Source organism: Spermophilus citellus (genome assembly GCF_964194105.1).
Source record: "Spermophilus citellus genome assembly, chromosome: 8".
NCBI classification, from domain to species: domain Eukaryota; kingdom Metazoa; phylum Chordata; class Mammalia; order Rodentia; family Sciuridae; genus Spermophilus; species Spermophilus citellus.
In genome coordinates, this window is record NC_138189.1 from 95,630,681 (window position 1) to 95,774,859 (window position 144,179).

Consider the following 144,179-nt stretch of genomic DNA (forward strand, 5'->3'; position numbering starts at 1 on the left):
TTTCTATAGTAAATTTCTATAGTAAATTTCTATAGTAAATTCTCAAAGGTACAACCTTAGACAAAATAATTTGGTTCACCCTATTAACTTCCTATGTCATCTGTTAAGTCTCCTTTAACATACAGTTATTTCCTCCACTCTGCTTTTTTGTTTGTTTGATGGTTTAAACAAAGTATCTGGTACTCCCTAGAGGATCTGACCTACTGTTTCCAAAACTGAGTTTAGCTGATTGCCTAACACTATGGATTCATAGCGTTTTTCTCTTTTTTCTGTTTTCTATTTTACTCCATTGTGATCATTATCTAGAATATTTCATCTCTAGCCAATAACAGCATCTTCAAGTTGGCTCTTGAATTCTTTTGAGAAAAACTCATTGGACTCTGACACCTGCCTTGCTCTCTGATGGGCCAAAAAACCACTTTCTCATCTCATATGTTTTATTCTCTAAATCTTTAAAAAACATTCCTCCAAAAAGCCTTGGTTTATTTTAAAGAGCCATATCATTTGGGCACAAGGAGGGCACTAGAAATGTTCAGTCATGTTTGAGTTTTGACTGTTTCTAGGTCTTTTCTGTGGACAGATGTAAATATATTTATTTATAATACTATGTTTAAATGCTAAATGTTTTCTGAGTTAATATGGGTATTTCTAACTCGAACTGGAATTATGGAGATTTTGGTACCATGCAGGTTCGAGCATAATCTTTGTGGGCTTTCCGCTTCCTGTCTTTGAGCCTTGAACCTCCAGTAAGAAGTTGGATTTCCCTGAGACCACCAAGACACCTGCACAAGACCTAGAGGGCGAGATGTCCATAGAAAAGAGTGCCAAAGAGCATCGGGTACTAGATGTGTGTGTAAAGAAGGTATATCAGAATCCTCCAGCCTCAGCCCCTCTCCCTGATACACATGGATCCAAAACCAGCTGTCCAGCGAAGCTGCTCCCAAATTCCAGAAGCACAAAGTTATGGGTAAAGTGAATTTTTTTTTTTAAGCTGGCACTTTTAGTGATAGTTTATTATCTAGCAATGGAGATGAAAGCAATGTCCTCAGCTTCTTTTGAAAGAATGTATTGCAGTTCTTGTTTTTTCTTTGTTTGTTTTGTACATCTTTCTGGTGTACTTTTATCAACTGTAGAAATATTACTCTGCTTCTTTTCTTTCAGGATTTTTCTATTGTACAATATCTAAGTATGGGATTTGATCTTACTACTCTTTAGTTTGTGCTTTTTATGTTAGTTGAGTTTTCTTGGTCAGTTTGCAAGGCTTTTCTAATTCTCTAAAACTTCCCTAGCTACTGTTTCCAGGCAGTATTAACCTCCTGACAGTCTGCTTTCTGAGATGTCCTGGGTCCGTTCCCTTCCTCTCTGTTGCTCTGGGTCTTTTGACTCTTTCCTTTGTCCTTTCTATTCTTTTCTGCTCAGTTTTGATTCCATTCTGGCATGTTCTCTTAAATATGGGTACCATTTCCTGAAGGACATTTTAGTGTCAAAGGTTCATAGGGACAAACTGCTCTAGTCCTTCAGACTGGGCCTCTTATGCTTACTTGGTATTAAAATGGGTACTCATCTTCCAGTCTCAATTTCATCCATCCACAGTGCTTTCTATTTATTTCTACTGATTGACTGTTGGATGTCATGGGGTTCTCTTCTTCTTGAGTATGCGGACACCCTCTTACTTTCTCCTCCAAAGACACTGCTTATGTACAAATCTTGGAAATACTGGTATCTTGAAACTCTACTTCTGTTTGTTTCCTTGGGGGAAGGCATGCATACCTTGTTACCTACTTTTTAGAAAATGTTGTCAAAGTATTGTTGGTTTTGCTCCTAGAGGATCTGTTTTTACATGGATTCAAGAAATTCCAAAAACTGTATCACTTTCACCTTAACAATCTCCCCCAAATCCCCTTGTAATACACTAAATTGTAAAATTATGGGCTGGTTTTAAAGAGAGGTATTTAAAAATACTGTCTTTATTGCTTAAACAAGAGATTCCATTGTCCTAAAAATGTATTCCTCACACATAGGCATATAATTCCTCCTCATTTACTTTTGACCCAAAAGTAATATACAAATATAATAAACAGTAGTTAAACACTTAATTAGCTATAATTTTATTTGTCTTAAAATTTAGAGGAGTTTGTGAAAGAAAGATCAGGATGAAGTCTTGTAAAATAAATTGCATAAGGAATTGTGTGCTGTTGCCCCTTTCCTTTTACCTTTGAGAATGAATTGTATTTAAAATTTCCCTTTGCCTAGTGTTTCTGGAAGTCTATAGTAGTTCAGAGCTCTAGCTTATGGGGAGAAAGTAGGATTTTGCCAACATGAACACATTTATTAAAGTAAAATTTATCTATTACTTTTTTTCATTTTAGTCATCAACCATAAAATTAGGTTTATTGATCAGTTACTATATGTAATTATTAATAAATATCATAATGCAAGGTAAAAAATCATATAGGAACATCGTTTTCAAGCAATCTAAAGACTAAGTGAAATGAATATTATGTAACTAATAATAATATAACAAAGAGTGAGTACCTATTTTAAACTAATTTTGTCCATTGTTTAGAAAACAACTCCCTGAAATACAGGACCTGTGCAATATAGTAGAAAAAAGTATTAAACTGGCCAATTTAGCTGATTCTAAATTTATTTTTTTCCCTTTTTTTATTGGTTGTTCACAACATTACAAAGCTCTTGACATATCATATTTCATACATTAGATTGAAGTGGGTTATGATTCTAAATTTATTTAACGAATGTGTGAGCTAGGATAAAGTATTCAAGGCATTTAAATACTATATGCCTTGGGTGTTTCATTTGTGAGATACAAGTTCTCACAATTTTGAAGACACATCATATTATACTTCTATAACTTTTGTTAAATTACTAAGACACATATATATACCTTAACCAATCTGAAGTCATTGATTTTTTTGTGTGATTAATTGACATCATAATTATGTAAAGCAAAGTCTGGACTTCTCATACATTTTTTGCATACATACATTTGCAAAGAAGCAAACGTTTTGTAGTTAAGTAATAACTAGATTTTATAACTTGTTGCATTTTTTATAGTGAGCAAAAGTTCATTTGTATCATTCTCACCTTTTGGGAAAACTAATACCTGTTTAAGTTTATAAAGTCCTCATGTAATCCTTCCTCCTGATTTTTATTCCATTAATTATTGAATCATTTGACTTTATTTAGCTACCTTGTTAACTGAATACACTATTAACTGAGTACAGCATTCTATGTATTCTTTACATTCTAACAATGATGTCTTCTACCATGAGTGCTTCAATCTGTCACCTGGCCAGTGATCTTGGAAGCATGAGGGTTAAATTAAAAAAAAAAAAAAGCATCCTTGATTAAATCAATCATTTAATCAACAAGTATTAAAAGCTGTTGGGAGATGAAAAACACAGAAGATAAATATCTGTGCTATCAAAAAGCTTACAGTCTTGTTAGAAATGTAATATGTGCAGGAGGTGATTAGAGGGTAAGACAGGATGTGATGAAGTGTTTAATTGCTGTGAGGTGCGGCCTCTGCTTCTTTGGCTGTGAGCTGAAGGATCAAACAAGATGGACTTAGGTCACTTTCAGTAGTCTGATCTCCACCATGAAGGTAGGGCCTTCTTCATCAAGTTATTTATTTTTTATTTATTTAGCTAAGTGTATTTTCTCCATCCTCCCTCTGAACATTGAGGAAGTCTTCTCTTTGTAGATTTTCACTAAGGAGAATAATGTAATTGATCATAACGCATGTCTTCAACCTAAACTTTCTTTGGAAAATAAATATGCCATTAACTAAAAGAGAATAATTAGCAAATGGAAAATATACCAGTGTCTAACATCCTTTAATGTAAATAAATTTTGCTGAATATGGATAAATATCTTATCTTTAGAAATCTAAACTTCTAAAACAGTAGCACCAATCTCTGTTTGGGTTTGACTCCCATTAACATTAGAAGACAGGAGGGTAGTTACCCATATTTAATATAGAGATGAAGCTATTAAAGAACACCGGAAAGAAATATAAGGCAAGGCTCATTGGGCCATAAGACTGGTTGAATAGACATTATGGAATTAAAGTGAATGCAAAGGCTATTTGGGGGTAGCGCTTCTAAATATTTCTGGTTAGTTTTAAAGAAACAACATCCAGGGCTATAAGTTCTCAGACTTCGATGACATCAGAAAACAGTGATTATCATGAATGTCCTAAAGAAATCATTTTATCTTAACTTCTCTAATGGAAATTGCCTAAACAGATTGCCACGTCTGACAATGAGCTGCTAAGCCACTATGTATGTTACCTTCTGATCTCTTCTAAGATTCTTGTAAACTTTTAGATGGTCATTGTGAAAGAGTATGACCCCAAGGTTGGAAGAAGGACAAGTATTCAGGTGATCCTGAGTACCCCACATTACAATGTAACTATAAAGTTGGCCATGACGTGTTTGAATAACTGATATTTTAAAAGGCCAGTTTTGCTGAAATCTTTTTCAAGGGGTCCAGTCAAAATTTTTCACCTAATTGTGGGTGAATTTATGATATAAAAATGATAAGGGTGGGACAGAAACAGAAGGTCAACTTTCAGCCTTCTTCTACTCTTGGATCATCATACTTTCTTCAGTTCCCAGTCCAGGTCTAAGTGTAACATGAGGTCCTTTGGTAATTTCTACTTCCCTTCTCAGCAGTAGATTATTATAAATGTAGTGACGTGTTAACTCCAATGTCAATAGCTGTTCCAAGTGGATGTCTCTTTATCAAAGTACATCAACCCAATTAGTGCTTTCAGGCCTGTGACAATTTATCTAAGGAATGCAGTATCTCTAGCTCTAGAAGCAGAGAATTTGTGTTCATCTCTCAGTAATACTCGTATAACACTATTGAATTAGTTTAAAATGTCACCTTTCAGTTCTCTGTCCTTATTTAGTTCACAGGCACCTTAGTCATTTCATCACAATGCAGGGGTTCATGCTGGCCTGCCTTATTGAAGCCCATGTGTTGATTGGAACTTTGGGCAGGACATAAATATGGTCTGCATGTCTATGTATGACACATGTATGCAAGAAGATGACAATGACATACCATAAAAATTTATTGAAACTTGTAGAGGTCCAATAGTGTACAGCATGCACAGTAAACTCAAAAGTTAAAGACAACTTGCAAGCCTTGACATTCATTAATATTAAGTAAAAGGCATAAAGCTTGTCGGGATTATTTAGGTTTATAAGCATATTTTTGGGTGATTTAGTACCCATTTACCGAGTATTTTTAAGACTGCCGTCTCTCTCATCCCAGAGAAAGAGAAGACTCTTCAGTTGGTCCAGTCTGTAGTATTAACATAGCAGAAGCAGGGTTTTTTTTCATTTGAATCTTATAGTACTACAAATATAATTGTACTTGCAGATTCGCAAAATAAATGGAGACTCAGGCAGTGACAGAGAGAAAATCTACAGTGCAGGTCACCTAGATTTTGGAGCAAAGTTTTCTATGATAATAATTATTCCTTGGTATGCTATTGGAATATATTGACCAAAATACACCAATTGACTATGTGTCCTGCGCTGCCTATCGCAAGAAACCAGCTTCTTATCACAAAGCCATGGAGTTGCATGTGTGTGATAGTAGTCCAACATCTAGTTGAAGTTGTTTTTGTGAGATCAACCTTGAGCACTTTTTGTAATCGCAAAGTGGCTCAAGAGGGTGTCTTTTTATGTTTTTATTAGTGCATTGTAGTTGTACATAATATGGCAGTTCATTTTGACATAATCATACATGCACAAAATTTAATTTGCTCCACTTCACTCCCCAGTATTTCTTCTTTCCTTCCCCTTCTCCCCTCTTTCTGTTCCCCTTCCACTACTCTATTGGCCTTTTTTTTCTATTTATTTATGGGTTTTATTGGTAATGTATATTACAGTGAAAGGCACTGTGATATATTCGTGTGTGTACATAGCATGATTTGGTCAATTGCAAGAGGATATTTTCAACTCATATTGCTCCTATTTCTATTGTATCACCGTCCTTCCTTTCATTTACACCTGTGGTCTCGTAGAAAATTCTCATAAACCTGCCCATTCGTTTCCAGATCATTGAGAATGACATCCCTGGCCAGAAGTAGATGATACTGGCATCATAACTATTCTCAGAGGTGGCTTGAAGGCAGAGAGAAACTTGAGCTAGTTTTTTTAGAAGGGGGCATGGCCACAGCAGGGATTCTTCACTGGCTAGCAATCTGATCAGGTGCACAGATGGAAGTTTGTAGATGAGAAAAGCCTATGAGCTTTCTTAAGTATATCACTGCTGCATGAGTGGGCAGGGAAGAGACCATCTCCATCTCAGGAAACTTCTGTGATGCCTGCTAATATTTCTATGCCCATAGAAGACTAAACATCAACCCACATAGGCAGGTTCCTTAGGATTAAAAGGTTTGCATTGCTTTGCTGTATAAAGAACAGTGTTCAGTTATGAGTTCTGACTGAGAGAAAAGGGAATTTGGACTAGGCTTAGAGGAAGAAATGTATCATATTTCAACCCTGACTTCATTGTTGTTTATAGAAATAGGGACTATAGTCAGTATACATGGTATGTTCATCTATACAGGAAAAATAAAAGGTACATGAAAATACTTTCTGCAAGAAATGTGTTTCAGACACAATGAGATTAGCTAGGATTCCCATCTTCTCCCGATTCCCTGTTTGCAAATGGGTGGGTGTAATTGGTTTCTCCTGTATATGTCAAGGAGTGATATATAAGGCATAGAAAAGTGAAGCCCAGTAAAGGGGTGGTAAGTATCTCTGTGTTAGAAATCTTGCTAGATGTCATCCTGCCCCTGGTTTTTATCAGATGACTGAAATCACTACTAGTCCCAAACATTTTTATCAGGGACCTGACACAAAGTTCTCCCTACTGATGTTTAATGCCAAAACAGACATATATCTACTACCGGGTGGCTCCAGATCACAGCGGGGATAGAATACATTTGGTTTGCACAGTTGGATCTCCAGCTGGTGAGCAGTACAGCCTTACCTTACTGTCAATCGGCTAGTTTCACCTGACTCCACATTTCACATGTCTGGATTTTCTTTTTTTATTTTTTTGAGTCTGACTTGTTCTCCCTTTGCCTTCAATCCTTTTATAAAGTATATCACTATAGTTGTTAATGATTATGTTTATTATTTAGTATATGGATTGTGAAATAATAAGGCAGGACTATGACTCAGTAACAAATGAAATTATCAGAGATAAATGTAGTCATGGATGGACTTTGGGTCCATCCTTTGAGAGACTTTGTAGACATAATCATTTGTATTCACTGTAATCATATGACAGGTGAGACAATGGCTATTCTCCTTGCTGTTATTAAGCTCAAGTATGATAAAAGTGTAAATATGAATGTTAGGAGTCAAAAAAGGGATGATTTACCTCTCGTTTTTTTTCAGTCCTATACTAAAGGGGACAAAGAGCTAAAAGCTTTATTTCTTGGACTCCTTTCATTATAAGCCCTGGATGTGACCATGCTCTGCCAATCAATCCAGTTACCTGTGATAGAAGCCAAAATGAGGCAGAGACCATGCTTCTGAGGTAGCTAATGTCTTTGCTGACAAGAGGAATGAGAAGGGCCTTTGGATTCTCAGGTCAGCATCAAAGCAGTGGATGTGGAGAGAGAGGTCACAGGGCCATCAGTTGGACTAATCGCTTTATGAATTAAGTGGTTCTTGAGCAGTTAGAACAAGCATTTCTTGTTCACTTCACTTGACAAGTATTTATTGAGAACCTGCCATAGGCGAGGCACTTTTCCAGATTTACTGATAGATTGGCCAGAAAACACATCTGCTCTCTCCCCTTGCAGTGCTTCTATACCAACAGTGGTTTTCTAGATTTGTGGCTTATTGCCTTGTGGCCCCGACAGTGGCAGCAACAGCAAGTTTGTGGCCAGCATTTCCTGACTGAAGAAAGAGCAGTTCTCTTGTGGCCCGGCTCTGTGCTATGATTTTGTGAGTCATTTCTGAAAGTCCAAATGAAAGTGCTTTCCAACCCTCCTTGAGGTTTATAAGTTTAAAACCTCCTATTTTAAATTTCTTTTTGTTTAAACTAGTTATAGTGACTTTTGTTCTCAGCAAGGGAACAGATAACAACTATATTATTGGAATAATTCATTCTTTCCCACCTAGACCACCTTGAATCCACTCATTCTTTAATGTCTGTGCACCTGGAATGTCACTTCTGTCTCTTTGACCCTTGCGTATTTCCCATGAAAGTAATCGCTATCTCCCCAGACTCACCAACGAAGTTAATTTGTGCTTTTGCATAGGGTTTATCAAGCCTTGTGACTTAGATACATCTCCTGCTGCACAGGGAGTTGGTCTTATTGACCTTTGTACCTCACTCCTACCAATAGTGAATTACAGTCACCCATGTTCTACTCACTTATATATTACTAAATAAAGCACAAATTTCCTTATTTCAAAAGTGGTTTTGGCTGTATTTGCATCCTTCTGTTCCTGATATGATGTGGTAGTACCCGTTTAAATATTTAGTATCAAATTATCATTGAATTTTAGGTTTAATAATAACATACATCAGAAATTAGATAATCCAAACTCCTTCTTTTCCAGGTCAGGCATTTTGGATCAGAAACAACAGTTTTCTTGTTTCAAGTAGTTTCATTTTATTTCACAGTTACTAATAATAGATTAACTTGACCTTGATCTAGTTTGTTAGTTCACTGAAAACATGAATCATCTTTGGGACCCTCTGGGGCTCCCCAGGATTTTCAGGTGAGAGCATAATTGGTAACTGAAGAGCTTCCTCATACTTCCTCTAAATTGAATTTATGAAGACTTGGAGTGCAGGGGCGGGGCATTCTCCACATAGAGGAAGTGCTTTTGTCAACAAATAGGTTCATGGAGAGAGAGAGAGACACTAGATAAACTGTCAAATATTTGATTCTGATTCCATAAATTATATATCACTCTACATTATAATTTCCCCTGTAAGGTGAAAAATGACACTGAAATATGAATGCATGTGCTTTTATTTATAAAATTGGATTGAAAACTAGTTACGTCATCAAGTATTAGAAAAGAATCTTAAAAAATTTCTTTCATTGCTTTTTAGAATCAAAGACAACATTGCATATTTTTGTTTCATACAACATGATGCTTTAAAGTATAAATAGCTTGTGAAATGGTTAAATCTAGCTAATTAACAAGTACATTCCAAAACATATTTATCATTTTTGTGGCCAGGGAACTTAACATCCATTTTTTTCTGCACTCTTCAGTAATACCATATATTGTAATTAACTATAGCCATCTTGTACAATCAATCTCTTGAAATATGTGCTCAATATCTATCTGTAATTTTGCACCCTTTAAACCAAAATCTTTTCAACTCTTTCCTCCACCAACCACCATGGACTATGGTACCATCGTTCTACTCTCAGCTTCTATGAGATCAACTTTTTTAGATTACACATGTGAGTGGGAACATGTGATACTTGTCTTTTTGTGCCTGACTTATTTCACTTAACATAATGTTTCTCCAGTTCCATCCATGTTTTTGTAAATGCATGAAACTATTTCATCATTTTTATAGTGAAAGAATATTCTATTGTATGTATGTATATATGCACATATATATGTCTTTATTCATTCATCATTTGATGGACACTTAGGTTATTTCCATTTCTTGTCTATTTTGAATAGTGCTGCAATAAGTGTGGGAGGGCTGATGTCTTTTTGAAAGACTGATTTCATTCCCTTTGAATATATACCCAGTAGTGAGATTGCTGGATCACATGGTAGTTCTGTTTTAAATTTTTTGAGTAACTTTCATGGTATCTTCTATATGTCTTTACTAATTTATATTCCTACCAACAGTGTATGAAGGCTCCCTTTTATCCACATCCTCACCAACAGTTGTAATTTGCTGTTTTTTGGATAATGGCCATACTAATTAGTATGAGATTATAGTTCATATGGTTTTGAGTGCATTTCCTGGTGGCAAGGATGTTGAGAATTTTTTCATATACCTGTTCATTTTTTGTCTTCCTTAGAGATGTGTCTATTCAAGTCTTTTGCCCATTTTAAAGTTTATTGATTAATTAATTTATTTACTATTGAGTTGTTTGATTTCCTTATATATTTAGCATATTAACCCTTTGTCAGATGTTTAATTGCAGATATTTTCTCCCATTCTCTAGATTGTTTCTGCATTCTATTGATGGTTTCCTTTGCTGGACAGAACCTTTTCAGTTTGGTGCAACCCTATTTGTCTACATTTGCTTTTCAGATCTTTTCTAAAATATGCTTGTCCGAACAAACATCATGAAGCATTCCTTCTGCTATTTCTTTGAGTAGTTGCACAGTTTCAAGTCTTACATTTAAATCTTCATTCCAATTTGAGCTTAGTTTTGTACAGAGTGAAAGGTAAGTTTCTAATTTCATTCTTCTACATGTGGATATCCAGTTTTTCCAACACTATTAATGGGACTGTCCTTTCTTCAGGATGTATTATGTGTATTCCTGGTATCTTTGTAGAAAACTGGTTGATTATAAATTCATGGATTTATCCATGGGCTGTAATGTTCACTTGGTCTATAATGGGCATATTTTCCAATATCATGTTGTATTTGTAATATTTTGAGATCCAGTAGTATGTCTCCAGCTTTGATCTTTTTTGCTCAAGATTGCTTTGGCTAGTAGGGGTTTGAGGAGTTCTATCTCTGTAAATAATTTCATTGGTATTTTGATAGAGATTTCATTGAATCTGTAGATTACTTCATGTAGTGTGGAATTCTATCAATGTTGATTCTTTCAATTCATGAGCACATAATATCTTTCCATTCATTTCTATCCTCTTCAATCTTCTGTCAATGTTTTATAACTTGCATAGTAGAAATGCTTCAACTTCTTGGTTAAATTTATTCCTCAAGTTTTTTTTGTAGCTATTATAAGTGGTATCATTTCCTTGATTTCTTTTTCAGATAATTAACTATTGACATATAGAAACATTAATGATTTGGGGTAGTGATTTTGTATTCTGAAATTTGACTGAATTTGTTTTTTCTAGCAGTTTTTGGTGACGTATTCAGGGGTTTGTATATAATAGATCATGCTATCTGTAAGCAAGGACAATTTCTTTCTTTCTTTCCAAATTACATGCTTTTTTTTCCTTCCTATTGTTTAATTGCTACAGCTAAGACATCTACTACCATGTTGAATAAAGGTGCTGAAAGACTTGTTTCCTCTTCAATTTTTTGGAATTGTTTAAGAGGTATTGACATTAGTTGTTCTTTACATGTTTGGTAGAATTCAACAGTGAAGCCATAAGTTTCTAGGCATGTATTTCATTTTTAGTATTTATCCAATTTCCTTAATTGTTATTGATCTCTTCAAATTTTCTATTTTTTTTAAATTCAAACTTGCTAGGTTTTGTGTGTTCAAGAATTTATCCACTTCTAGATTTTCAAATTTTTTACTATATACTTATTCATTGTTATCTCATGATCCTTGATATTTTTGTTATATCAGCTGTATGGTCTCCCTTTTAATTTCTAAGTTTATTTGTTTGTTTGTTTTTTGGAGGGGTCTCTATTTTGTTATTAGTTTAGTTAAAGATTTGTTGACTTATCTTTCCAAAAGACCAATTTTTCATTTTGTTATATTTTTATTTCTTTTGTCTCAATTTCATGCATTTTTGCTTTAATATTTATATTTTTCCTACTAATTTTGAGTTTTGTTTGTTCTTGTTTTTCTAGTTCCTTAAGATGCAGTGTAGATTATTTATTGGAGGTCTTACTTCATTTTTATTGCTCAAAAAGATTTTCTCTTTGAATTGCTTTTTTCACATTTTATGGGTATGGGTATGCTCTGTTTCCATTTTTCTCTCTCAAAACATTTTTATATTTTTCTTCTAATTGATTTATGGGTCCATTAGTTGTCCAGGAGCATGTTATTAATTTCCATATATTTGTAAAGTTCTGAGGCTCCTCCTATTTTGGATTTCTAGCTTTATATCATTATGGTCAGCAAAGATTACAACTTTAATTGTCTAAAATTGGATAAGACTTGTTACGTAGCCTAACATGACCTATCCTAGAGAACTCCATGTGCACTTGAGAAGGATGTGTATTCTTTATCTGTTGAATGGAACATCTGTAAATATCTGCTAAATAAATCCATTTGATCTGTCCTTTAAAATACTATCATCTTTGTTGACTTTCTGAGTGATCTGTTCATTGCTGAAAATGGGGTATTGAAGTCCCCTACTATTATTCCATTATTATCTATCTCTCCTTTTAGATATATTAATGTTTTCTTTACATAATGATGAATGGCCACTTCAGTATGACAATAAAGCACTTATAAATACATATATAAATATATCTGTACATATATTTTTTCTACATATATATGTATTTTCTTGCTAAATTGCCTCTTTTATCATTATATAATGACATTCTTTTTTCTTTTTGTAGTTTCTGACTCAGAGTCTATATTATTTGATGTAAGTATAGCTGCTCCTGTTCTAAGTGTACATTTGCATGGTATACCTTTTTCTATCCATTTCACTTTCAGTCTTTGTATGTTCAAAAGAGCACTTTAGTACAGTTTTTCTTTAGTACTCAGCCTATGTTATTGTAATATGTTGTTCATCTGTCTCCCAGAAGATTGTATAATCTGTGAGAGTAGGACCCATGTCTTTAGGTTAGTATATTTAATTTCTTATAAGGTGCTTGGCTGAGGCTATGGGAGTTATGTATACTTGATGAACATTTTAAAAGAGAAATATGCCATCTTCAGGAAAACAAACCACTGACTATTCCAAATTAAATGTACTTAGTCCAACTTCTTTTATCCCCTTGAACTCTTTGATTGTTTATTGTGGAAATGACAGTTACTTCCCACTAATTCCTGAATTATCTGTTTTACTTAGCAAGCTTCTAGAGTCTTTTACAATCATTCATGAAGAGAAAAAAATTGTTTCTCTAATTTCTTTGCAAACATCTCTCGCTTCTCTTTCCAAAATTGCTCCACACAGTTTGAAGTACCTAGAGCACAGGCATGTTAGCACTTTGAAATGACCCCAATTAACAAACTCGACAATTGCTTCAACAAATACAGTCAAAAGTGGAAAAGGTCCATTTTTAAGTGGTACTTCTGAGAAGTGTGAACTTATAATGGAAAACATACTTACATAATCACTTGTGAACAAATCATCTTGAAAATTAGTCCTATACAAGCAAGTTAGGTATAAAACACTGTGGTTTTCATAGATCCCACAGATGTGAACTTCAGACTGTAATGTGATTTGGTTCCATGTTAGCATCCAAGATTGATGAGCAGGATCTATGAATGAAGACTAATGAATAGGAAATCCAATTATTTGGGAGCTTCTTCATCAAATGAAGTTCAGACACAATGGTTCATATATGCTTCAGAACAGGGAGAATAAGCCATGAAAATATTTCTTGATGTAAATTCAAAGACATTGCAAAGTTAAGTGACAGTGAAAAACAAGAATCAGATTTGGTTCTAGGATACATAGATCACTTATCTTTTGTCATATTTCTCAAGTACTTGGAGAGTAGATAGTGGGATATTTTTGGATTAGTTTTATAGATCTCAGGTAATAATGCAACTTTTTACATCTCATACTACTAAAAGAAAAAAGATAAAAAGGAGTTCTTTTCCTCTGAGACCCTCATATTAGTTACAAATGTGTGTTGACCATAGATGAGGGCCTGTCTATCCTTTGACACCCATATTGGAGATCTAGGTCTTATAGCAATTAAAGTGTTAACTTGATTCATTAATGTAAGGAATATTCACGATTTTCCACCTTGGAAGAGACAGGTTCTGTCATCCCTTTAATAGAACTCTGCTGGAAATCAAACACAATTTTTATTCTGGGGAATGATTACTGTGTCTTGTTTAATTCTCTCCTAACAAATGTCAGCACTAATGTATTACAGATTATTCAGTCAATTTGATGGTTCCAGGTGAAAGAAAGGAACACAAATCTCTTCTTTTAGTGTAAAAAGGGTCAGCTGGATGACTTCCCCTGCAGGAGCCGAGATGAGGCTTGACATGAATCAATCAAGAAGGCTCAATTTTACAGTTATAGTGCCTAATGCCTAAACATGAGCGTACGGGTGGAAATTAGCACCCGATTATGAGCATACATGATCTTCCCCTGGAAGACAATAATATTGGCATTAAGCTTCTCAAGAGGGAAGATACTGCTGGTTTTTAATATGTCTTAAATTATGTCAGGAAAAACACTGGAACATCACACAAAAGCCACAGTCAGTGTCTATTGCTATCTCATAAAGCTGGAGATCTTTACAACAATATTGACACAGGAGCAGGCAAGCAAATGTCAGCCAATATAACATATGAAATACTTAACGTAACCAATTTTCACCTGTCAATCAGCAGGGAATAATGACTGATGCAAGGAATCAATACGCCACAATTGAATTCCAGCTCACAAACTTGTTTCGTTCTGTGCTATAAAAGACTGTCAAATGTCACACCCCAAGAGATGCAACAGGATTCCAAAGATTTATTTATTTCAAGCTCTGAAGTCTATTAGCAATAGTGCTCCTTTGCTATTGGAAATAGAGCTTCGATGACATTAAATTTTCAGAAATGACACCTCGCTTTTCTGACAAATTAATGATAGGACTTCCGTAGCCCCATATTTATTTATTTTTGCTAACATGAAGTACAATTATACTCAACCAATTCTTGGGATTTCAGAAAGCAAATATTTGACATAATTTGTCAAGTAAACCGCTCACAAAGCCAACTATTCTTAAACAAGTTGTCCTATACGTGGTAAATAAATAGAAATTGCATATGACAAACTTTCAGCTTTATCTTAAAGCCAATTAGGCAGATGCTTAATGGCAAATTAAGTCTTAAAAATTTTGTCTTCTTCATATAATAATATTCAACTCTATTCTCTGTACAGGATGATAACTTCTAGGGAAAAATGAATTTGTGTAAAAATGGCTATGCTATCTACAAGAAATTTATTTATTTTTTATGATAGTATTTTAGATGATAATTTGAACTTATTTTTTAAAAAGCCAAATTGGTAGTAATCAAACATTTTTTTAAATGTAACTTTAAAGTGTTGTAGCAACTAGAAATATGCTTTTGTAAATAGGATAAAGACAAACCAGGTAATTACTCTCTGCCAATGCTCAGGTAGCCCCACAGAAATGTCTTTTCTTTCCTAACCTATTATTTTATATTTTGCTAAATATTCTCCCTAAGCAAAGAGGAAAAACATGAATGACTAGTTTTATGAAAGGAAAAAAATATCGCAATGTTAATCTCCTGTAAAGCAGTGTTTTGAGCTGCGCAAAATATAATTTACCTATTTTCTCAGCAAGATGAAGAGACAGGTTAGTTATCTGCCAAGATCCAGTCGTATGTAGCAGAAATGGAGGAACTCTGCACCATCACCAATGGCTGTAACCGCAGAGAAAAGTCAAAGCTTGCTACTTTTCTTGTGAGAGCTCACAGAGGTATCTGCCGAATGAGCACTACAGCACAGTGCTCTTAATTTAGTCAAGCCCTTGCCTGTAGCTCTTCACCAGGCTTTTTCATAGAGCACCAATGTGGTGGGACCTTGAACTAGAGAGACTCTTGACTCCACCTGGGCTGATGCTTCAGATAGCTTTTATGACCTCATGACAACTCCTATTTTAAGTTGATCTGACTTAGCGTTCAATGTTTAAAAGGAATTTTTTTTTCTTTAGCTGTACTTGGAATAAAGATAGGCAGATCAAATCCAAATGGAGCCCATTGAGAATTTGTTGTTTGTTTACAAACAGGCCGGCAAGATGTGTGCATTGTTTATAAATGAGAATGAAATACTGTTAAGGCAGAGTTCCTTGTATGGCTGAGTGGACTGATTACATCCAGAGAGACATCTTGGCAGTGCTGCTGTAGCCTTCATTTGTTCTTCACTGAAAATGATAACATCGAACTGTAAAAGTTGAGATTGAAAAGCCACTAGTGTGTTGTCTAATTTCAGCTGCAGAAGCTGCTCTGCTCTCTTGGTGACTTTATGAGGGAATAAGATTATAGGTCACAAGAGCGTCTTTATTTCCCACCTGTAGCTCCTAACAACATTTTATTAAGGATTTTCCCATCTTCTCTCTCTGACCTATGGAGGTTGAAATCCTAACAGCTGTTACAAGACCCTGACCAAAATGGTATTAACATAGATTAGTGATTCTAAAATGAAGCATCCTTTTATCAGAGCTCTATTTATGGATGGCTACTAATATTTTTACAGTGCTAATAAGATAAACATGATATATCATTATGTAAATAGAATAGGAGCCTTTAATACGGTTAAACACTTAGAGCTTCGTGTTTGCTCCACAGAAAATCCACACCAAGCTATTGTTATTTGAAGGTTTAATGTTAATTTGTAAAACAAACATGTTGGAGAGTAGCCCATAAATAACTTCTTGACATGCAGCTCCTTCCTGACTCTTTTAGATGCTTTCTTAATTGCTCACTTACTGACTCTATCTCCAAAATAAAAACGGAGGGGAAGATTTTTAAGTGCACATATAGTATACACACTTATTGTAGGATATAAATTCTCGTTTTTCAAGGATCATTTTTGAGACGAGCTGTAGGATTTCTTGCCTGGATAGTTTTGAAGAGTAATGGGATGATATTTGTGAGGCACTTAGAAAATAAGGAAAGGTGCTAAGTACCCAGTACTATCATTGGTCTTCACTCAGGGACATACTTTAACTGAATAAAGGTAAACACAATAGAATAAGTACTCCCTGTTCACTACTCTAGTAGGCTGAAAATTAGAGGTAACACATGGGTCATTGGAATGTCTGAGGTTTGTGCTTTCCTTAGATTGCTTTATGCCCAAGCCAATGCTACTCCTTTTTTTTTTTTTCAAGAAATGAAATGTATTTTCCAGACATTATGTCATCAATCCTAAATCAATTTAACTCCAGATACAGTCAAGTTAGAGTATCTTGAGGATTTTATGTCTCTTAGGTTTCATTCCTAAAATTGTTGACTCGAACTTCTGCTACTATTAGGCAAATCGATTATAGAGTCCACTTTATTCTTTTTTCTAGGTAGTAAAATTTGAAAAAAAAAAAAAGCAGAAAACAAAGTTCCATTTTTTTTTCTATAGTCAGATGGAGGACTTGAGAACGCTTTGACAATAATTGTGTTTATATGAAACAGATCAAAAAAGAGTCAATCTGATGTTTTCAGTTGTCTTAATGACAAAATTGAATTGTCTGCAGAGCTGATTCAATCAATAGTGGAGAAATCGGTTGATATGACAGGCAAAGAGTGAGTGGAGAGAAGACCAGCAGATGCGCTGCAGTCATGACCTGCTCACTTAGGAACCAAATAGCTAACGTGCTGTTTGTATTGAGAAATACTTCTCTAGGCTCAAGTTTTTCTTGTGAATACAAATTATATAACAATAGTAGAGGAACAATTAGAAGGGTAACTTCAATTATTAAGACGAATCAGATTAAGAAGTCACTGAAATTGTTTCAAACACTTTTTCCTTTTGAATTTGAATTTCTTGCTAATGGGAAGGTGCATCTGTGAAAATCTAAGCAATAAATAAACAGTAAGGGTGTATTTCCAGGGCATATATTGAACAAAAAAGAAGTGAATGTTCAAAATTAATTCAAAATGATTTTATTTTAGATGCTTTCTCTAGTCTCCCTTTATCCATTCTGATATATAGACTTAATATAATACATAGACTTAATATATATAAATCCTTGCAGGGAAATCTGAATATTCTAATCTATACCATTTTCTTAGAGTTTAAAAGACTTGCAATGCAAATGTCAAACTGGATACATTTGATGTTATGGGTTGAATTGTGTCTCCCTAAAAGATGTTGAAGTCACTGCCTCTCTTTCCTATAAATGTGAGGCTCTTTTGAGATTGGGGATTCAGGTGATGCATGGGTCATTAGAGTAAGTCCTAATAAAGTATTATTGCATCCTTCTACAAAGGGGAAATTTGGACACAGGGAGAAAGTCCTGTGAACACAAAAGATCTCCAGGCATACAACAAGTTGTACCTTTTCCTTGAACATGTGTCAGGGTAACAGAGTGGTCCCCATTGTGCTTGAGAGTGTGACACACAGGGTCAATTTCTGGAGCTTTCCGAGCATGCTAGGTATTTTACACTTGGGTGATATCACACTGATATTCTCTGAGGAAGAGAGAAGAAGGAAACTTTTTTCCTTATGACTGATCACTACAAAAATATATTTCTTGATTTGCTACTTTATCAATAAGGGTTAAAAAAATAAGAAATTCCCAACAAAATTCAGTTATAAATGTAACTGTCATAGAGCTTGCGTGAGATAGAATAGCCCCAGTTTTGTCATGTCCTTAAGGAGATGGAATCATTCTGTCAAATTATCTTATGCAAGTTAGCTCAGAGGCTTTGTGTTTATTTTTATGCACAGTCCTTTTGACTATTAAGTATTCAAGGTCAATGCCTTGATGGAATTGATCTATTCCTCCCAGAAAACTTATACTCAGTATTGGAGAGAAGTTAACATTAAGTCGACCCCTTAAAAATACAGTGAATGCCCTTGATGAAAGGAATATACGTGTTTTTGTTGTTGTTGTTTAATAGATTTCAGTCTTACAGGAAAATGCATAAGCACAGATTTATTTAATGTTCTCATTGCTGTCATAGTTGATCATTATTTTGAGATCATGACCAATCTAGACAGACCTCCCAATGTATTTGTATTTGATTTCATATTAGAAAAAATGTGAAGCCTACTATTATATATGTAATAACCTAAAACTTCTCTTCTCCCTCTATTTTATTTTTAGTTGCCTGCTTTCATAGGTGAGAAACCTTGGCACAGCACAGTAAACTTGGAAAAACAATGAAGTCAGTGAAGAAAAGAGGAGCAGTGTACTTTGCCTTCTGATTGGTAGCCTGTGGTAACTAGTCTCCAAACCAAACTTCCTGTCCTGTACTTAGCATGTAATATATATTGGGTTGAAAATGATATTTTTGAAGCCTCTTTACAATGCCAAAAGTACCATTATGTAGCCTACTCTCTTTATTAAAAGATAATATTAAAAGGTTATGGAAAGGCAAAAGATTAAATCGTTTAAAGTAAAAATAAGGGCCTTTCGCAATTGAATTCTTGCCTGCATTTTATAAAACTAAAATGAGTTTATTTTGCTAAGTCAAGCAGTAAAAAGAAGGAAATACTTCTCTTTTATAGCCATGTACCTCTAAAATCACTGTCCAGGAATTTTCCAACACTCACATTTTTAGCCTACTGAAACTAAAAATATGCAGATAAAGTTAAGATAAAGTGCAAAGATTCCACAATGTAACCAAGTTTTACATACACAGGGGAAAAACAAACCAATAGACTTAATACAAAATTTAAAAAAAAATACGTGTTCTCATAAAACTGTCACTCAGAAGCCAGTAAGGACTCTACTTATCTACTTAGCGTTGGACTTTAACAAATCCTCTAGGCAGATGTTGGTCAAAATAAGCAAGGACTTTCACACTAGTCAGCTAGAAAGCTGAGATGACTTGCACTGGGTCTTTCTCCTAGGAAAATATTCATCAGGCTGCTCAAAGTTTTCAATAATGCTGGCATCTTACAAACTCAGAGAAATTTGGAAAATAAAACAAAACAAAATGGGCATAGGTAGCAAAATCAGAGAGTTGATCCAACAGTTATTTATCAAATATCCAGAAGGTATTCAGAGCTTTTCCACAAGTCACAAAGTTTTTTTTTCTTCACCAAAAACAGGATTGATTTTAAAACTGATATGCCTCATTTTGACATATCTCACTCCAAAAAGAGCATCTGCCTGTTGGCAAATACTGTAGTCAACTTTTCTAGAGTCCCTGGTTTGGGCTCCTATACACACAGTGGGAAAATTGGCCTTTTGGGAATAACTTCTGGTTAATTTATAGCATAGCATTTATTATCTCCAAACCATCTTTTTCATCTTTTCTATTTTAATGAAATGTTATCACAACAATTATAGGTTATTGATTATTAAAAGCAGTCATAATTCTCTTATCAAAGAAGAGGCACTAAATTTACACATCATCTCCCAAATTTGTTCATTTTTAAGTATGTTTTAGAACTAGTATAGTAATATAAATAACATTTATTCTTTTTCATTTTAATATACAATCTAGTGGATAAAGCTTTTCTAAGTTGTGCATACAATGATATTATTAATCTAGCTTGCTTAGGCTGTCCAAAAGTATTATAATAATGCTTAAATCCAAAGAGTCTTCGATTATAGGATTTTAGAGGTCAGTGCATTTTATTCTTAAAAAAATATAGAAGTGTGAGAGAACCAGGAATAGTGTTGTTTTGCTTTTTATTTTGCCAACTAAGAATATTATTTTCAAAAACCTATATTATGTCACCATTATAACAGACAGTAACTGTATCATACAAGTAGGAAGTCAGGTTCTTAGACTCAAAGGTGTATGTTCACAGAGCAGGATAGCTGACAACTTTAGCTTCACAGATATAAAGTCTTGTCCTATTTTTATTAGTTTGTCCTGAACTTGTGAAGACATGATTAAAACCAGCCTTGGCCTGGGAACTGGCACATGCAAACCACAACGTTACATTTCCCTAAGTGGAGATGGAAAACTAAAGTCAAAGTTTTCTTTTTTTGAAAAAACCTGTTCTAAATTAAGGATGCCTGTGTAAAGGTTTGGCTATCTATCTATCTAGTCACTGTTACTGTTATAATATGTGAATGTGTTTTAAGAGACAAACTTTTCATGCCTTCTTTTCTTTCCGGAGCCTGAATTTATATGGCTGTTCAAGGTAAGTGCCTCCGTATATGTCCATATGAATTTGGGGGTGTGAGGCTAGGTGTCACACTGGGAAAGAGCCAAAAAAGGGCATGCTGGCTGTCTTAGCAATAATTTTCAAATCTCTCAATTTTACCTTTACTTTCATTTCAGGAGACCAAAGAATAAATTAACCACCATTGACAGATCTCGGATGGGTACTGTTAAAAATTTCTGAAATTATTTTGGATTTTTTCCAGCAGTTTTGCTGAGGATGTTGACTTCAGTTGTGTTTATTTTGAACTATAAAATATAACCGGTAATTTCTTTGATTTCCATAGAAAACATGAGACTCTTTTTCTGGATAGTTTTTTTTTTTTTTAAGATAAATCTTACATATAAGAGTTTGTGAGGGGAAAGGGGAAAAAAAAAACAAGGGAGAGAATTAAACAACAGCAGATGGGATAGAGAGGGAAAATGAGAGGGAAGGGGAGGGGGGATAGTAGGGGATAGGAAAGGTAGCAGAATACAACAGTCATTAATATGGTATTATGTAAAAATGTGGATGTGTAACCGATGTGATTCTGCAACTTGTATTTGGGGTAAAAAAGGGGAGTTCATAACCCACTTGAATCAAATGTATGGAAGATGATATGTCATGAGCTTTGTAATGTTTTGAACAACCAATAAAAAAAAAAGATAAATCAAAACTGTAAAAATGTGTATTTTGATTTTTTCCTTTTAGTTTTTCATTTTTTGTGCCTCTGAAATAGGAAAAATGCATGTGATTGTTTTTACATATACATATTATTTTAACATATAGTGTATAAGGAGTTATTTAATATTTAGAGTGAAATAATTAAGTATTATTTTTAAAAGTATATTAAATACTTTAAAACATTGGCATCTTCTTTCCTAAAATTTCAAGATGACCTCATTAAAAACATGAAAATCATGTAATTTTCTTCCTCACTCAAATTAAAAGTTAATATATGTAATTTAAAATTAATTAAAACCAATGAAATATGAATTTTTATCATTACATCCGAAGTTCAGGATACTGACCATATTGTGCTATTAAAAATTTCCTTCTTTATCTCAAGCAGAACTTCACTTAAACTATTTCAGAAAATACGGATTTACAGGACAGATTTTCTACTTGTGTCTAACCACTTTAATTCTGTGGGTTTTGCTGAGGACCTTAACACTTTTTATGTAAAGTGGCATTAAATGGAGGACACATTTGTTCAATGGAAAAACGTTTTTCATTTTTAATGTTCTGATCATAAACTTATGTTTAGCGATGAGAGAGTCTTGACAGTTTGTTAGAACTAAAATATTTTAATTCGAAGTTGTCTAACATGCATGTGTTATTGGGCCACAAATGTTCTACTAGACCCCAGTGATTGGAGCTTTGTCAATCCAGTACAGGAATGTGAGACTGAAAGTATTTGTATACTTCTGATAACTGAAAAATATGGGATGAAGCTACTAAAAGTGTTTCATTATATATTTGAAATGTCTTTTTTTTCCTCAAAGCATAATTTACTGGATCTGTAAGGAAAAACAAAAAACAAAAACAGAAAAATAACAGCTGTGTACAGAGATACTCAGTACACTTCAAGAGTCTTTTTATCCAGGTAGAAAAAGCACTTTATAAACTCTGAAGCTCATTAACCTCCACAAAATGCTGGTGAGTTAGGTGGCAAATGTTACTCTCCTCAGTTCATAGATGAATGAACTGAAGCACTGAGAGGTTAACTGATTTTTCCAATTCACAAAGCAAGTCACGGCATAAAGGGAGGTCACACAGAATTCTTGACTACTGGTTCACAGGGGGCTCTGCTCTCTGGACAACATGATTTATTAAATAAACACCTATTGATTATAATTTTCTGGATAATGTCCTTTAGCATTTGTCCAAATAATTTGCTCATGACACACTGATATTACAATTGCTAAAAGAACATATGATTGCTTTTTTACCCAAACATAATGATAATTTGAATCACTGAAGTGGAATAATTAAAGAAAAAAATTCAGTCTTTTTTTATAAGTAATATGTGAATATTTTGAAAGAATTAATTTAAGTGTGTTCACCAGTAAGTAAGATGAATACCATTTTAATGTGTCATTTGTGAAGGAGTTTTTGAGTGTCCTGATAGGGGACGAAATTGTGTGCATTCTTATTCAGCTATTCCAATAAATATCAAGAAGCTATCCATTTAAAAAAAAATTAAGGGTAAAGAATAGGTACTCTACATTAAAAAAAAAAACATTTTCATAGTATTGTTAAAATTAGGTTATGAGTGTTCAGGGGTTATTTTATTATTTTCATCTCCCATCATTACTATTTTACATTCTACATAACATGTTAAAATACATTATGAATGTACTATCCAGAACATATAAAAATAATTATTCAAAATAAGAGGGAAAATTTTTAAAAGATATACTCATTTCAGAATGAACATAAATATAACATATTTTAGCCAGTGACCTAATGGTACTGTATACCAAAACCTGCTTAGATGAAAAGAATATTCTCAAGCTGAAAAATGTTAAAAGGTGATTTCATATATAGGCTCATATTTTTATGACAAAATAGAAAAAAAAGAAGTGAAATAATTTGCTAAGTATTAGTCAATGTGGCCATAGAGAATTCTACAGTAACGTTTCTGGTAATTTGGAGATCAGGTTCCTATGGTTTCAGACAACAGTGCCTTTTGTAAACGATTTCCAACAACCTCCTTTTCCGTGATTAGAGTTAAATTCCTAACAATTAAATTACAGTCAGAAGAATTTGAATCAAGATGAGAGCAAAGGAAACAAGCAGGAGGACAAGGAAAGAAGGCCATGTAGAAGGAACCCAGTGATAAATGCTGGACCACAGGAAATTAACTAGACTCACGGATTTCAAATCCACTCTGCATCTTTCCTTCTGTCCTTCTGTCCATCACTTGAAGAATGTTTTCCATTTTTTTACTTGAATTATTATAATGATATCTATATGAGTCTTCCCTTTCTATTTCTTCTAGCTTCGGTCCTATCCACATGCTATTACTAGAGTCATCTTTCTAAATGTAATGCCCGTTATATCAAGTCCCCCATTCATAAACTTTTAAGGTTCTCTGTTTTCCATTACTTAGGAAAGAAATTCTCCCTTGGGAACCCAAAGTCTTTCCCAGTATGATGGCTATCAACTTGTCCAGCTGCATTTCTAATTCTTCTACTCTTCTACTTGTTTCTTAATTTTGCTGAATACACCTGTCCTTTCAAACCATGCATGTACGAACATGTAGGAATGCACACATGGGTAAAGATCTGCCATTGTGAGTGCCTTCCATAACATATTTTCTCTACCTTCTAGCCTGCCTTTACTTCCGTAGCCTTCATAATGAATTCTATTTCTCAGTCCACAGAGACACTGGAGAGATGTCTCATTAGTGAAGATAGACTAGGAAACCTTCCCTTTCCTGGTAATCTTGGGTGTGGCTTATCTTCTAGGTCTATTTTTGAAATAACTAATGGTAGCAGTTTTTCCCAAATTTTCTATGTTTCCAGAAGTATATTAATGACCTGTCTTATAAACCCTGTGCTGCTTTATTTTAGTGTAGAAGAAATTGAATCTTGTACTTGGGTTTAAGATGATCTTCAGTCTCAACATGTTAGTTTCTTGGAAATATAAAACAGAGCAAAAAAAATAGTTGGGATATTTGGAACAATCACCAAAGATAGGTGAAGAACCTATCTATGAGCTTGCTTTATTTATTGTTTTTCAGGTCCTCAATGTTGATGTTTGAACAAAAGTATAACAAAAAGATGTGGCTGTCTTGGGAGATAAAGCCTGAGAGTTCATCATGCCTGTCACAGTTGTGACCTGCTTGAATCACACAGTATTCCTCTTGTAATGTGTCCTTCTAATTAAAAGTGACAAATCACTTCTTGTTTAAGGAAGCTATGTTGCAAATTTTAAATTTGCTGTCAGAACATGCACCCAACTCATCCACCCACCCAACCCCCCAAAAAAGGAAGGAAGGAAGTTGACCTGTGTGATTTACAGAGGCAAACTTATGTGAATATTTTAAAATATATTAATTTGTTAAGAGCCATAAAGGAGTTAAAATAAGGTGAGTTGTGATTTTGTTCAGAGAATAGGAGCCATATTGAATATGAAGATACACTCATGATTTCTGTCTTTTGGAATGTTTCATGTTGTCTTTTCAGCCTGGAACATTTTCCTATCACTTACAATGATTTCAAATAACTGTACATCACTCAACATTTCTTTCAAGACAAAAGGATCCCAATTCTGATTCTCTCCAGTCATGGTTTACTTTTCATAAGGTCACTTCTCTTAAGACATTCGTCTTTGTTTTGTATAATTATAGGCGTATTTGTTGCTACTCTCATCTCTCTACTCCCCTCTACTCTACCTATAGTGGACTAAAAATTTCTTTTTGAAGTGACTGTATTGTTTATTTTTCACCCTTACACTATCTTGACATAGTCATTGTGTTCAGTGCAAATCCATTTTTTTCTTGTCTGTCCAGAACGTAGTCATCCTCTTCTAGTAAAAGTGTTTCAAGCTTTTTGAAAGAACTGATTCTGTTCATGAGGTGATAAGAATGGGGTATATGGTGGGAAATTGACTGAGTTGACATAGGCAAGGGGCAATGATATTCCTATATTCTTGTGGTCTAAAATAGGGAAGTCGGCAATTTTCATTATATGGTGGCCAAACATTGAGTAGACGGTAATATCTTCATCTTGGAATGAAGACATATGATAAAAATTTAGAAACTTAGGGTTTGTTTAAAACATTTTCAGAGGTTTTTCTATCTCTCTGAACTAGCAAATATATACGGTGTAGAGTATAGAGTATGGTTTACAGGACTGAGAAAACTGAAATCTGTCTTGGATATAGTGGATTTCAGCTAAAATAGAAGGATGGGAGTGAAAGGGTGGGACTGTGATGGGATCTGAAGAAAGTCTACCAAATCTTCCCTACTATTTATTTTCTCCTTCAATCAAAGGGAACAACTGCTACCACTTTAAAGGATCAAAAAAAATTAAAATGTATCACAGCCTATGTGATAGTTGCACATTTCCCTGAGTTCATAGGAAATCAGAAAGCCCTTAGGCCTAAGGCACTTGGACAATGACCATGCTGGAATGTAGGTTCAACACCCATGATTTTGTAGGATTTCTCTCTCTAGTCACAAAACTCATGGAACTAGGTGAATACTAATAAAGAAAAGAGTTGCAAATATTTAGAAAATTGCATTTTTCCCAAGAAATCTCAGATTTTTCTTTTCAAAATTATCTTTATGCTCTAAGCCCCATGTTCCTGGAGGAAGGGTTTAATATTTGGTCTCTAGATGGCATACCTGTTTCTCCCAAACATGGTCAATTTCATATCATGTTGAGCGCAAGGGTGGGTTCATGGATGAATATATGACCTGTAGTGGCCAACAATATGAGAGACAATAGCTCTTTTCATGATGTGGTATATGTACGAAAAGAATTTACATTTACAGTTTCTGAAAGACGCTCAGATAATTCTCTTTGAAATGAAATCAACACAAGATAGTAAATCTGAGAAATTGGGAGATGAAAGAAACTCAAAAACTGAATATGTTGTTTGAGCTCACAAACTAGGTATACATGAAGCTAACTCAATATGTTCGCATATTGAGTTTTTATATATATATTTATTCTGGTTAGAGAATTTTAACCTAACCTGAGAGGATTATATGATCTGCTGAGTATTAAAAGACCTCAAAGAAAAAATAAATGGAAACTGATTTCTACTATATTTCCTCTGACTTACTTTTGGAGAAGAAAGATTAACAACAACAATAAAATTATTTGAATAAGAAGAATTGGCAAGCTACATAAGTAAATATAAATTTCTTTAGTTGCAATTGAATTTGGGGATTAAATGGGTAAAAAACTCCATTGCAAACAAGCTTATCAACACTAAGACAGGAGAAACACTTAAATGCACAGCCATTAAGAAGCCAAAACTAAAGAAGTCAAAGGGAGCAAATGTATAGCTAAAATTATGATAATATACATTTAAATTAGTCAAGTAAAGTTAAGGCAAAATACTCATTCTAAATTTGTGATTAAGTGTTTTCAGACTTTAAAATACATGCTTAAATGTCAAAATAGGTAAGAGAAACATAAAATTTTAACTGTGACCATCTTTTCCCCCTTAGTTAAAGATCAAACCTGGGAAGTGAAAAGACCTACTAATAAGCATTGGGGGTACCTACACAATACGATTCATTCTTAATTTTGATAACTAGAGAAATAGAAGTTTAAAGTATTCTTAATATGTTGCTAGTATAGTTTCTAAAAACTAAAAGCATATTGACCAATGCAATCAAGTCATTAAAAGTTGCAAAAACAAGACAAATTAAAAGTAAAAAAAAGCAACACATAAAAACAAAATATGAGGATATCAGAATATTATATTATGTGAGAAAAGCAGAAAGTGAAATAAAATTTAGCATATATTCAACAAAACTCAAGAATAAAACTTCTAAAATGTTAGTGATTGTCCTGGGTGGTAGAATTTTTAATTATTTTTTTCTTTGTAATCATTGTTTTACATGTAGACCATAACATTACTTTTGTAATCAGAAACATTTTCTTCAAAAACAGGAAGAAATAAATGTGACTGCCAATGAGACTAATCTAGATTATATTGCAGAGAAACCAAGAGTTTAGGAAATTGGAGAGGAAATTCAGGGCTTGAAGTGAGAATTTAGAGGTACAAAAAATGATATACATATTTTATAGGGCAAAAAAGAGAAAAAAATGTTAGCTTATATTTGCAGCCCTGTTTTTCTTGATTTAGAGATTTTCCCCTACAGCATAATCTAAATAGAATGAAAGCATGGTTAAACCTAATAAAATAATATTTATAAAATTTGTCTTTAATTACATCTATTCCTTTTGGTTTTTATGTACCCAATGACCAAGGGTCTATGACAAACTTAGGGACCAAAATAAAATACAGAGTCCTAACTACAGTATGATTTTAAAAGCTGTTAAAACATAAAATTAGGCAAGCAATTTATGTGAGTATTGGACTTTTAAAAATTCTATCCTCTTTTTTGTGGATATTTTGTGTTGAATTATTAGGAAAAGAAATCTTGCCTTTGCTTTGCTAATACCTTGACAAGTATTTAGTAATAGTAACTGCAGTGGCTTTATGCTCTTCTCACAACCAAAGTCTTTCTTACATGATTCATTTACTAGCATTAAGATTTAAGTAACAGATCAAATGTTTAAACCAATGTTTTTACCAGAAGGAATGTCAGTTTGCAATGCACAGTGTCTTAGATTAATTTGTGTCATCTGGTAGAAAGGGAGTAATCTTGGAGAAACTAAGGGTTTCTCATAGTGACCTTTTTGTTTTGGCCTAAAGCTTATGAGTCACCAGAGCAAGCAGCATCTCCCAGACCTCTTCATTTCTTTGTTGATATGAAGCCAATGAAGTTTATAGATTCCTTCTGAAAAGAATTATGAAAGTCATTCCCAAGATGGAATCAGGGGTCAGGAATTGGGAGGTGACATAAAATAACCAAGCTACTATACGTTCCACGAGGCTCTTTTTTACTCTATTCTCACTCTGAATGTTTTAAACTCTTTTAATCTGGTCCATATTGTTTTTGATGGATGTCCAGCCAACTCTGGTGTCTTCTGCTACATATAGGACCTTGTATAATTTACTTAACGTCTGTAAAATAAAGGAATTAGACTTGATTTATTACCGTGTTCCTTTAATCTTTCTACAAATTTTATTTAGTGCTAAGTACCAGGCACTTTGCTAATCTATGAGACAGTAAAGATAAATAAGACAAATCTCTGCCCTCATGGAGTTTATGGTCCAGTGACATGGGATTTCAAAAACCTTGATTTTTTGACATTTGTGATTCCATGATCTCTCCACAGATGTTTCACAGGGTGGGGGTGCAGGTTAGGTGCAGAGCTTTGGATCTCATCTCTTCTTCCTTTACCTAACATCTTGAAATTACAAAAGGAAGTTGTTATTATTTCCAAAAGGAAGTTCTGTCTGCCTCCAGGGGTCAGTCTCTCCTTGAGAATCCTTTCCTGATTCTCTTAAAGTCACTTTGAAGGATTGCAGACACTCAGGTAGAAAGAAGCCTTCACCAATTTTACTTGCATAGGAAACCAGTTCTACGTTTTCTTTCAAACGTGAACTGAATCTCAAGCAAGCATTTCCCTTTGATTGAGGTAGAGGGGCTTGTGAGGGTGTGTGTGATTTCCACGTTTACATGCACTTTCAAATGGCTTTGAAACCTAGACAAAGATTTTTGCCGTAGGCCACTAAGGGAGTGAATATCACAAAAGGGATTAGAATGCTGTACTTTTTAGCATCAGATCTGGTGTTGGGGTATTAGATTATAGTTTTAATTCAAATATCTTCACATGTGTATAATTCAAGGCAGAATCATAAAAGCACATGACTTAAGGGTAAAAAAAAGTTTGGGTTTAAGTTAAAATGAATCTGTTATGGTTTATTTGAAACACAACTGCAGATTTGTACTTTTGTTAGCTTACTAGCCCTACCAAGAGGCTGCCTCAACACAGGTGTGTACCATCTATGGGTCACCTTCCTAGGACCTAGGAATCCCTTCCTTCATAATGTCCTGTTCAGGAAACTCTTTTAGCAATTAACAAATGAAACCTTTCTATTTCTGGAATTTTGAGTCTTTGGGAAATGGAATTTAATTTACAAAATTATCTGCAACTAATTAAAATGAGTAGTCACTGTTGGTTTGAAATGGATTATCTCTGAGAAAAAAAAAAATCACACTTCAGATTGTCAAAAGAGGATTTGTATCCTGATTCTGAAAAACTCATCTCCTTCCATTGTAAATGTTGTCTCTGTTCAGTAGACTGATACTCATTCAAATTAATGGAATCTGAAACCTGAAGTCACACACTGAAGATGATTGATATTGGAAGGTTAGTGTTATACATAGATGCTTTATTTCAGGTTATTTTTGAAAGCATTCTTATTCCTCTATTCCATTGCCTCCCCTTTCTTTGTTTTTGACATCATTTCTATTGTTTAATATGAAACCAAAGAAGTGCTGTTTTAGACTACTTAAATTAATTAATACATTTATGGGCTGGGATGTAGTTCAGTGTTAGAGACCTTGCCTAGCAAGTGCAAGGCTCTGGGTTCTATCCCCAGCTACATGCACATATACACTCTCATGCACACATACACCAATGCAATACATTTAAAATATTTTTTAGTTCACCAACATTTTTGTTAAGGCTCTCCACACTTAATCAATTTCACATTCGTGTTCAACTTGATAACACTGTGCTGAAATAAGAGAATGGATAGCTATCATGCTGCCAATTTTCAAGCAAATTTCTATGTTTGAATTCCACCCCATTTTCTGGGAACCTAAGCCTTTTCAAGTGTAATCTGGAATTTCAATTCTACTGCATGTAAATACCCTATGGACTTCCTTTCTTGCTTTGATCAATTTGAATTAATTTGGTTAATCTAAGGATAATTAAATAGGTCCACTGGCATTCATCATCCTTAAAGACTTAACAACAGGTAGTGTTCACAATATACCTGTTTCTATACCCAGTACTCAAATCTTTCTTAAGTAACTCAATTAACTGCAAAAGAAATTAAAAGATCAAGAAATAATAACAAGTAAAGGAACTTGGTGGTATTTGAATATAAGCATGAGAACCTACTTCTCAAAATGTAATGAATATCTAAATAAAAGTATTATTTAAATGAATGTTAAATGAAGTTAAATGAATCTCAACAATGCAAGAGATTAAATGAGGTAGTACATCATGTTTTTGTGCCTTATCATGGTCTAAATAATTTTCTAATTTAACTCTTCTATTGGAAATATCAGTTTACACCATGTGAACAAATTTATATCCTTCATTTACATTTTCATTTTCTGGAGAGAGCAGAATGCTTATGACCATAAAAAAAGATACTACTATTTCAGTTACTTCAATAATCAGAAATTTAATTTTTAATAAAAAATGACCAGTGCTTTTAAACAAAATTGTATAATATAATGATATTTAAAAATATCACTTTAAGATGGAAGTTTATACATTTTTGTTCATAAATTTATTTGCACATATATTTTTGTTATGTTTCACTTTTTAGTGAGTGGATTGGAGCTAGTTAATAATGTTGAGAAAGAAATCAAGGAATTAGCAGTACTACTAATACTTTGGAGACATTTACTATGATTCTTCTATTTAGATCATGCCACAACTTGCATATAGTTGAAGAGAAAAATAATTGTGCATCATATACAAATACACCTGAAAGAAAATATTATGCTAAGTAATATAGAGTATTCAGAGAAGATGGATGATTAAAATTTTTAGTTTGTAAGTATTGGAGGAGAAATATAAAATTAGGAAGATATTTAAAGTGTATCCACTTTCCACACACAAAAAGAAGCATCAACCCACGTCAAAACTTGAATTTTTGTTCTGGCTAAGTGTTGCTTCCATGAAAAATTTTGATAGGTGACTTAGCTAATTTATAGGTTAACCTCAGCCATTCATTCTCATTAATTTATTGAAAGCTTTAAAGCCTCTAGCAGGGTCCCCTTTGATCATTTTTTTAAACTTTACCTCAGGACTCTTCTGAAAACTGTTACTTTACCTCCCTCATTTTTAATGATATAATACTCAATGTTTCACTCATGTTGTGTGTTCCTTAGGTGTTGATCTTTGCCCCACTAAATCATTTTCATTTTCCTTAATGGGTGAGGATTAAGAGTTTCCAACTTGAACACACACTTTGGTGCTTTTAAATGTATGTTCCCCATTATCTTTTATGCCAAAGGCAATACAGAGCAAATGGAAGCCTTAAAAATTAATGTTTTAGAAATAACTATTAGGAGAATTTGGGAAAGAATGGCAATTGCTTGTAATGTAACCCTTGAAGATGAAGCAAAATATTCACATCTGCCCCATAAAAATTTCCACAGATCATGCTATCAGTCTGAGAAAGTACAGCCAACTCTTCTTGCTAGAACTTTAAAAAAAAATCAGAATGTGAGTCAAAATGTATTCCTGACCCAGAAGAGAACATGGTCAGTGATTTCAATAGACAAGAAAACCCATGCTACCATCCCTGGGGAAAACTCGACTCATGTTATATATACACCATGCCTGATGATATTGATTGTTTGCTGTATTTCCACTCCTAAAGAATGACAAGTACAGCAAAAAAAAAAATCTTTACATTGACACCAAGGCATATACCATGGTCTTTCTACAGTCTTTTCAATAATAATCATGAATAAAAATAGAAAGGCTATGTAGTAGATTGAAATGGGCAAGGATTTGCATGTCAGGAGCGATTTGTATTCAGATTCTGGTTTCTCATATAACTTCTGTCTTGGTCTGTTCCTCTACAGAAAAAGGTATATAAGACCTATTCTGTATGTTACACTGAGTTTATCTGAGATAACATATTACCATTATTCATAGCACAATTCCTAGTACTCATGGAAAATCCATTAATTTCCCTAACCACAATTACTATGATCAGCAGCTCTAACTTTGGATCTGAGAGGGATGTAAATTTTAAAAATTCAAAAAGTATTAAAAGATATGTCTTTTAATATTTATAACCATGGTGGGCATTGGACACCTTAGAGATACATTTGCAGACAAGGATAAGGTCATTCTATATCTGATTACTCTTATGTAGGTCATGGTTGAATATCATGGGCTCCCCATAGGGGAGGCTGAGTGGAGGTGTGACAGGGAAACCTACATTGGGTATCTTTTTATAAAAAGCATTGTTTATTGGAGCACCTTAGTTTTAACTGTGTATATATCAGGAGGTCATACTCTAGTGGAATTTACCCCAAAATATTTGATCACTTGCTTTAACCTTTTTATCTGAGTTGGGAAGGCTATTTTACAGCCACTAAATTCTATCTTGGAATGAAAATAGGAAGAGTCATTGTGACCTGGAGTTTCAGGGAATTCCAGATTTCACTAGGCTTCATACCAAATGATTAATATGGTGAAATGTACCAAATCTTGTAATTATCTCTGGCAAGGAGGACTGTCCCTGTATTAACCATAGACCAAGAAACATAGGTACGGCAAAACTATGAGTTAAGCAAATTAAGATCCCTCATCTGTAACATAGAGATGTTGACCAAATGTAACTTCTTAACTTGTGTTTTTCTAAAATTCATGATGACAAGAATGTTAATGGGAAAGGAAAGTTTTAAATGCTTTTAAGACTCAAAAATTTTTGTTTTGTCAAGAAATGAGAAAACTTCTATTTTGCTATTGTCAAGGATGCATGACATCATACACTAAAAGAATATAAATAAATAACTAGAAATCACTGAAAATTTGGATGGTTTATTACTGGTCAATGAAACATTTGTTCAGTGTGGTAGGTGGGGGGCTATTCTTAATCTTTTTTAATAACGAACTAGTTGGAAGGTAATCGGTTCAGAGCCAACCAAGGCAGAGAAAATACACGGTAATCAGAATGGGAAAGTTTAATATGAAGAATTATTAACTATAATAAGGAATTGGAGCAATTAGCTATTGGTCATTAATAATAAGTGGAACTGAAAAGAATATAGAAGTAGCAGCTGTAAGGAGTAATTGCTAATCGTTACAGCACCCAATGAAGAATTCCCTGACTCTCCTCTCGTGACAGTATACACCTTACTGGAGAGCACTGCCATGTTCACAGGATGGCAGAAAAGACATTGCAATGCTGTGCTGGGAGAATTTGCAAGAAATCTACCCTCTGGATGTGAAGACACCTGCCAACCTGGAGATGTCCTACCTTAGGCTTCCTGTGACCAGATCATCCAAGCCAAGGAGGAGTGCTACAGGGAATAACTGGCCTCTGGATGCTGCTGGTTAACATGAACCACAGAGCCTGGCACTGCAGAAGTTTTGAGTGCTGTGGGAACATGGTGCTGAGGAAACCATGCATGTGTAGAACTCAGGACAGAAATGGGGGGAATGAATATGAATCAGAACTATAAAGCAGAATCTTAATCTATGGCAACGATTCTCCAGAAAAACCACACTGACAAAACCTCAGTGACAGATGACAAAGGAAAACATTTAAAGGCCCAGATTTATTCTCACAGAACAATCAGAGAGATTGAATTCAGGGCAAAGGCAATAAGTTGATAAATGGCACAGCAGGCAAAACCATCTCTCATTGTGATGCACCATATTTGCTAATCAAAAGGTAATTATTCTGGTATTGGGAAGTATACCAGATATCTAACCAATTCTACCACTGATGTAATGGATCATTTAAAAAAGTTATCTTTTGTTTTATTAACAAAGTTACAACATGCTCATTAGAAAATAATTTAGAACATTTATTACCTTCAAATTCTTCACATTTATCCTACTTCTTCACAGTGCTTAGAGATATTGCTATACCCCCTGGTAGGAAATACAAACTATTAGTGGTTACAGAGGCTCACAAGCTTTATCAGGATTAACACCATAACCCCCACAGAATAGTTTAGAACAACAAAGCAATTCCATATAGCTGCATCTGTGTCACTTAGTAAAATGTGACCGTCACCACAAAGCATGGATCCATCCAGAAACAAGTATTTCTTTATCTGCTCTTGGTCAAATGTCCTCTATAAAGTATATTTTTCCTTGGGGTCTGGCTTCACTTTCTGGGAGAGAAACTTTATTCGATTAATTGCAAATTGATCTAGGCCACAACACTTTATTTTCCTCTCATGTCTATATCATGTTCTTCTCATGAACATTAACTTGTCATTTGTTTTAATTCTCTCTTCCATCTTATGATTTCTTTTGAATAAATTCCTCTCTATTTTAGGTAGAAATTATTGCATCCATATAAGTCTTGTTATACATAAAGGTTTTTTTTTTTTTTTTTTTTTTGCTTTACGGTATCCATAATTGATGCTTGCCCTAACTAGCTCTGAATAATACAGCATTCCCACTACAAAATATAAGATATTTGATGGTTTTTTTTTCTAAATTAACTATTTAGGAATGAGACGTTAGTTTTTGTAACTCAGCTTGCAATTCTTCTGTACGACAATTATATATGTATATGTTTTCATCTATACTCTAGGGACAATTCTATTTATTTATTTATTTACTTACTTTTGGTACCAGGGATTGAACCCAGGGGCACTTAACCACTGAGCCACATCCCTGGCCCTTTTTTTATATTTTATTTAGAGACAGAGTCTTGCTAAGTTGCTTAGGGCCTCATTAAGTTGTTGAGCTGTCATTGAATTCATGATCCTCCTGCCTCAGCCTTCAGAGCCACTGGGATTATGGTGTGTGTCACCACACTCAGCTATTGGGATTGTTTCAGTCAGCTTTTACACTGCTGCAACTAAGAGGACCCAGCAGGAACAACTGTAGAGAAGGAAAAGTTTATTTGAGGGCTTACAGTTTCAGAAGTCTTAGTGTATAGAAGGCTGGCTTCATTCCTCAGGGCTCTAGGTAAGGCAGAACAGCATGTCAGAAGAGTGTGACAAAGGGCAGCAGCTCACATGGTCATCAGAAAGCAGAGAGAGAGGTCTCCACTGGCCAGATACAAATATATACCCATAGCCATACCCCACCTGCCTCCAGTTACTACCCAGTTAATCCCATCAGGTATCAATTCAATCATTAAAGTTGTCTCTCATAACCCAATCATTTGTCCTCCAAACCGTCTTGCATTGTCTCACACATGAGCTTTCTGGGGACATCTCACATACAAACGATAACAGGGATAATCCTTAAAATTTGTAGAATCATAGCCAGAAAAAAAAACTTTTGGAAAAACCCTATAGTTTGCATTCCATAGAAGTCAATGGTGTTTCAACTATGGTCTGTTATAGTCTTTCCCTTTGACCTCCCTACCTACTTGTCATTAATTTCACCATAAGTAATGTTACAAATAAGTTTTCAAAGGTAAAGTGAGAAATTCTCATGGAGAGTGGATTAGAATAATATTATATAGGCAATACTTCCACTAGCCACATTTGCATAACAATGTGTGGCAAAGGACTATTCTATGTTATCATTTGACTTAACAGTGAAACTTTTCTACATCATTTTCCTGTTCAGGAAAACAACACCATCAAAACGTTTTTTAAAATACCCAGATATATGAAGTAGGCAGAATTCTAAAATATCCTTCCTAATTCTAATTCCTGGTTTATACACTGTATGTCTCTTTTGCATGAGAAAGGATGAGACCTGTAAAAAAAAAAACAATTATAACTCCTATGAGTTAGGTTATGTTATATGGCAAAATTTAAGGGATTTTAAAGGTGTAATTACCATCCCTGAAAAATTGACTAAAATAATCAAAAGAGAGATAGTCTTGGGTATGGTGGGATCTGACCTAATCAGGACTGCTCTTTAAGAAGGTCTAGTGATCAGACTTTAGTGAATTTAAGAGACTAAAAATATTCTTCAGTTCACCTTGAAGAAGTCACCTTCTATGAAGACCTCAATCTACAACTGCAAGGAATTAAATTCTGCCACCAACTAGGGAGCTTGGAGAGAACCAGAATCTTGAAAGAGACTGCAATCCTGTTCACACATTGATTTCAGCTGAGACCTTGAACAGGCAGCTCAAAGAGCTTATTCCAGGACTTCTGACCCAAACAAACTCTGAAACAATAAACTTGAGTTGTTTTAGTGCCCCAAATGAGTAGGATTTTATTCTATTCTATTCTACTTGTTAATGGAAATTGATATATATGCTGCTGCAGAATTTCCCATGTATATTCTCTCCTCCTGTATACATGAGAGAGAATTCATTGTTTTCTCTTTGCTGAATAACCCAAGAAATTATTAAACTGATGCTATATGACAACTCATGTAAAGATTTATGAAGATTTAATTTGCTGGCATTTTACTTTTTAGCAATGTAACTGTTTTTCAAATTAAGAATTTGTTACGTGCATGTACGAAGCTATCTCAACGAATCCCACCGTTTTGTATAAAATGCCACAATAAAAAAGGAAAGAACTTTCTTACCACTGGCCAGATGATTTGGGCAATGAGCCCCTTTTACCTTTCAGGGGGCTTAGGTTTCTTAAAGAAATGCTGCTCTGTGGATTTATACAGTTAGTGCAAAAGAGATTAATCTCCATAGATGTTCATTTTTAATGCATTTTAAATACTTTAAATGATCCTAGGCTGTCTCTTTGTATCTTAAAAGCTGCCCAATTATCTTGATAATTGGCAAAATGAAACACTAAACTTTAGAGCTGATGAAAGACAAGCAACCAATTAAGGAATTGGATGTAGTGCAGAAAAGACTTACTTAGTTTTGTCAGTTCATGAAAGTCTGAGAAAATTTTATATTGTTCTGAAAATGGGCTTAATTTGTAAGCTGTTCTACATCTTTGAGCTAAGACCTGGAAAATGTATTTTGTTACTCACCAAAAATTTCTAGTTAGATTTTTGGGAAAGTCTAAAAACTATGTGTTTTATATATTTTACAGGTAAAAGTTGAATTGTGTCAAATTTTCTTACTAGTTTGTGGCTTGCTCTTTTAAAAAAATATTTATATATATACTCTTAAAATATATATAAACTATTAAATTTTAAATTTAATTTAGTATACTATTAAATTCTTTCCCATTCTTATTTTCTTTTTTCATTGTTTTTAAGTTCTTATATTCATGAACAAAGGTAAGGTCGTTTATTTTTTTTGTTTCTGTCCACTTTCAGAGTCCTCTCATCTTGCCAATCACAGTAGTGGTAAGGAGAAATTTAAAAAACTTAACTAGCTAAGCATAGTAGGGTACCCCAGTAATCCCAGTGTATTGGAAGGCTGAGGCAGGAGAATCAGGAGTTCAGCAGCTTAGGGAGACCCTGTCTGAAAATTAAAAAGGGTTGGGGATGTGGCTCAGTGGTTAAGCATGCCTTGGTTCAATTCCTGGTACCAAATATACTAATTAAGAACTTTTTAAAAAGTTATACTATTCAAGTCTTTTCAGTGATAATTTATATTCTTCCTCAACCAATGCCCAACACTTAGCTAGCCCCTGAGGATAACATTTATTTTGACTAAGTTTGGTCTAACATGCTTTTTGTCAGGTATATATTTTTTTACTATTTATTTTTTAGTTGTAGTTGGACATAATACCTTTATTTAATTTATTTATTTATACATGGTGCTGAGGATTGAACCCAGGGCCTCACACACGCTAGGAGAGCGCTCTACCACTGAGCTACAACCCCAGCCTTGTCAGGTATATATTTTGATAATCAAATTTGCACTTCTAATTTCAAAAACTGAAGGGATAAATTTCTTATCCTATGTTTAACTTAGCTTATAACTCTATGGGTAGGGAAAGTTTTCCCCAACTGAACTTTGTTCATGATTATAATACAGTAGGGGTAATGAAGACAGGAAAGGAAATACTCTTTTGCTAAATACGTTATAACATAAGAATTATATTTAAGAGTCCTCCCTTATGAAATCACTATATTATGCTGGATATTACTCATGGAATACAAACCTTACACAATTTGTTTTTCACGTAATATAATTTAAATATCTGAAATATAATTAAATATGATAAAATAGCCATTGTTGAACAGAAATCATTTCTTTTTAATTTCTACACTCTTCTATTAATCAGATAGCTTCATTTTCTGATTTGAAATATTTTCTTAAATTATGTATAATTTGATATGTTTTAACTAGTCTCATTTTTGAGTTCTAATGCTCAAACTGATGTAGTAATGATCTCAGATTATTTCAAAAACAACATTAAGGGCTTTATAGAGAATATTTTGACAGCCACAAGTATTTCATGTCTACTGAATGCTTAATGTAGTCAAGAAAAATGCTAATGTAAATCTGTTCCTTTACCAATGGTATCATCTAAAGTTATATACAAGAATTTAGAACAAAAATTTAAATAAGTAAAAACTGATTTTCCATTCATATTTACTTACTCTATGTCTTTAAAGTACCTACATTTTAATGTTTATGAATGCAAAATTTGTAATTACACAATTGTTATTTTTATTCCAATTATTTTAGTAATATCATTTATTTTGTTTTATTTGGGCCTTCATTACTATGTTTGTATATAGTTGTTTCATAGTGTTTTTTCTCTGCCAATTTATTAATAATTTTGAAAAATTTGACATTTCTCCATTCTTTTTCCTTTCTCTGTTGTTTTTTTTTTTTTAGTTTATTGAAAGTCATGCATTTCTATGGTCCTCAGCAATTTCTAATTCCTATGCTTATTTCTAGATGTTCATTTGGGCTGTTAAATGTCCTCATATTGCCACAGGACAGATAATTTTTCTTTGATGACACTAAATAAGATTCACCCAGACATCTTTGTTTATTTGTTCAGTTGTTCTTTCATAATAATTTTAATAAAAATTGGGAAACAATTCCAGTCCAAGGAGGTGGCTGACCCAAAGAGGAAACAACAGTGTGCCAAAAATGCTTTTGTGTGATCTATCCGATGGGTGTGATCACTGAGAAGGGCTTTCCCTTCAGTCAAATGATGGTGATAAAGTGTGAGTGCTGCGGCTGTGAACTCCCTTTGGATAATGCTTCATGACATATGGAAAATGTTTCCTGACTTATGAAAACTAATATCAGGACAGAATTTACTAAAAGGCCTGGGTCACGGGGTGAGAAAAGCATTTACACAATCCTAAGTACAGTCTTCAATATTCTGCTAATGAAATAAATATAATTACTTCAGTTTTTTTTTAAATTTTAATACCTGTAGGGAAAATAAAGATGCAATCATATACCTAATAGTTTATGTAAGAATTTTTCAGTGACTATTTTCTTAAAATGTACTTAAGATGATAATAAATTTAATATTGTGTATTTTTGTGTTTTGTACAATAAATGAAAAGATTTAATTTGGTCATCTCATTAGGTAAAACTATATTTCTAAATTTTTTTTTTTAGTTTATTTATTTATTTATTTATGTGGTGCTGAGGATCCAACCCAGTGCCTCACATGTGTAAGGCAAGTGCTCTACCTCTGAGCCACAACACCTGCCCTATGTATTATTTAAAAAAAAAAATGCAATGTCTATTAGAGTTGATAAATGCCATACCACTGATGTGGCTAACTCAGGCTAATTAGCAAATGTCTGACAACAAATTATTATAATTTTAGGTATCGTCTGTCAGAAATTCAAGATAAGTACCACTAGGTAGGTGTAGTACTTTGTTTAGTCACAAAGCAAGTCACTTTTTGATGGGCTAGGTTTACTTTTCCAGTCAATACAATGGACATGTTAAGAAATAAAACTACATTCAAGCTTACTTAACAAGTTTGCATATACAGACTTTATCGCTGACTTAGTTGACAATCATCATCTATATTATATCAATATTTCATGTAGACTTTACTCAAAATTATTTAGACTTAAATCTACAGCCGGCTCCAACTGACAACCCTAAAGAATTGGGTCATTTACAAAATTGCCTTATTATGAACAACATCAAAGAAGTAATCATGTGACTAAAGTACAGTGTTTGTCAATTTTTCTTAGCTATGATAAAAGACCTGAGATAACCACTAAGAAAGGAAGAAAGGTTTATTTTGGTTCTTGGTTTCAGAGGTTTCAATCCATAGTTGATTGGCACCATTGCATCTGGGCCTGTGCTGAGACAAAACATGCTGTCAGTGGTAGAACAAAGCTGTTTCTCTCATAGCCAAGAAGCAACAAAAGAGGAAGAGGTCAGAGTCTCACTATCCCCTCAAGGGTACACCTCCAATGACCTAACTTTCCACTAGGCCCCATCTCTTAAAGTTTCCACTAATACTTTCCTATAAAGCCACAGTGACCACACCGTCAACTCATAGACATTTGGGGACATTCAAGATCCAAACTATAGTAAGCTTTAAACTCTTTTCAATCATTGGATGGATCTTTTTATTTTTCTTTTTACTATACTCTTCTGATTCTTTTCAGTTTGATTTTATTTATTTCCTCAGATAACAACCCTAAACAGTGATAGCACTGAAAACATTTTACAAATATTAATCAACAATATCCAAGCTATTGGTTTCTGATCTTTTTTTTTTTTGATTGGATTGTCTCAGATAGTGAAAATATTCTTAGACTATGGAAAAGCTTCCCAGATGTTTTACATGTCAATAAAGTTAATGAAGTTCCATCTAAGCTAACTGAAGAGCCAATGGAAGAACTCTACCTAAAAGAAGAGTGCTGTGCCCCACAATGTCCTTGGGTTTTTTAATTCTTAAATGAAAAGGACAAGTCTACTTCATGTAAAAGCTGGTTATAAACTAGATGGTCTTTTATACTGTGGTGGCAGGATTGACACCCCAGTCCTAGATTGGGACAATCCAGTTCAAGTAAATTTAACATCTAACCTCAGTACCTCATTGCTTTGATTGCTTTTATTGGTGATTTTCAAAATAAAGCTCAAAAATTGGTCATATAAATTTCATATTTATTCTTGTTCAAAAATGCATTTTCTACTTACTTTGGCATTTGAAAACTATCTTCAGATATATCATATAGATACATAGACAGAGGATGTTATCATATAACTTCTTGATGTTTCTCCCACATTGCTATTAACTAAGCAAAAATTAGTTTTCCTGGGTAAATAGATTTTACTTGGCATGTGGCATCATTTCCTCTCATGGTGTATGATATAAAGTAAAGGCATAAGATATAGAATAAGAAAATCTGGACTGTGAATTCGCTCACACTTACTCTGTGACCTTAATTGCATTATTCAGTGCCTCTGAGATATGTATTTTAAGTGTGGCTATAGCACCTACGTGTCTAATCAGGCTGTTGCAGAGAACAGATCAGAGGAGTTCACCTCACACTGAGGGGGAGAACCTGGCCATTATGTATGTATGTATGTGTATTTTTATTTCAGTTCATTGTAGAACATATGTTTGTAAAATCTATGTAAGTTACTAGAAAATTGGAAAACAATAAAGAAGAAAACCTCAATGGACACTACTTAAATTAAGTTTTTTTTTTAAAAAAATTTATATTTAATTGGCATAAAATTATACTCTCAAATTGCCTTAAAAGTTTGTAAGCATTGCCTCATTTTTTGTTCTTATTTTTTGGGGTTCTAAAAAAAGTCATAATGATTTTTCTCTTCTGTTTTAAATCATTTAATTTATATTACATAAGACTATTTTTTTAATCAAGTCTGTGGTTGGCTTTTATTTCTAAACAGGGCATGTTTCCTCCACAAATAAGACATTTTAGCTTTGGGCATGACACAAAGTTTACTCTAAAGACTATGCCAATTTGAGTTCTTAAATAAAACCACTATGCAAGCTTTCCCTATGTAAAAAAAATAAGTCTTTTTCATTATCTCCATGCCACCTTAAGAGTCAGTTTTTTAACTTTGTAAATATTGTATGTCTTCTAGTTTTCTATGTAAGACTTCATTGTATCAGGCTATTTTCAACTAGTCTGAAGATATATAATGTAAATGAATCCACAAATTGTATTTTAAACCCCTCTTTTTGAGTATAAATCTGTATTTTAGATATTGCTTACATGTCAAGTGTATTTTTAGAGATCCAAGCGTACCTTATTTTAACGATACAAGTTGTTACGAGAGTGAAGCATGTGAAATTTTCACAGTACTGAAGAAAATTTCAACAATGATTTCTTAGAAAAAAGTAGCATGACGTATTACTTATATCCTAATGGGAAAAACTGTACCTTCTGTATTTTTTTCCTAAAGTGAACATTTTGTAAAATATGATTCTATGAATCCATAAGCTGCACACTAAGTTGGATTAATATTCAACATGTCTCTTTGAATCTGTTTTGCATCTTTTAATCTATGCTTATATTTTTGCAATCAACTAAAATTATGCAAAATACAAATATTTATTTAGAAATAATTCTTAGAAATATAAATTATTTTAAATTTATTAATAAATTTAACATAAGAGACTTGAGATACTGAGAAGCCAAGCTCATTTCCTAATGGTTTTTCATTTGGCCCAGAATAGAGTAGAACCCTGAGCCCAGCATTGTCTATATGAACAAAGCTTTCTCAAATGCTATGCCATGTGGTATCTCATGTAATTAAGATACTACCTTGGATTTACACAGCTCATTTTCTCTAAAGAGTCAAGTTCAAATGTCTATCTACTATTTCTTTATCCTTTCTGTTATGATTTCGAGCAGTTTTGAGTTTTCTATTAGGTAAGGAATTTAAACTATAATTAGGCTTACTTTAAAAATAGAGAAGTAGAGATGGAGACAGGTAAAGTTATTTTTTTCAAGGTCAGAAAGCAAATCAATAAGAGAACTAGAACTAAAATATGTTTAATACCTTTCCTGTTTCATACTTTTTCCTTGAAATATCTTTCTGGTTCTCTTCTCTTCCAAAGCCTAAAATATAACACAAAAATGAGGAGATTGTTTTTAAAGGAATTGTTATATATCATCTTGAGAAAGTTAAAATATATAAAGAAAAGGTCAGGGAAATAAACAGTCTTTTACATCATTTAAAAATGAGGGTTAGAGAGTGGTTTAGATTTACAGTTAGGATATCACTAGGACCACACACAATCTGCCAGGCATTACACATAGCAGATTGTTAATCAATGTGTGTAGAATAAATATATACATGATGAGTCTAGTAATAAAAAAATGGTATTTACATGAAATAAAATAAATTCTCATGTGTAAAAGAACTCTCTCAATCAGTTGTTGTGCACAATATGTAGCAGCCAATAAATTAGTTACTCTGAATACAAGGCTCATTTCATACTCTCAATGACCTTATGATCATGCTGACGATGCACACAGGGGAAGACCATGTATTTGCACAATACTATGACCTGGGTAAGTACAGGTGCTCGAGTGGGGTATGTATATGGTCTGGAGGAAAGCAAGCCTCATGACTGGTAGACATTACAGACAGTAAATGACAAGCATGATCCAGAAGGAAGTTGTAGAGGTAGTGATTCACACTGAGGAAATACAAAAATGCAAATTTATGCCAAATGGATATTTTTCTGTTTTAATTAGTTAGAATAATTCGAAAAAAATTTTTTGAAAAATTTATTGATGGCACAGTTTGTGGTAGAGGTGTGCTGGCTGGCACACAGTGGCTATTCCTCTCCCTGTCTAGACAGTTCTAGAGTCCATAGCCTACAAAGCTGGAAAGTTTGTCATCAGATTCCTTTGAAGGAACAACTCAAGATGAAAATGAGATGCCACCAATTTGAAGTATGCACTTCTGTGAGAGTTTGAAGCTGGGGAGTGAAGAACCATCTTCCTGCTGCATCCTCTGGTGCTGCCAATGTGACTTTGGAGACACTTATTATTAGACCTGAACGTTTGCATATCTAGTCTTTAGCTCCCTGGGTGGTAAGAGGTCTTTGCAGCCAGGAAGGCAGGAGTTCCCTGGGCCCTGGAGATCAGCGAGGGCCCTGCACTATTGGATACTATGGTTGCCCTAGTAACCTCCTAATCCCCATCTTCTGGATTAGTGTAGTGAGCTGTTGTGTGTTTCCTGAGCCCCCCAAGACCCTTCCTGAAGCAATGGTAGGGACAAACCCAATTTCCTGTACTAAATTTCTTTCCCATATAAGTAACTGTATTTGTTTATTTTTGCCATAGAACTGGATGTTTGATGACTTGGTTTCATAAAAATAAGAAATAAATCTGTCCCTATTCTTAGGAAAATTTCAATTTATACATATTGCATTCTGGCTTAGATAAAAGTCAAATAATGGGTTCCATGAAGAAAAGGCTGGTGTCTTATTCACCTCTGGCGCCCCTCATTTTATGTGGCATCTAGCACATAAAAGTAGCTCCTCGGGAAATTTTTAGTGATAGAATAAAATCAGTCAAACATGATTCATGATTCATTAATTTAGGCTAATGTTTAGTCAGCTTTTTCTCTGTTGTGACTGAAAGACCCGAGCAGACATAACAACTGTAGAGGAGGAAAGGATTTAGGGGCTCAGGGTTTCAAAGATCTCATTCCATAGACAGCAAGCTCCATTCCTAGGAACTCCAAGTGAGGCGGAATAGCATGGCAGAACAGTGTGACAGGGGGCAGCTGCTCACATGGTGATCAGGAAAGAGAGAGATGCTAGTCACCAGCTATAAATGTTTACTGCATAGCCACGCCCCCAATAAACCACTTCCTCCAGCCACACCTGCCTCCAGTTACCAGTCAGTTAATTCCATAGGGGATTAATTCACTGATTATTTTAAAGGTATAGCCCAGTCATTTCTCCTCAATCCTTGCATTGTCTCACAAGTGAGCTTTTGGGGGACACCTCACATCCAAACCACAGCAGCTAACCTATCCTTCTCTCTTCTAGATCTGGTTTTTATTTTTTTTAATATTCTATTTGGTGTAAATTAACATGGCTGACATTATCTAGGGTTTTGCATTTAAATGTTCATGTTAATAGATTTTTTTTGTTTCTTTGCTTGGTTGTTTTTGGTACTGGGGATTAAACTCAAGGGCCCTCTAACCACTGAGCTACATCCTCAGCCTTATCTATCTATCTATCTATCTATCTATCTATCTATCTATTTATTTTTATTTTGAGACAGGGTCTCACAAAGATGCTGAGGCTGGCTTTGAATTTGGGGTCCTCCAGCCTTAGACTCCCAAGTTGCTGGGATTACTGGTGTGTACCATCATGCCTGGTTAATGGCAATAGATTTTTACCTCTGGAACTTGTTGGTGTTGTATGTAACAAGTTAACTAGCTGTGATATATACACAACAAGAAAGATTTCCACTACACCTAAGGCAACCATTCCAGTAAAATCAGGTAAGGAAGTAAAGGAAGTTCAAGAGAACATTTTTGATACATTTGCAAATTAATTTACTCACAGTTAAATTTGATATCCAAGAGAATGTAAAAAAAATGATTGCAAGGTAATTTCATCAGAATATTTGTCAGAACGGATGGCATTTTATCTTCTCTGGTTCTTTGTGTTAAAAAAATTAAGTAAAACAAAGATTTTCCAATTTTATATTGTTTTATGAGTCTAAAATAATGAGGTTCTAAATTACTCCTAAATAGTCTGAGCAAAGTACAAACTGTTTGGAATAATCATCAGGGATTATTTCTATTCTTTCTCAATTATGATCACTGTATGAAAAAAAAGTAACCAAAACAATATGAGAAAAACAAAGTATCAATGATTGCTTATAGCATCATGAGTGTATGTAATTTTCTATGAAAACTGGGTTTCTATACAGGACATAATATAGTTTGTATAACATCTGGAAGTTCATTCTCTGAGCTTCAAACTCTTTACTAATGGATTCATATGCAATATAATATAAAGAAAAACAAGACAGTCTAGCCTTTCAAAGCAAAATGCCCCCCCAAAAACTCCAAATTATTCTTCTTCACAACTCACCCTTTATTTTACATAAAGCCTCCATTGATACTTTGGATAGTTTTAACACTTTATTTTTCAACTTTGAGCACATAGCAATCAGCAGCAGTGAGGCCAAGCCCCCAGGTTGAAGCTTCACATTTCTCTACTGATTGTGGCAGGATTCAGAAACCAATCTATAAAATTTGGAGGCAGTAAGTTGTTTTCATCTATAGCTCCAGGCAGTCTAGGCCCATTATGATCTGTTGGATGCCCAGAAAATGTATTGATAAGAAATATGTGGATATTTTGGGTGCAAGAGCATCTGGGAATTTTAAAAATAGAAATTGTTCTCTCTGATTCTCTTGTTTCTGGCACACTGGGACAGTGGGTGCAGACAGACCATGGAGTTTGGGTATGCGCTTGGATTCTTTTGGAAGACTCAGGAACAATCGTTAAGTCTTCTTTATTGTTTGGTGAGAGATACTTGATGGACATTCATTTTTGTTGTTCTAGCAGCTCTATTAACCTGTCGTTCAACGTGTCCACCTCATATTCTTCATTAGTATTCATATATCATAGGATGTCCCATATTAATAAAAGGAAGTTCACATCAAGACATTTCTAAGGGGATGTGATGAAGTAAGTAAAGTGAATTAGCTTACATTAGAGTGAGGAACTGATACATGGAGAGTTGTAAATAGTCCAGGATCTCTGTCCAAGAAGAACAATGTATTAACAACCAAACTGATTATCTACCAAATAGAGCACTTAGAGAAAGAAAAAGGTAGAGGACAAGGGATGAGAGAGACCCATTAACTTATCTCAGAGCTAAAAAAAAATATGGGTTACCATATTGGAGAAAAGTCGATGTTCAAGGATAAGGAAGCTCTCTTCAGTCCAGTAACAAAGACACGCAGACATAGCAGCTAAGCAAACAGACCTGACAGCACTTCGGGCTGACCAAGTAGCTATGTCAAATGATGCTGTATTACTGATTATTAATATGATAGTTCAATATCAGTATAACTAGATGAGAGGTGAAAAAAAAAGCTATTTGCTTTGTCCATGTGATCACAAAATTTCTATTTGTGAGCTTCCCACTAATTATAGCAAATGACTTTTAAAATAGTGTCTATGCAAGATGTTTCATATAAATAAAATGTTACACAACAAAAAGTCTTGAAATCATGCCACCATCTTAAAATAATTCCACAGGTATTTTTGGTTCAAAAATATTAATAAAAATACAATTATTTGGTGTGTTACTTGATTATTCATATTTGATATAAGATTAAAATGCACATGAACAAACCAAAACATCTCCTATTATGCCTTTAATACTTAGTATTTGTTCCATGTTTCAAGCCTACTCCAATACAAAATTAAGGTTTCCCTAATAAGAGTTCCAGATGTTATAGCAGACACACCTGTTTGTTAGATACTATCATTTTATTTCCCTGATTCAGATGAAATTCTGTTCATGGGATTGGATTTCTAAAATAGCCTTTTTTTGCAAAAGGTTGGGACATTTTTATATCTTATCTTGTGGCCATTGCAACATGTGTTATTACACTGAATGTGCAATTTATGTATGCATTTGTTAGGTAGAATCCAGCAAAAGGAGGGAGAAAAAGAGAAAGCTTTAAATGGGTGATTTTCAGGTCCATACTTTCCTCAGAAAGCAATATGGGGAGGGATACCAGCCTGTTCGTGAGATTGCATTATGATCTAGTGACCCTGAAAATAGGGTCAGAAGGAGGTCTCCCTGCTAACTGGAAAACTAATCAATATAATTCAATATAAGGACTGGTGCCCCCAAATCACATAACTTCTCTTCTTTTCTGCCCCTCTCCATGATCAACCCTAAGACTCCAGCCTCCCCACCTCTTATTTTCCAGACAATGTTCACACACACATAGTATCACATTTAGGCATCTGCTAATAATAAAAAAAAGTCCTGTTATTCATTTGATATATAAAAAAAAGAACTTTTAGCTGAATATAATTTTTATATTTGACTTGTTTAAAGTGAAATGTACTTGCTTAAAATAAGCTTTATTTCACTTAAAATAGTGACTTGGAAGGGAAACTTTTGTATCCGATAATATAAATGTAAAGACTTTTTTTTTCCTAATAGATAACTTTTTATTACTTAAACCAAATCCTGGTAATTTAAATTTGTAGTAGGGTAGCAAAGAAACTTCTCTATGAACTGGTCTGCATTTGATGCAGGTCAGGTACAGTAACTGAGAAGGAGAGCCTGACAAAGGGTAAAAGGTCACTGGTGACTAATTTTCTGAAAACTAGCAGCTTGTGTAAGTAATAGAACATTTATTGCCTTTCGATGTTGTCCCAGCAATGAGCTAGAAAATCCATAAGAATTCCCAGCCCTAGCCTTTATTAAGGCATAGCCCTGGATTAGTTTAATGTGCAATTTAAAGTCACTGCCTGCCAATACTTAGCTTACTTTTCTTAAGTAGGGCCATTTTACTCTCCCTCCCCCAATCAAGTTGTCAAAAAGATGAAAAGAAAAAAAAAAGAGGTGTGCTTTCCTTAATTTAGAGGGAGGCTTATTCCAGTATAAACTGTGCAATTTATTTTTTATATAACACAGATCCTGAAAAAAGTATAAATCCCCCAATGAACCTTTTAATTTTCATAATAAATTCATTAACATGAGAAAGGTAAGGCTCATTCCCATATGCTCAGCAAACTTTCTGTTCAGGTAGACCTGGCCTTACTATTTGGGAGCTTGTGATATTTAGGGATCCATAGTCTGTTTTATTGAATAATCTAAAATACAATCACAATAGCAAATTGATTTTTAAAACTCGAAGACTTTCTCAATTAAAATTAATTGAAAAAGAATGGGTTCAAACACATAATACCATCAGATAAATGCATAAAAGAAGGGAGTTAACATTATTTGATGCTAACCATCATGCATATTATCTCTGAATCTTTTAAACAGTAAAAATAAGCTTCAGCAGCATCTTTGTAAGGATAAGGAAATAGTAACAGAGGAGTAAAGTAAACCAAAATTCTAGAACTAAAAGGATGGGTCAGTTTTGCAATCACAAAAATATCTTAACACTATATATATATATATATATATATATACATATATATATATATATATGTATATATATATACACACACACACACACACACACACACACACACACACACACTATACCTTTATTTTATTTATTTTTATTTTTATGTGGTGCCTCGCACATGCTAGGTGAGCACTCTACCACTGAGCCACAACCTCAATTATACAATTTTTTAAAGATACTGGGGATTAAACCAGGGGCACTCTATCACTGAGATACACCCCTAGTCCTTTTAATTTTTTATTTTGATACAGGGCCTCTCTAGCTACTTAGAGAGTTGCTAAGTTACTGAGGCTTGCTTCAAACCTGCAATCCTCCTGCCTCAGCTTCTAGAGTCACTGTAGTAGAGGCATGTGCCATAAATTCTATCTTGCCTTCTAAAACTATATTGTGAGAGAGACAATTCTTCCATGTTTTTGATATTGTGTCCTATTTGGAATAAACAATATGTTATTAAACTTCTGAAACATATGAAAATGCCAATAAGATTTTCCAACATTTGAAACAATGCTATCAAATAATGTATCTAATAAATAGTTTTAAGGATATTTAATCTAACCTCATAAAAAATAAAAAGATGGTTTCAAAAATTGAGATTATTTTTCTTTTTCTTTTTTTGGTCCTATGTACATGGATGAATGTACCACAGTAAATCTCAAAAGCATTTACATCCACAGGACTGGGATCCTAATTAGAATAAGATATATTCCATATCTGTATAAATATATCAAAATAGATCCTAAGACCATGAATAAAAAGAATAATTTTTTTAAAATTTAGATTTTTTAAGGGCAGCTATTTTTCTTTGGTAATTAATCCTAATAATTGAGAATCAGGACATGGAAATGGGAATTAAATGAAACAGGGGATATAGAATTATGCTTCTGCTTTTTTCCTTGCTATTTTTTCTTGACAAGAAATATTATTAAGCATTGTTGCTGGGTAAACAGGCTTCTGCTTGTAATTCCAGCAGTTCACAAGGCTGAGGCAGGGGGATTGCATGTTTGAGGCCAGACTCAGCAATATAGAAAGGCTTTAAGAAACTTAGCAAGATCCTGTCTGAAAAAAAAAAATAAATAAAAACAACTGGGAGGATGTGGCTCAGTGGTAGAGTATCCCTGAGTTTGATCTCCAGTACCAAAAAACCCAAAAACAAACAAAGAACAACAACAAATCGCAATGGGGGTAGGAATTGTGTTTTAGTCACATTAGTATCCTAATCACCTTCTATAGTGCCTGGGCTTCATAAATATCTGTGACTGTATATATTGGCCATAGAGTTCAAAATTCTCTTGGATTTGAAATCTATACAGCAGGGTATTAAGATAAAGCAGAACTATTCCTCCCTCAGTTTGGGCTAAGGTGCCAATCAAATGAACATCCAACATCAAAGACAACTTTCCAGTGTAAAAATTCTAAAGGAAATGTCTTAGGAGTGGACTGTGGGGAAGTGGTTCTGTCTGAAGACATCAGTCCTAAAAACATAGTTCTTTGGGAAGAATAAAAGAGTTTTAAAAGAAGTCTCTGCTATTGGGAGATTTAGGGTACCAGAGCCAGACTTACTCCAGAAAAACTAAAGCAGGTGGTATGTGGATAATAGAAGAGGGAGAAGGTAGGACTGTCTTCTCCAAGATTTTGTCAAGGTGAGGTATGTGTTAAAATTGTCTTAAAAAATGATATAGGCCCTACAAGGGCAACCCCAAAAGAAACAAATGTATGTAAAGAGCAGTCTAGTAGTGCATCTTCTGGAGTTAAGAAGTCTGTACAAGTGTTCTATTAAGACCCATGAAAATTATATTTCCTGACAATGAAACATTTTAAATATTGGCCACATCTAATCTGGACATGATGGTGCATACCTGTCATCCTAGTAACTCAAGAGGTTGAAGCAGGAGAATTTCAAGTTCAAATTCAACCTCAGCAACTTAGTAAGACTGTTTCAAAATTAAATATTGAAAAAGTGGGGGTAATAACTTAGCAGTAGAGTGCTCTGGGTTCAATACTATTTAACTGCAAAAAATTAAATAAAATAAAAAAATATTCAGGTTCAGAGAGAATAAACACTTTCAGTGGAAATGGTACCCAAATAACTAAGAGTTTTCCTTTTGTCTTAACATGCTTCCTTCCAAATTCTAATCTTGTAGGGATCATAAACACTGTCTGGACATTTATGACATACGGAAAAATCAAAAGGAAACAGAGAAGAAGCAAGAAACTCCATCCTGTTGCATGTTAGATTTCTAATCCAAAGTGAGGCTAGTCTTAGGGAAGGGGAAGATTTAATATTAAGGGTTCAGTGTTTTGATTAGTCCACCAAGATAGATTAAACTAATTATTAAGTGAAATAGCATTTATGACTTAAAATGAAGACAGTTCTGTCTGATGGCCAAGAGCCAGGGATTTTCAAGCAGGAATAAAGGAATATTAAGCCTTTTTGACTCACAATCCTGGAGGGTCAGTTCATATTACAATACTGTCGTTTTAGGTTTTTTTGTTGTTGTTGTTGCACTGTTTTCTCAGAGACCATATTTGCCAATAGTTAAAACAACATCAATGTGTTTCTCTCTCCTGTATCAGTCTGCAGGGAGACAGTCCATTCACCTATTGGCTGCTTCCAAATTTGGGCAATTATGAATGAAGTTGCTACAAAAATGTGTGTGTGCAGGTATTTGTGTGGACATAAGTTTTCAAGTCCTTTTGGTAGATACTAGGAATATTTTCTGTTCTTTGGGGAGTTCCCTGCCCCCCTATATTACTGACTTATAGGAGTAGTCCACTTCCCAGGACTTCTAAAAGTTATTTAATTATTTAATTGGAATTTGCTTGAAATTCCATTCAGGTCTGAGAAAGAAAGTGTCATAGTGAATTCAAGAGAACATACTCAGAACAAAAATCAATTTCTTCATATCTGCATCTTACTAAACCCAATTCAGTTACTAAAATAGTTATATTTGAGCACATTGATATATTTTTAAAATATTCACATATTAATACATATTGTAGTTACCCAAATAAAGTTATAATGGACAGCTAATGCATTGAACCATTTCTTTTTTATTTAATTTACAATTTTTATGGACTTCTCTCCAGCTCAAAATCCATGTACATTTGTGTAAATTAATTACTGCAAATAGTTAATTTTGTGCCTTAATCGTTAATACAATGACTATCACATTTTTTTTTCCTTTTGGTACCAGAGATTGAATTCAGGGGCACTCAACCATTGAGCCACATCCCCAGCCCGATTTTGTATTGTATTTAGAAACAGGGTCTCATTGAGTTGCTTAGCGCCTCACTTTTGCTGAGGCTGGCTTTGAACTTGCTATCCTTCTGCCTCAGCATCCCTAGCTGCTAGGATTACAGGCATGCACCACCATGTCCAGCATGACTGTGTTATTGATAACAATCTAGTTTGTTGACAACTTTTTAATCTTACAATGGTTGCTTTAAGCATTCTGGAATATACATCCCTAAGTGAACATGTATACATACGCTAAGGATTTATCTAAACAAATGTTTATAGCAGCATAGTGTTATTTTTGTTGCTGTTGTTAATTTGATATAGATCAAATTCCCAAAGTCAGGTTGCTTTATCAAAATTCATGTCAGTGATTAGACCCCTGTACTGTGTTTAAATACACTGGTTACAGAGCTCACTTAGCTTCTTATATATTATTAAAGGAATAGGCTGGATAGCTTTCATAATGATCAATTCTCATGCACTTTCTGGTTTTCCTCTACATGTTCAACTTGAATAACTGTCTACATTTGAAAAGCCCCCTGTGATTGTACTCAATTCATCCTTAGAAGGAGGGGAAGTGCATAGCTTCATTGCACATTAGGAATGCATTAAATGTGGCCAGGCAGCAAATTTACTCTTCTTAAATTATTTCTAGGTGAAACATATAACATATTGACAACAGGTTGCATTTGTTTCTGACTTGACAGCTGTATTAAACTGGTACTGGCTAGAGGATTAGCTTTGGAATCAGCCCACGCATAGTCATTAGGATGAAATCATGTGAGCAAAGTATTGTATTAAAAAAAAGTCTATGCCACTCAATCTTGATCTTTCTCAAAATGCATATAAGTAGTTCAAGGTTTAACTTGAATACTTAATGGACAAATACCATAGTTACTTCTCCCTATGCCTTCTTATCTATAAGATGAAAATGGACAATTATGGTAGGTAAAGAAGGAAAAATTATTAGACATGATGCTTAGAACCTTTAAATACTTCTGCATTGAATTCGAGGACAACATATTTTCTAGGTAGTTTTCTACAGAAAGTTAAATTCAACATATTCATTGAATTTGTAGACATCTCTTTGAAACCCAGTTATTTTCCAGTGTTTCTTCCATGGATAATGGCACCCATGTCAATTTAATTTCAAAAGCTTAAAAACTGAAGGTCACCTTTGAACAACTTCATTTTTGTTTATAATGCAACTTTCTATTAGAAGTTTATCACCAAGTGGTGTTGATTGTACCTTTGGAAAATCTCTTGAAATTATTGCCTTATCCCTATTCCTACTATCCTCATCCAGACACAGTCACACTTAGCTTCATCTTGGGCTTATCAAAATCCGCTAAAATAAATCTCCACAATGCAGCTGAGCTGATTTTTTTTTCAAATCACAATTTTACATTACTTCCTTCATCAAAAGATTTTAAATGGCTTCCCTTAATCTTCCTAATATAACACTATAGGTTCTGGGCAACCTGGCCCCTGTTTATTCCTCCCATAGCATGTTTCACCAAATCTCTTCTTGGTCATAGAATACTTATATTCATTCAGCTTCTTGAATATCATAAGTCATTTGGGTTCAGGGTTTTTGTATATGTTATTTCCCATCCCTACATAACTCTCTTTTTCCAGTGTCTTCTGTAAATTACCCTTCATCTGGTTATCTCTATTTATCCATATATCTTGACTCAATTATTTTAGTAAGACTTTTCTAACATCTGTAAACTAGATCCATTTCACCTGTCACACTCTCCAATGCACTGTGACCTTTCATCATTACACCTATCTCAACTTATAATAGCACATTTGTGTGTTTATTTTACTCATAACTATCTCCAATTATTCCATAATTTCCCTGAGAGGGTTCTATTTTTTCTTTACATACATCAGTTAATGACTTAGTAGTATCTCTCATGTAGTTAGGAACTCAATTATTTTCAGAAAAAAAAGAAATATATTCAGATTTTCTTTTACTCTCCTAGATCCAATCTGAGATAGCGTGATTTTCTAAATTGAATATATAATGCAAGAATTTAAGTAGATTTTTAGAGAAATACCATTTGACTCAACTACTTCTTAGTATTTATCCAAAAGAATTAAAGTCAGCATGCATACCCATGATTATCACAACACAATTTACAATAGCCAGGTTATGGAGTCAGCATAAGTGTTCATCAACAGACAGATGGATAAAGAAAATGTGAAATGTCGCACACACACACACACATACACACACACACACAGAGACACATAGCGGAGTTTTATTCAATCATAAAGAAAAATGAAATTAGGTCATTTGCAGGGAAATGGATGGAGCTGGAGAGCATGGTGATACCTGACAAGCTCATAAAGGAAGAAAGTAGTTACCTCTTTCCTGTGCTCCAAGATGCCTCCACAGGACATTGTACAAGATCTGTGCTCAATAAAGTCCTGTTAAGTTGAATTGAAGCTGATTTAATAAACTTGAGGTGCTTCAAGAAAATTCTGGATATCTAACAAAAAGAATACTGAAGAAAAGGACAAGCTAACTTCACCATTAATCAAGATTTCAACTAGCTCTTCTAACTCTTTTAACTCTATCTGTGACATTTTATTTGCTTGCTTACTGTTTCAATATGTCTTTGCTTTTGATGTGGTTTATTATTTAAAAATAATTTCAGGTTTCAAATAATTTCTAATTTGTAAAATTTTGTCATTGGAATATAATATAGGAAAGGTAATAGAAAGAATTAGACATAACTTTCTGGTATTTGTATATGAATACATGACCAGTGTAACTTTACATCATGTACAACCACAAGAATGGGAAGTTACACTCCACATATGTATAATATGCCAAAATACACTCTAATGTCATGTGTAACTAAAAAGAACCAATAAAAATATGGGTAAATAACATTTTAAATTATATTACTAATAGTGTATAAAATTTGTATTCCTTTTTATCTTGATGTACAAAAGGGACAAACTTATTTATTTGAGGGGATGAGATGGAGTCTGTCCTTCAGGGCCAGAAAGATATGTCACCATTATGCATCAGAGTAAGAGAGAGGTCTGTTTTGTAGCCTATCCTAGTACTGAGATTGATGGGTCAAAGATGGGTCCCCATTGACAAGCTCTTACCACACATAGGGTTTGAATTTGCTTTTGCATTGTAGAAAGAATGTGTATGTTTTTACCTCTTTTTCAAGTTTGTGGACCTCTAAAAATTAAAACATGTGATACTACTTTAGTACGTAGTAGCACTATTTCATTTAATACAAATTTGTTCTTTCCCTTTTAAAGATTACCAATTAGTCATTGGCAATTAGTTGTTTTAAAATATAAACAATGGGATGTAAACAATAAGTCCCACAGCAGTATGAATGATACTGCTTTCCTCTTGACACCTAACAGATACATCTCAGTGCTGACTGGAGAGGAGAGCTAAGGCCAAACCTAGAGAATTGAGCCGAGGTAAAACAGAAAGGATTAGATTTGAGAAGGCTTGAAAATATAGAGAAGTGAAAGAGATGAATGGGCAACAAAGTCAAAGCTGTAACTTGAGACTTGTGCCTGGGCCTGTGAACCCCCAGGCTGGAGAATCATCACCTAAAGTCTCTTTTTACTAGTACTGTTCCAGATGACTCTGCTTCTTTCACCTTGTGAAATCCAGATTCATTCGTTTCCCCTGTAGATCTGCTTTGTATTAGTCTTTGCACATTAACTAATTTTCTGTTTTCTACAGATACGCCCACGTTCTCCAGTGGAATCCAAGAAGGGTATGTGAATGTGTGCAAATTCACTGGAAATTGGTGAAGAATAAGTGGAGTTTTGACAACCTACTCATGTTCCATAGAAAACTGTTTTGAGTACAATTTTCCACACATGTGTTATCAATTGCTCAGCCCTGATATTGATAAGAAACATACAAAAGGGACAACTAAAAACAGTGTTGCAAAACCACCATCCAATTCAAGTGTGATGATGTCATCACACATCAGGCTCCTAGAGAGCTGTGCAGAATTCTGGGTTGTAGCTAGATAAAAGAGCCCAGTAATATAACAAGAATATAATTAGTTATTTATATTTAATTTTTCACGTGCCAACTGATTTATTCCTGCTGACTCAAGGACTCAGACTAGACAATTCAAGCATGCTTCCTAAATGCAATGACCCTCTTCTCTTCTTTTCAGTTAAGCTTTCAAACACCCCAAAACATCAGTAGGAATTATTTAGAGACAAAAAATATGAAGAAGGACTTGGTTGTTTTAATGAACAGAGACAATAATAGGTCAATCCTCCTGGAGCTACCTATTTTCTGATTTCCCTTTGAGGGATTAAGTAAAAGAAGGACATGATTAAACAAGAAAAACCAGCATACTCAGTTAAGGCACTGCACAACATCAGAGGAGACCAAGAATCCCAGAAATGCAGGAATCAGAGTTTAAAAATAAGGAGAAAAATAATTTTCTACCTTATATTGTGAAAATAAAATCCAGACTGAAGGATGACCTAAATATGAAAAATTCAAAAACTGAAAATATTTATAAGAAAAAATAGATGGATAAATTTATGATGTTATTTTAAGAGAGTTTTTTTTAATAAGATAAAGTATATTCACAAAGGGGAAGACTGATAAATTTGATTAAGACTGAAATTTTCCTTTGGGGGAAAAATCACAAAATTAAAAGGCAAACTATTAATTGAGTGATGGTGTTTGTTTATAAACCCATATAACCAATAAAAAGGTTAATATCCAAACCACAAATGATCCCTAAGGAAAAAAATTGTACATAATTTATTTAAAAATGAACATAATGCATTAACAGATAATTTAAGGAAGAAAAATCATAAATGGTTAAAAACATATCAGCTGACCTCAGTAAAGAGAAGACTTGGTGCATGCTAGATTTAGAAGTCTAACAAAATCAAATGTTGTTGAAAATATAAGGGAAAACTTAATTGTATTCTCCCATTATTACAATAAAATGGCAGAGTTATTCTACACTTCTTTGGGAAAGCTGAAGATGTACATCTCTTCAGACTTAGCAATTCCACACTTACATACCTAAGGATAGTTTTACTTTTCAACTGTAAACAAGAAAACATAAGCAAGAATGTTCATAGCAGCCCAGTATAAAATTTAATGGAACTAAATATTCATCAATAGAAAACTGATTTGTAAATAGTGGTATATTTACATAAGTAAATGATTTTTAGCACTACAAATGAAGTTGAGTCTAGGAATAAAATGGATTAATCTCAAAAATATGATGTTCAATGTCTTAAATGAATTATGATTTTTAAAAAGGTCAGATAATAGTCAATCTATCATTGATATCAATGCAGATAGTCAAATTTTCAGGAAAAAAATGCAGAGAATTAACAACTTTGCTGTAATGACTATCTACAGGGAAAGGGGATAAAAAAGGAAGATCATATCTTCTGTAATATTTTATTTATGAAAAATTGAATCAAAACTTAAGTATTTTTAATAATTACATAAATTGTAGGTAAGTGACATTACATATCACTCTTTGTATTATTATGTTATCCTATTTTTTTCATGGCCAAATACTACACAATAAAAATATTTTAAAATATTATACCTAGGCAAAATAATGTTTCCATAATATGATGTATAATCATGTGTTATAATGTTCATTAAATTCCATTATAGGATATCTCCCTGGGACACTATCAATTCCACAGGTTTAAAACTGATTCTTATTCAGTCTTTTTCATAGTGTTTGTGAACTTATGGCCCTAAAAATAGTTATTGATGACAATTTTATGATGATGATTGAGGAGGAGGTCATAAAATTATAAATAAAATTAATAGCTTACTGGTCAATGTTACAGTAAAGGGTTTATTAAAGAGAATTGGCTCTCCACATAAAGATTTCCCCCTTTCTTCAGTGCCTATCTTAAGTATGCTATTTAATCACGCTGACTTTCTGATGTTGTGACAGGGCTTCATATAAAATCCTGTATTCGATATACACACATAAGTGAGTTAGACAACACGTTTAATAGCAATGGTTGTAAATGGATAAGCAAATACTTGAATTGCATTTTATATTTTATTTATATTTTTCCTAAGGTCAGTATTAGTTCCGAAATAATATGAAATGAAGGAGCACTCCAAGAATTTTGTTCTCTGTCTTTATATGTAAATGATATTGAACTGTGGCCATATGATATGGTCTGAATGTTTGCATCTCCCCAAACTTTGTACTGAAGCCTAAGCACCCATGTGCTGGTCTTAGACGTTGAGGATCCAGGGAAAGTGATTAGTTTGAAAAAAAAATGAGTCCTCATGAATGAGATTAGTACCCATATAAAATATCCCCATTCTTCAGGGAGCTCATTCATCCTTTCTATTAGTTGAAGATGAAGCAAGAAGTCATCTCTATGAACCAGCAAATGGGCCCCCACTAGACACTGACTCTGCTGGCACCTTGATCTTGCATTTCCCAGCCTACAGATCTGTGGGAAATAAACTTCTATTTATAAGCCAACCAGTTTATGATATTTTGTTACAGCAACTAGAAAGGACTAAGACACCATAATAAACCAGTAATATCATATGACTCTTTTACATTCTGCATTTCAAAGTACCATTTTTCAAATATTTGTGAAACAGCTGTGACAAATGCCTCTAGTTGGATTTCAATTTTTGTTATGATCAGATAAGCATTTTGTTATGGTTAATCAGCAGCTGGTGTTGAGTTTCTTAATAAAAATAAAAATATTGTCCTTGTTTAGGCAGATTTAAAGCATAAATGTCATCATTCCAAAAACTAAAAATTTTAAAAGATTCTTACATCAACATTTGGTGTACACACATTGAGAATTTAAGCTGGGTAATGGAGTCCTTGTACAGTTTGAAGTCCACTCACCACAGTTTTTTATGGTCACCATGCATGGTTGCTATTGGCCTTGAGAGCTTCATGTTCCAATAGTCTTGAGCATTTAAATCTAAACATAGATAAGTAGCATTTCTGGGTAGCACAAGTATAAAGTGATTTAGCAATGTTCCCTTAGGCTCTGGTATTCTTAAGTAGAAGAATCATATTTTTAAAAATAATTTTGTTTCTCAAACTGAAATTAATCCTAAAACTGTAAACATGACTTCAAAATAATGGAACATTTTTTAAGTAAAATATTGTAAATATGTAAAATCAGATATAAGAGGAGGGAAGCAGAACACACTCTTCTCAGACAGTGACATAATCTGTCTACATTCTTCTGATTCAAAGAAGTGGGTTTATAAATCACTGGCCCAGAAGTCCTGTTTCTAGTAATGATAGAAGTGTGTTTATTAGACTAATTCACCTGCAAATAATAATTATAAACTCAGTTAAAAGTATAAAAAAACAACCTTTTGAAGGTATCAAAACCAGGTAGAAACAGTTCCATTTAGCTCTTAAGAGAAGAAGAAAACATAGTAGATGAGATACAGGATGTACATGGCTTTTCCTGATGGCACTTAGGAAATGCACATAGAACAAAGCAGCTAGAACTTAAACAGAACTGAGAGGTGATGTTTGCAACTGCAAACCACAGCTAGAAACTGAGGAAGAAAATCCTGGAAAAGATGGAGCTACGGAAGACTGAACCCGAAAATGTACATGCAAATCCTCCTCATATTCTTGGCTGACTCCTAAATTATTCATGTTTAGGCAGGAATCCAAGAAGTCTAGGAAAATTAACCAAAGTTTTCAGCAACTGCCCACTATAGGAGATAAAGTTTGATGCTGGAATCCTGTCAAGTAAGAGGAGCTAGATAAACAGAGTGGGCTCTGTTGAAAGTTCAGAAGGGCCACACCCTAGAAGACAAGATCCCAGGAGTGGGAAATTTCCTTAGGAAAATTATCAGAACCAAAAGGCCCACATCAGAAAAGCAAAAAAACAGACATCCAAAGGTTCCAAGCCATGTGCCATTAATTTAACTGACTGTTAGAACAAAATTCACCAAATAAAGAGAACACATTCAAGAACTCTATAATTTATCAACCACAGTGTCCTCCAAATTCTTTTAAAAATCACTAGATTGTGGTGGGGTGGGGGGACAGAAATACCAATGTGGTTTCCTTGAACTATAGTCAAGAAAAAAATATCAGTTAATAGAACTATGCACACAGACATTACTAATGTTGGGATGGCAGATAAGCACTTAAAATATTTTTGATGAATGTTCTATAAAATATACAGGAAAGAATGAATAGCATTTGTTGAAAGATGGGGATTGTAGGATACATGTAAGAAGCATAAGAACCAAATGAAAATTACTAAATTGAATGATGCAACATATGAAATGAAAATGTCATTGTATGGTATTTACAGTAGATTGAAATAGAAGAACAGAAGAAAGGGTCAATAAAATTTGAAGGCAGGTTAACAAAAATCATCCAAAGTGAAGAAGTAAGAGATAAAAAATTATTAAATGATGGGTTCAATGACTAGTGTGATCATAGAAAACCATATTATACATTTGAGTGAAATTGCTACAAAAGAAAAGATAAAGAGATAAATCTTTAAAGCAGGTGAAAAGGACAAATTATATTGAAGGAAACAAAAGTAGAATTATTGCTGTTGTCTCACCAAAAACAAAGGAGACCATAAGAAATTGCAAAACATTTAAAATTCAGAAAAAAAGAAACCACCAGCATAGGATTATATACCCTGCAAAAAATGCATTTTTGGAAAATGCATGTAAAATAAAAAAGATAAGATTAATGAAAATAGAAGAAAATTTCCAGCAGTATACACATATCACAAAATATGCTAAAACATATTCTTGACCCAGAAAATGCCACAAAGAGAAAATTAAGTGTATTATTTTAGAAAGAAGAATATCACTAGAAATAACAATATCTCTGACTCAATTTTTGCAAAAAAGAAATTCAAAGGTCAGTATAATGCAAAATTATAACAAAATAAGAATAGAGTATATAATCTGTCAGGAAAAAAATGATGTTGATAACATAAATTAATGAAGACTATGAAAGGGAATACTGTTGTATAAGTTTCTAATATCATATATAAAGTGTATTATTATATGGTTAACTGTGATAACTTAGGATTTATAATGCAATTTATAGAAAATCATTAAAATGAATTAATTCTTTTGTATGTATATGGTACTGGAAATTGAAGCAAGGGCCTTACATATGCTAGGCAAGTACTCTACCACTGAGCTACAGCCCAATCATTCTGTTTTTAATTCATCTGCTAGAAATCTAATGAATGGAATATTAAAATATTTTTAATCAAAAGAGGATAAAAATAAAAACAGAATAAAAGAATGAAGAGGACTAATATAAAATAAATATTAAAATGGTTTGCAAGAAAGATCCTCTAAATTTAAGGACACTAAGAAATAAATAAAGTAAGATAGTGTGAAAAGATGTACCATGACAACCATAAACTTATGAAAGAAGATTTGAGCTATATTTATATCAGATGAAAAAGTCTTTAAGAAAGCATGTCTGAATAGGGAAGATCATTTTATAATGATTAAATAATCAATTCTTCAGTAAGATTAATATCCTAAATATGCTTACACATAATATCAATGCTTCAAACCACATAAAACAAACATTAAAAGAGCAAAAGAAAAAAATAAATCCACAATAATACTTAGTAATTTTAATTTCTCCCACACACTGATATTTGTCAATTTTAGTAATTTTTATTTAATTGATAAATATAAAGGATTTGAATAACTTATGAAACAAATAGTACTAATTGAAATTTCTATATTTTATGTCAAAAAATATAAAAGAACTGTGAATGAAATTTTATGGCAGTATTAGTCATAATAATTTAAAGCCAGACACAAGCCAAAACCTTATCAATAGAATAATGGCCTTGTGCTGCTGGTGGTGATAGTGTTGATGCTGGTAGTTCATTCAAAGGCAGACTACTTAACAATAAAAACTAAAACAGCTGGTTGGTTCCACAATTTAGCTATCATGGATTGTGCTGCTATAAAAATTGATGTGGTTGTGTCACTGTAGTATGCTAATTTTAAGACCTTTGGATAAAGAACTAGGAGTCTGGGTCAAATTGTGATTCCATTCCAAGTTTTCTAAGGAATCTCCATACTGCTTTCCAGATTGGTTGCACCTGTTTGCAGTCCCACCAGCAATGTAAGAGTGTGCGTGCCTTTTCCCCCACATCCTCGCCAACATTTACTGTTGCTTGTATTCTTAATAACTGCCATTCTGATTTGGGTGAGATGACTGTTTTGTGTGGAAGATATACAAGTATGTATAATTGTTGAAGCTTATTTTACTGAAAGTAAATGGTTTGTAATGGCATTTTAATTATGTGTGCATAAAAAGAAAAAGCTTTATTCTTATAATTTTTAAAATATCAGCTATTATGGGTTGAACTATTTTTTTCCAAAAAAAAGATATGTTGAAGTCCTAACCCTCAGTAACACATAATATGATCTTACTTGGAAACAAAATTAGCTAAATATCATTGTAAATGTAATTGGCTGAATTTAGGGAGTAGAATGGTCCTTTAGTCAAATATTTCTAATGGCCTTATAAGAAAAAGAAAATTTGAACACAGAGACAGATACACAGGAATCCATGTGAAGAAGAAGGCAGAGACTGGAGTTATTCTGCTACATGCCAAGGAATTCCTGGGGCCACAAAAAGTTAGAGTAGGTAAGGATGGATTCTCTCCTGGAGGCCTCAGATTTCTTCACTCTGCATTCTGCATTCTGCATTATGTCCTACGAAGTCACAGTACCAATCTTTGTGACAGAAGCTTTAGGAAACCAATAAATCCACTAAGAAGGCTCCATTTCTGGAAGGCTCCATTAGTGAATTGCATCAAACACATGAGACAGTTGTAATATCCAAACTCTTTCAGAAAGTATTGGATTGAATAATCCCCAATTCATTTTATGAAAACTTCATTAAACTAGTACCAGTTATCTTAAAAAAAAACTTTACAAGAAGAAAACTATACTTTGTTATTACTCATATACTGTACTCTTATATAAAGATGCAAAAAAATTCTAAAAATTACTAACAAATCAAATCAAGCAATATTTTAAAATAAAAATATGTGATAATCAAATGTAAATTATTTTTAAAAATACAATATTCAACATTCACAAATTAACCAATGCAGTCATAACATTATATAATAAAGGAGAAAAAATCTTTCCATAAATAGAGAAAAAGCATACATATATGTAGAAATAAAATTCTTCAATGTGAAAAATATCAAATATAAAAATCTTACTCCACCTTCTTAACCTGCTTAATATTCTAATCAATGAAAAAAGTATTGATCAAGAGGAAAGAAAATATCTATTTTCTTACCACTTTTATTCAACACTGTTCTAAAGATACTAAACAGGATCATGGGTGAAAAAGCAGTTAAAAGCCAGAATTATTGGAAAAGGTAGAAGAAATAGTATTTGTATTTCTCATAGTAACATTGATTTTATAGACAATCCTCAAATATCTAGAAAAATATCTAATACAGATTGGAAGGATTCAATGTCAAAATTTGAAAATGTGTTAATATTTCTATATATTAGCAATAAATAATTGAAAAATAAAGTTTTAAAAATTCCTTATACAGAGGCATTATAAATATAAAATACCTAGGGGTATAGTGAATACAAATGTGTGAGTCCTCTATATTAAAACAACAAAGATTTTGGAGATGAAATGAAAACATAAAAATAAATTAGGGAATGTAGCATGCTAAATAATTGAAATAGTCAATAAAGATGCCAACATTTTCCAAAATTTTCTGTCAATTCAACACTGTTTCAATCAACATAACAAAAGAATTTTTTCTTAATAAACTGCAATCTGATTCTGATATTTACATGGAAATGTAGAAGTTAACTGTTGTTAACTGTACCACATTTTGTGAGACAACATATTTTAGAAATCCAGAAGCTTTAAGTTTCTAAAAATTGCATAGTACAGTAACTCTACAGATTAAATCTGTGTAAAAATTCTACTGAGAAATCTAGATTCAATTGTAAAGCTTTTGAAGATCTGCAGTCCAAATCCACATTTTTTTTTTCTGGAATTGGGAATATAATTTTAAATAGTATATGCTTAAAATACCCATATATTATTAACTCTATGTACATTACTTAATAATTTTCTAAAATAATTTAATAAATGTTTCTACTTTATAAAGTTATCATTCTTTCAATTATTTTTCACTAACTGTTGTAAATGTCTGGCTTTGCAAAGGCAATCTTATTACGAATTAAATTACGTTCCCCTCCAAGCAAGATACGGTAAAGTCCTATACCTTAGTACTTCAGGACATGACCTAATTTGGAAATAGGATTGTTGTAGGTATTAATTCATTAAGATGAGGTGATGCTAGAGCAAGGCAAACCCCAATTCAATAAGGTTGGTGTCCTAATAAGAAAATGGCCTTGTGAAGACGGAGAAACAAGGAGATCATGCTATGAAAACAAGGTCGCCAATGTCCTTAAGCAGTGGAAAGCTAAGGAACACAGAGATTGCCACCAAAATTCCAGAAGCTAGGAAGATACAAGGAACCTGAATAGGTTTCAGAGAAAATCCGACCCTACCAGCACCTCAATTCTAGACTTCCAGACAGCAGGACTGAGACAATATTTTTCTGTTTTTTTTTGTCATTCAATTCATAATACTTTGTTATGGAAGTCCTAGGAAACTACCTATGCACATAGTAGATCTTATAATTCTGTGAATAAGGATAGTCCATGATTCCAAAACTTTTTATAGTGTCAGTAATAACAATCACAATGACAGTGATGACAGATTTACCAGCTTATTTAATTTTTTCAAGGTTGCTGCTTTCCTCACACAAGTATTATAATCTTCATTTTCCAGTCTTAGACAGTCTAGATATGTGCCATCCAATATGGCAGTCATTTGCCACACATCTCTGTTGAGTTCCTTGGATTTGGTCAGTCCACAATGAATAGTGTGTCGATGTAAAATACACATTGGATTTTGAAGATAGAATAACAAAAAGTAATGTTTAATTAATTTTATATTGATTATGTTTTGCTATATTGGGAAAAATAAAATACTTTATTATAATTTGCTAATGTGACTTCTAGCAATTTTAAAATTGTATATGTGGCTGATATATTTCTTTTGTATGGTGCTTCTCTACACCAAAGAAGCAAATGTATCATGATAGGGAAGCAAAAGTTTCTCAACTGGAAATGAAGAAACTTTAGCTTTAGGGTTGATTATTTTGCTTGCACAAGATATAGGCATTTGAGCCAATTATGCCACTGCTTCTGGCAGCCTTCGCATCTGAAAAATGCAGTTGCACTATTTAGCGTCAATGTAATTTCACTTCCTTAACATTAGTTTTAATATCAGAGTGTGTTTAAGTATGTTGTCTCTAGATGCGATGTTGCTTTTTATAAGCATCTCATGATATATATTTTATGTATATATATTTTCAAAATCCCATAGGTCTATACATGCTTCTGCCTTCAAGAATCACTTGACATTTTAAAAAGTAACAGAAGCAGACCTTTTATGTTGTATAACACCTCCAGCAAAGGCAAGAGCAAAGTTCTTAATAAAATACATAAGTGTTTCTACAGAAAACTGTGTGCTATATGATATAATTAATGAAAGTAAATGTCCTCTTGTCAGTTGAGGACAGATTTGCTCCCAAATGACATTTTTGCAAACTTAATTTTATTTTATTTTTTTTTGTCTAACCATCACAATAGTGGGTGAGGGTATGAGAAGAGATAGTAAACAATTCAATGACAAGTCAGTCAAAATTCCTCCAAAAAATTATTTGACACAGTAGATACTAGATTTGTGTTTTACTTTTCTATTTCTTTTTTTGAAGTTATAACTTCTGATCATTTTAAAACTTGAAAAAATGTTTCCTACTTTGTTTCTTAGCCTATAAATTATTAGAATAGAAACTTAATTGTTCTTTTGTTTCTTTACATTTGGGGGCGGGGGAGGGGGTGGTTTTGAGGAGAGCTCACTTGGATTAAACAAATGCAAATTCTCTCAATACATAAAGCATTTATACTCCAAATATGGAGATTCCTAGGGTCTTAAATTTTCAAAATTTTTCTTTTCATCACCCACTTTTGCATAGTTTAATCACTTAGAAAAATTTTCAGCTAACATTTCCTTAGCTCTTCACGGTCTTGTGATGGTAATGTTATGAACTTCTGACCATGGAATGGAGGCAGCTATTTGGCAAATCTACTTAGGATCTGTTTTCACAACATGGAACCTATTTCACACCACCTTTCTGTTCAGGTTTGCATTGAAGCTTCCCTCCCCTTGGGCATGAGTAACAGTGTTATGACACTGGCTTCAATAAGCAACTTTTTATGGTGTCTAATCATGTGCAAATGTGTTAAAATTGGTAGTTTTTAGCAAACAGTTATGGAACATATTACCGTGAGGCATTTGTTCATGCCGTGACAATGATTGGCCCTTGGCCACTTAAATGTTTTATTTAATAATGTGGGAATTTCAGTGTGTTTTCCTTTCATTATTTTTAACTTGAAAACAGAAACAGAAAGCCCCTTCTTTAAAGTTAAAACTTCACCGCCTACAGTCTGTCAAAAGCAATATAAGTATCTGGATTTTGGAGAGGGGTTTTTGCAAGATGTTAATTTAATATTCTGGCATATTTCATGCATATTTTTTGTATTTTATATGCTTGAAACTATCTCTACAAGTGACCACCCAGGAATAATAGACTTATTTTCGAGATTTCATTTTGAAAAGCAAAAAGTCTTGTCCAAAAATAGAACAGATATTGGATTCATACTAATATCTTCCTACCTACCAGAGTGCTTGAAATGATGCATACTCAAGCAAAGAAAAACCTGTTGAGATTAAGCTTTGCTTTTCCACAAACTACAGTTTTACTTCTGTCTTTCCTTATGATGTCATAAAAATGGTTCTATGTAAGATGTAAGATGTTCTGCAAATGTTCACTAAAATAAATTCTCAAGTAATTGCTGAGGATAATGCTGTTTTGCAAAACTAGAATTTTCAGCAAAACGAAATAGTATAATATTCTGCTAGGTGTCCATAGACAGACCACTATATATTTTAATATATGCTGAGATCAGAGAATAAAAATGCTCTTTATTTCCAACGTAGCTCAGTACTGTTATTTAATATCCATAAACACATCTCTCAGCCTGACTTCAAAGACCTTTCATAAGACCAAAGCTCTTATGTAAGTTTAGAATAGCTTCAGTTCTTACTATTAAAAATAAATAATGTCTAAGTATTAAAAGCCAAACTTTCATTTTAACATGCACATTATACTTAGTTTCAAATTTGGGGAACTGGTTTTTTAAAAAAATAATTTGTTTTTCAATATATAGTTTATACACAACATAAATTTGTTGTGATAGTCTCTAAATTAATTTACAGAATTTCAAGCCATCTGTCCAAAAAGAATAAATGGAAGAAACACTTTATGTGGAGGCTATTTAGTTTCAAGACACAAGTATTTAGAGGTCTTGATTCAATTAGTGTGTGTGTGTGTGTGTGTGTGTGTGTGTGTGTGTATGTGGGTGTATTTAGTGGGAGAAGTGACAAGATTTGTTGTGATTTTTAGCCTGGAGAAGCTGAACACATCCAGAAGTCCATGTGCAGATCAGCTGTTGGTAGCTTGGTAGACATCACTTAACATTCTTGACAATGACCCATTAAGGCCAAGTCCCTGTGACTCTCTAATAAACCCTGTAGGCAGGCTTTGCCTGGAGAACAGAGGAGTCTTTTAGTAAAATTATCTATAGGAAACTACCGTAGAGCTGTAATGTCCACATAGAAAACTGATAATTCTAAATTTAGTAGTGCTATCTCTGCTAAATCTAAAATGCAAAATGGAAAATATTATAATAAACTTAGCAAACACCTTCTGAGGAATAGCTTAAACATTTATGCACATAGCAATTTTTAAATTTAGCATTTATAGTGATTCTTCCACTGATGATTTATTAGAAACATTTTAAACATTTTTGAAAGTGCTCTGCAAACAAAATTCTTAGACTGATGTGTTGATGTTTTTTCAGTATACATTTTATTTAATAAATTATTTCTACTATAAAATAATATGTACTAATTTTAGAAATTCAGAGTATACAAAAAGGCACAAGGAAGAAAATAAGTTACTCATAATCCTTTCACTCAATTAAGTAACATTTTTATGTTATAAAATGTAACATTTATAAAAATATAAACAAAATAATTTGTATTGTGCACTTCAAAATATGCTGACGTATTATATATATGTATACAACTAGTTCCTGGTTGATAATTTGAATGTGTTCTGACAAAAGCATGTGTTGGACACTTAATCCCTCTTTCTATAGTGTTGGAAGGTAGAATTTTAAGAGATGATTAAGACCAGAGGGCTCTGCCTTCATGAATGAATTAATGCCATTATGGTAGTAGCAGGTTCATTATTTTGGGAGTAGGATCCTCATAAAAGGATTGGTCCCATCCCTCCCTGCCTCTCTCCACCTCTCCTTCTCTTGACTCTTCTTCCATGAAATGACACATAAAGAAAGGATACACAAGATGCCAGTCCTCAGTCTTGGACTTCCCAGGAAGCAGAAAAATGAGTCAATTTCTGCTTTTTTACAATTTATCCATTCTGTGGTGGTTTGTTATAGCAGCACAAAACAGACTAAAAAACTAGTTGTCTTACTGCTGTAGTATTAAGAACAGCACCCTTGGGCTGGAGATGTGGCTCAAGTGGTAAGGCGCTCGCCTGGCATGCGCGGGGTGCTGGGTTTGATCCTTAGCACCACATAAAATAAAATAAAGATGTTGTGTCCACCGAAAACTGAAAAATAAATATTAAAAATATTCTCTTTCTCTCTCCCCCTTCTCTCTCCCCCTCTCTCCTCCTCTCTCTCTTAAAAAAAAAAGAACAGCACCCATCTTTATAGGGAGTATAGCTTTTTTTTCCCCATTAAGATCAACCCGTAAACTTTAATGCCCTTAGGAATATGGGGACAAACTGTAAAGCTAACTTCTCCTGACCTAGAGTGGGATAGAAAGAAAAAATGAAGAAGCAAGAGAAATTAGGCGTTAGTACTTTATGCCTATTCCACTTGGACTTTAAGGAGGATGCCGGTGAACCATCCACATAGATATGAAGCAATTTTATGAATATTGGAGCTGGTGTCCTCTTCCCTATACCAACATAGGGACGGTTGAAAGCTGCTAGGAAAAATACAAGGTAAGTGACCAGCACCTTAGAATTGACAGAGGAAAGTGAACCTGATATGAGACTTCTGGCTTCACATGATCTTTGGAAAGCTAGCTGGGGTATAGAAGTCCTAGTGAGTTCTTGAAGGAACACAGAGTTGTTAGATTGGGTAGGTGACCAGTAGAGGTAAGAGGTATGAACAAATAGGCCACAATGATCAGGCCACAGTGACGTGAAGTTGAATGGTTGGTACCAGTATAAAGCCCCCCAGAAGAAGATGGGTGTTGTCCCTCTTTAACTCTCACTAGAACAAGGGCAAGAAGAGTGAGCTGTGGAAATTATCACAGATCAAAGGATATTATGAGACAATGAGAACTTTGTCCTCAACAGCCCTAAAATCATATAAGTCACCCACCCACTCACTAGTCATCCACAATCAGTAGGCATGCATATGGGAGAGAATATAAAAAAATTCCAAGTACCAAACATTTACCCAAAAGATATTAGACCTTTTGGACAGGGACCATTAAATTGGAAAACAAAAATAAAATACTGCTTTCGGCAATTTAATTTTCCTTCTGTACCTATGTCCTTCAGCCCAGAAGCATGGGGAATAATAAGAACAACAAATCAGTTATAGAAAATAAAGCTATTTCCCATCTGTATAGCAGAGTATAATATGTAATTCTGTTGCATGTATGGGCACTTCTTAATCATTGCTCTGTGTATATAATAGAAACCAATATAACTTATTATTTTTGATTTATAAAATGCTACAATCTTTTCCTGCCAATACTTTTATGTCTACATTAAATGTATTAAATGTATTGAATTTTTTTATAGAATGAATCCTTTTTTATAGAATGAATCCTTTCTTATTTACATTATATTTATTTCATAAACATAAAACACACATGTTTTAAATCAGCATTTTTCAAAAGCAAAATTAAGTGGTGATTGTCCATACTGTGAGAAAATTAGATGCTTAAAAGCTCCTTGCTTAAAATAATGATTAATATTTTAGCATTGTGGGTATAAATATGAATTTCCACAAAGCCCCCCAATTATATTCTCCTCCAAATGCTTGCCCAGGAATGCCTTAAATGAAAACATCCTGTCTCAAGTTTAGAAAGTAGACCTCTTGGATTCCATCCAGTATAGACATAGCTTATAGTCTACTTCATCATAATAGCAGGACTATGCTTGCACTAAAGACACTAAAAATGTATTTTAGCAATAAGAAGAATGGGGAGATGAAAGTAAGATGCTAGTCAATTTATTAGAAAAATTAAAAACTACTAGTAAAAGAGTAGAGTTTTACATAAAGAGAAAAGTGGAGGAGTTGCTATCAGTGTGAGAATAATTAGTACAATTACCAGATCAGGCTTCTAATAGATAAAATAAGGAGGAAATAGATTATTGAAGGAAAGCTTCTCTAGTACATAATGTTTATGCTTCACTTTGAAAGAGGAGATATCTTTTGTAGTCTTTTTTCCTTTCCTTTTACTACACTGTATATCAACTGTCCTAATTTACCCTAGAGATAGGCGGTGGCTGCATGAGAAGCTTTGCTTGGATGCAAGCACTTTAATTCTCATTAAAGCAAGTGTAAGTTTGGTTATGGCACATTGCTTTGAAAGCAGTTGGATAGTGAGGGACAATGAGAGAGTGTGTAAAAGAAACAACTGGTTCATATTCTGGGAAACCTGCCAGCGTTTGATTCAAAACCAGAACAAGTGCTGGCTGTCAGCTGAATCTGTGCTTAAAATAAAAGAAGGCGCTTAAGAGCCCAGATTAACAGAAAGAAGGAACAATCCAAGGCTGAGATCTTAGTACAAAGGTTTGAATATGGTGGATGCTATCTCTACATTTAGTGTGGCTTTAAATATGATTGCAGATAATTTAGCTGATAAAATAAGATACAATGCTTGCATCCCAAGAGTCCTATGAAATATTAATGGTATTTATGAAAACCATGAATTTGTGAAAATTGAGAAGCAGTACAAATACAATTACAATAAAATGTGTAAAGCAAGTTCAGAAATGGGTGCCAAGCCACATCTTATGTTACCTCATTGCATATGAAATTGATAAGTGGTAGGTGGCCAGTAACATTTTTAAATTTTGCTAGAACCTTGTGAATTTGGTTGTCGAGTTTCATAGACATAAGCTGAGCTCAAGTTCCCTTATATACTTTTCAGTAAGAAATCAGTTTGCTATGCTAATTAAATTTACTATAAGCAAGTCGGTAAAGAGAATAATGAATCCACACAGAATAGTAAGTTACTTTTAATTTTACATAGCAGGTATATAAAGTTGAGATGATAATTAAAAATCAATGTATGGATGAGAGAAAACAGGCATGAAAGTACATAAGTCTGAACAGAACTCTCTAGATTATTTTGGGTTGTTAGGTATACATGCTTAGAAATAGTAATTATGCATTTCTTAATATTATGCAAATAAATTAATGTAGATGGTATTCCCTGCTTAATCACAGCTAGTGACATTTTAGTGTAACTGTTATCCTGAATTATTTGATTTCACAGGCAAGGAAAAATATGATACAGCAAGGAAAAACCACCTTGAGGCCTTTATTACCAAAGATAGCAATGATAAGAGTTGACCCTTCTTGTTCTTTGGGGACACATTCAAAGATGTGCATTTTCAGATTTGAACTAGCCTGTGGGTGGTTGGGAAATCCCACACAATTCAGCCATCACAGAGTTGACCAAAATGCAGAATTGCTTTGTGCCTTTCTGCTTTAAATAAATACAGATAATTAAATAAACCTTTGCAGCAGTAGAATAAAGCATAAATCCAAACTTTACCCAGCCGAAGGCTGCCTTGGCCACTAGCCAGAAGCCAGAGGGCCAGGGCTAATTTGCATAAAATTGAACAGATTGCTGCAGCTGCTGTCCTTATTAATACCCAGGCGTAATCATAATCACGGGACATTCCTTCCACAGCAGAGCCACCTCCTGTGCAATGCCACCCATTGATTTGTGGGACCTATAGTTACTGATACGTGATCCTGCTTTAAAGGCAAAGACTATTTCTAAACTAAAACAAAACCAAATAAAAACTTTTTCCAATTTGCCAAAAAGAAATAATCTCCAGACATTTCACTGAGCAGTCTCCCCAATTATCTTGTTCCTTTGACTTATCAATTTGAAACATTATAGATACTTTTCTGTTCTTTATCATTACTTGGGTAAAATAAAAGTGTGTGGAAATCAGTAAAAAGTGTTGATTGCACATTTTCTTCAAAGGAATTAGGGTGAACTTTTCACAACTTAATTTTTTTTTTACATGTCTGCAAGGTATTATTTACGATTCAACGACTGCTACCAGTTGCTGATGATGTCACACTTGGCTTTTTGCATTCTGTCGCCCTGATTTCAATTCCAAGAAACTCTACACAGCAGAGAAATGCAGAACGATGTCAGAAAGCATGTGCTATGACTTATCACGCCCGAAACATGCTGAGAACACAGACACTATGTAATGCCTGATAGAGTGCTTTTGCATCCGGGTATCAACAGCTTCCCCTTTGTCAGTAGTACTCAACGAATTGGACGACTGCTGTTCTACAGTTTCTCAGTCAGAAGGGCTGTCAGCAGCTTCATGAGGGCCATCTGGAGAAAACAAACTCTTGGCCCACATGAAGATGACGTAACGTACAAGGAGCACTGGCAAGGACGGGGTGGATTATATTAAAAACCTATCATATTGTTAGCTAACTGTGGATGACAGCATTGGAGTGTACAATAAAAAGCTTTTATGATGCTCTGAAAATCCTGAGGTTACCACATGGGAATACATCTTGAGCTCATCTATGGGTCTGGAACACTGTAGAAGTAGAGTGTTGTTCTTTTGAGATCCTGTAATGTGCATCGATATGTTAAAAGAAACGCTTAATAACCACTTAGCACCGAATGATGTAGGTAAGGTTTCAGATTTGGTCTATGCCTGTCTCCCTGTTTCTATTATTTAAGCACATTTGACAGTGGTTAGGATTATGTACACACCACCTTGTGATTTCAGCATGCAGAGAGCTTTATCTAGATGCTATTTCCTGTACCAAGAATTAGAGATTCCTTCCTTAGCTACTCTAAGATAAATGATTAAACTATAACATATAGTCCATATCCTACTAGATAAAATTTTAATATACTTGTTTTTCTCTTGCCACTCGGTCACTCAATCGTATGTCTTTTATCATCCATGTGTAGTTTCTAACTTTGCATCGCCATCCCTAAATTTTCCTTTTTTAATTTCATATGTTGGTTTTCATTTTGATGATGAGATTTCCTCACAGATATTATGGAAAGACCTCAAATTCAGGATGATCTCTCATATCTCAAAAGCTTTAAATTCCAAACATCTTCAGTTCCTAATTTTTTGCCTTAGTTGTTTACATTGAAACCTGTCTATAATCTCATGGTCCTTGGCCTGATGGTCAAAAGCTGCAAATACCATATTTCCATGAATAATCAAGGCCAGGAAAGTTGCTCACTTCTTTTCAAAGCTCTTCTGCTTTGGTCATGCCTCTCTCTGGCTTGTGTCCTCTTTCAGACCCACTATCCTTTGAATCCATCAGCTTGAACATCAAAACTTGTCATCGAGAGAATGTTCTTGCTCACCTGGGACATTTCACTTGCCAAGATGAAGCCCTGCAGAATACCTCAAGAAAAAAAAAATCTCTGATCTTTGAAAAGGAGAACATCAAGCAATCATTAATCCATAATGCTGGTATTGGAAGTTGTGTTCTGATATGAAATAGGTGTTAAAAAACTCTTGTAGCCCTTTGCCAACATGTCTTCATTCAGTTCTTTGAGACTCATTTCTGGTTTTTGTTTGCTTCATGTTCTAATTCCTACTTCAGAACTACATGTCATTTACATGGTTCAAAAAGCCTGTGTTCAGGATAGGTTTCCACACTGAGAAATCTGAATTGTGATGTCAGGTATAAGCATAGTCATTAAGTAGCATGGTCTATGATTAATCAGGGCACAAAAGATTCCCTTGGTTCACAAACTACACTGCAGTTTTTCATATAACGGTTTGAATATACTCTCATCCAGTAACAACTTTGGAAGGTCTGTTTTTTTTTTTTTTAATGTATTCCTTTGTCATAAAACTTGAGACTATGTTGGAAATCATGCCGTGCAGTTGGCAATACCACTAGTACTCATGGGAACTAGATGATCTCCCGATCACACAGGATTTAAGTGGTGTTTTGGTTTGGTCTCCCCCCAAACAGCATCCACTCTTGCCCAAGGAAGGTAACAATGGTGGAAGTGAGCTCCAGTTTCCCAGATAACCTCCTAACCCCCCTCACCTTCCACGTTTTCCTTCATTTCCCACTCCTCTGGTGTTACTATGGAAATATGAACAAGGTCTAATTTGCTATTATTGCAACGAATCCCTAATTATTCTTCAGGATTCCATTTTTTTTTCTTCTGAACATTTCAACTTTGCACTGATAATAGGATATTCTTCCTTAAATGCACACTTTTTTCACTTTCGGAATCACAAACCTTTGCTGTCATTTATTATCTACAATATAAATTTCAAAGTACTTGGGATGGTAATCAAAAAGAATATATATATAATCTGACTTTAACCCACCTTTCCAGAATTGACTTGTCTCTCTTGTGACCTATATTCTGGAGTTCAATAAATGGGAGTATTTTCCATTACCTGAACATAACTCTGTGTCTATTTGCCTTTTGTACTTACTCCTCCCTCATCTATTACTTTTCTCCTTTGTCTAGATGTCAAAATTCATTAAATAAACATCACACAACAAAGGCCTCATGTATTCCTCTCTGATTTTATAATTAATCATTTTCTTGTGTGCTGAGTTTAAAGGCATGAGTTTATGGGAGTACTTGTGCTGAGAGTTAGTTGTTCTAAACCCTCATTCTACAAGCGAGGGAATATTGTAGAAAAGCTGGATTATTGAGGACAGAAACTTATAGTTCATTCAACTAATATGCACTTATTGCATATTTTATGATAAAAGTTAAATAATTATGAAGTTCAAATTCACATTAGCACTTGTGCCTATCTTGCTGAATGACCCATTAGTCACAATGCCTGAGTCAGGGCTCTAAGCCACTCCCCTTATACAAAGTCTTTCCAGGTTTTACTAGGAGCTCATGTTGGGACATCTCTGTGCCACCCCCTCCTCCCCCACACACCCCCACTCCATAGCAGAAGAGCACATTCAAATTCTGCTGTTCTTTCACCAAGCTTTTGCAGGACACGTGCCGTGTTGGTTTGTTAACAGAGTTTGTTGTAACTTTTCTCTGAAAAAGCCTTGTCTAGCAGGACTTCCCCACTACATGAATCCAATTCCCTGGGCCCATGCAATGGACAAAATCATATGGTATTCCAAGGTAAAATAAAATAATTAGAAACAATTCTCCCTAACTTTGAATACTTCACTTGTGCCCCAAAACAGAATTACTATGTCAAGAACTTCTTAATACACTCCTGAAAAGTATGTTCTTTTATTTCTTGCATTTCTCAGAGAAATTAATATCCTGGTATCTACAAGAAAATACAAGTAATCTACTTTATTTTTTTATACTGATGATAATGAAAAGTCATTAGTGAGGTTAAGCAGGGAGCAATAGGGCCAGATTTGATCTAGCAAAAAACAAAACAAAATATCTCCCTGCCTAGTGGGTAAAGAACAGCTTTGGATGAAAGAAGACAGTGAAATGAATGTACATAGACCAGATACAGGAAATGTATGGTGTCAACTTAGATCAGAGTGACAGAAGTAAAGAAATTTACAGATTTTAAGTATTTAAGTAATGAGGTACCACTGTGTGAGAAAGGCCGATGACGAGAACTGTCTTTCAGAGATGATTCCTAGGTGCCTGACTCAGTGCCAGATGGATGGCGTGCTTGTCAATCAGAGAGGGGACATAGGGTAAAAAGGCCAGATTTGTGGGGAAAGGGAGATCATGAGAGTAATTTTGGAGATGTCAAATTTGAGGTGCATTCATAAACACAGAAGGAAGTATCAGGAAGGCGCTAACTAGGTGAGTTTGAAGGTAAGAGGTGAGACCAAGCTAGGAATATGTATTTTTGGTTTGCCTCTGTGTAGAGGTAGTAACTGAAACTACAGAGTAGAAGAAATTTCCACAGGACAGTATATATAATAAGAAAAGGAGAGGGTCAGGGTCAAGCTTTGAGGGATCCAGTATTTAATGGCCAAACTATCAGAGAACAACTAATTTAGTTTCCCTTTCTTTATTTTCCTCTATTCCCCACGCATTTATGTATTACTGAGATTTTTTTTTCAGTTCCGAACTTTTGAGCCAAAAAATAAAACCCTCAAACATCTCAGTTCATGCCCACGGACACCTGCAGCATTGTAGCTGGAGATGTTTTCCTCTTGGAAAATGAATATTTCCTAATTATCTCTTACATGAGACTGCTGTCCAGGTGTGGACCATGACCATGCCACATGCAGCCCTGCATCCTCTAAGCCACCTTAAACCATAAAAGTAACATTCTCTAAGTTCAACAAATATTTGTTGCTTAAATGAAGAACAAATGAAATAATATTAAAAATTCAAAGAATAATTTAATATAAATCATGGGATTGTTTCATAGGAATAATGCAATATGTTTTGAATTAAATACATTTACAAGTAACTACACATAAAATAGTTCTCCTGCAAAAATGGCACATATACCAATGGAGTGGACGTGACCTAGAATAACAATTTTAGTTATTCTGCTTCATTCCATAATTTAACCATGACTTGAAAAATCCCAGTCTTTTTTATCCATGTAAAATGAAATCCTAACCATAACTATAACATTGGCCCTATGGGAATGTAATCTCAGTCTGAAAGAACCTCAAAATTCATTTCTTCAACACATTATTTTGCCTTAATTTCTTTTTATCATTATAAATGTAGCTTTTCCTTTATTTTAATGCTACATCTCTCTTTTAACATTATTTATGGTTCTTTCTGCATCAAGAATAAAGTCTTGGGAATAAATATGCCCAATCTTTTCTTTTCCATGTCTTAAAAATACTTAGAAGAGGGCTGGGGATGTGGCTCAAGCGGTAGCGCGCTCGCCTGGCATGCGTGCGGCCCGGGTTCGATCCTCAGCACCACATACCAACAAAGATGTTGTGTCCGCCGAGAACTAAAAAATAAATATTAAAAATTAAAAAAAAGAGAAAAAAATTTAAAAAAAAATACTTAGAAGAAGAGTGTTTTAAGCGTTTATGTTTCATGGTTTTAGATTTGCACCTGCTTGCCCTTAAACTGTCTTGATTGAAATAAGTAAATTCTCATGAGGCCCTTTCCTCAGTCTCCTCATTCACTTTAAATGAGGAGAAGAAGTTGTAAGTAGTATGTGGCTCACCAAATCTCCTTGGATGCCAACATGGGCCTCTGGCTCAAGTCGACATTTCCTTCTATTAAAAAGGTGAACTGCAAAGTAGATTCTGAAAAGTTAATCCTTATAATTTAAGCCCTTATTTGTTCCACATGAACTAACTTCCAGATTGTTACTGAAACAAATTTTCTTTTATTTGTATATTCAAATAAGCATGATTTACTTAAAAAGCAGTCCCACTGAACCACATTTGCATATCCTAATTAGTTTAGCATGTTCATTTTCCATTCACATGTTTTTCAAATAAATGCTTTTGAAGAATAGTAAAACTTAACTAACATCTGAGGCCGCAAGTTCACAAAAAGAAAATAAGAAAGAGCTGACATACATACTAGCTAAAAAAAGGCAAGAATTTCAATGTGTGGCACAGAGGATGTGGATTTGATTCCTGTTTTATAATGGAGGCTTGATTTCTGTTTAGTATGTACCAGGATGTGGGTGGCAAGGCCAGCTCATCAGTATATTTGTATAACCAACACAGGGTGGAAACTGAAGAAGCTTTCTAAGACTAATGCCTATGAAGAATTTGTCAATTTTGGAAGAATAGTTGTTGTTGTTTTAAGTCTACAATATACGCTAAGGATAAAGAGTTAGGATCCATCAGCAAGCAACCAGTAGGGGAGAAAGCTTTGGTCAGAAATAGAAACATCAAATTCCAAAACATTCTCTCAAAAACATAGCTATGTATTTCTATCTTTCCTGTGAAATGCAATGCATTGATTTAGAAGAAATTTCTCTATAAGACACGTGACTTGTGACTGGCTTTCTCAAGAAAAAGGAAAAGAATGAGGGAAAAATACCTTCTGTGTCACATGCCTGGTTCCAAATACACAATTATCTGCTTAAATTCATTTCTTAGACCCACTCATTCCTATAAAGTTGAAGAACAAAAAGTGGAATGGTGTCAGTTATGTCTCATCAATGCCATTGCATAGCGCCATGCTGAATTACTTAGGCTTTTATGTGAATGTTTACTCATAATTTGGGGGATTGATATTATTCAAACCCATCTACTCATAAGTACGGGAGACAGAAACTCCTTATCTTTTTAGTCCATTTGGGACATGCAGCAAACTCTGGGAACCTGTTCAAATAGTTGTTTCCACCATTATTGCATCTGTGGGTTTCAGTAATTATTTAAGGCGACGAATTGATCTGAAATACGTTTGTTTGTTTGGTACTGGGGATTGAACTCAGGGGCACTTAATCACTGAGCCACATCCCCAAACCCTCTTTGTAGTCTATTCAGAGACAGGGCCTCTCTGAGTTGCTGAGTCTGGCTTTAAATTCACGATCCTCTTGCCTCAGCCTCTGGAGGTGCTGGGATTATAAGCATGTGCCACCAAGCCTAGGTTGATCTGAAATACTTAATAAAAACTCTCACCACCTGATTTCCGAAAGGAGTAGTCATTAGAATTTTATATTATGTCATCTCTCTTAAAAGATAGAAGCAGGAAAGTCATTGTAAGAATTCCACAAGTCTATCGTGTACTGGAATATTTTATTCTACTGGCAATTTTAAAATGAAATTTAGTCAACATGATAAAGGGGCAAATGATATTGCAGTCTAAAAGCTGAAGATTGCATATCATATAGGATTGGGGTTTTAGAGATGAAAAACTCTGAGTTACAAATTCCTACAATCTCCTTGCCTACAAGGACAATTTGCTATACCACCTCCAGGCTGCATGGGCTGCTTACTATATTTGGAAGAGTAATTCTTGTAAATAGCAAGAATAATCTTGGCTTTGGGAGATGAAAGGGAGTTTCTGAGGCTTGGTAAGATTCCCTTTGCTATTGTTATGAGGATGAACTGTGTAAGCCCAAGACTAACAGGGAATAATACAGAGATACTAATTCATAAATAAGCCACATAGACCTTGTTTTGTGATTTTTTAATGTTGAAAATCAACTCTACCTATTGCTTGTCACAAGCCATTTTTTTTTGTCATTTCTACAGATCCATTCTGACATTTTGTATACTGAGATATTAAAAGAAAGAAAAATGGAGATACCCAAAACTTCAACTAAAGCATGAGTTTTAGTATGGAATGGGTGACACATGTTTAACATGGTGACACAGCCTCACATTTCTTCTTTTATTTGCATTTCCTAGAACTAGAGGAATGTTAAGAAAAAAAATCTGCGAGTTAGCTAAGAGGGTACAAATGGAAGGGTATCTGTGCTCCAGCTGAAGAAAGTATAATCGGTGTCATGTTGGGGATCATTTCCAACCCTGTTGCCTTCTTGTGTGAGAAATGAAGCCGAGGTGCTTGGCAGTTCTTGTCAACAATGTGTCGAGTTGGTGATTGTACAACGCTGTGGCAGCAGAGCTTTTAAACAGAAACACCAGAACCTGTGAAGTATGTGTCTGTGATTTGTGCCTGATGCTGTGCACAGAGGATGCCCAAGCTTATGCTTTTAGTGGAATATCTTCTTTATAAAAATGTGCAGTGCTCTGTCCTCTGTTAATCACATTAATGTCAGAAAGATCATATGGCTACAATCATTTCTTGAGCATGAAAAAGTTTGTTTCTTCCCTTTCCAGATCCATCAACACAAACACATGAAACGTCATTTTTGCCTAACTATAGACATCAGCTTTCACAACAAACATAAATAACGTATACAAATTGAAGACCATAACAGAAATGCTTACAGCTCCTTTCTTCAAAATAGTAAGAAGTATGCCACTTCACTCCCACAACTAGAATCATTCCAGGAAGATTATAAATTTTAAGAAGACAAACTATAATCTCTAATAATAGCTTTCCTTTAATTTATTTTCCAAATGAATACCAGATGCACCCTTCCCATTCCACTCCCCAAAGTACATACCCTAATTGCACAGTAGTGGTTATGAGAACGTGTCCTTCTGTTCTAAGGAGAGCTTGCCTAGTTTTATTCATGTGCTTACCTGATTGACAGTCACGGCAGTGTTTCTCAGTAAATCATATAGTTCTGAAAAAAAGTTGTGCTACCTTCTAAGTTCATCTATGGAAAAAATAGTTGGTGGGCAAAGCAGAATTTGGAAACTCAAGGGAAAAACTGATTTCTGATCAAAGTTTTGAGCCATGGTTGTGTGAGTGTGAGGATATGTGTGTGCACACACATGTGAGTATGTGTGTGCACACACATGTGTGTGGGTAGAATATGACAGTGCTATGCATATGTTTTTACATATCGTATTTAGCATTTACTAATTTTCAGTATTTATACAAACATCTATAAGAAATATTGATGCATTTAAAAGATTGGACTATTCATATCAGTTAAGGACAGTGCTTTTAATCATGTCAATGAAACACTATACTAAGTTCTGGTGAATACAAAAAAAAAAAAAAGAAAAAAACCCACAAAATTAAACAAACAAAAGATATAAGGATTCTCAGGGAACTTACAGTCCATTTGAAGAAGGCTACCTATATGGAAGTGGCTTATAGAATTCATCTTTCCCCTTAGCACTAAGCTGACTGCTATCTTTCAATGTAAAAGATGCAACTTTGTTGCTTTTTCTTCACTTCTATCTTCATCTTATATTTCTTCCATATTAAATTTTTTTTTGGGGGGAAGGCAGCTGCCAGGGATTGAACTCAAGGTCACTCAGCCACTGAATCACATCCCCAGCCCTTTTTTTGTATTTTACTTAGAGACAAGGTCTCACTGAGTTGCTTAGCACCTCGCTGTTGCTGATGCTGGCTTGAAACTCCCAATCCTCCTGCCTTGGCCTCCCTAGCCCTGGGATTACAGGTGTGTACCACCATACCCAACAAATTTGTTTTGGGTTTTCATATTTTATTTTTACACATTTTGTGAGATATTTTATGTCCTCTTTGAATCAAGGTATAAAATCAAGTCTTAAAATACGTGGAGAATTATTAAGTACAAAAGTCATGTTACTAAATCTGTTTTTTTTAATTTTTTAAGATGATGATGAACCTTTTATTTATATGCAGTGCTGAGAATTGAACCCAGTGCCTCACACATGCTAGGCAAGTGCTCTTCTACTGAGCCACAACCCCAGCCCCTAAATCTGTTTTAAGAAGATTGTTCTGGTGAGACTGGGGAATATAGATTAGTATGTGGAAATAGGAGACATTGGAGATGCTAATGTCTTGGTTAATGAAAGAAAATGGAGAACTGAACTAGAACCAGGGCAAGAAAATTTCAGTGGAAGGGGTGCATTTGAGAGACATTTATGAATTAGTCTCTACAGGGTTTTCTACTGACCATTTGAACAGACTCTGTAAGAGAGAAGGAAAGAGGAGAAATCAACATTGTATATTCAGTTTCTTATCTAAGGAACTTGGCAAATATTACAGTTTTACAACAGATACAGAACACTAGAGGAGAAGTTATGGGGTGAGGGAGGGTAGTAAGATAACGTGTTCATTTTTAGACCATGAAAAGTGAGTGCATGGAAGAATTTTAGGTAGAGTGAGCTGACAGTTGGAAGTCCACATTAGTAGTTCGGAGTTGTGGTTAAGGAAAAGTATAGATGTTATATTAGCAGAGAAGAAAATTAAAGTCATGGAGAGAACCTAGAAATCAAGAACAACATTGAAGCGGTGGGCAAAAAAAGTTAAAAAATGTTGAGAAAAAAGTTGTAAGTAATGTGAGCAATATGAGATGTGTAAATAGGTGAAAGAATTTCAAAACTGAAATTTCAAAATTTCTAGAGTGGGGACCATGTCTTCTTTTGCAGCTCTGATGTTTATCAGAGAGCTAGGAAAAAGAGAAGGCATTCAACCTATTTGATGAATATTGTTAAAATAAGGATAAACACGCAAAGCAGAGTTCAGTAAAGAAAACAGTAGGAAGGAAATACTAATTGGCAATTAATGTGTTATTGGTATCCTTTGTAAGAACAACTGAGAAGAGTGGGAGAGGGTAGCGACATAGGTAAGGGATGTACAGAGATAGGAAAAGGTAGGGGGCACAGTGGCCCATGATTGTAATCACACATACTCCAGAGGCTGAGGCAGAAATACTGCAAGTTCAAGGCCAGCCTCTACAATGTAGCAAGACCCTACCTCAAAATAAAAAATAAGGGCTGAGGATGTGGTTCAGTGGTAGAATGTCCTGGATTCAATCTGAACTACTGCAAAGGGAATAATAAAACGAAAGAGAGAGAGAGAGAGAGAGAGAGAGAGAGAGAGAGAGAGAGAGAGAGAGAGAAAATGAATGAATATGATGATAAGGAGAGATAAGAAGAATACCAGCTGACTGATAAGGGCAGAGATTCCTGATGGATAATTAAGCAACTTTGCAGTGAATTTTAAAGATAATGAGGTTGACATACAAAATGGATAAGAAGCTACATGGGAATCACTGCAGTGAGGAAAAGGATATGGGCAACTGGTGTGGGTAGAGGGCGGTGAGGGGCTTGAGAAACAGGAGTGACAGATATGGTGCTATTCATCATGAGAGGGTGCTAGACTGGGAATCCAGAAGCTCAAGCTTTGTTTTAGACCTGTTAACCAAAGAATGCTCAGGAAAACCATCTTTCTTACCTCATCTGTAGAATAAGCAGCTTGGGTTACCAGGGAAGTTCTTGCTCAGGGGAACCTAGATGATCCAGCCCCTGAATCTCCATGGTTCTTAACTCCATGGATGGCAGGAAAAGAGAAAATGAGAAGTATTATTTAGAGAGCCTTAGGCAAACCAGAGGGATTAAGAAAATTTTGATTTGACCCACATAAAAAGATTATATATGGCTCTCAATAAAGAAAGCTATAATACATTTTTTCAAATATAGTGGAGAAAAAATCGGAGGCATCAGAAGTTCACTCGGCTCAACATCGTCCCCTTTTCTCAGGCAGATTATGATCATAGTCCAGGAATGTTTTCTCAGGGCAGCATCGGAGTGTAGCAGTGCAAAATCACGAAAACCTGAGTGGCCAATTGCTTTGCCTGCTCTGCTAGAACTCCTGCCAGGAGAAAACCAGAGGTCCAGCTACATCTCAGGGCAGCCTTTAAGCAAGTCCATGTTGACCAAATATTGATCCCTATGGAGCCCTTCCAAATTTCTCCTTCTCACCCCATGCTCTAGTGGTTTAGCAGCAAATCTCAGTCCTCGAATTTCCTTGTTCCCCCAGGTATTTACCTCAGATGAAGAAACTCCATGCTGGTGGCTTATTTACATATCAGACAGATGAATTAGAAATGGGGACTTTATTGTTATTGGTTCAACTGATCTGTCCTGCCTAGGGAGACAAAGTTTAGTAATACCAAAAATTAAAACATGTTTGCATTTAAAGTCTTGCTAATTAACACAACATGTCAAACTTTTGCTTTTTTTTTTTTAAAAAAAGCAGTTCATATAAAACAGACACTTGCTATCTTTTCCTTATCTCCCAATGTGAAATAATTACAAACAGCTTTTAGAAATCTCTCATTGAAGGGGATGCCAGCCAGACAATTGTGTGATGTGGCCTAAGTCACTAGAAACACTGGATAGAAGCCAGGACACTTATACCTTGGAATTTAATAGGAAAAAGCGGCTATTTTCCCCAAGGTATAAAGATGAATAAAGTTAAGAGGACCCAAGACTGATGAGATCTGTTCATAGGGACTACAACATAAAATAGGATCTTTTATGTTGCAAATGTATTTATTGTTTAAAAATTTTCCTTTGAAATAAAATAAAATAAAATTATAATAAGCCTCAATTGAAGGTATTCTTTCACATCTTGGGTGTGTGCAAACTTGACTGGGTGATATGGATCATACCTGTGCATTGCCTCAATTCTCTAGTCTGTATCTGAGAATTTTTACATACTACAAAAAATATTGCTGACTGGACAATTATGATTGATCATCTTTCATAGGCTAGAGAAAAGTTGTCACTCAAAATTTGGAATAGAATAGTGTCTCTCAATCTTGTTTGCATTATTTCCCCCTAAGGAGTCTTTTGAGCATATATTTCAAACGTCCCTATGCATGAAATTTTTATAAAACATATATTGTGTTGATCTAATTTTATGTGTAAGATATTTTTATTCCCCCAAAACAATTTTCACTACCTTCAAGAAGATATCAATTCTGTTGAAAATGCACAGAGTAGAGAGAAGGCCAGAACCTAGGGACATAGACTTTTGATGCTTAAATAAGTCCTCTCCTATGCTGTGAGAGTTGCCTACATATCAACTTGAGAGATGAAACAACAACCCAGTGTGCCAAAGAGTCTTTCTGGCGAGCATTTACATGTCATCATAAAGTCATTGATCTGAATGTTCTGTTGATCACCATGACACTTCTAACTCTTTACTTCCTCCTATCCTATAAATACTTGGAGAGATGCTTCTCAGCTGGAGGAAAGAAATGAAGGAAAACTATTCTCCACTTCTACAAGCTTCATAAAGGATACAAACCACTCTTTTTGAATCCTTACTAGAATCGGTCACACATTCCAAATTACTAGAGCCAAATTCTCAAGTTTTTATATGTAAATAATACATGTGTGGTAATACATTTTTTATTTTTATTTTTTTTAATGTTGTTTGGTCCAGGCTGTGTACTGTAGACACAGACAGTAATATCATGAAGCACATGTTTGTAGGTGCTCATTTTATGCTAGAACCAGATGTGAAAACAAGCCATTATGATGACATGATAAGAATCACACAAGAGGCATAAACCTGCCCATGGAGCAATACAGAGAGCTAAGGTGACATTGGACTACCTTCTTAGGAAGAGAGAGAATCAGATGAAAAAGTTCAAGTGCTTATATGAGTGATGGGAAAAAATCAGAAACAGGTTGGAAACTACATACAGCATAACAATAGAGCAACAAAAATTTTAAAAAAAATTGCCCACTGGGAGTCAGAAACTTAGGTTCCAGTATATCTTTGTCAATATTTAGGTTTGGGATTCTGGGCTACTTTCTTATCTTTATCAAAAGAAGTTTCTGAAAGTAAGAGAAAGTGTTGAGACCAAAATAGATATAAATTATATTCCATGCTTTTGTGATTATGTCAATATGGACTCTAATGTTTTATGTAACTAAATAGAATTTAAAAAGACATTTCCTAGTGGGTTGACTTGGCTACAGAATAGAAGACACAGTAACCAATCCGCAAAACTACAACTATCTTATATTTGATAAAGGGGCTAAAAGCATGCAATGGAGGAAGGATAGCATCTTCAACAAATGGTGCTGGGAAAACTGGAAATCCATTTGCATCAAAATGAAACTGAATCCCTTTCTCTCGCCATGCACAAAAGTTAACTCAAAATGGATCAAGGAGCTCGATATTAAATCAGAGACATGGCGTCTGATAGAAGAAAAAGTCGGCTATGATCTACATACTGTGGGGTCAGGCCCCAAATTCCTCAATAGGACACCCATAGCGCAAGAGTTAACAACCAGAATCAACAAATGGGACTTACTCAAACTAAGAAGTTTTCTCTCAACAAAAGAAACAATAAGAGAGATAAACAGGGAGCCTACATCCTGGGAACAAATCTTTACCCCACACACTTCAGATAGAGCCCTAATATCCAGAGTATACAAAGAACTCAAAAAATTAGATAATAAGATAACAAATAACCCAATCAACAAATGGGCCAAGGACCTGAACAGACACTTCTCAGAGGAGGACATACAATCAATCAACAAGTACATGAAAAAATGCTCACCATCTCTAGCAGTCAGAGAAATGCAAATCAAAACCACCCTAAGATACCATCTCACTCCAGTAAGATTGGCAGCCATTAAGAAATCCAACAACAACAAGTGCTGGCGAGGATGCGGGGAAATGGGTACACTTGTTCATTGTTGGTGGGACTGCAAAATGGTGCAGCCAATTTGGAAAGCAGTATGGAGATTTCTTGGAAAGTTGGGAATGGAACCACCATTTGACCCAGCTATTCCCCTCCTCGGTCTATTCCCTAAAGACCTAACAAGAGCATGCTACAGGGACACTGCTATATCGATGTTTATAGCAGCACAATTCACGATAGCAAGATTGTGGAACCAACCTAGAAGCCCTTCAATAGATGAATGGATTAAAAAAATGTGGCATTTATACACAATGGAGTATTACTCTGCAATAAGAAATGACAAAATCATAGAATTTGGAGGGAAATGGATGGCATTAGAGCAGATTATGCTAAGTGAAGCTAGCCAATCCTTAAAAAACAAATGTCAAATGTCTTCTTTGATATAAGGGGAGTAACCAAGGACAGGGTAGAGACGAAGAGCTGGAGAAGAAGAATAACATTAAACAGGGATGATAGGCGGGAGGGAAAGTGAGAGTTAAGGGAAATTGCATGGAACTGGAAGGTGAGCCTCAGGGTTATACACAATTACATATAAGAGGAAAGGAGGAGTAGGAGAAAAATTATATAAGTGGAAGAAACGATTTATAGTAGAGGGGATGGAGAGAGAGTAGGGGAGGGGAGGGGAGGGGAGGGGTGAGGGGACAGTGGAGAATGGGATACACAGCAGAATACATCAGTCACTAGAAAGGCAATTTGTAAATCAATGGAAATGTAACTGATGTGACACAGCAATCTGTATATGGGGTAAAAATGGGAGTTCATAACCCACTTGAATCAATCTGTGAAATATGGTATAATAAGAACTATGTAATGTTTTGAACAACCAACAATAAAATAATTAAAAAAAAAGACATTTCCTCATATGCAAAGAATGGAAATGATAATGTGATCCTTAGTAAACCCTTTTGAACATTTAAAGATTGGCGAGGTAATTTATGAACATCAATGATGGAGATTTAAACTTGTATCTCTTTATATCTGTGGATATACTTCCAGGTCTTGATTTTTTTAAAAATGATGTCATTGCTGGTAATCACAATCCAAATGGTTGAATTAGATTAAGTTGGTTGTCTTTCTGTGATTATGGCTACATTCAAAAACTCTTTTTTCCCTGCAGAAAAAAAAAGTGTAGATTTCCAGATCTTTCTGCAAGACACCTGATTTCTTGAGCATTGATCTTCAAATGAAACTTTTCTTTCAAGTCACTACTTGCTAAGGCAGAATTCAAACATGTACTCTGGATCGAAGTGTGGACAATATTATCCATCACAATAAAAACTGAGCTCTGTTCTTTAGTACCACTAACCATCCCTTCTCCCCAAGTAAGTTATGTTAAACTGCTGTAGAAAGATCAGGAATCTCCAACTTCTAATTGGCTAGCACATTACTCCCTTGCTTGTTTATGCTGAAAAACTATCTGTCAAATTGAGCTGTGTTGGCACCTTCTATTGTGTACATCATCACAAGTTGTTCACTTGTTTAGAATTGCTGAATATTTAACTTTATGGTCACTAAATACTTGGCCTTTCTGGAGAGTTTCACCTCCAGGGCTCAGTTGAAATGAGAAGCCAGAAAGTAAGACATGTTAAATGGGACAGTGTAAGCCATGATTATCAAAATGAGTCAGAAGACATACTTATAGTTGTTATTCTAGTCCTGGAAATAGTACCAGTGTCTTTGCTTAAAAATCCAAAAGCAAAAGATATGTAGACAAGATATAATGTATGTTTATTCTTCCACACATTTTTCTCCCTTGTACCCCACAGCTGGCATAAGTTATAACGTACGGGCTTTCCTTGCATGAGACAGCTGTTGGATCTGCCTGAATGTGAAGTGTTATTTTATGGTCTTACAGAAAGAAGACTACAACCATCTTTTTTGCTATAAATGTTCTCTGGTGAAGGTACATAGTTAAGACAATGACTACAACAATTCCATAAAACTTCAGCTTTCTACTTTTTCTGATACACTGTAGTGTATTGGCGAAGAAGCTAGAAAGGTAAATATGGAATGATATGCTATGAAAGTTGAGTTAACGTAACAATCAAGACACTTCACTTTTCTGAAATATTTAAACCTTTAAGAAATGCACTTCTAAATGGAAAAGATAATAGGATAAGTTTACAATTATTGGTAAATATGTATTCTTTAAATTACAAGGTATTGTATTATTTATTACCTACTTCACTCTAAAACAATTTGAGGCAATGTGTAGAATAATGTACAACACAGGATAAAAAAAAAAAAGATGTTAGGAAATAGGAAAAATAATGGTAGAAAATCAAATGAGCAAAAGGCAAGATTATTACAGAAAACACCCTAACACATATCTGTATGTTTGTGAGCATCCCACAGTCCAAAACAAAGAATAAAACATGATCAGTTACAAAGTTCATAATGTCATGGGATTAACATGGGACAATTAATTTATAGAACATCTTTTCTTAGTGTTCAAGCTACATATGTCAATGAGTCATGTAAAGATTTGAAGTTAAATGTATTTCTAAAATAAGCACAATATATTATAAAATTTCATTAACCGGTCTCTTGCAATAGACCTCAATCTATCAAGGCATTAATGAATTAAAAGTAATTTCATGGGGATCCAGAAAGGAATAGACAGATGCATGATGCTCCATCTTAATCAAAAGATGAAATGTCTAGAAAGTGATGAGTGTGTGTGTGGTGGGGGTGAAGTGGAACATGATTTTGCTATATTTTGAGGAGTGATTGTTGGTAGTGATATTATTTTTTCAAAGAAAGAATTCCAAGGATTCTTTGTTTCTTGTAGCAAAAAAATGTCAACTAGCATAATAAAGACAAAATTATTTTAATGTAAATCTTGTGATAATAATTCTTTTTTATAGCTGCATTTAGTGACAATATATGATAGCAATGAGTTTTTCAATTAAAACAAACGTCTCACTGCCATCAAAGCATTTTTAAAAATATTTTTTTGGCTAGAATTTTTTTTCTTTTAACAGAATTTATTTTTTACTTTCTTACTTTCTAACATAATCTTTGTTATGCTTACTGATATAAATGTGCTGGGGAAATGTGTGCTGGAACAATAATTCTTTAAATAATAATATTTTTTTTATTCAATACGTTCTTCTTACTCCACCCCTTTCCCACCTCACTTAATTTTCTTGTCATTTTGGATTTATTCCCTCAAGAAGAATGATACAACCAAAGAGGAAACAGAAGTAATCTCAGATTCACTCTTTTAATTTTCCAAGCCCTAAAATCAATGAAGTCCTTGCATTTGTTGTACCTGACACAATACAAAACAAATCAAACACAAGGAAACCAAAAAAATCACCAGCACACTCTGTAAATAGGAGAGTATCTTTAAGGGGAAGGTAAGTGATTAATGAAGAATTTCTTCTGATTTATGTATTATAAATATGATATGTAACAGAAATAGCACAATAGGCACAACATGGACTTCATAACCCACTTATGTTTCTGGATGTTTAGGCTGAAGTTACCTGGCTGAAACTTAAGGTGCATGTGCATAAAGTTTTGCCCACTAGTTTGGTCAACATATAATAAATTCTGGACACCCACCCTTAAACCCATTCAATGAGACAATAAAGTCTAAAGTCTATGCAACTTCTTTGCATATCAGATAGGTTAAGTTGTGGGGATGGTGTTTCTTTTTAACTTAGATAAGCATGTAACACATTGGGTCATATCATTATCTCATTTATCTAATGAGAATGCAAAAGGATGCAAGTAATAATCACACTAGAACAATAGTTGTAACAAGACTTTTCAAACAAACTTACATCTATTCACACCAGCTTTTAACCAAAATTAGAAATGGAGAGCTCCATTTGACATCTGTAGTGCTCATGTTTGGTGAGGAGACTACTTGTTTTAACATAACTTTTTGATAATTTTTTTCAACTCAGAAATCAGTCCTAGATGAATAGCTTCCTTCTGATATGTAATTTCAAATTATTTCCAGATTTAACTTTCCTTGTGGGAACAAATAATGTGCAATGCTATAAACAAGTACTATTAAAATCTGTCCCCAATAATTTAAGATGGTATCATTCCAAAAGCTGGAAATAATTTGATTTAGGGAATTGGATTTTTCTTTCAAAGGCAAAATAAATTTAAAAATAAAATCTCTAACACATTGTGGAAACAAGTGAAAACATAAGCAGAGAAGTCCAAAGAATAGTTTCACGGAGGGAAGGTGGATATTTGAATATTGAATCTAGTATCAACTTTATGAAGGTTTTTGTGATCAGGAGATGTAAGTGTTCTTAAATCTAGAATATAGCTTGTAATTATAATGGGTTTCTAAAATGTAAATTATCTCATTTTAAAAATTGTCTGGTTTTTATTATGTATGAGTTAAGGGATTTAAAAATTGTTTTCTTTTAGTGATTTTCTTCATAGAAAATTTATTTTAAAAAGATAATTAAAATTAACATGACCTCACCAAGAAGAATTCTTTTTTACTTTGTAATTATATGTAACATATGTGTAATTATGTAAACATGATACATAATATGTTATATATAAGATAATTAATATACAATCTACATTATACATTAAATAGATATATAAATATAATTCTATATTATAATGTGCTTAGTTCATGAACAAGTTTCTCTTAACTATTTTGTAATTTTAAGAACTATTTAATATTCCTTTGTTTCTGTGTACCATAGATTATTAAATACAACTTTTTCAAAATAAGTCCTGCAAAACACTAGTCTCCACAAGCTCTGGAAAAACGAAGAGTGAGTATATTCTGAAGTTAAAGATAATTAGATACACAACATGGTGTATGTTTCCCTTAAATATTCATAACTAAACTCTTTCAAGTAATTCTATAGAAAGAAATATTTTAAATTTGGTTTACTTAGCTCTTCTTAAATTTCTTTTATTAAGAACTCTTTGCATCATGTAAGTCCTTTCAATGTTTTATAGAATTCATATTTGGTTGGAAAACACAGTGTGTAATGCTGATTTTTTGAAACTCTCTTCTATATTCCAGGATCTTTAATTAACTAATGCTCACATCTCATGGAATTTAAAATGGTAATGATGCATTGTTAATAATGTTATTTTAGTGCTTAGTAATGATTTACTAAGACCATATTCTATCTGGACATATAAAATTATTTAACATGTAGCAAACTATTTTTCCAGTTGCTTTCTACTGTAGTAATCTATAATTTGTCCTGCTACTAGACCCTGCAATGGGAACTATATCTTAAATGAACATTCTCTCCACTTCCAAAAAATAAATTGAGATGCAGATTTATTTACTGGAAAATTTAGTATTTTTAGTGCTTGTTTAGTAAGGAAAAAATTGTATAGTTTATGAGAAATTGTGATTAAAGTAATCACAGGAGGAGGAGGAAAAGGATTGCTCTAGACTCATAGTTGGCCTAAAGTCTACATGCAAAAACAATTTAATTACAGTTTAAATCTTGTTGTAAATAGAAATTTATTTTTTCTACTTCAAAACCAATTAAGGTATTTTGGAAACCACAAATAGCTCTAAAATATGAGATTTTTTCCATGTGTCTTGTCCATAAAATAGAAAAGATCCCTGGCAAACTATTATTTTGAAGCCATAACAATTGAAAAATTACTTTTGAGAGCATTCAGGAAATTTGGTGTGGTACATTTAGAATCATATAGGTATTTCCATGACCATAAATTATTGTAAGTACTTTTGTAGTTGGTTGTTTGGGGTGGATTGGTTTGTTTTTGTGGTTTCAGAATGATGGAAAATGAGGTAGATATCTGGGTTTTTCTTTCCTCTCCTTTTTGTTTTTTTAAAATAAAAACTAATGTAAATAACCAGGTTACAAAATAGTTTGACTATAAATACCATAGATGTAAATTTTCATGTTTTTTGAGGATCTAGTAACATTTTGATGTTACTATATTTTTCAATGTTTAGTTTCTCAAATGTATCATCTAACTGATTACATTTCCTACTTAAAGAGTTTTGATCTTGCATTCCTTAATTTGCTTTAAATTTATAAACTCTATTAGGTGCTATTTAATTTATATGGAAAAACTTATCAGAGTTCTCTGATATTGATGCCTTAAATTGCTTAAAAATATTTACTTTAAAAAATTATTTTGTGTCATTATTTTTTCTCTATTCCAGTGAATATATTATAATTATTGCCCCTTTACATTCTTCTTGGTTATGCTATGAGTTATTTTGTAAGAAAAATCTCATTCAATTAGACTCATAAATTGTACATTCCCTTCATAGAAATATTTCCTTCTCTTGTTAATGCATATCTACTTCTAATTCAAAAGGAAATAACTGTTCAATTGTGAAAAAGCTACAGCTCTAAAAGATCAATTTCTATCTTTCCAGGTCAGATGACTTGTGTATGGAAGTCACATTTTCATTATCTTTTTTCCTTATTAATCTCATGCAGAATTCCATTTCAGCCTCATGTTTCTTAAATGGAACGAGCAGGTAGGGTTATATTAGAAATCCGCAGACTTGCACATATGCGTTATAGATAATATTTCAGAAAGATGAAAAAATTCTTTCCTCATAGAATACAGTATTTTAAAAGTATTCACATTTGACATCATTCCCCTTTCCACGCAAATGTTATGTTTGTATAACTTTATATTTCCAAGAATTTTGTTTTTTAGGAAATTCTATGCACAAAATAATTAAGTGGGTTGCTTGAGAGTGAGATATTTGAACAGGACATTTTTATATCAAATGCCTTCTTTGTTTATGCTGAGAAAGACTCTGTATTAATGTTAATTATTTCACTTGACAAATGATGGTAGCCAAATTGAATAGAACTAATTCCTCAACTGTTCAGAAGAAAGTTTTATAATTAATGTTTCAGATATTTTCTCTGCCCGAATACCAGGTTTAAGTAGAAAAGTATATTATATTGCACAAAATACAAAGAACTAGGAGCAAAATACTTTTACTCAAATCCTGGCTCTGTTAGTTATTAACAATGTGCTCTTAGGAAGTGTTGAGCTTCATTAGTATATATTTTCCCATGTAAAATAAAATTAAAATATGGAACTTGGATTCTTCATCATAGAAAGGGAAATTGAAAACAAAATGGTAACTGAATACATATTTTATAGTTTTGAGAATGTTAGTAGCAAACACTTATAACTTGATAGGTATCAATTAATATTTTTCACTATTGCATAGAATCATCAAAATGTGTTCTAACCATGAACATAAATTCTCATTTAGAGTTGATTTCTCCTAGGCTAGTACTTACCAAATTACAGTTTAACAGAACCCTGGTAGTCCTTGACTTAGATTGAATATAAATTGAAAAGTCTCAATTGTCAGTAAAAAAAAATTAAAGGCACTGGAATCTCTCAATCATTATTTCTGTGCACATTTTACTGTTAAACATATTCCATCTGTTAGTGCTTGGTTGTTCCCAATTTCTAACAGATGAGTAAATGAATGAATGAATGACAAATGCTGATAAGAAAACTGCAGAACATCAGGACATTCTTAGTTACAGATTTTCTCTCTGTCTATATGTAGTTGATTTGATTTGATATTACATTGATAATAACTGTACTTTTCCCCTAATTCATTCAGTGGAGATAAATAGATTCATATGCTTTTCTGCCCAGCTCCTTGAACAGAAAGAACAGTATCTGGAACATAGTAATTACTCAATATGTGTTTCCACTGAATGCTTTTAAGGATTATACCCTCCGAGTTCTTGTAGATCTGTCTGAGATGCAATGTAGGGTGGTAAGACACTTAGCAGATGTACTGTAAGAACAGATTAGGGACACACCCTTGTCCATGAATGGAAAACACTCTGAGTTTCTTATGGGGGATGGGGGAGTTTGGATCAGAGCTATTAAGCACTTGGGTTTTAGATCACTCAGAAGAGGATTATATCTACCCTCCCCGACTTCCTAAATGGAATGGCGATTACCTGGTTCGTAGAATTTGAAATTAGTTAATTTATTAGAAGTTCCATAAACTAGCTTTTCACATATTAAACACTCTGTTAATAGCAGTCGTTATCATCATCATTTCTCTATGTTAAACAATAGAGCCCTTTCTAGTTAGCTTTAGGAATTTCCTTCATTACCATCATCAGCATCTGTGACAATATCCATTGGCCAGTGGGCTTGAAAATCATACCTTCTGTGATACCTGTGATGCTGGTACTAGTGGATTTGAGTCCTGAGTTGTGCAATTAAATCTCTTGGAGCTCAGCTGCAACATCCAGAGTAACACAGACATATGGATGATTTCATATCTCCCCTCTCAATCATTTTGTTCCCCTTATTAGTTCAATATTTACTTTATTTTTCTGTGGCACATTTTTAAATGCTAAGTTAATAAAAATGGGTCTAAAACAGCTAATTCTCTCACACTTCTAAGCTTCTATCCTTAACCCAGTTTATGAAGTGAAAGTGTAGACACACTACAATACGACACAGCTCATCTGTTTGTGGTCTCACACCACCCCACCCACATGTGTGCAGTTTTTACCTATGGTACAGGTGACACAGGTTCTGCTACTAGGAGTGTTCACTTTGCTGATGGATTCAGAACACTGTATTCATAAAAAAATGAGAAGGGAAGGAGGGTTTTCATGCATTAAGATGTCAACAAACAAACAGGTGTGTGGTTCAAAGTGATTTAAACAAATTTGAAGAAGTGACTAGTGAATGACAATACAAAGGTTTGAGAAGGAAAAGCAGACATAGAATGGAAGAAAAGAATGTCTGCATGTGAATGCATGTGTTTTAAGCCAAATAGAATATTCCTGGAATCCTCTTCTAAGATATCTGTGTTCAGACTTCAAATTTCAGATTTTTCCTTTGCCTTTCGGGGTGCAGAAGAGTTGCTAAGTGACTCCTGTACCAGCTGTGTAATTTCCCCCCAGACATTATGGGATGTTTCTCCTCCATGCCAAACAGTACTTCCTCTCGCTGCACCTGGGTCAGACAGTGTGAGGTGTGGTCTCCAGTTTGGGGGAACTTCGCATTAATACAGCAGAAAGAGCACTGGACATGGAGCCAGCTCTGGGTGTTAGCTTTCCTTCCACTAAAGTCTTATGGTATTTTAGAGAAATCATTTAATTTTTTTCTGGGAATCTTTCCTTGTAATACCAATAAATAATGATAATTAAAATGTCTACCATCACCGCCTTAATTCAGTTTCCACTTTACTTCCCCCAATGGCAGAAGTACAATTTTATGCCCCCTACACTTGAATTTACTTTAGATCCTACCGCCCCATTGATCGTCATTCTTGTGTTTAAAATCCTGCAACAATGCCCTTTAGAATTAGCCCAATCTCCTTAACACATTCTTGAAGATCATATAGGATCTGGACCCTGCAATAAACTCCTCTGTCACTTTCTCCTTCCTCTGCATAGATTCTCAAACATTCCAAGCTCTTTTACTGCCTGGATCTGAATACAGGTGCATGTCTCTGTCTGAAATGCCTCCTTCTACTTCTTCTTCAAACTTTCCTGTATTGGAAAAACTCCACAAAGACTTCTTTGATCCCTAGAATCTGGATCACTTGGCCTTATGTTACCTCTAGGTAGAGGATTTAAAATAATGGTATTTTCAAAAATTTATTCAGCTATCTACCTCTTCATCACCTGCACTCAGATAACTAATCATGCCTGGAGAAAAATCATACAATCAGCAGCCTCAGGTGGGCTCTCCACATGGCCTAGAAGTCCAGATGTTCAATTATTTTTCTCTAGGAAAGTCATTTTTCCTCAAACAGGGATAGCTACTTAATAGCTCTTTTCTTCTTCTATCTTCCTATACGTCATGTATTTCTCTCACTTGCCTCCTACTTCATAGAAACTATAGTGGTCCCAAGAAGAAAAAGCTTATCAAAATGTAGCCCTCAATTTAGCTTCAAAATATACCCTCTTATTTTGCCCTCAAGTGCTTTATTTCTTCTTTAGACTCCTTTTTAATTATCTGTTTTCAATTCTGTGTCTCCCACCAATCTTTCTTTCATCTCCATATTTCTGGTAAATATTTATGGATCAGCGACAATGTGGTAGACTTCTGGTAGGTTCTGAAAATTGCAACTCTTGCTTTCAAGGAAAGCAGGAAAGAGAAATATTTAAACAATAAATGATAAGTATGGTTTGGTTCTTGTAAGAGGAAAATTTTGTTTTCAAGTTGATATTTAAGCATAAATCAAGGGATGCCTGGAAATTACCTAGGCAAAGATCGCATTGTATGGTGCCCAGGAGAGGACATGTACGCATATCCAGAGGCCAGAGGGTAGTCACTATTCAAGTCACTGAAAGAAATAATATGACCTACACTATATACTTCAGGATGGATTGAATAGGGGGAATTAAGACTGTGAGGTTCACAGAAATTAGTTATTGAATTTAGGTATCTATCTAAGATCAATGAGAACACATTTGAGGATTTTAAGTATGGAATAACATGATCATAGTTTACCTTTCAAAAGTCACTTTTATTGTAGTAATTACTTTGCTTTCATGAAAGCAAAAGTGAATTTTAGTAGATCAAATAACAGCATATCTCAATAGTCCAGACAAAAGATAATGACCCCTGGGTACAAAAATGGAAATCTTGAAGCTGTGCAGGGGAAATGAAACTATGGTAGTGGAGAATATATTCCAAGAAGATCAAACAAAGATGGAAAGAACTATAGGACCATTCCTGATAGGAGAGTTAAAAGAAGAAAAATTTGGAAAGAAAAACTGAGACGGGGTAAACAGAGAAAGGAGAAAATACTATTACGAGTAGGTATTACTGAGATTAAGACAATATTTTAAGAACAAGAGATTAATCAGAAAGTTTACATGGTTTCAAGAGAACCCATGTGATCTCAAAGGGAATGATTGTATGTAGAGAAATTCTCAAAAGACCAAGAGTTGGAACACTCCAACATTTAAAGTTTGAGGAAAATGGGGAGAAACCAACAGCTTTCAGGGATATCAATTTATAGTCCACATCCTCTAAGTTGAGTGTGGGTCGTAGAGGTTGACTGAGGATAAATAAAGTACTAGATATGGAAATAACTTGCTATTAGGATTATATGCCTTTTTGAACATCTGGTGTTATAATGTAGATGATATTATTTCACTCATGCAGAAGGTGTTTAATTTTCTGTAAAATAAGTGTAAAAAAACAGTGAATATTAAATGTTTCTCTATATTGTCAAATGGACTAAACTACCCTTAACGAGAATCAATCTTTTTAAACTGAAAAGAATGTATGATTTCTATAAGCAAATGGACTTCTTTGAAACTTGCATAATGTTGAAATAATGTCTTTGGGGTTGACATAAAGAATATCAGACTTTGTTTTAGCCTCACTAAAAAAAGGATGAAAAGTTTCCTTTTCAGATAAGAAAACTTTTTTTCTGGGAGAACTGTGGTTTGAACCCAGAGCCTCACATATACTAAGCTCACATGCTACCCTTGAGCTACATTCACAAGCTCCAAGAAAGCATTAATATGATGTGAATGCCTATGAGTAATCTAAGAGACAACTCAAGTAATGATTTACACTAAAATTCCCTCTATGTGTAGTAGGAGTAGCTAAATAAATTCAGTGTCTCTGTTGCTAATAAACACTTAATGGGTATCACCTGTACCACTTTACAGTTTCATATAGGTTTGGTGAGTAAAATCCAGGATTAATATATCTTTTTGCATCCTGGCATAGTGATGTGCACATATTGTCAGGTTTGGTAAAAAAAAAAATACTGCTTACCCATGTATCTATAGTTTATGTGTAAGTAGGCAAATGCCAACCAGATTCTCATGAGATTCTTGAGCCAAGCAAATAACATGACAAATGGCTGGGGCACAAAATTAGGAAGACATCAGAGAGATCCCTGAGGAAGAAGTTCCAGTTTTTAAGCACTAACGTTTCAACATGAACATTCCAAAATGTATATTTCCTAGGCCATTTGGAGCCAATATGCATTCTCTGAAAACATGGTAGGTTTCAAAACCTCATACAAAGGGGAGAAAAAGCTATTTTGCCAATTATACCAAATTTTTCATAGTTTTGCACAGCTGTAATTTAGGCCAGCCCAATGTAACACCATGCTAATCCCATACATCCACTCTATGAAAATCACTTAATAAAATAATTGCCTCTAAAATACATTAATATAAATGACCAATTTAACAAACAGCTGAATCCCATATTTCTTTTTTTCTTCTACAAGAAGAGTTGCTTTACCACAAACATCTTGGAAAAACACGGGTTCTCCCATCTGCTACAAATTACTGTGAATGAGATCCTAGTAGTCATATTGCCTTTTGTCTATTCTGGGTGCATAAAACATACAATCCCAAGTGAAGGTAAATAAGATGCCCTGCCATTCTCTGTATGCTAAGGAGCTCACTCTGTTCAATAGACCGCAGTGCACCCTGGGAAGTGTTGGATCTATGCCTGTAGCTCTATTTGTTTGAGTAGCTCATCTTGAAAGCCTGCCCAACCTCAGCTGTAGACTTGGAAGATACAAAGCAAGCAATTTGGATTTTCCAAATCATCAGTCTCTGCTAAGGCAGGAAGGAGTCCAGTAACAACAAAGACTCCTCTAATTCTTAAGTAACCAACCCCCATGGGACGGGGATCATCTGAAGAAACTCAGCCTCTTCTGTAAGCTCATTTAAGTATGTGCATGTGTGTGTGCGTGTGTGTTGTCGTCTCCATAAGGGTGACTGAAAATGCTCACTATCATTTCCCAACATCTGTGCCTAATGCTGCCTTTCCAACACAAACTTCCAGATTTTGTGTCACAGCAGCTGCGGCAAGGCTGGCAATTGGCATAGCAAGAAATCTCCCCCTTGTGTATACTGCCTGAAGCATCCAGTACTATTGCTAAGAGTTCAAAGCCTTTATCAGAAGTAAATCTTCCCAGGCAATGCCATGATGTCCTCCAAAAGGTTTAACAACAACTGTGAATCTGATCAGTTGTGATGAAGGTAAGACAACATCTGAAATAAAAGCAGTCACAAATACATGGTATCATTGTTTTGCAGAGCAATGCAAACTGAGGCAATATGCTTAGAGATATAATTTAGCAGGGCATGTATCTATGTTTGATAAGATAATAGATCTGTTATATAGGTGCACTTATTCTGTATTAAAGTATATTAGGAAAGTTTTCCCTGCCTTACAGCAAGATTACTTGATACGTCCTTTATTTCTAGGATTTCATAAATGTAAGTCAAGTCTGGATTAATAAAAGAATAAATAAATGTGTCCTGCTGTGTATTAAGAGCATATAAAATGTGTTAAATTCTTTTGAAATAGAACATTTTGAATGAGAATATTAAACTGCTTAGTCAGGCAAGGTGGCACATGCCTGTAATCCCAGCAATATAGGAGACTGAGGCAAGAGGATGGTGAGTTCCAGGCAAGCCTTTGTACTTCAGCAAGACACTGTCTCAAAATAGAAAATACAAATGGCTCAGGAGATAGCTCAGGGTACAGCCCCCCTGGGTTCAAATCCAAGAACCACACACAAATACACACACACAGAAAAAGATTATATGGTTTTGAGATGTTTAGGTGTGTTTGTTAGAAACCACTTTTAAAAGCTCAGCAAATTTTTATTCCTTATATGAATTTCATCTAAAGAGTCAATCAACATCAACCCAGAGTCTATGAAAAAAAATGCCCACATACATACCAAGAATTACAACAATTTGGCCAGCACACAGAACCATATAGTTAAAATAATTACTCATTTATACTAACTGAACTTCGGATACAATGTTATTCTCACCCTTATTGCTACAAATATGCTTATTTAAAACCATGTGTTATGATTTGAATATGAAGTACCCCAAAAAGTTTCTCTATTGATGCAGGAATATTTGGAGGTGAAATGATTGGACTATGAGAGCTGTAATGTCACCAATCCATCCTAGTTGGGATGGAGGGAATTGCTTATAACTATAGGCAGATGAGGCATGGCTGAAGAAGGCAAGCTGCTAGGGGTGCATCTTGAAAGAATGCTTTTTTGTGACCCCTTCTTCCTCTCTCTGCTTCCTGGCCAGCCATGAATGAAGCACTAGTGTCCCATCACACCCTCCACCTTGATATTCTGCCTCATCTTGAGCCCAGAGGAATGGACTTTGCTCACCATGAACTGAACCTCTGAAACCAAGATCCAAAATAAACTTTTGCTATTCTAAGTTGATCTTGTTACACAGGTGAAAATCTGACTAACAGACCATGCCTCTTGAATCCTGGATGCACCATGATTTTAACATAGTCATGCCCATGTCAGAAACCTGACCAACTTCTTTTTAGAACTTTGGTTAATCTCAGACATTTTGTGCATTTCCTCTATTCTGTTATTTACTCTTACCTTATTCAGGACGTGTGTTCATATTTGCGTATGATGAATAAGAAAATCACTGGATACACTGAAGAAAATTTTTACAATTGGGCTATTAGTTAATTTCAAATATGTACACACAGTCTCTGTGCAAAGCATTTTATCTTTTCCAGGAGGATTTTTAAGAAAAATCAAATATATTCCTGACCTTAGAATAGTTTAATGTCTAGATGTAGTGGAAAATAAGCACAGAAGTTATTTACGCAACAAAATTCATTAAAAAGGTACAGAATTTTTTGAGGGCTGGGAATTTATGTTTTTTGAGAGTTTATAAATTATATGATCCTAATTACCATACCCAAATCCCATTCTAAGACTATCAACCATGAAATTGTGGGAAAGTTAGTGGACATTTATCATTTTTGTTTGTGAAGTAGCCTTTCAATTCTTTTGTGTAAAAGCACTTTCTATGATTAATGGGGTAGCCTTGTAATCTAAAAAAGTCAGTGTCCTAGCAACTGGGCTGGGCACATTATGCAGGACAAATGGAATAATTCTCTTGATTATTTTCTAAATCTGATAACTAGGATTCCTTTGGTTAACTGGAAGAACACCATTAGGATGTTAAAAATCTTGATTCTAAAAATATGCAGAAATAACTGCATAGCCAAATTTAGAAAAAAGAACAGGAAAGAAAATTCTGATAATGAAAGGTCCTTGATTACAGTTATTTTTAAGCTAGTTTTCTTCAACTTTTCAAGAAGTTTTTTAATGTGAATCAATTAAATCACCTTTGCTTTTAAAGTCAGTTTTGTTTGAATCATGTTTCTGTCCCTTCTGCCCAAAAAACTCTTACTAATAGAGGCTAATGGCTTCTAATTCTTGATGATAATAGATTTTGTTCTTTAAGAATGAAGAGTTACATTTTGTTGCATATGGATTTCCAGTTTTCCCAGCACCATTTGTTGAAGATGCTATCCTTCCTTCATTGCATGCTTTTAGCAGCTTTATCAAATATAAGAAAGTTGTAATTTTGTGGATTGGTCTCTGTGTCCTCTATTCTGTACCATTGGTCCACCCGCCTGTTTTGGTACCGGTACCATGATGTTTTTATTACTATTGCTCTGTAGTATATTTGAAATCTGGTATCGCTCTGCCGCCTGATTCACACTTCCTGCTTAGAATTGCTTTTGCTATTCTGGGTCTTTTATTTTTCCATATGAATTTCATGATTGCTTTATCTATTTCTACAAGAAATGCCGTTGGGATTTTGATTGGCATTGCATTAAACCTATAGAGAACTTTGGGTAATATCGCCATTTTGATGATGTTAGTTCTTCCTATCCATGAACAGGGTATATTTTTCCATCTTCTAAGGTCTTCTTCAATTTCTCTCTTTAGGGTTCTGTAGTTTTCATTGTATAAATCTTTCACCTCTTTTGTTAGGTTGATTCCCAAGTATTTTTTTTTTGAGGATATTGTGAATGTGGTGATTGTCCTCATTTCCATTTCAGAAGATTTGTTGCTGATATACAGGAATGCCTTTGATTTATGCATGTTGATTGTATATCCTGCTACTTTGCTAAATTCACTTATTAGCTCTAGTAGTTTCTTTGTAGACCCTTTTGGGTCTGTTAGATATATTATCATATAATCCGCATATAGTGATAATTTAAGTTCTTCTTTTCCTATTTTTATGCCTTTAATTTCTTTCATCTGTCTAATTGCTCTGGCTAGTATTTCGAGGACTAAATTGAATAGAAGTGGTGATAGAGGGCATCCCTGTCTTGTTCCGGATTTTAGAGGGAATGCCTTCAGTTTTTCTCCATTCAGAATGATGCTGGCCTGAGGCTTAGCGTACATAGCTTTTACAATGTTGAGGTAATTTCCTGTTATCCCTAGTTTTTCTAGTGTTTGGAACATAAAGGGAGGCTGAACTTTGTCGAAGGCTTTTTCTGCATCTATCGAGATGATCATGTGGTTCTTATGGTTAAGTCTATTGATGTGGTGAATAACATTTATTGATTTCCGTATATTGAACCAGCCTTGCATCCTGGGGATGAATCCTACTTGATCATGATGCACAATTTTTTTGATATGCTTTTGTATTCGATTCGCCAGGATTTTATTGAGGATTTTTGCATCTAAGTTCATTAGAAATATTGGTCTGTAGTTTTCTTTCTTTGAAGTGTCTTTGTCTGGTTTCGGGATCAGGATGATGTTGGCTTCATAGAATGAATTTGGAAGAGCTCCTTCTTTTTCAAATTCCTTAATAGGACACCCATAGCACAAGAGTTAATAACTAGAATCAACAAATGGGACTTACTCAAACTAAAATGTTTTTACTCAGCAAGAGAAACAATAAGAGAGGTAAATAGGGAGCCTACAACCTGGGAACAAATTTTTACTCCTCACACTTCAGATAGAGCCATAATATCCAGAGTATACAAAGAACTCAAAAAATTAAACAATAAGATAACAAATAACCCAATCAACAAATGGGCCAAAAACCTGAACAGACACTTCTCAGAGGAGGACATACAATCAATCATCAAGTACATGAAAAAATGCTCACCATCTCTAGCAGTCAGAGAAATGCAAATCAAAACCACCCTAAGATACCATCTCACTCCAGTAAGATTAGCAGCCACTATGAAGGCAAACAACAATAAGTGCTGTTGAGGATGTGGGGAAAAGGGTACTCTTGTGCATTGCTGGTGGGACTGCAAATTGGTACTGCCAATTTGGAAAGCAGTATGGAGATTCCTGGGAAAGCTGGGAATGGAACCACCATTTGACCTAGCTATTGCCCTTCTCAGACTATTCCCTGAAGACCTTAAAAGAGCATACTACAGGGATTCTGCCACATCGATGTTCATAGCAGCACAATTCACAATAGCTAGACTGTGGAACCAACCCAGATGCCCTTCAATAGATGAATGGATAAAAAAAATGTGGCATTTATACACAATGGAGTATTACACAGCACTAAAAAATGACAAAATCATGGAATTTGCAGGGAAATGGATGGCATTAGAGCAGATTATGCTAAGTGAAGCTAGCCAATCCCTAAAAAAACAAATGCCAAATGTCTTCTTTGATATAATGAGAGCAACTAAGAACAGAGCAGGGAGGAAGAGCAGGAGGAAAAGATGAACTTTAAACAGAGACATGAGGTGGGAGGGAAAGGGAGAGAAAAGGGAAATTGCATGGAAATGGAAGGAGACCCTCATTGTTATACAAAATGACATATAAGAGGAAGTGAGGGGAATGGGGAAAAAAGAGAAAGAATTAAATTACAACAGATGAGGTAGAGAGAGAAGACGGGAGGGGAGGGGAGGGGGGATAGTAGAGGATAGGAAAGGTAGCAGAATACAACAGTTACTAATGTGGCATTATGTAAAAATGTGGATGTGTAACTGATGTGATTCTGCAATCTGTATTTTGGGTAAAAATGGGAGTTCATAAACCACTTGAATTGAATGTATGAAATATGATATGTCAAGAGCTTTGTAATGTTTTGAACAACCAATAAAAAAAGAATGAAAAGTTAAAGAAAAATACATATAGGAAACTTAAATTTTAACTTGAAACCCCCCCTGACAAGAACCAAAAACAGAATAATAAAAATATCTCCCAAATATCTGCCAGGATACAGAATCAAATTAAATAGAAAATAGAGTCCATGGAGTAAAATATGAAAGATAAAAAGGAACACAGAAAAAGGACACAAATCAGCAATTATATATCAAGATGACATTGGTAAGTTCAAACATAAACATTTTAATATAAATGTAAATCAGTAAAAAACACAACTTAAAAAAATCTTAGTTTGAATAAAAATGCAAAGATCCCGTATTATTTATATTCTATTCATAGGAGTGTCACCCAAGGTATAATTTTAAGATAATTACAATACCTGTATTTACTCCTCCCTTCCCTAATATGTGTATTTTTATTGGGTAGATCAAGAAATATAAGATTTCTTCTAAAAAAATTCTTACATTGACTATAAGAATGGGCGGTGAAGAATGATGCTATTAACATGTAAAATACTTCAAATTCTGCAAGAAAACACAGGATGGAACTGAGAAAATGATTGATTATACCTTGTCCAAAATGCAAGTACCACTTCCTATTATGTGAAACTCCCAGAACTCCCAGCGTAGCATATTGGGGCATATCCAATTGAACTCCATTGAAAGATTTTTGAACATTTAAGAAATACAGTAACACCACTTGCATACCCCTTTTGAATAATTTTTTCTGAAATTTTTTTTATTAAAAAATAAAAAAAGAATGGCAGAAAGCCTCTACACACACACACACACACACACACACACACACACACACAAATACATACATGCATCAAATACAGGCAGTGTATGGTGCATATATAAATATAAATATATATGAACACACACCAAAAAGAGGAAGTCTATGATATATGTATATAAATAAACATATATGTACATACACACAGATATACTGAATAAATATAGAGTGACTTAAATAGAAATTATTGGACATAAGCCATGGTACAGATCAGATATACAGGTCTAAATCTTTAAACATTTATTCAGTACTGCTTTTTTTGAGACTGTTTTTAGGAACATTAGCATTATTAACTTTTGTTATAGGCAACTTTGAGATGAAACCAAATTATTTCAGATTCTAAAGGTAAATGGAGATGTTACACTGGTACCATATTTGTCTTTTGAAAGCTGCTAACATTGTAGGATAATTATATCAAGCTAATGAAGACCTCATCACTTAACATACTTAAAAATATATCAATGTATTCTGCTCTATAAAAATATAATAAGTGCAATTATTATTTACTTAAAATTTGAAATAAAAAATTAAAAGCCATTAACAGTGCCAGAATATTCAAATAAATTTATACTAGAATGTTTATGAGAACATTTTTATAGGTATATTTTGTAACATTATTATTTCTTTGAGTTTTGTAAAAATCTTTTCATAAAAGACATTTGCTCATATGAATCATTTTCCATACTGGATAAATCCATGATTTCTCTCAACCTCACTCCAGTAATTCAAAAATAATATTTAGTCTTTTTTTTGTTTTTTTATTGATTATTTAAAACATTACATAGCTCATGATATATCATCTTTCATACATTTGACTCAAATTGTGTTTTGAACTCCCATTTTCACCCCAAATACAGATTGCAGAATCACATCTGTTACATATTCATATTTTTACATAATGCCATATTAGTGACTGTTGTATTCTGCTACTTTTCCTATCCCCTACTATCTCCCCTCCCCTCCCCTCCCCTCCCATCTTCCCTCTCTACCTCCCCTGCTGTTGTTCAATTCTCTCCCTTTTTTCCCTCCCCCTTGCCCCTCATAACCTCTTATAATTTTATGTATCATTGAAGGTCTCCTACTATTTCTATGTGCTTTCCCTTCTCTCTCCGTTTCTCTCCCCCCATTCGTCTTTGCTTACTGTAGTCTTTTCCTCATGCTCTTCCTTCCTGTTCTGTTCTTAGTTGTTCTCTTTATATCAAAGCAGACATTTGGCATTTGTTTTTTAGGGCTTGACTAGCTTCGCTTAACATAATGTGCTCTAATGCCATCCATTTCCCTGCAAATTCTATGATTTTGTCATTTCTTAGTGCTGCATAATACTCCATTGTGTATAGATGCCACATTTTTTTATCCATTCATCTATTGAGAGGCATCTAGGTTGGTTCCACAGTCTAGCTATTGTGAATTGTGCCGCTATAATCATTGATGCAGCCGTATCCCTATAGAGCGCTTTTTTAAGGTCCTCAGGGAATACTCCGAGAAGTGCGATAGCTGGGTCAAATGGTGGATCCATTCCCAGCTTTCCCAGGAATCTCCATACTGCTTTCCAAATTGGCCTCACCATTTTGCAGCCCCACCAGCAGTGTACAAGTGTACCCTTTTCCCCACATTACTCTCCGACAGATTGCAACAACAAAACAGGTGTGTGGCACTCAGTTCAGCCCCCATGCATAGGGGGATTTCGCATAAAATCTCTCCTAGACTTTCAGGGGAAGGGAGTATCACAATATTTAGTCATTTTGACTAATTCGAGTGGGGAAATATTTATACACACACATACATACATAAATACACATTAAAATAATGATTTATAACTAGAAAACTTTACAAAAAAATTTCAGGTATTTTGGAGACTTAAAGATTTAATTCTCAATTGTATTTATATCAACCACCTATAATCACATAGTCATTTCCTCTTCTTAAGTATAAACCATGAAGATCTCCATGTATGATAAATATTCTTTTCTTTGCCAAAATTTAAACAGGTTGTTCCAATTGTTACTATGGTAAGCCCACTATTACTATGGGGCCAGAGTTCAACATTGATTCTTAATTATTTGTGGCAAGTGGTAAAGGAGAAATATGTCAAATAAGACCCCACATTTCTGGTATAGGACCATTACCTAAGTAGAAAATACCAAAGAAAGAGACATTGTGAGAGAAGTTATGTTGTAGATGTACAGGGTATTTAATTATCTGAAATATCATAATCATTGTCATATTCACTTATTTTTCCTGAGACTTTCTAGTGTATAATTATATATAAAGTAAGATACTTCATATTCTTGAAAAACCATGAATTTATCTATTTGAATCCTGTTTTTGGTTCCTTTAGTGACACTATACTGAATCACACACCTTGAAACATTCTAAGTTTTGAGACCAAGCTATATATAGCTCCATTTGTACAAAAAGTTTATACACACAAAATAGGGATAAAAGAAAACATAGAAATGGAAACAATTCATAAGTCCTTCATAGATGAAAATAAGAGACAGAACAATTTATTTGATCTTTTTGGTGGTCTTTGTGAGGAAAAACAATGCAGAAAAATTATTTCCAACTTTTTTGATATTCCAAATTCTAGCTACAAAACCATAAAATCCACTTAGAGTCATTTGAGAAGGCCAAATTTCTTGGAAGGACTACATAGTCCCTGTAAGAAAGTACATGGGTTCTAGTTATAACTCTATGAGTTGGGTCTTCAAGAACACCTTCAAGATAATGCCCAGCATCACTATCTCCTTCTCCTCTCCCTCTTCCTCCTCCTTCTTCCTCTTCATTTTCATCTTTGAAATGAGAATAATAATTGTACCTATTGCATAGGGCTATTTTGAAAATAAAATAAAATAAAAATTGGAACCATCATTTGACCCAGCTATCCCACACTTCTGTGTATATCCAAAGGATTTAAAGTTAACATACTACAGTAACACAGTCACATCAATGTTTATAGCAGCACAATTCACGATAGCTAAGCTATAGAGCTGAACTAGATGCCCTTCAATAGATGAATGGACAAAGAAAATATGGTATATATACACAGTGGAGTATTATTACTCAGCTATAAATAAGAATGATTTTATGAAATTGCTGGTAAATGAATGTAACTGGACACTATCATGCTAAGTGAAATAAGCTGGACCCCAAAAGTCAAAGGATGAATATTTTCCCTGATATGCTGAAGCTAATCCAAATAAGGTGGAGGATTAAAACAGAAGAAACAAAGGAAGAGACAAAGGGGAATGACTGGAAGGGAGGAGGGATAGGTAGGGAAAGAGTAGACTGACTCTAATCTAACATTCTTATGTACATATATGAATATACCATAGTGAATCTCACCATCATGTACATCCACAAGACACTAATTTTTTTTAAAAAAAAAGTACAAATAAATAGCAGAAATATCAATGGAATAGAAAGAAGGGAACAGGGGGTGGGAGAGAAGGAGGAGAAGGAAAAGTAATAGGGAATGAATTAGAACAAATCACATTCCATGTTTCTACAATTATGTCAAAATAAATTGTATTTTCATGTCTAACTAAAAAGAACCAATCAAAATAATACTTGTAAAATGTTTAAGATAACATATAGTGAGCACTTAAAGATGTAAAGAACGGAATTTAGATATTGGCAATAATAACCATAAGTTTTACAGTGAAGAAGTATTTCATTCAGTTACAATTGCATTATACTTGACCAAAGGTAAGCTTAATTAAGAAGCATATACAAGTTTTAGGTATAATGACATGGAAATAAACAGAATTTGACCACAACGCATGTGCAAGCACAACAGTAGTCAGGCATGCTATGATATATTTATGAGAACTGTCCAGTCATAGCACATGCCAAGGGTTTCACCAGAGTGCAGTTGTTCCCTCCTCAGAATTAATGAAAGAAATGCAACCACAGATGAAAGATCTGCAAAGAAAAGCAAAAATAGAGGAATAAACAGTATGAAGAAAAAGTATGAAGTGTATGTAGTATTAATTTTAAGCTGCCACTTTAGTTCCTTAGTATCCTGGTCCACTCTATTATACATGCACTAAACATCCAGTAAAGAGTTCAGCCTTTCAGGGGCACTGGGGATGTGGGTTAATGGTAGAGTGCTCACCTAGCATGCATGAGGCACTGGGTTTGGTCCTCACCACCATATAAATATAAAGATATTGTGTCCACCTAAAACTTAAACAATGAATGTAAAAAAAAAAAAAAGCGTTCAGCCTTTCTAAATCAACCTCAGTTCTTTCAAGACTCCAGGATAAACCCTCCACACACACTTTTTGTCTTACACAGATGTTGTTTTTCATGACAAATCAGTTCTACTCAATTTGCAGAGCTCACTTCAAATGACAGGCCTTTTTGGAAGATTTTTTTGAGCTCTAATACCTCCAACCCCAGGTCCTCTTACAATCCCTCTGCTGATACCACCACCATATAAAACTTGGACAAGAGGTGGTAAGACAAAACTTAGTAAGAGGTGGGAGGGGGGACTTTGGAAAATTCTGGAACATAGATGGTAATCAAATTTTTCACAGGACTAGAAATGTTACAGTGCATAGGAAAGCATTCTGTGTCATAAAGTTTGAGATCATATTTGGCTACTGAGCCTTATGGTATGAGATAATACATAGTCTCTCTCCTACCACTTGTTTTTTGAATAAAGTTTTATTGGAACATCGCCTGGATTATCTCTGTATACATTGTCTGTGATGCTTTCACATTATAGTAACAAGAGTTAAGTACTTATAATGGAGACCACTACTCAGTAATCAAAAATTAAAATATTTGCCATCTGTGCCCTATCAAAAAGCTTTCAAACTCCTACTTTAAAACTATGTATCTGTGACTTAGACTGAGAGGGTAAAGGCCTGATCTTGTCATTTTCTTTCTGAATCTCTTCAGTAAAGAGAATCAACTAGAGTATTTGAGAATTTTTTTCACCCTTGTAGCAACCACTTTATCTATGAATGCTAAGAAGCTCATCTCCATAAACTACAGATAATAATTTAAATAACTTTTTTTTGCCACTGTCTGCCATAGGACACTAATATCACATGTTCCATTGGTAATGAAATGCACTGAAACTCAATCACAGAAACTATACCATATCCCAATCATTCCTGGTCCACTTTCTGGTGATAGCACTTAGAACCAGGACTCTAAGGGACCCATTAAGACAATTAAAAAAAAAACTCTAGATATTTCAAATAAATAGAATAAATTGCCTATAAAGCCATTGGAAGAGCCAGAAGTGCAATGAGATGAAAGTGAGTAATAAGAAAAGATAATTATTATAAATATGTTTAGAACTTTCCTATACAATTGAGCTGATGGTGATGGACTCCTAGAGGAGCCCATGGTCCCACCATGAGGACATCCTGGAACACCATTGTCACAGGCACTGCCACACCCTGGGAAAAATATCTCATCCTTTCTCCACCCTCTGATATCCCAGCATCAGAGTTAATGGGAAACCCTGTGAAGAAAGTGCTGGAAACATCTTCCATCTTTCTACAGGCTTCCCTGCAGCAGATGAAAAAGAAGCCACTGCAAACAGAATGTGAACTCAGGGAGCAGAGGGACAATGGGCAAGATGTGGCACAAATTCTACTTTTTCTATAATTTTCACTTAATAAAGATGGCAGGCAGGTATAGTTTCACCAAACTATAATTTTGAAAATAAGTTTTAAACCTAGCATTTTGCCTATAATAACATATTTAAAGGGTATTTTTTATATAGTTAATGCTTTATTTTTTTTTCTAGAATGGTTTAGTGGTTTTTACTATTGTATTCTCTCTTTTTTAAAAAACATTATTTTTTAGTTGTAGTTGGACCCAGGACCTTTATTTTATTTATCTATTTTTTATGTGGTGCTGAGGATTGAACCCTATGCCTCACACATGCTAGGTGAGTGCTATACTGCTGAGCCACAACCCCAGCCCCTCTCTTTCTTGAAGGGTTATGATTTAGGTACTGGACCACCAAATTCCTTGTCTTGTCTTTCCTTCTTCATTGCTTTCTTTGTCTTCTGAGTTCTGTGAGAAATCCCCAACTCCATCTTCCCACACTTCCATTGAGTTTTTTATTTCTGATATTATATATTTAATTTCCAAGGTATCTTTTCCTTTTATAGTATCCTGATCTGTTTCAGGACTATTTCTTTAGCTCCTAAAACATACAAAGTTTCATCCACCTTATTCCTCTCTTTTTCATCCCCTGTTGTTCATACCGAATGTCTTCTTCCAATTTCTAGAGGACCTTTGATACTCTGCTTATATTTAGAACTGGAACATGAAGAGCTGGTAGCTCCGGATGTGTGGTGGGAGTACAACCAGTGGTGTTTGCTGGAGTATTGTCTGCCTGACTGCTACTATCTGACATTCTCTCTTGTCCTAAAGTCTAAGTTCCTTCTTTTGGGCTAGTCAGATTCCCCAGAGATGACTTTTCCAATCTAGAAAATATACTCAAGTCACTGCCAACATATTCAGAGACAAATTTAGGCAGAAAATAGGAAATATCAACATTTGGTTTGTAAAAATTTACTGGGTTCCTTATTTTTAGCACAAAATTTCCCATGTTGCATATTATCCTATGTCACCAAGTCCATTCCATCAATTCATTGAATGCATGCCTAGTTTTCTATAAGATTAGTGAAAGGGTATTGCCCAGCTACATGGAAAAGAAGGATAAACAATTTCCCAAACATATTTAAAACTGTCTCCAAATTTTAATTTTTATCTTTATTTCTATATCTAAAGATATTTAGTATCACCAGTTGCTGGAAATATAGGAAATTTTGCAGTTGCTCTCTGACTTTCCCAAATGTGTGCCAAAGACTCAGTTATAGTTTCTATTTCATTTTCCACTCTAATCATTTATTTACATGCTTTTGATCTTCCAAAATATATTGTCTCCTTTCCTATTGTTTTGTCTTTTCTGATTTATGCCTTGCAATTATGTCATTTTATTAAAGATTTTTAAAAGTATGAGAGAAATGCATATGCTAAATCTATGATCACTCACTAAAAGTTTTCACCACACTATTTTAAATATCATTTTACATACATATAAAGGTACCGTGTGTGTGTGTGTGTGTGTGTGTGTGTGTGGTTGTGTGTGTGTGTATCTGATGTGAACCTGTGTGTCTGGCTGTACTTGTCAATATCAATAATTACTTTCCTCTTGAAAAATCTTTCTTAACTGCAAAAAAATTTCAGAAAAGGAAGTGGATACAAGTGTCACTGTCAATTCTTCAAGTTTCCAAATTTGAGGATGCTCAGTCATTTTAGGTGTAGGTTTTTGGGTTCAGGCATTGAACACTCTCCTTCCATTTCTATGTGCAAGCTGGCTAGTTCCAGTTTTTCTTTTATTTTTTTTCCAAAATAAAAAATAACGACACATTAAATTCTAGATTTTGACTACCATGTTCCCTAAAACTGCAGTCTATGGTCTGTACAACTTCAAAAAAAGTTTATCAGACTTCATTTCATTCACAATGGTTGAGTAGGTACACGGAGCCAACTTCCCACCTTGGTTCTGGGACAGCACTGGGAAGTGGTGTCTAGGCAGGTACGCTCAGTGAGTCTGCTCCTTGCCCAGTCCTTGTCCCTGTCCCTTGTCTTTTTAAGGCAAGTGTGAACCACAGTCAAGTTGTATTTTTTGCTATCCAGACCCTTTCCCAGCTTTGGAGTACTCCATAACAATAAATACAAAGCATCTGCAAATCTGTGAGGGTTTCTACTTTGACCAAGATATAACTCTGTTTGTTCAAGGGTCTAATTTCAACAGACTACTGCTGTAAAGTTAAGTCCAATTTTCAGCACATTTTTCCAGTCCATAAATTCCTCCTGCTACATAGGTGAGAAGCAGCTCATATTGTGTAAATTGGCCTTTGGTTTTCATGACTTTTCTCCTAGTGGATAAGAATCAAGAATTGAGGTGAACCATGTGCAGACACTCAATCATTTGAATGACTCTGTAAGTTTGTAGATCATCTTTCTCTATTTTATGTCCCTAAAATAGATTAAAAGGAACAACAAGAACAACAAAGAATAACAACAAGAATTGATAATTTCTTTATTTAAAAAATTGGTAACAAAACTCTGTTATACAACATTGTATTTCTTTTTAAAGATTAACACTGTTTATGTATAAATAAATAAAGTTTGGAGACTTATGTAAATTCAGTTAAAAATTAGTAAGTAGTTGAATACATTTTAAAGATGATCTTGTGGTTTTGTGACTTATATATAAATTTTACTACCAATGCATCATGAAATTATAAATTAGACTCTCCTGTAATTGTTATCATTAATCTCTTTCACACTCATAAAAGCGCAATATTTTGTGTTTTTATTACATGTTTCTTCATGTACATTTTTTGTTTGTTTGTTTGTATGTCTCTTCTCCCAACTACATTAGTGTCTGAGTGCAGGGATATAATGAACACTGAAATGGTTATTTAATTGTTGAATTTACAAGTAGAGCAATATATATTTTATTTATAAAATATCACATTTTCCTTAGAAAGCCACATTTCATTGAAAAAATAATAAATTACAAATGATACTACATATTTTCTTAATAGTTCACTTGTATGAAAACAGATAAAAATGATTCTTTAAACCCTGTAAGTCTACCAGTTACAAAATGCCTCATTAAAATGGCAAACGTAGTTCAAAGTGTCCCAGTAAATATGGGGGCACATGATAAATGGAGAATTTGATTGATGCAGTGAATTATCTATGATAATTGGGAATTAAAATTTTCTTAGGTTTTCTGTTCCTTCAAGAAGGTGTTGAAAGTTATTTCTGATGTTATTGGAAAGTAGACATCAAAGGGTTTCCCAGAATTCTCCAGAAACACTGCTGTTTGTGTTCATCTTTTCCACATTGTACTGTGCTTGCTTTTTCACATGAGCAGAAGACACAAGGGTATAATTTCTTGCTCTATAGAAAAAACTTATATCTATATTAAGTAAAATCTTCAAGGTCATATGTAATTTTAATATAAAACATCAGTATTTATATATGAAGGTCATGAGATTAATATTACACGGTGACACAAATTTTAATTTAAAAATAATTTAAATAATGATGTTCCCCCAAAAGTATTTTTCACTATTATAAACTGAAGTTTTTAATGAAAACCTTTTATTAATGCTTATATGTAGAATTATATGTATTTATTCAGTTTAATGTCACAAATTTTCTTACCTTTCTAAGGGAAGGAAGATATAAACAACCTCCATTCATTAATTTACTTTTCTATTTTTTTAACCAAATCTCTTTCAGATATTCATGATTTAAACTAGCATTATTTAAACATGTGGTGAATGTAACAAATTACAAGTGTGATCTCCATTAAAATATGCACCCTAGAATACGTGTGGTGGTTGTTGTTGTTGTACAGGAATTCTGTTGCAATTTGTCTGTACTAGTCCTTCATTACTGAATTTGGATCGCTACCACAGAAATTATTGCTATGATTGCCATGGATTCCTTTACATAGAGAAACTATATTATTCATACATTTATTCTAGGTTAATACAGATAATTGAAATAGGTGAACAGCTAAATCAAAAAGTAAGTTTTTTTTTTTTTTTTGAACCAGGGATTAAACTCAGATGCATCTCCTGAGTCAATTTCCAATCCTTTTTATGTTTTATTTTTAGACAGAGGATGAGTAAGTTGCTTAGGGTCTAAGTTGCTGAGGCTGGCTCTGAACTCTTCATCCTCCTGCCTCAGCCCATGTGCCACCAGGCCCAGTGGAAAAGCAGGTTTATTGACCTGATAGGCCAGTACAGTCACATCGATGCGCTGAGGATACATCATGCAAATATTGTTACATGGTTAATAGCAGTATATTTGAGGAAATTTAAAGCAACACAACAATTTATCAACTTCTAAAAATGTTTCAACAGATCACCAGTGCTGCAAAAATATAATTTTATATATATATATATATATATATATATATATATATATATATATATATATTTCAAAAGCTTTCCCTCCTAGCCAGCAGGGTGGTGCACGCCTGTAATCCCAGTGGCTCAGAAGGCTGAGGCAGGAGGATCGCAAGTTCAAGGCCACACTCAGCAAAAGCAAGGCAGTAAGCAACTCAGTGAGACCCTGTCTCTAAATAAAATATGAAATAAGGCTGGGCATGTGGCTCTGTGGTCAAGTGCCCTTGTGTTCAATCTCCAGTATCCCATAAATAAATAAATAAATAAATAAACAAACAAACAAACAAACAAACAAACCATAGGAAAGAAGATAAACTGTCCATTGGAATTTACTATTTGAATTGTCTTACATGGGTACTGTACAATTCAATGATATAATTATCACCTCTGGCAATTTGGGACAGATAATTGTCATGTGTGCTTTTCAGATGTTTAAAAATGATAAAATTGTAAAAATTGCAATGCCATGATGGGTGTTTTTCCAAAACCACTGTAAGGAAAGGATAGTTCCATATAACCAACATGTAGAAAGAGCATCAAGAATCTACCCTCAGGTGTAGAATTATTTTCCTCTGAGCATCATCAAACTGTAGAGAACTGAGTGCAAATTGCTGTTTATGATTTCAATCCTTAATTTTCAGAATAAATGTCTTATTCATATAAAAATAGGCAATGTTTTAAATATAAAACAGAGCCAACAAGACTCCAACAGTACTTTTGAAACTGAATGCAATAGGATTAATATATAGCACCAAGAATATTTTTGGACATTTTGATGTTCATGGAATCTGAGATGTAGAGCTGGGTCTCCCACTAACTCCTCATGTATAATGCTAGACAGGTCACGTGCGCTCCCCAGTATTGCGTTTCTCTTTGGAAGGGAGAGGTCGAGGTGGTGACTGCCCAGTGGTCCATGTGCTCTCTTCTGGAAGCTTACTGGATTCCAGAGATGAGGATATCTCTCTACTCACACTGAACAGAGAAGGCTGAAGATTTTAAAAAGTTCTTGGTTCTAAGGTATCGACTTTATCTTTTAGAGATGAGTGATTAAACGGAGCACTTCAGAAAGTTTAGTGGTCTATGTGACGCGAACATTTTGAAATTATTTCATCTCAATGCTTTTTGTATGTCCTGTGTACACCTAGGTAGGTCAGAGATCTATTTAGACATAAGCCCTAAGTGACTACAAGGCTCTATAATGAGTGATGTTTATAATGACAAAGTTCACCTGGTCAGTACCAGAGTGTTAGCTCCCTAGCAGGGCACTTTTCCTTGTTTTGAGAGCAATGGGAGAAGAATATTTATTCAGTTCCAGCAGGTCTAGCACACAGTCTATTTTTAACTTTGTGGCTAGAGCCTGTCCCCTTGTCTTCTGTAAATGTCATAAGAGTCTGTTTACCTGAAGTTTCCTCTGTTTTCTCCACTTTTTAATACACTCAAGAAAGAAATTTTCTTTACAATAAAATGCCCACATTTATTTAATTAATCCTAAATTCCTAACCCAATCATTTAAAAATCCTTTCTGGCCACTATAGATTCTTATTCTAACAGCCTCTGACTCATCAAATACAATTGCATAATTACACAGTTGCCACAAAGTGAAATGCTGACTTTCTTTAGTTTGTACAGGGATTATTTCCATAGAGACATGTGTATTTAAAGACTCAGCAAAAACTGGAGTTTTACGAAAATGGGATATATAAAATTATTTTCTGAAAGCAAGTATTGTCTTTGTCATGGTAACACTTGCCACTTTTAGCACATTATATCCCAGACTCTGTGATGGATGTTTATATTCATTATCTTTTTAAATTTTTTATGATAAACATATAATGTATTATTATCCCCAGAAATAAGCATATTCTAATTTTTAAAGAGTTAGAGCAACATGTTCTCATGTAGAATTTATATAGGCCAAGTCCACTTATTTTGAAATGAAGGAACCATAACTGAATTAAACATTAACATTGTTCATACTTATTAAGGGACTGGTCACATGATACTGTTAACTTGCATTTAATAGCTTTTTAATACCTAAATGAATGAAACATGATATATTTCAGAGAGGGCCATATCCTAACTCCATGTCTTTTGATTATGATGACTGTAATCCCTATAGTAAAGGGAATGGATTTTCTGATTTTAAGACTCATTATCACTTCCAGGGAAGAATTCTTGAAGTCATGACTTTTTACAATTTAAACCTCTTAAATAAGTACAAAAAAAAAATCTGATGGTATCCGCTTTCCTGAGCTACTGAACCATCAACCCTGTCCTATCTGCTGTGTAAAACAATTTTCTGAATGAACACACTTTTGCACATGTATATACACATATTCTCTATTGAATCAGCACTTTAAAGTAGTGATTCTACTATGACTTCTATTTATTGGAAGGGAAACCTTCAGCATTTTGACCCTTCTCCTGTGTATCTGAGTATAAAAGTGACTGGTGCCAGGCGTGGTAGTGCATGCCTGTAATCCTAGCCACTTGGGAGACTGAGGCAGGAAGATTCCAGGTTGGATGTCAGCCTCAGCAATTTAAGAAGACCCTGTCTTAAAATTTAAAAAAATATAAATTAATTAAAAGGTTAGGGGTATGGCTCAGTGGTTAAGTGCCTCTGGGTTCAATCCCTAGTACAATAGCAACTAGAATAATAAATCTGGGACATGAGAAGAATGTGTAGGTGGTATTTCTTTAAATACCAATAATAGGAGTTCAGAGGCATGAGAAAAGAGCCACTGCTTTTTCCTATGTTAGCAGTGGTTCTACTGAGTGGAACAAAGATGTCCTTTCTCCTTACCACCTACTTTGCACACAGGTGATGACTTCTGTACATATAAACTCAAGTACAAATGGATTTGGTCTCACAACATTGCATTTGTTTGGTGGATAACTATGTCTTTGCATTGTAGGGTACATAAACTTTGTATGTATTTTCATCAAAGAAAACTTAGAATAACAACTAATAGGAATTCATGGAAAATGACTAGCTCAAGATTAAGGTCTGTGTTCACTAAGCAACATATTGATCCTTGAGGAAATAGTATGTTTTCATTATTTGTATCCTGAAATGAAGGGAGTAAATGTAGTGGTTATAGGGGTTGCATGTTATAAGCAAAAGCCATGTGCTTAAACAAGTTTTTAAGAGCACAAATAAAGCGTGTTTAAAATTCATATAATCATGAAATATGAATGTCCAACCCAGTTCTCTTCTCTATAACCCAGAATTGAACTTGTCACCTCCTCTTGAATATTTATAGATTATTTTATACTTAATGTGTCTTTAAAAAAATAAACTCACCTATTCTCTTTACTAATATACCCTTCAGGCTACCTAGAAGTAGAACATTTTAAGTCTCTAAAGAACGAGACAGAATTTTCCCTTTTATCCTGGACATATGAGGTAGCCACTTTTCTGAGGATAAATTCTAATAGAACCCAGATGTTCTGGTTTTATTTGGTTTGATTGTTATTACTTCTGTGGTTGTTTCTCTGAAAGCTTCTGAAATTCTAAAGAGTCTTTAAACTCCCTGTGCCTCTAAGTTTTAAATCACTGAAGAATGGTCAAAGCATTTTGTATTGGAGTCCAGGAGCAGTTTTAGAACACTTATTATAATTCCTATAAAATAAGTGCTTGTAGTACAAAGATAATTGAGAAAGTTACTGCTTACCAGATCTCAGTCTAGCCAAAGGAGCAGAGCTGTAAGCAAGACAATACTCAAACATACCTCTAAGGTGCATGGACAAGGATGGCTTCTGAATTAGAAATATTAGTTAATAAATCAATTTACCCTAATGATCATATTAAGAGAAGAAAATACTGAAGGAATTGTAATTTATTTAGACACCCCTCAAGTAGATTTCTCTAAAAATAAGTTTAATATAATCCATTTAATTTTGTATTTAGCAATTATCAATTTTTGCTTTTGCACTGAGACTATGCAATATTTAGCTAACATTGCATGATAATTTACAAGTTTGGGGACTTAAATTCAAAAGGCCTTCAAGATTCTGGATTTCTTTGAAGTATTCTGCCAGTCATTTACTATCTTCTCTGGCATCTTATGATAAAATAGTGATTATATGACTACATTACAAATTGAATTTGGTGAACAATAAATTCATTGTGTGTACTCATTCAATGAACTAAAAGAATGATAAATAGCTTCCTAAATTAAATTCAAATTTCCTGAGTTTAAATGAACACTTTACTACTAGCAAGTCTTTTCTGGTATGATAAGTAAATGAATGTTGATCTCAACGAAAACAATAAATTAGGAAGGAAATTATCCCAATTTTCAAATGTTATATTTCCATTACAAATAAACTCTGCCTATCATTAATATGTAAGTAACAGCATTTAATTTAGCAATGATCTACCTGCTTCCTTTACACTTATTATAACTTGCTTAACACTTTTTAAGTCCCTAAAAGAACCCCAGAAGCCCATTTGAAGTCTTCAAAGCTCACTGACATGAATTATCATTGATCAAGAAACAAAATAATTTCAAGCATAAAAAGGTTTCCATCACTTACCTTAAAGTAATTTTATAGTAGATGATTTTAATAAGTCCTAAGACATGTCTCTCAGATGCTTCTGAATTGAAATCATTGCTGCCTAAAACAATTAAGCATCTCAATTTTCCCTATTACTTAGATACAGGAAACACTTTGAAAGTTACTGCCTCAGAAATGATGCAGTAGCTGGGCATAGGGACCCACCCAGGTAATTCCAACAACCCAGGAAGCTGAGGCAGGAGGATCTCAAATTGGAGGCCATCCTCAGCAACTTAGCAAGAACCTATGTCAAAATAAATAAACAGTGCTGGGAATATATCCCAGTGGTAAAGCACCCTTGGGTTCAATTCCTAGTAACACACATACAGGCACAAAAAAAAAAAAGAGAGAGAGAGAGAGAGAGAGACAGGGAAGAAAAGAAATCTGATACAGTATTGATCGGTATAGCTCAAATTTTTTAAATGTTCATATTGTGTTAAAGTTAGGTATTTATGGAACATCTCATGTACAAAAATCAAAATTAAAGTACATCATTTCCAGGAATATTGCCATAGATAATGTTCCAGTGTCAGCATTCAGTCTGTTCCTTTGCACGTTAGTTCCATGTTGTGTCCCCAGAATAAAGATGAAACATGCAGCACTATCACACCACATGCTCCAACATTCACTTACAACGCAGAACCAGCAAGAAAATAAGAAAATTAATTTCTTAAGAATATGCTTCTGCTTAAAACCAATTTAACCTTATCGAGAAATCTTTGTTTCTAAATAAAGAAGCAAAAATTCAATTAAGAACAGAGGCCTAACATGTGAATACCATTTACATGATTAAGCAGTGATAACACACTGTTCTGCATTTAATTCCCACACACAGTATTGAACCAAATGTGAAACTGATACTTTGGTGACATTAAATATCCATAGCTTTGAAATGTACTGCCATTTAATTACTACCAAAGCCATGTGCCTCAGAGCTTTTCTGTTCATCTTTCCTGTGAGGGTTTTAATATGGTGCTATGTCAAGAACATGAAAAGTGATACAAAACTGTGAAAAAGAGTACAATAATTAAAATCCCCATGCCTCCTAACACAAAGCTGGCCGCCTCAACAGGAATGAAAATGATCTCTGTACTCCGACTGCAAAATGGGACTGGGAACTTTTCCACAATTGAATTGTTAGCAATAATCTGACAGGTTCTGAACCCTGAGCACAAATAACACACATTTAAATCATTAACATCTCCCTTCCACTCCAAACAAAAAGGAATGTGTGATTAAACTGATAACTATGTCAGGAATTAACTGACTCAGAGAATAATTTTCATTCAGGATCTCCTCTTTCTCAGCCTTCAAGGTGAACATTGTTAAAGGGCTTGATGGCACCCAAAGCACCAAAGAGTAAATGTGCATAAGCAAAATGACCCAGAGAGCGATTTCTCTTGTCAGCATGTCACAATGATGAAAGAGGAGGAAACACTAATTAGGGCTGTTGACCAGATTATTTTCATATTAATATCTGGAAACTTATCTTTTCACCCACATCTCCACCGGCTAGTGTATAAGTAATTAGAACATATGCCCTGTTGGTGGTGGTATTGCTGAAAATCTCTCTTCCTTCCATCTTGTGTGATAGGAACAATAATGAATGATTCTTGCCCCATAAATATAGAAAATTATAAAGAAGTTAGATTATCTCTGATGTGTTCACTCGAAAAAGACCATGAATATGATTAGAATGCGTCCTTCCAGATTCACCATTCCCACCCTTCCTAACCCTCCTGGCCAATGTGGCTCATGTCCTCAAGCCTGTACTCTGCCAGGGAAAAACTGCCTGAAAATTTATTATGGCTAGCAAAAGCAAGGATAAGAACTCTAAGGTGATCCACACTTTATTATATAGAAGTTGATGCTATCTCATTTTTATTTTATTATTTTAGTTGTTGTTTTGGTACCATGATTGAACCCTGGGAGCTTAACCACTGAGCTACTTCCCCAGCCATTTTTTAGATTTTATTTTGAGACAGGGTCTCACTAAGTAGCTTAGAACCTTGCTAAGTTTCCGAGGATGGCTTTGAACTTGCAATCTTCCTGCCTCAGCCTCCCACGCTGCTGGAATACAGACTTGGGCCACAGTGCCTGGCTACATTTCTCCATGGAAATACGGGACAGGAAATATGGAGGAAGTTATGTTATTTGCTACAAAGAAATACATAGAAACCGATCCCTTTTTATATGTGTCCTCAAATTTAATAAAATCCTTTAATGACAAATGACAATATTTATGTCCCCACACCCTTAAAAATTATGACAGAAATGCCTCCATTTATTTATTTGTCTGTTATTAGAAATAGGTTTCAATTTTTTTCCCCTCAGTACTGGGGATTGAATCCAGGACTTCTTGCATGATAGGCAAGTGCTCTACCACTGAGCTACATTCCCAAGTCCTTTTTTACTCTTTGAGACATGGTCTCCCTGGCTAAATTGTCCAGATTGGCCTTTAATTTGCAATCCTCCTGCTTTAGCCTCCTGAGTAACTGGGACTACAGGTGTGCACCAAGGTGCTCAACTTTATTGATGATATTAAGGGATATTTGTGTTGTCATCTATTGACCATAATCCATTGCATATGGAAATGTCCTATGCACAGCAAGAAAGTGAAGTATTCACCAAAGATTTGGAACACTTAATTAAATTTAAATGTATTTACAATTCCTAGCTAGTATAATTGTGCATTAAAGTTGCTGTGGTTCTTTGGAGGGGGATTTTTTTTACATCATTGAGTTAATGTTTTGTAGTTATTTGTAACTTTCTGTTCAGGTGAACTGGTAAACTAGTGTTTACCAGGTTTCTATAGTATGGATGGGTCCCGTTTCATTCCACTGTTCCCTAATAATGTAAATTCACTCTCAGTGTTTTGCTTCTAGAAAAATCCAAATGTAGAAATTAACTTAGACATTAGCATTGTATGAGAGTAAACTTACTCCATAATTCCTTTGAATTTTTCTTATACTGATATGTGCAAAGTAAAAATGTTATACTTGGTTGAAAATGTATTTCCCTAATTACTATGTTTTTCAAGTATTACTGGACCTTGAATTTGCTCCTTGATCATTTTGCCTTTGTTAACCATCTTGATCAACCATTTGGGGAGCAGCTCTTCACATCCTGCCCTAAGTTTTCACCAGTGCTTTGTTTCTACGGCTCTTGTTACATGCTTGATAGAGGTTTTTCATTAGACATAAATGTTTTCTCACCTTGTGAATATTGCCCCTATTTGTGGTTGGTCAGTTGACTTTTTTATTATAATTTTATGATCTGGATATTTTAATTTTAGCTTTTTTGTTATTTTTTTTCTTTAAAGAATATGCTTTTGAATGGTAATATTAATGGGAGTAAATGAACAAAATTTTCTGAAAAATTTCTAATATTTCTACATTTAAAAATTGATTTGATCCTTTTACTTCTTTGAGTAACTGTTGTATTCTGCATTTTACAAATAGAAAACTGGGGCAGAGAAGGTTTATGTAAGTTGCCCAAGTTCAAACACACATTAGAATATATCTATTTGAGCACAGGTATTCTTATGTGAGAGACTATTTTTAACAACCACATTCAACAATTTCCATTACCCTTGCAATCTCTTCTTGTGGTAAACTATTCTATTCAACATTTCTTCTGCTATATTTTAAATTTTACTGAAAAAAATCATAAGTTTATTTTAGATTTCATACTTATTTTCACTGTTCTCTCAAGCTCATATTTTCCCCCCATTCTTATTTCTAATTCTTTTTCCCCCCTAACACTTCCCTTGTTAACTGATTAAACTTGTAAAGACTTTTTTCTGTTAAGACATATGTCTTACAAGGAACAATCAATATTATTTAGAGATTAAAAGTTACCTAGTTTTTATACTCATTTATTCTATATCAATTCTTTATGTTCATGTATTTTATACCCTAATGGGTTTTCTCCTACTAATTCCTTGAATTTTGCTGTCTTTAATCACTATAATTTCTGTCTTTCATCTTTATTAATGAACAAATTAACTCTAAGTTATTTTTCCAGGTGTCAAAGGTAGTATAAATATTCTTCTCATTGCTTTCTGGAAATTTGTGACTTTAATTTTTACTTCTTCTTTGAGTCAGGGTTACTCAAGAGTATTTTTATATTTCTAATTAGTGAGTCATTGGGTATTCTTCATTCACTTTTCCTATTTCTCTCGGCCCCTGATTGTACAGGGGCCAAGAGAAAAAAAAATTCATTTTTTTAAATTGGTATACCTTTTTATATATAAATACATGATTTTTTTTACAAATATTATAAATACATATGAGACAAAGTCAAAGGCCAAAGATTTTAAACATTTCTCTTAAATCAAGTTAATTAGCTGTATTATCTAATTGCTCTATAACTATGCTGGCCCATATGTTGGGCACTGGTCACATACTTATCAGGACATTTGAAACTTACTAGTTCATAACCCACTTGAATCTAATGTATGAAATATGATATGTCAAGAGCTTTGTAATGTTGTGAACAACCAATAAAAAAAAGAATTCTATTTTGAAATATACACTATACTATTAAAACAGTAGTTGCCAAACTCTCCTTTGAGAATTTTCTTTCTTTTTCTGTGTCAAATTGAACTTTTAGGAGAGGATTCAGTTTCATTTTGTTGCATATGGATTTCCAGTTTTCCCAACACCATTTGTTGAAGATGCTATCCTTCCTCCATTGCATGCTTTTAGCCCCTTTATCAAATATAAGATAGTTGTAACTTTGTGGATTAGTCTCTGTACAAAAGTTAACTCAAAATGGATCAAAGACCTTGATATCAAATCAGAGACTCTGCGTCTGATAGAAGAAAAAGTTGGCCCCTATCTACATATTGTGGGGTCGGGCTCCAAATTCCTTAATAGGACACCCATAGCACAAGAGTTAATAACAAGAATCAACAATTGGGACTTACTTAAACTAAAAAGTTTTTTCACAGCAAGAGAAACAATAAGAGAGGTAGATCTGTCCAGTGGTGAGAGAGGTGTGTTGAAGTCTCCCATGATTATTGTATGGTGGTCTATTAGACTCTTGAACTTAAGAAGAGTTTGTTTGATGAACTTAGCTGCACCATTGTTTGGGGCATATATAGTTATGATTGTTATGTCTTGTTGGTGTATGGTTCCCTTGAGCAGTATGTAGTGTCCCTCTTTATCCCTTTTGATTAATTTTGGCTTGAAATCTATTTTATTTGATATGAGTATGGACACTCCTGCTTGTTTCCGAAGTCCATATGAGTGATATGATTTTTTCCAACCTTTCACCTTCAGTCTATGTATGTCTTTTCCTATCAAATGCGTCTCCTGTAGGCAGCATATTGTTGGGTCATGTTTTGTGATCCATTCTACTAGCCTGTGTCTCTTAATTGGTGAGTTTAAGCCATTAACATTTAGGGTTATTATTGAGATATGGGTTATCCTTCCAGCCATATTTGTTTATTTATGTTACTGAATATGGTTTGTTTTCCTCTTTGATTATTTTCCCCCCTTTACTGTCCTACCTCCCACTGTTGGTTTTCATTGTTATTTTCCATTTCCTCTTCCTGTAATGTTTTGCTGAGGATTTTTTGGAGAGATGGTTTTCTAGCTGCAAATTCTGTTTATCATGGAAGGTTTTAATTTCATCTTCCATCTTGAAGCTTAATGCTAAGCAGGAAGTGTGAATCAGGTGGTATAGTGATACCAGACTTCAAACTATACTACAGAGCAATAGTAACAAAAACAGCATGGTATTGGTACCAAAACAGGCGGGTGGACCAATGGTACAGAATAGAGGACACAGAAACCAACCCACAAAACCACAACTTTCTTATATTTGATAAAGGGGCTAAAAGCATGCAATGGAGGAAGGATAGCATCTTCAACAAATGGTGCTGGGAAAACTGGAAATCCATATGCAACAAAATGAAACTGAATCCCTTTCTCTCGCCATGCACAAAAGTTAACTCAAAATGGATCAAGGAGCTTGATATCAAACCAGAGACAAGGCATCTGATAGAAGAAAAAGTTGGCTACGACCTACATACTGTGGGGTCGGGCTCCAAATTCCTCAATAGGACACCCATAGCACAAGAATTAATATCTAGAATCAACAAATGGGACTTGCTCAAACTAAAAAGTTTTTTTCTCAGCAAAAGAAACAATAAGAGAGGTAAATAGGGAGCCTACATCATGGGAACAAATCTTTACTCCTCACACTTCAGATAGAGCCCTAATATCCAGAGTATACAAAGAACTCAAAAAATTAGACAATAAGATAACAAATAACCCAATCAACAAATGGGCCAAGGACCTAAACAGACACTTCTCAGAGGAGGACATACAATCAATCAACAAGTACATGAAAAAATGCTCACCATCTCTAGCAGTCAGAGAAATGCAAATCAAAACCACCCTAAGATATCATCTCACTCCAGTAAGATTGGCAGCCATTATGAAGTCAAACAACAACAAGTGCTGGCGAGGATGTGGGGAAAAGGGTACACTTGTACATTGTTGGTGGGACTGCAAATTGGTGCAACCAATTTGGAAAGCAGTATGGAGATTCCTTGGAAAGCTGGGAATGGAATCACCATTTGATCCAGCTATTCCCCTTCTGGGTCTATTCCCTAAAGACCTAAAAACAGCATGCTACAGGGACACTGCTACATCGATGTTCATAGCAGTACAATTCACAATAGCAAGACTGTGGAAGCAACCTAGATGCCCTTCAATAGACGAATGGATTAAAAAAATGTGGCATTTATACACAATGGAGTATTACTCTGCATTAAAAAATGACAAAATTATAGAATTTGGAGGGAAATGGATGGCATTAGAGCAGATTATGCTAAGTGAAGCTAGCCAATCCCTAAAAAACAAATGCCAATTGTCTTCTTTGATATAAGGAGAGTAACTAAGAACAGAGTAGGGAAGAAGAGCATGAGAAGGTAACTAACATTAAACAGGGATGAGAGGTGGGAGCGACAAGGAGAGAGAAGGGAAATTGCTTGGAAATGGAAGGAGACCCTTAGGGTTATACAAAATTACATACAAGAGGAAGTGAGGGGAAAGGGAAAAATAATACAAGGCGGAGAAATGAATTACAGTAGAGGGGGTAGAGAGAGAAGAGGGGAGGGGAGGGGAGGGGAGGGGGGATAGTAGAGGATAGGAAAGGCAGCAGAATACAACAGACATGAGTATGTCAATATGTAAATCAGTGGAAGTGTAACTGATGTGACTCTGCAATCTGTATACGGGGTAAAAATGGGAGTTCATAACCCACTTGAATCAAAGTGTGAAATATGATATATCAAGAACTATGTAATGTTTTGAACAACCAATAAAAAAAATAAAAAAAAATAAAAAAAATAAGAGAGGTAAATAGGGAGCCTACATCATGGGAACAAATTTTTACTCCTCACACTTCAGATAGAGCCCTAATATCCAGAGTATACAAAGAACTCAAAAAATTAGACAACAAGATAACAAATAACCCAATCAACAGATGGGCCAAGGATCTGAACAGACACTTCTCAGAGGAGGACATACAATCAATCAACAAGTACATGAAAAAATGCTCACCATCTCTAGCAGTCAGAGAAATGCAAATCAAAACCACCCTAAGATACCATCTCACTCCAGTAAGATTTGCAGCCATTATGAAGTCAAACAACAACAAATGCTGGCGAGGATGTGGGGAAAAGGGTACTCTTGTACATTGCTGGTGGGACTGCAAATTGGTTCGGCCACTTTGGAAAGCAGTATGGAGATTCCTGGGAAAGCTGGGAATGGAACCACCATTTGACCCAGCTATTGCCCTTCTCGGACTATTCCCTGGAGACCTTAAAAGAGAGTACTACAGGGATACTGCCACATCAATGTTCATAGCAGCACAATTCACAACAGCTAGACTGTGGAAACAACCCAGATGCCCTTCAATGGATGAATGGATTAAAAAAATGTGGCATCTATACACCATAGAGTATTACGCAGCACTAAAAAATGACAAAATCATGGAATTTGCAGGAAAATGGATGGCACTAGAGCAGATTATGCTTAGTGAAGCTAGCCAATCCCTAAAAAACAAATACCAAATGTCTTCTTTGATATAATGAGAACAACTAAGAATAGAGCAGGGAGGAAGAGCATGAAGAAAAGATTAATATTAAACAGAGACATGAAGGGGGAGGGAAAGGGAGAGAAAAGGGGAATTGCATGGAAATGGAGGGAGCCCCTCATTGTTATACAAAATTACATATAAGAGGCTGTGAGGGGAATGGGAAATAAACAAGGAGAGAAATGAATTACAGTAGATGGGGTAGATAGAGAAGATGGGAGGGGACGGGAGGGGGGATAGTATAGGATAGGAAAGGTAGCAGAATACAACAGTTACTAGTATGTGTAACTGATATGATTTTGCAATCTGTGTTTGGGGTAAAAATGGGAGTTCATAACTCACTTGAAGCTTATGTATGAAATATGATATGTCAAGAGCTTTGTAATGTTTTGAACAACCAATAAAAAAAATTGAACCTTTAGGGTTTTCAGAAGGATGTTGAGTAGAGTGGTGATAGGAGGTATATTTATGTGATAATAAACTCAGGGATAAAATATTAAATATTTCATCACTAAATAAAGTACTATAATTCACCATGAAGTATAATATTAGTCATGTGATTTTATTAATTTTTTTCAGTTTAAAAATATTAACCTCTATTTTTTGATTTCTGAGAAATTTTAAATCATAAACAAATTTATGCCTTTGTGTGTCTATTAGGAATGCTATTTGTTTTTTATTATTTTTGTTTATATTTAACTTATATTATTATCTTTAATGTAAAAATCAATCTTACATTCCTGAAATATAATCATTTGGTTTTCTAAATTGTTGTATTTTATATATTACCATTGAGATAGTATTCTTGCATATATGTTCATGAGAGGTATTGTGATATTAGCTTATAACTGGTTTTTTTTTTTTTGGTAATGTTATTTTCATGTTTTACTAGCTTCTCCTAAAGGAGGGAAAGAGTTGGGTAACATGTTCAAAACCATTGCTAAGAGATTCCTCAATGGACCAGCTTCTGTCTTGACAGTCAATGGGTCTAATACCATCTAGTCATCTTGGCGGGGGTTGGGGTGGTGGATGGTGGTGGTGGTGGTAGAATGGAGACTATAGTTTGAACTGGCAAATGGCAAAGTTCTTCCCACTTTTGGAGAAAAAGTGAGCAGATGAACAATCCACCTCTTGGTTACTTTCTGGGAAGGAAGGGCTAATCTGAGTTCAGTGTCCCACTTTCTCCAGGACCTCCCAGACAACTGGCTTCTGTCCTATAGTCTTGGGACTCTGATTAGTCTGGTATTGTCTAGCCAAGGAGAACAGAGACTGTGACTTTGAGTTGTAGATATCATGGTTTCTCCCTCCATGTCAACACTGAGTAAGCAGACTAAAACCACAGGAGACTGCTTCTCCCCGGAGAAGACATGGATTAGACTAGGCACCCAAAACCACAGCTCTTCTGGGGACTGCCCAAAGGATGGTATTCTGGCCTGTTTGCCTCAGAGTAATAGGACCTGGCATAATATTGCCTCCTGGAACAAGTGAGAAATGAGACAGAGATTTGGGTGGGCAGTCACCCTAGCCCTCCCCTCTTACTGATTCAGAACAAAGAAATTATATGAACAGCTCTGGATCCCAGGTTCTCACTGGAAAATGATTAAGCAAGAAAAAACATTTGACAATCCATCTTTTCTGAAGACCACCCAAAGAGTAAACTTCAGTCTTACTTTTCCTGAGGCACTAACAGACTCTGAGATATACTGTATACCTATGAACTGATAAAAAGAAAGAAAGTGGGTGATTCTCAGGTATGGAGAGAACAAGGAATGTCAGGCTGATTTAATATGTGGCAGTCTTCATCATGAAGGCAGTCCAGAAAGACTGGCAAAAGGTAGCTGACACTAACATAGTCAGGAAGATGAAGAATCAGGCAAACCTGTTCCAAAGTAACAAGATCTCTTTCCAGAAACTGATGGAAATACAATTTAGTTATATGATTTATCTGAAAGAATTCAAAATAACTCTAAAAGCTATTCATTAAAGCCAAGAGAGTGCATAAAAAAGTGAGAATTTCAACAACTGAATAGAGATTAGAAGACACTAACAATAAAATTCATATAACTAGAGAATAAAATGGAACTTAAAAATTGACTAAAAATTAAAATATTTGATTAGACCAAGCAAAGGATCAATGATTTCAAGACAAATCATTTTCAATAACTCAGAGAAGAAAATTAAAGAATATTAAGTATGGGATACCACTAAGCAGACCCGGGTAATCATTATGGGAGTAATAGAAGAACTCTTGAGAAAAGACCACAAAGTTTATTTAAAGAAACACTGGACAAAAACAGAAATGGACATCAGAGCATAATCAAGAAACCCCAAATACATGAAATTAAAACAAAACAAACCAAGAAAATTCACACTAAGTGCATTATAAAAAAATTGTCAAAAGTCAAAATAAAAAAAAATTATATTTTATATGCAAGGTAACTTGTATCAATTTGTAGGCATAATTTTAGAAATAATCATGCAGACCATAAAGAGAGTAGGATTATATATTCAAAGGAAATATCACAGATTAGATAAGATGTAAATAAAATAGAAAATGGAAAGCAACAGAATAATTCAACAAAATCGAGTATTCTTGAAAAGATAAACATGAGTAACAAACCCTTTTCTAGAACCCCTAAAATGAGAGAGACTTAAATAAATAAAATTATAAATAAAAGGAGAAATAATAATTGATACCACAAACAAAAGGATCATATTTGGCTGCTATTAACAATTATATATTAAAAAAATTAGGTAGCCTAATATAGATATATTCATCGAAATCAAGACTAAATCATGAAGAAGTAGAAAGTCTGAATCATATCTATAAGATGGCATTGATTCAATGACTAAAGATCTCCCAACAAAGAAAAACATAGGACCAGATGACTTCATTAGGGAATCTTACCAAAATACTTTCTATCCAACCTAGTACTGGAATTCCTAGCCAGAGCAATCAGGCAAAAAAAAAAAAAAAAAAAAAAAAAAAAAAAAAAAAAAAAAAAGAAAAAGAAAGAAAGGAAGGAAGGAAGGAAGGAAGGCAAGCATCCAAATTGGAAAGGAAGAAGCAAAATTGTGCATATTTTCAGAGGACATGGTTTTCTATACACAAAACTCTAAAGACTCTACTAAAATTGATCAGAACTAATAAACACATTCAGTATAATTGAAGTTTACAAAGTCAGCAATATAATTTAGTTGTGTTTATGTATACTAATTCATCTGCCATAAATGTGCCAAGAGTACAAAATGGGAAAAGAATATTCTCTTCAATGAATAGTGTTAGGAAAACTAGATTTCACATGCAAAAACATGAAACTGAACCAGGGTGTGGAGGTACATGCCTTTGATACCTGGGAGACTGAGGCAGAAGGATCACAAGTTCAAGGCCAGTCTCAGCAACATTAGTAAGATCCTTAGCAACTTAGCAATACCCTGTCTCAAAATAAAAAAATAAAAAGAAGACTTAGAGCTGTAGTCTATGGTAAATTATCCCTGGGTTCAATTCCCACTATCAGAAAACAAAAACAAAAACAAAAGCATGGAGATGAGCTTTCAGCTTATATCGCATACAAAAAAGAAAAAAAATAAAAACAGACCAGTGGGCCTATGTAAAAATAAAAAGCTTAAAACACAGTTAAAAGGTAACTTACAATATTGGAGAAATATTTGCATACCATGTATCTGATAAGGATTAAATATACAAAATATTAATACCTTCAACAACTTTGTGGCAAAAAAACTAAAAAACCCACTAAAAAATGAACTAAGGACTTAATAGATATTTCTTTGAAGAATACATACAAATGACAAGCAAAAATATGGGAAAAATACCCAATGTCATTGGTCAGTAGGGAAATTCAAATCAGAACCACAATTATATGTCTTCTCACATTAGTCAGGATAGCTATTTAACATGACAATAAGTATTGGTAAGTAGGTAGAGAAAGGAAACCCTTGTACATTGTTGGGAATATAAAATGGTACTGCTGCTCTGGAAAACAGTATGAATATTTCATAAGAAATCTAAAAAGAGAATTATCATATGATCTAGCAGCATGACTTCTGGGTATTTAATCAAATAAATTAAAATCAGGGCCTTGAATAGATGTTAACACTTACATGTTCATAGCAGCACTACTTACCATAGACAAGAGGTGGAAATAAACAACCTAAATATCCATTCACAAATAAGTAAGGAAAATGTGGTGTACACATACAGAATAATATTCAATCTTAAATAACAAAAAAGAATGTGTAATATGTGATAACATGGATGAATTGAATAATTTTGCTTAAGTGAAATAAACCAACCACAGAAAAATAGACAATACATTTTTCTACATATATGTGGTATCTAATATAGTCAAATCTACAGAAGCAAAAAGATTCTCAGCAACTTGACAAGACCCTGTCTCATAATAAAAATAAACAAATAAAAATAAAAGATCCAATGATATAGTCAAGTGGTAAAACACTCCTAGGTTCAATCCCATAGCAAAATAATAATAATAATAATAATAATAATAATAATAATAATAATATTTAAAATTTTTTATTGGTTCTTGTCAGTTATACATGACAGTAGAAATCTCTTCTCTTCATTGTACACAAATGGAACAGAATTTTTCACGTTTATGGTTATACAGGAAGTAGGGTCACATCATTTGTGCAATCATAAGAGAGTAGGTCTCATTTGAAGTGTTTTCACTACATTAGTAAAATTTAAAAAGTTTAAAAAAAAACTCAGAAGAAGACACCAATGAAGACTTTGGGGAAAATTCAAATTTTTAAGAATTTCATATTTAAAACATAGTAGACTATAGAAATTTCTATTTCTTCTGAAAGTGTTGACAGTTTATGTTTTTCAAGGAGTCTGATAATTTTCATTTAAGTTTTTGAAGGCATTAACATAAAGGTTTTTCATTTTGTTCTATTTGTGATTATTTGTATAATTTTACGCCTGATATAGATAATTTCCATTTTTCTCCATTTTCTTCATCAACTTTCCTAATGGTTCATCTTTTTCATTAAATTTTTAAAAGGATTAACTTTTAGCTTTTATATTTGTCTACCGTACATCCACTTTCTGTTCAACTGATCCTCTTCATATTATCTTCTTTTACAACATTATTAGGATTTAATTTGCCAAAATTTTATTCTCACTTCTTCATATCAAAGTTTAAATTGAAGGTTTTTTAACCTTTCTTCTTGTGTAATATAATTATTTAAAGTTGTAATTTTCCCCCAAGTAATATTTTAGCTACATTACTTATGTTAAGAAATGACTTTTTTTTAAAATTATTTTTATTGTTGGTTGTTCAAAACATTACATAGTTCTTTTTTTGTTATTTTATTGTTGGTTGTTCAAAACATTACATAGTTCTTAATATACCATATTTCACAGATTGATTCGAGTGTGTTATGAACTCCCATTTTTACCCCGTATACAGATTGCTGTGTCACATCAGTTACATTTCCATTGATTTACAAATTGCCTTTCTAGTGACTGATGTATTCTGCTGTCTATCCCATTCTCCACTGTCCCCCCACCCCTCCCCTCCCCTCCCCTCCCCTTCTCTCTCTCTCCATCTCCTCTACTATAAATCGTTTCTTCCACTTAAATAATTTTTCTCCTACTCCTCCTTTCCTCTTATATGTAATTGTGTATAACCCTGAGGCTCACCTTCCAATTCCATGCAATTTCCCTTAACTCTCACTTTCCCTCTCGCCTATCATCCCTGTTTAATGTTAATCTTCTTCTCCAGCTCTTCGTCTCTACCCTGTCCTTGGTTACTCCCCTTATATCAAAGAAGACATTTGACATTTGTTTTTTAAGGATTGGCTAGCTTCACTTAGCATAATCTGCTCTAATGCCATCCATTTCCCTCCAAATTCTATGATTTTGTCATTTCTTACTGCAGAGTAATACTCCATTGTGTATAAATGCCACATTTTTTAATCCATTCATCTATTGAAGGGCTTCTAGGTTGGTTCCACAATCTTGCTATCGTGAATTGTGCTGCTATGAACATCGATATAGCAGTGTCCCTGTAGCATGCTCTTGTTAGGTCTTTAGGGAATAGACCGAGGAGGGGAATAGCTGGGTCAAATGGTGGTTCCATTCCCAGCTTTCCAAGGAATCTCCATACTGCTTTCCAAATTGGCTGCACCATTTTGCAGTCCCACCAACAATGAACAAGTGTACCCATTTCCCCGCATCCTCGCCAGCACTTGTTGTTGTTGGACTTCTTAATGGCTGCCAATCTTACTGGAGTGAGATGGTATCTTAGGATGGTTTTGATTTGCATTTCTCTGACTGCTAGCGATGTTGAGCATTTTTTCATGTACTTGTTGATTGATTGTACGTCCTCCTCTGAGAAGTGTCTGTTCAGGTCCTTGGCCCATTTGTTGATTGGGTTATTTGTTATCTTATTATCTAATTTTTTGAGTTCTTTGTATACTCTGGATATTAGGGCTCTATCTGAAGTGTGTGGGGTAAAGATTTGTTCCCAGGATGTAGGCTCCCTGTTTATCTCTCTTATTGTTTCTTTTGTTGAGAGAAAACTTTTTAGTTTGAGTAAGTCCCATTTGTTGATTCTGGTTGTTAACTCTTGCACTATGGGTGTCCTATTGAGGAATTTGGGGCCTGACCCCACAGTATGTAGATCATAGCTGACTTTTTCTTCTATCAGACGCCGTGTCTCTGATTTAATATCGAGCTCCTTGATCCATTTTGAGTTAACTTTTGTGCATGGCGAGAGAAAGGGATTCAGTTTCATTTTGATGCAAATGGATTTCCAGTTTTCCCAGCACCATTTGTTGAAGATGCTATCCTTCCTCCATTGCATGCTTTTAGCCCCTTTATCAAATATAAGATAGTTGTAGTTTTGCGGATTGGTTACTGTGTCTTCTATTCTGTACCATTGGTCCACTCGCCTGTTTTGGTACCAGTACCATGCTGTTTTTGTTACTATTGCTCTGTAGTACAGTTTGAAGTCTGGTATCGCTATACCGCCTGATTCACACTTCCTGCTTAGCATTGTTTTTGCTATTCTGGGTCTTTTATTATTCCATATGAATTTCCTGATTGTTTTATCTATTTCTACAAGAAATGCTATTGGGAGTTTGATTGGCATTGCATTGAACTTATAGAGAACTTTTGGTAATATCGCCATTTTGATGATGTTAGTTCTGCCTATCCATGAGCAGGGTATATTTTTCCATCTTCTGAGGTCTTCTTCTATGTCTCTTTTTAGGGTTCTGTAGTTTTCATTGTATAGGTCTTTCACCTCTTTTGTTAGGTTGATTCCCAGGTATTTTATTTTTTGGGGGGATATTGTGAATGGAGTAGTTGTCCTCATTTCCGTTTCAGAGGATTTGTCGCTGATATACAGGAATGCATTTGATTTATGCGTGTTGATTTTATATCCTGCCACTTTGCTGAATTCATTTATTAACTCTAATAGTTTCTTTGTAGACCCTTTTGGGTCTGTTAGGTATAGAATCATATCGTCTGCAAATAGTGATAATTTAAGTTCTTCTTTTCCTATTTTTATGCCTTTAATTTCTTTCATCTGTCTAATTGCTCTGGCCAGTGTTTCGAGGACTATGTTGAACAGAAGTGGTGAGAGAGGGCATCCCTGTCTTGTACCAGATCTTAGAGGGAATGCCTTCAATTTTTCTCCATTCAGAATGATGCTGGCCTGTGGCTTATCATAGATTGCTTTAACAATGTTGAGGTATGATCCTGTTATCCCTAATTTTTCTAGAGTTTTGAACATAAAGGGATGCTGTACTTTGTCGAATGCCTTTTCTGCATCTATCGAGATGATCATATGGTTCTTATTTTTAAGTCTATTGATGTGGTGAATAACATTTATTGATTTCCGTATATTGAACCAGCCTTGCATCCCAGGGATGAATCCTACTTGATCATGGTGTATAATTTTTTTGATATGTTTTTGAATCCGATTCGCCAGAATTTTATTGAGGATTTTTGCATCTAGGTTCATTAGAGAAATTGGTCTGTAGTTTTCTTTCTTTGAAGTGTCTTTGTCTGGTTTAGGAATCAGGGTGATGTTGGCCTCGTAGAATGTATTTGGAAGTTCTCCCTCTTTTTCTATTTCCTGAAATAACTTGAAAAGTATTGGTGTTAGTTCCTCTTTAAAGCTTTTGTAAAATTCTGCTGTATACCCATCCGGTCCTGGGCTTTTCTTAGTTGGTAGTCTTTTGATGGTTTCTTCTATTTCCTCTATTGTTTTTGGTCTGTTTAGGTTGTCTATATCTTCCTGACTCAATCTGGGCAGATCATATGACTTAAGAAATTTATCGATGCCTTCACTATCTTCTATTTTATTGGAGTATAAGGATTCAAAGTAATTTCTGATTATCTTCTGTATTTCTGAAGTGTCTGTTGTGATATTGCCTTTTTCATCCCATATGCTAGTAATTTGGGTTCTCTCTCTTCTTCTCTTCGTTAGCATGGCTAAGGGTCTGTCAATTTTATTTATTTTTTCAAAGAACCAACTTTTGGTTTTGTCAATTTTTTCAATTGTTTCTTTTGTTTCGATTTCATTAATTTCAGCTCTGATTTTAATTATTTCTTGCCTTCTACTTCTTTTGCTGTTATTTTGCTCTTCTTTTTCTAGGATTTTGAGATGATATATGAGATCGTTTATTTGTTGGTTTTTTTCTTTTTTTAAGGAATGCGCTCCAAGCAATGAATTTTCCTCTTAAAACTGCTTTCAATGTGTCCCATAGATTCCGATATGTTGTGTCCGTGTTTTCATTTATCTCTAAGAATTTTTTAATTTCCTCCTTGATTTCTTCTATGACCCATTGATCATTCAGTAACCTATTGTTCATTCTCCACGTGATGCATGATTTTTCCTTCCTTCTTTTATCGTTGATTTTCAGTTTCATTCCATTATGATCAGATAGGATGCATGGTATTATTTCTACTCCTTTATATTGTCTAAGAGTTGTCCTGTGACATAATATATGATCTATTTTTGTGAAGGATCCATGTGCTGCTGAGAAAAATGTGTAACTACTTGATGTTGGGTGGTATATTCTATATATGTCAATTAAGTCTAGGTTGTTAATTGTGTTGTTGAGTTCTATAGTTTCCTTATTTAACTTTTGTTTGGAAGATCTGTCCAGTGGTGAGAGAGGTGTGTTGAAGTCTCCCATGATTATTGTATGGTGGTCTATTAGACTCTTGTACTTGAGAAGAGTTTGCTTGATGAACGTAGCTGCACCATTGTTTGGGGCATATATATTTATGATTGTTATGTCTTGTTGGTGTATGGTTCCCTTGAGCAGTATGCAGTGTCCCTGTTTATCCTTTTTGATTAACTTTGGCTTGAAATCTATTTTGTTTGATATGAGTATGGACACTCCTGCTTGTTTCCGCAGTCCATATGAGTGGAATGATTTTTCCCATCCTTTCACCTTCAGTCTATGTATATCTTTTCCTATCAAATGCGTCTCCTGTAGGCAACATATTGTTGGATCTTGTTTTGTGATCCATTCGACTAGCCTGTGTCTCTTAATTGGTGAGTTTAAGCCATTAACATTTAGGGTTATTATTGAGATTTGGTTTGTTCCTCCAGTCATATTTGTTTATTTATGTTACTAAACCTGATTAGTTTTCCTCTTTGGTTACTTTCCCCCCTTTACTGTCCTACCTCCCACTGATGGTTTTCAATGTTATTTTCAGTTTCCTCTTCCTGTAATGTTTTGCCAAGGATTTTTTGAAGAGATGGTTTTCTAGCTGCGAATTCTTTTAACTTTTGTTTATCGTGAAAGGTTTTAATTTCATCTTCCATCCTGAAGCTTAATTTCGCCGGATACACGATTCTTGGTTGGAGCCCATTTTCTTTCAGTGTTTGAAAAATGTTATTCCAGGATCTTCTAGCTTTCAGAGTCTGTGTTGAGAGATCAGCTGTTATCCTGATTGGTTTGCCCCTAAATGTAATCTGCTTTCTTTCTCTTGTAGCTTTTAATATTCTCTCCTTATTCTGTATGTTGGGCATCTTCATTATAATGTGTCTAGGTGTGGATCTCATGATTTTGCACTTTTGGCGTCCTGTAGGCTTCTAGGATATGGGATTCTGTTTCATTCTTCAAGTCTGGGAAGTTTTCTCGTATTATTTCATTGAATAGATTGTTCATTCCTCTGGTTTGGAGCTCTGTGCCCTCCTGTATCCCAATGACTCTTAAGTTTGGTCTTTTAATGTTATCCCATATCTCTTGGATGTTCTGCTCATGGTTTCTTAGCAGTCTTGCTGAACTGTCTATGTTCTTCTCAAGTTGAAATACTTTGTCTTCATTGTCTGATGTTCTATCTTCTAAGTGATCTATTCTGCTGGTAGTGTTGTCAATTGAGGTTTTAAGTTGGTTTATTGCTTCCTGCATTTCTAGGATTTCTATTTGTTTGTTTTTTATTACTTCTAACTCCCTGTGAAATTGATCTTTTACTTCCTGGATTTGTTTCTGTAGTTCCTTGTCAAAGTGATCTTTCATTGTCTGATTTTGCTGTCTCATGTCTTCCTTGAGACTCCAGATCATCTGAAGCATGTATATCCTGAACTCTTTATCTGACATTCCATCTGTTGCAGCTATTACCTCTTCTAGAGTTGAGTTGACCTGCATTGCTTGTGGTCCTTTCTTTCCTTGTCTTTTCATGTTGCTTGCGTTTCTTTCTGCTTCGTGAAACTGTTGTGTTTTTGAAATTTTTCCCCCTGTTTATTTATGTTGCTCTTGTATATTTGGGATATCTCTCTTGTAGGGCGGGTAGTGGCTGTGATCCTCCTCTAATCAGGGTGATCTATCCACTACGCTGGTTGGTCGTAGGTCTGCCCGCCCTACGGACACGGGTGGCTGCTCTACTCTGCCCCCACTCCAATTGCGGTGACGTTCCTACCACGTCCTCAGATCATTGGTCCTGATCCGGACGTGGGCAGCAGCTCTTCTCCACCCCTACTCCAATTGATGTGACGTGTCTACCACGCTGGTCGACCTCCAAGCCTGTTCCGCCGGTGGGTCTCAGATCTGCCCACCCTGCGGGCCTGGGCGGCAGTTCTGCTCAACCCCCATTCCCAGTGGGGGTACCTAACTGCCTCTCCAATGGGTCTCTGGGCTCCTTCCGGACGCTGGTGGCGGCTCTGTTCAACCCCCACTCCAACCAGTGTGACGTGACTGCCTCAATGCTACTTGTCCACCACACTGGCCGGCTGCCGAGCCTGACCTGCCAGTGGGACACAGGACTGCCTACCTTGCAGGGTCAGACGGCAGCTCTTCACGGCCTCCACTCCAAGTGGGTTGACTTGGCTACCCTGCCGTCAGGTCGCTGGTCCTGTTCCAGGCGTGGGCGGCTACTCTCCTCGGCCCCAGCTGCAGTTGGGGTGTCGCAATACCACACCGGCGGGACCCTTAGCCTGCTCTGGGCACAGGAGGCAGCTCCACTCTGCCCTCCAGGCCCCCGCAGCACCCAGCAGGGCCCGGACCAAGAAGCAGTCCCTGTAGGATCCCCAACCCTGAGCCAGAGCCGCTTCGGGAGCCAGGAGCCGGTCTCTCCGATCCCCGCCACTTTCTGCTAGGAGCAGGCTCCTCAGGGCTACCGCCTCGGGTTCCCCAATCCCAGGCCAAACCCGCCCCGGGAGCCCAAGCCTGGCCGCACCAGACTCTCCCTGCTCGGTGCCCAAGCCTGGCCGCACCAAACTCTCCCTGCTCGGTGCAGGCTCCCCTGGGAGCAGAGTCTAAGACGCACTTCCCGCGGGCTCCCCAGCTCCAGGTCAAAACTGTTCCAGGAGACAGAGTCCCGCTGTCCCTCGTCGCAAGTTTCACTTGTGGCTGGCCTCAGCTCGCGGTCTCTGCAGGCTCCGCGGCCCTGGGCTCAAGCAGCCAGAACCCAGCCTCTCCGATCCCTGCCACACTCTGCTCGGAGCAGGCTCCACCGAGGTACCCCAGCCTCAGGCTCAGGCAGCCCCGGGAGCCCGAGCCTGGCAGCTCCAACCTCTCCCAGCTCAGTGTACGCTCAGACAGGGGCAGGGTCAAAGACACAGTCGCCGTGGGTTCCCTAGCCCCGGGCCAAGAAGGATCTCCCGCCCTGGGCCAAAGCAACCCGGGGAACTAGAATCTGGCCGCTCAAAGCCCGGCACCCGCCTTGCCTTGCCAGGGGTGAGGCCTGAAGAGTATTCTCCTCAGAGTTTCCAGTCCCAAGCCTGAGCGATCTGTCTGCGCGACGCAGGCAAATACCAGCCTGGAATCACCTGTTCTGTAGTTGAATGAGCCGAGATCAGTAGAAAACAGGGATGATTGCGTCAGCTCTCCATGATGGCGGCTGCAGTCCTCCTCCGTGTTCCGACCGGTGTCGGGAATCGAACTGGACCGATTCTCTCCTGTATTTCAAAGCTGGAATTCAGCACTCAGCGCGGCCAGTGTGCCACTGGCAGGAGCCTGCAGAATCCGCTTCGCTGTAATCCCTCTCTGGTACCTCGCGGCTAATTAACTCGGGCGCGTCCCAGACTCCATCCACAGGGCGGTCCGCCGACCAAGTACTGCTTCCCTCCATTCCCACCCTCTCTACTCTTTTTGCTTGATCTTCAGCAGCATTTGATACAACCTCTGTCACTTGTACACTGGTGACACTTTCTTAACTTGGCTTCTAGCAAGTCATACTCCACCACCACGCTCACTCCAGGAGTGATCTCATCTAATCTCAAGACCTTAAGCGCCCCATAGTTCTTAATATACCATATTTCACAGATTGATTCAAGTGGGTTATGAACTCCCATTTTTACCCCGTATACAGATTGCTGTGTCACATCAGTTACATTTCCATTGATTTACAAATTGCCTTTATGGTGACTGATGTATTCTGCTGTCTATCCCATTCTCCACTCTCCCCCCTCCCCTCCCCTCCCCTCCCCTCCCCTTCTCTCTCTCCATCCCCTCTACTATAAATCGTTTCTTCCACTTATATAATTTTTCTCCTACTCCTCCTTTCCTCTTATATGTAGTTGTGTATAACCCTGAGGCTCATTTTTAACAGCATTTAACAATATAATTCCTCATTTCCATGTGCTAATAATAATAGCACATCAGCCCTTTGATGAGAATGTGTGTGGCATTTTCCCTTCTTTGATAAGCAGACTTCAGATCATAACACAGAATCTCCCCAATGCTATGTCTCCAGAAGATCATTTTCCTCATTTTTAGGGAAGAACATGAGATTTAAGAGATGTGAGTAGCTGTGAGAATTATCATACTTAAATAGAAACCATTTCCCGAAATAATAAAAATCATCTTCCAGGAGTCATAGCAGAGGGATCAAATAAAGCTTGACATACCTGAATGTACCTGAGAAAACCGGTGAATTTAATGACATTATTTTATAGGTAACTGAATTGAAAAGTTTACTCATGGCCAAGAGTGCAGGCATAATTCCTTCTTCAGTTAAAAAAATGCCACTTAATAAAATTTTTTATTATGATTACATGCTACAAAGTAGCCTAGAGGAGTTACTATATCACCCAACACATACTTACAATAAACAGAGGCAAATGGTTACTGAAGACATGTAGGTTTGCTTGCTATCAGACCTGAAGACCCATGTCTACTCTTTGGCTAATGAAAGAAAAATCAACTAAGAAGGCCCAAATCTCAAAGAACTTTCATGTGCATTTACATTACATATTCACTTACTACATCAGCAAGACAGAGTTTCCTATTTTGTGCAGAAGACCAGAAGAAAATCTCTCAGCCTGTTCAAGCTCTAGATAATCACTCAATTGAACCCAAATAAATTATAACTTTATTTCACTATTAAAGCCTCTAACTTACTTAGGACTTAACCCTTTCTATCTGTCACTATTCTCTATTACTTTGCTCAAACCATTTGTCTTTCTATTACTGATAATTACTCAAAGGTGCCTTTTCTCTGACCTTTTATTTCCAATAAGTCAGCTATAATTACCCATCCGTTTGCCGTCTGGAACATCACTAAGAACAATAGACCTTTACCAGGTTATATAGTTAATCTTAGTCATAATGACAGAATTTGTAATATTCTAAAAATCAAATCCATTTTACTGCTTCATAGTTTTAACAGTAATAGCTTCTGTGTGATGAGATTAATTTATCTTTTGCGAAACATGTAAAACATTTGTTCAGCTAAGTTTGGCTAGTGATTTTTAATATTCTTCACCATTTCAATCAATCAATGAGTCACCTACAATAACTCAAATAGAAATAACAAGACATACTCTTTATATTAGAACTATATCTGCTCTGAATCAGCTGGATATACACATATACATGCACAGCATGAAGGCTTCATTTGGTTTTAATTCATTTTGCATTAATCTACCAAAAGATATCTTTATGCTGATTTCTTGATACTTACTAAAAGCCATAGTTCCCACCCCCACTCCCCTTTGATGACCATTCAGTAAAAGGAAACAAAAAAAGTAGCAGAAATGCTATCAACAAGGCAAAGTAATAATCAACAACAGATAAACAACAAGCATTATGTTTGCTGAATATAGTTTCATTACAAGAAGGTATCTGAGTCCTATAAAATTTTCAATTAAAAATGTTATTCAGTTTGCATATGTAACTTCAGTTTAGTTACATAAATGTAAGGAACTGTAGGCAGTTTGGTTCTATAACTTAAATGTAAGAATAAAAAAAATCAATAGAAACTAAATAATTTTTAAGAATTATGATATATCCCAATTCAACTATGGTCCCTTTTATATAGCTTGACTTTGTTTTCAAACACTAGAATCTGGACAGAAGAACACAAGTTAAAAAAAAAATAGCTACATGTTTGAGGTCTTCTCTGAGCTTCAAGGAAATAATTGAAATCATTAATGAATTACATGACCATAAATAATTAAATTTACAAATCTGAGTCTTTAACTTTACTCTACTTGACCATAATAACACCTGCCCAACTCAATTATTTATGAAAGTCAACCATTAGGAAAATGCTTTACTAAGGGAAAAGCTGTCAAATAGAAACTATTATTAAATCATGTTTGCTTCCCCTCTGCTAAGGTGGGCCCAGTTGGCCTCTTGCTTTCAATTCTTAGTGAAATAAATCTTCCATCTTTGAAAGGCCTTTGTTTTCCTTATGATATAAATTTTCTCCATTCTTCAAGACTCATTTTTAATGGAAAAGGAAAGTTCCTCTGTATTTTTTAAAAATTATTTATTTATTCTATTTTTATACATAACAGCAGAATACATTTTAATTCATAATACACATATAGAGCACAATTTTTCATGTCTCTGGTTGTACACAAAGTAGAGTCACACCATTCGTGTCTTCAAACATGTACTTAGGATAATGATTTTTATCTAATTCCACCATCATTCTTACCTCCATGTTCCCCAACAACCCTTCCCTTCCCTTTGCCCTACCCACAGTTCCTCCATTCCTCCCATGCTCCTCCCCCCACCCCCATTATGGATCAGCATCCACATACCAGAGAAAATATTCAGCCTTTGGTTTTTTGGGGATTGGTTTACTACACTTAGCATGATATTCTCCAACTCCATCCTTTTATCTGAATGTGTCATATTTTATTCTCTTTTAATGCTGAGTAGTATTCCATTGTGTGTGTATGTATGTGTGTGTGTGTGTGTGTGTGTGTATATATATATATATATATATATATATATATATATATATATATATCACATTTTCTTTTTCCATTCATCTAATGAAAGGCATCTAGGTTGGTTCCAAAATTTAGCTATTGTAAATTGTGCT